Source organism: Platichthys flesus, chromosome 4, assembly GCF_949316205.1.
Source record: "Platichthys flesus chromosome 4, fPlaFle2.1, whole genome shotgun sequence".
NCBI lineage: Eukaryota > Metazoa > Chordata > Actinopteri > Pleuronectiformes > Pleuronectidae > Platichthys > Platichthys flesus.
This window is the reverse complement of record NC_084948.1, coordinates 19,426,400-19,557,670: the sequence shown is the minus strand read 5'-3', so window position 1 is coordinate 19,557,670 and position 131,271 is coordinate 19,426,400. Positions and strand designations below refer to the sequence as shown.

Sequence of the window (131,271 nt, the reverse complement as noted above, 5' to 3'; positions counted from 1 at the left end):
GGAACCATCGTGCCAGCTTGTCCGACCCGTTTACCCTGAGGAACAAATGTTTGATCTTAGATGACAAAACAAGCCCATTTTTAAAACTCATGCTGCAACAATAAAGCTTCAAAAACCAACTCAAGCTATGTGCACTTGACATAATGTATGTATTATGAGGCAAGTGGAGTCAAATAACAAGTGTTGGATGAGAGGAATGTGGACAGAGGGATGGAGGAAATTGGCGGGTGGAGGGATAATCTAATGAAGGTGGTTCTCCATCATCTGTTTCCCCGGCAGCTGAAAACAAGGATTGTGATACAGAGATGCTGGAAGTGCGGTAAAGAGTCGGGGCTAATGGCGCACATTAGCGTAAAGCTGTTTGTGTGCCAATACAGTGGTGCTAATGCTGGCTTAAAGACACTCAGTGGCCTGGTGAGACATACAGGATGCATATTACAATGCATTTGCTTCCAGCTGAGGCCCGCATCAGTTTACATTCCTCCAGAATCGCCGCAGAACGAAACCCAGATTTTAATCAATCATTTCCTGGACTGACTTCCACTTTGTTAACCAACATAAATGAGGTTCGAACCTGTGGAAGTGCTTCCTGGAAGGGAGCTTTCATTTCTGTAGTTGAGATTGTTTGATTGTTCAGTTGCTTTCGGGGAAATATCGTGTTCTTCGTGAAAGGCGACAAATGTGTAAACGATCGGCGTCATCAGAATGTGCATGTGCCTCACAGCGTTAACATTATCGTCCGTGAACCATAATCTGAATCGCTCTGAATGACTAAATCCTTAATGGGATAAAGCGCGGCGATGAAAGACGCCGCTGACAAATGGAAGGATGCGGTGAAAAAGAAAGGAGGGAAAACTGTCAAACTTTTCCCATTAGAGAGCAAGTCAGCGTAAAATTGCTGAACATTCAGAGTGGAAAGCAAGGTTGTGCGTTTTACGGGCAATTTGACAAGGAGAAAAAAGAATGCATGGCATTTGAGATAAAGCACAAAAAGAAAGGGATCCACTGGTGTGTAAACAAACAGGTCTGAACATGCTGAGGTGAGTGTTTGTCAAAAGTGTTGAAAGAAGTGAACATGAAGCGGGAGGAGGACAAAACAAAACTTGAGAGTAACTGTCTCACACACAGACTCAAACAAACACACACACACACATACACACACACATTTATCAGGAAATACAACAGTTTCAAAGATCTGACTCTCTAACGTATTACATTTTTACTTCAGCTTCTCAATCCATTCATTCATTTAGTTAACTGCGGTGGCCGTGAAGTGCAAAGTTCAACGGTAAATCACAGAATACAATATTGAATAAGAAAACAAAAAACAAATAAGAACACAACAGTAAACGAGAAAAGGCAACTGACAATCACACAACACAACAACAGATAATAAAACAGAACATTAAATAAGACAAGAAAGAAAATGGCAAATAGTGAAACACAACAGCAAATGAAAGCACACAATGACTAATATCTAAGCAAAATGACAAATAGGAAAACAAAACGTCAACAAGAAGCACAACAGCGAAAAAGAAAACACAACAGCTAAAAACAAAACAAAATGACAAATAGGAAAACAAAATGTTGACTTAAAAAACTCAACTGCTAAAAAGAAAATACTTATACTTGGTGCTGTGTTCTATAAATTTGCTGCTGTGATTTGCACTTCATGGCCACCATATATACACACACACACGCACACAAACACACACACACACCATGTCGCAGCGGCTGCACTCACACTATCTGAAGTTTTAATTAGTAATTGTAAGTGTCTTCCCGCTCACAGGGAGACACAAAGCACTTTCGTCAATTCAAACAAGTCCCTGAGAAATGAAAAGAAAACATTACGTGGGGGATCTCTCCTCGTCGGGGGGGCCGGTTATCAATATTCTGCACCACGACAGGGGAGGGAGCGAGATGGATGGGGGGGGGGAGGGGGGGGCAGGAGGGAGGGAGACTTAAAAAGGCACATTAATGGGCAGCACATAGTGAGAGGAGAGATGTGACGACGGGAAGCTCCAGTGACAGAGACAGGGACCAAAGGGTGAATGGATGAAAGAGAGAGGGAGGAGAGAGGAGGGAGGACGGAGTAGGGTGGAGGAGGAGGGAGGAGGAGGGAGGAGGAGGAGGGAGGAGGAGGGACTACAGAGAACTGAACAGAGGCAAAACTGACAGATATTATAAGGGAAAGGAGGCAACAGTGCATTTTACATCTGGGAAAGGAGGCAGCGCCAAGACAGAAACAATATGCCCTCTCTTGTTGTTGGAGGCAAAGAAAGGGACAGGAAGGCAGCAGTGCACCATGGGAGTTCTGAGGCTAATAACCAGGTTCAAATCAGAGGAACTTATTCAAAGTCCACGATGAACTTTCATCCATATCGGACTCTTTTGAGGAGTCACGTACAGCAGCAACTAAAAATCACTCAAATAAAAAACTTATTATATTTACATATATGTATAGAGAGAGAGGGAGGGAGGGAGAGATTGTTCATACAGATGGACGAGATGTCTCAACTTCCTCCAACTATCCACAAATGAAACCAATTGTCCTGGAGATGAAGGAGCGCCATCTTTCTCATTTAGAGCCGGAGTCTGTGCAGTAGCCACCTACTGCGGGTCTGTGTCTGTCGATCATGTTTCTCCCCATTTCTGGCATCAAACAATAACTTAACTTGAACTCAGATCGGTGTGATAAGAAAAGTTTTGCCCTGTTTTGTCGGCTCTCAGACACGCTGGCAACCTGTCCAGGGTGCAAGCCGCCTTTGGCACGGAGTCAGGTGGGATTGGCTCCAGTCCCCCGTGCCAACCACAAAGGATAAGCAGAATAGATAATGGGTACTGAATAACGCATAACGGATAATAGATAATGGATAATGGATAGACGTTAATGGATAATGGATGATAATGATAATATGGATAAGAAAAATAATAATAGATAACTTGTATCAAACTCCATCATCAAATCCAACCTTTAACCTAATTTGTCCCATATGTCTACGCAATGTGTTAATATAGTAAATATGATTATAATTAGTTGAAAGTACCACTGAGCTAAAGACGACCTTCCAGGACCTGTCAGTGCAGTGCTGCTCTTTAGTCTTGGTAAAGTCTGATATGATCCGCCAGTGTTTCACTGATGTTTATTGAAAATCATTTGCCACCGCTGCATTGACGTGAGAATGGCAGATGTGTTTTTTTGTTCCTTGATAAATCTAATGAAGCTACAGCAGCTATAGTGGAACAGCCAGCGTGGAGACCTGATTTGATCTGTGATTTTATAATCGAATCACATCGATCACCTGTCTCCTGTCTTCCTCACCTGTTCGCTGCCACTGCTGCTCGTCTATATCAAACTACTTCACTTCCTCCCTTCACTTTCAGGACATAGACTTCTTTCTTTCCTCCTCTTTCCCATATTCTCCAGTCATCACCTCCGTCAGACCCGTTTAACCAAAGATCAGATATGCCTCTTTTTTAACTTCACCTGCATGGTCTGGTAAGCACCACTTTTCCAGGCCTAATAAGGTGAGAGAGAGCGAGAGAGCGAGAGAGAGAGAGAGAGAGAGAGAGAGAGAGAGTTTGAAGCACAACCTCACACACGTTGCTTCCCCACTTTCATCCTCTGGCTTGTTATTATTGATTAATTACTATTCTGTATAGAATATTTAGAGATTAGTGTGAATGTGATGGATCTCTGGTGCTAGGTGTATCCAGCAGTGGCTTTGAATAAAAACAGAGTCTCCTGAGATGAAGTGTCTGTCTGAGTTCCCGGTGCCATCAACGATTCCTCACACGCGGGTTCATGAGAAACTGCTTGCCTCCGTTTTGGCTGCCTCCACGAACACGTTCAGGCAGAAGGTCACATTGAGGAGCGTGGCGAAGAAATTAGAGTTACTGTCTCGAGATGGAACGACAAGTCCCCGCTTCCCTTTACCTCTGTTTGACCCGCAGCCGCTTTTCAAACACATCTCGAGTAAATAATGATACAGCTTCAACCTGACAGAGCCTCGTTTTGAGCCAAAAATGGAGCTCTGTGTCATGTAAGGTCTGGGAAGGCAAAAAAGGCCAAAATAAAACAAAGGAGCCTGTGGCTGTAAAACATCCCCTGCACTGTGATTGCTATCTTCAGGATAAATACGAGAAACATTTCCTGCTTCCTGTTTGCCTCTCAGAGTTGGGTGAGATTACGTTTAAATGTTCTTAGTCAACGACCATTTGATACAAATCAAATGGTCGTTTTTAAAACAACCAGAAAAGTTAAACATTTTTTACTTTCACTTGGTGATAAATGTAAGGGCACAAAATATTCCTGTTGTGAACGCGTCAGATCAGAAAATCTACTTCAGGGTTCTTTACTGTTCACAGTAAACGTCTTTATATCATTTGTTTGCATTTGCATCATGTCATTTACTGCCCTCGTGTGTCTGCACAAAGGCTTTTGTCTCTGGAATCGACCATTGACTCTATTTCTGTAAATTCTGTGGATTTGTGTCCTATTGACAAAGGCTGGGACTTATTGTCTATTAGAAAATTAAAATATGCCCGTTAGTACAAAAGCCTGGGATCTTCGGATGGTGAGTAACTATAGCTACAGATAGGTGTGCTCGTCAATATTCTTCTAACCCAACTTCCACCATTCTCAGATCAGTTATGATCATTGACTGTAAACGGTCCTTCATGCATGTACCTGTGCATTAGAGAATCATTTCTTTTCTTTGTTTAGCGGTTACCAATAACCAAACTAATTACACTGTGATTCATGTTTCAGTGTAACTTGTTCAAATGTTTGCTCTGAAAATCTAATTTGCTATTTTGCAGGGAACATATTGAGTCAAGAATATGTCGTATATCCTCGATCAGGTGGTTTCTCTGTACGTGACTTTGCAAGTTGTCATTTGATTTATTTTAATGTGATCATCTGTTATTGAATTATGGATTTGATGCTGCGTTGCTGCAGCCAGATGCCACGGCAGGTTAGCGTAGCTCAAACAGCTATTATGTTCGTGAACTCCAGCGTCGGCCCTCGTCTCGTAGTTTTTTTCGAGGTTACGTCTTCTACCTGTATTAAACGTCTCTTACAGGTATGTGTATTATTTTTATTTCACTTGAGCTTCTGTTGCTTGTTAAAAAAACGTCTGCACTCCCACTCGCTCGCTTTGAATTGCCTGGACATTTTCCTTCTGTCTTCTCACATGGACATTTTACAAGGGGTCATCAGGAAAAAGTTCCGGGAGAATGTCAAGAGCAACTCGGACATTTGCATTCTCACATTCAGCCCGACTCTGGAAAATCTCAGCAGCCAAATTCTGAACTCACATTAGAGACAAGAAAGAGAGAGAGAGAGAGAGAGAGAGAGAGAGGGAACTCTTGAGGAAACACACATTTGCATATCATGCGAGCGGCATACTGATTCACACACAAAACTTCCAAATTGGGTGACGCCGGACTGGGAAGGGAGATCTCCACCTCTCCTCCCCTCGCCACCTTCTCCAGGCTGGAGGGGCCACACTGTGACGGAGTTGACTTGAACCCGTTTCGGCTCCTCACTCATGTGAATCCTCTTCCTCCGAGCTCTCCACAGAGTCCTGTCACAAAGATGCAGTGTAGCCCACACCACAGCTGTTGAAACACATTTTCTCTCTCTCTCTCTCTCTCTCTCTCTCTCTCTCTCTCTCTCTCTCTCTCTCTCTCTCTCTCTCTCTCTCTCTTTGTCTTTCTTCCTGTGGGCTCTTGCATCACAGTGGGATCATTTGGAGGCTTCGCAGGCTCTCGGTTTTCGCTCGAGTTCCCCCAACTGCTGTTTCATCCGTCCTCAAATAGCACCGCAGTCTCATGAAGGCAGACCGCCGCCTAATAAACTCACAGTAAGGGCTATCGTACAGTACGTTAGGCTCCAACCTTCCCTGACCTCGCGTCCCCCCCCCTTTACTCTCGCCTTTGTGTCCGCGACGTGTAACGCCAGGGGACATCCTGTCGACCGAGTGAATAGTGACTGTTCATCGCCGGGTACAGCTGTGCCCTCAGTGCCCTCTTTGTATGAGGCGTGCTCTGTACAGAAAAACGCCATCCCAGTTGTTCTCAACGACCCCCCCCCCCCCGACCTTCTTCTTCTTCTTCCACTATCCAAGAGCTCAGATATTCAGCAAAATGCAACAATTTCTGTCAGAGTCTGGTCGAGGCTCAAGGTCGAGGTGCGGAGTTGTGACTGCAGCTTGAAGGTTGGCGCTAAGGTATTTGCTGCATCATTAAATTCCCATTTAAACAGGAAAGACAAGTCCTTTTTATATGTCTTCAGTCTTAAAGACACAAGCACTTGCTGAGTCTATAGTGCTGGAATAAAGCTTATCCGTAATCATGATAAAAAACTTTCACAGACCAACTCAATCTGGGAATTATTTATTCGTAGCGATCCCCAACGGGACTTCAACAAACTGTTTCCTGCACGTTCACAACTTAGGCGGTGGACTAGTGGCAGAAACTTGGACTATGGGCAGAAAAGGTCTCTGGTTCGTCTCTGGTTCGACTCCACAGAGAAAAAACTAAAAGACGAACCTGGATTGATCTGTCCAAAAATCCAAGAGGAAACTCCCTACCCTGTCTAGTGCCCCTGAGCAAGGCACTTTATTCCCCCAACATCTGCTCCGTACATGGTCGCTCACTGTTCTGTGTGTCCTGCACCAGATGGGTTAAAAGCAGAGGTTAAATTTCATGAGTGTGCCTGTGTTTGGGATAAATAAATGTATCTTAATCTTACATGCTGGAGCGGTGGAGATTTTATCATTAAAAACAGACAATCAGGACAATTAAAAGTAGGAGGTAGAGAACAGCAGTAACTTCTCAACTAAAGATTTCTCTTACGATCAAACTAAAGACAGTAGGAGCACATTTTCAGTTCACGCTACCGCTCATCACCACACTCATACCATCTCCACGGTGAAGCGTGGCAGTGCCGGCATGACTTGCTATGGGGATGGTTTTCTGCCAAATACAGAGAGGACCTTGAATAACATGCAGGAGGGAGCACACAACCTTAGACTGGGGAGACGGGGACCCAAAGTGGTTTTAGAACAAGTCTCTCACTGTCTGTCCGTGGACAAACATAAACCCCCACAGAGCCGACCTTTCTCGTGCGAAGCTTGTCGAGACTAACCCGAGAAGACTGAATGGAAGATTTCAGTTTCTTTTGGTTTTTAATAATTTAACAACAACTGTAAAGACAAGGTTTCCCTCTATGAGTTCTGATAGAGGGATGTATGAACTTAAGTTCGCCAGTTTTTAGAGATAAACTCTGGAAAGTTGGATGAGGACATTTTCAGTTTGCCTTTGCAAGAGATTGTCCAAGTGTGCTGATTTCACAGCGATAGGAATATTAAATCACGTCTTTCTAACTCCTCGTCCCTGACACATTTGTTTTCTTAGAATTTCGAGAGTTCCTTAGAGTCTCAGTTCGTGTTATTTTCCTCGGGGGCTGGCAGGAAAGGTTACGTAAACTTCCGAGGCAGACTTGAGTCCTGAAAATGTCTGGAGTTCATTGCCGGTCTGAAAGCAGCTAAGGATTGTTATTTGACTTGCCTGCACCCTACTGTGAAAGTCCCACGCCCAAGAAAATGAATAGTGTTTTCAAGTTCATCTCTAGTTCCCCATGAGGATGTCACCTCCACACCAGAGTTAACCCAATTTTCTGTCTGTCTCAAACAGTAAGCATAGCTATAGGCCTGCTGATTTCAGCGCGGCAGACGGTTGGTGTTAGATTCCGAGATGAACCTCAACAGGTCGGATCGATGCCGCTCCTCTTAAAAGAGCAGATGTGATTAGTGCAACCTGCTGCAACTCTCCCACTCCCTTTTTCCATCGGCACAGGAAAGCACTCCCAGACACTTAATGTAAACAGATACACACACCAACACACTTACTGTCAAATACGTGCACACACAAACACACACACTCGCACTCCCAGAGAAAATTGGACGTTTGAGCCGCGCTCCAAGCGGCACTCAGTGAAAGTCAAGTGGTGACTCAGCAGACAGATAACAGAGAGAGGGAGACGCAGCAGATGGGGCTTTAGAGTCAAGGTGGAGAGCTCGGTGCATGGAGACAACGAAACGATTCTTTTAAAGTGAAAGTGTCAAAGAGAAAAAATGACGATGCTCCGAGCCGCCTGTCTTCCTGAACATCGTGCATCAACCCCCGGGAATTACCTGCCTGCCCCTTTTTGTTTGCAACGTTTTTCCCTCATCCGTCGTTTCTCTCTGACCTCAGAGCAAACGCATCACGGTTCTTTTCCTCTCAGTCCTCGGTGATCTAAAGACTCTCTTCTGCCACCGTCGCCTGCTCTCTCCTCCGTCTACATCTCAGCTTCCCCCGTGTGGTTGTCTCCTTTCTCTTCTCCCTCCCTCTGTTTCTCATTATTGCCTCCATAATGAGGTCAGAGCACAGGGTCAATAAAATAAAATAAAGCATTAAATTAAACAGCTTATCCGAGCCCTTAATTCAACACTGTTTGGTCTGTATCTGTAAGGCACAAATAAAATGCGTTTGAATTTGTATTGCATTTCCCCCCGTATTTTCCTCAGCTCCGAGCTAATTCATTAAACGACTGAAATTAATTGTGTGTTGATGGGCTCTTGCACCAGAGTGCTCAGTGCAACTCTGTCTTCTCCTCCTTGTTATTCCCTCGGTTTGAAGGATGCAATGTTTTTATACACACAACCCGACTGTCCACACGCATGCGGCCATTCCGTGTTGCTTTTACGGAGAGGCTAATTAAAAAAACTTGGGGGCAGCGGCGGTAAGTGAGATTCATGACACTTTGCCGACACGAGGTCGTACATCCTACTTTGTGGGGGGGGGGGGGGGGGTAGCGACAGAAGCTGCCATTATTGGATCAGCACTGCTTCATTAGGTCGCCACACGACACAGACGGCTACTAACGCTCGTGGATGGGAAGATGGAAAGGGGGGGGGGGGGACAAAACCTTGGTGGGAGAGAGACACAGAAGAAGAGGTGGAGGGAAAGGGATGGGGGAAGGAGGGGAGAGAACCAAAGTGGTTGTACAAGATCGGTAAGAGACTAGAAAATAAGAAACACTCTCAGCTATCTGGGAGTACAGGTTTGGGAATTAATTTTTTTCAGGCCGGTCATTTGAGGCGGGGAAACGATGAACTAGGGGAAATGGCCTGTGGCTTCCTGTTTGCGCTGCCCCGCTCCACATTTCCACAACAACACCGGCTGCAAAACAACATCCAAATATTCTGAGATTAAATTCCATGTTCTGGTCATCCAAACAACCTGTCCGTCTCATTTCCCCCAACAACCTGTCGCCATTATTCCATCGATTAGAGTGGAACGATCGGAAGAAAGCAAAAACACCAGGAGCCATCATCTCAGCCTATTCACAAAACTCTACTTACCTCCAACAACTAGACATCTGGACGCCTACCTACACAACCACCAGTGCACTGTAGTGAGCTGTGAGCCACTGGCAAGGGTGCTGGTGCTATCTGGTGGCAGCACTGTGCATCACATCCTTCATCAAGCAGCATGGTCTTCATTTACCTTCACTGACTGGACATCAAAGTGTAAAGTTGCACATAACGGTGTTTTCAACCATTTTGGCTAAACATGCAGGAAGCTGTGGACCTGCATCTCTCAGGCTCTCTCCCGGCACATTAACTGAAATCATCTGTAAACCATGTGGTGGGAAAGGACGTGAATGTGGGACAGTTCATTATTATTTATCAAGCTAGAAACACGGATAGGGCCCTTGTCTCCTTCACACTGTGCAAATATTAGGTGAGACAATCCCCTTCAACATTTTTTAAGCTTGTTTCCCAAAGAGCCGATGCACACACTTCTATCTCAATTAAAATCTCTGCTGCTAATTAGAAGCTTCAGTGAGGAGGACAAATTGACCCGTCATGCGTAGACATTTCTGAAATGCGGTTTTAATGAACACCAGGCTCGACGTGGAGTCACAGGGTGTACTGGAAACTCTAAAAATATATATCGGTGGCATCGTGGGCTAATGTCTCTCGAGCTTGTATCGCCCGCAGCTGATTGGCTGAGTCCGAGCTGCTGTGTTTGATTCCCACCGACACTTTTCCCATCACACACGGACGGCTAACGGACTGTGAGGAGATGTGCGCTGAATTTGAAATAAAGTGCATTAATTAGAGTGTTCCAGCTTTGACCTCTAATATAAATGAAATGTTTAATGTAGCTGCTAAATGACTTCAAAATGGTTTTCGTGAAAATGACTGTGATGTATTGAACTAATCATTTTCTGCGGTTTTCAGATTACGTTTTGGTTCAATTAGTTTTCAGGGCCTCGACTTCTCAATTCACAAAAAGAATGTAGTGGAAAATCAAAGCCATGTGCCAAAATATGAATTCATTTTGTAAATATCATTTTAACATACATTCATTGAATCATTTGCGGGGTGTAACTAATTCCATTTACTTTGTTACAGTCAAAAAAATGTTATGTAACTGCACTTTAATTGAGTAGATTTACTTGCAGGTACTTTTCACTTTTACTCCCCCCACAACATATTTCAGCAAATAGATGTACTTTCTACTCCACTACAACGCACAGCCTTACACGTTTTCATTATCTTTATATAATATTTTAAAGTAATCAAGAGGGGGACACACCACCAATGTATGATATATAAAGTGCAAGTACTTACTTCAAGTTATTTGTCTGTCTATTTATTTGATTAAAATATTAGAATACTTCCTCCACCGCATGCATTGAGTGTATGTCATAATAATAATGATAATAATAGCAAAGTCAAACTAAGCGTTACAAAAAAATGACATGCACTTTTTATCAATAACTTATTGCAACACCTAATAATATGTAATAACACAGAGTTACACCGAGCTTCTCATTTCACTACTAGTGAAACATTTAGTGTATTTGCCCAAAATGTCAAACTATTCCTTTAATTACACAAACTGACCTTTAGCTACAGATCATTTCAATAGATTAAATAACCAAACTTCATTTCAGTTAATTTGTAGTTTTTTATTTCATTTTTTTATTCATAACAGCAAGAATCAATATAGCAATACAGGCCTCGTGAAAACATGTGCCGGGAACCTTCTTCTTCTCTTATCTTATCAAAGTTGGCACACGGCAGGTTCTGATGCCTTCAGTTCTTAAACATAGTTGATAAAACCTCAGCAGGTGCCGCTCTCCACCTCTGTCAAACATCTGCTCTCCTCACACACGGTTCAGTCTGATGAGATTGTATTTTTATGGCTTTAGACTGTGACAATCAGTGGGTTTCTCTCTCTCTTTCTGCAGCGGGCGAGCGGCACCGCGGGCCCGACACATCCTTTCACGGGGCCTGGGACAGTAAAAACAAGCAGAAACAAACCGCGGCAGAGGACAGAATACACCATATCGGCACTACAAGCAGAGAAAACAAACAACAAACAGAGAAAAAAACTCAAAAAGGTTCAGTTTAACACTATATCGTAAACGTAAGCATGCGTGCTTGTAGAAGATGAGAGAGGACGAGAGATGATCAGGACAGCGTTTCTAACCGACGACTTTATGACCAAACCGCTACGGAGTATCTCCCGTCTGAAAATACGCTCTTTTATTAAATTCTGCCTGATGTTGAACCACGTTCCTGTTTGGTCAGTTTCATCTACCAGAAGCACAGCTCACATGAACAGAAAGAACATACTTAGAACCATGGTGTTTGTGTTGCATGTGTTTGAACTCTCCAAGTGGTGAAACTTGAGCGAGTATATTCTCAGGAATCTTTTTTTTTCTTCTTTTCTCTAAATAAACCACTATTCTATTTTTGTACTTTTTTTAATATATATTTTATTCCATTACATTGATAGAATATTGTATACTGTAAATACATCTTTCTTATTCAATATTACTGTGTCATGAGTTGTTGTTTTTTTTACTTCTAAAACGGTATATGTAGTTTTTCCTTGAACATGCATTCCTCTCTGAGTAAAGTAAAGAGACAGGACATGTTGTGATTGGTTGGGCCTGGGAGGGCGTGGCCATGACACACAGACCTGTCCACACAGGCAGGTTCGGGGACCAGACAAACCCAGTCAGGCCCTTGGCTGGAGGGCAGTGGACGCCTCCTCCGGAAGGTTACCTGGCAAACTACAAGCTGCTGACAAAAAAGAAGAGCAACACTTGGCCTTTTTTTTCTGAAACGGGTTTCGGAGCGTGAGAACTCGCTGCCCTTTTTGATGCAAGCAATTTTGTTCAGCCTTTCGTAAGATATATTTTTTTTGTCGTTATCCTAGCAAAATTCCTTGTCGTTATAGACGTCTTCTTTTTTTTTTATTCAAAATAAGATCTCAATATACATGATTCTCTCTTTTTTGACTATGTACAGAAGTGCAAAAAAGTCAACCTTTTGTTATCGCCTTTATCGCCTCGAGTTTCCCCCGACCCCGCCCTCGTTGTTTGCAGTTGGCTGAGGAGGAGACGAGCGCTCGTACTCGCTTCACCTGATCCCGCCGGCAACGACGCCCCTGAAAAAGTGATCAAATATGCAGCTTGTTTTCCAACATGGCCCAATTTCCAGGGAGAGTAAAAATATTCAAACAATAGTTTACTATTTGAAATGGATACAGTAGAAAATAACATCTTTACTCTAAACATCTAAGAACTAGATTTTTTATAATAGCCTTTTGTTTTTTTTATCTTATTATTTGACTACTTACAAACCTTACAATCATTAAAATATTACTCGGTTATCGGCGACGGTTGCCACAGTGACAACTCTGCCTCTCTGTTCTATTATTTCATCACCGTTAGATACTCATATAAAACATCTTTGTTCAAAGAGGACAAAAAAAAGACTAGAGAAATGAACAATGTGCATACAGTTCAACAATATGCATAACGTAGAAAATATTGAGTTTACAATCATAATCATACTCAAATTAACATTACATGGAATTTCAGGAAACTGTGCATGAGGGAACACACAAAAACACACTCTTTTTTGTTTTAAAACCTTATTTTCATTATAAGAAAGATAAATATTATAAGCCAAACTGAAAATTAAAACTGAAATCGACATGTCATCCCAAAACAAAATAAAATGAAACACTCCTCGTCTAAAGGAGAAAAACCTCCAGTAAGGTTAAGAAAACACTAACAAAAAAAAGTGACAATTACATAGTGCTCTGTGTGTGTGTGTGTGTTGGTATGGCGTGGATTAGGCAACTGGATGAGTCAAAATGGCATGTTGCATTGTGCTGACCCGATGGTACATTCTAAGGCTTTGGATGAGTAATACAATCGTTTATATTCTTGCCACTTTCCCTGTACTATCCACCGATTAAATATGCCTGAAGAACACCCAGAACACAACGACAACAGAAAGAAAACTCCTCTAGAGATCTACTCTAAACATCAGACCCTCCTGCGGACTTGCTTATCAGTCCCCTGTGTGTTTTTTTTTAAAAAGTCAGCCCCTCTAAACTCTACCCACAACATCTAACAACAGTGACACAAAAAACTTTGGCTGACTATCTGAAAACAGCTCTCAGGTAACAAATATTCATAAATATGTCAGACTATATACACACACGCTCGCACACACACACACACACACACACACACACACACACACACACACACACAGACACACAAACACACTCAATCACACCACACACTAACCTCTACCTTTACATCCTGCCTTTAAAATGCATGACCATACAAATGAACACAAATCCGGTCATGCAAATCCCAATTCCATCGCCAGTTGCACCGTAGATTAGAGTTGTGTATCTCTCACAGCAGTTTGGATACCGACTGATCGCCATGTTGTTTCAACGCTATTCGAGTCTTTGGTCTCCCTCAGGACGAGACCTCTCATACAACTCAATAGACTCAACGAACACAGCTGACCTAAACGGCGAAGAATTGAAAATCAAAAAAAAAAACTATTCAGTCCGTAGATTTGAGTAAAGCAGACAATCTGGGGGGATCTAATCAGAACTGGGTCTGTTTGGAATCCCAGGTACACACAGGTCACGGCGCCGGACGCTACATCTCGCCCCGTGAGAGAAAAGGATTTAAAGGGAATTGTTGAGTTTGATACATATGCAACACTGCCTGAATACCATTTAGCGTGTTTTAGGGGATGTGTGGCACTTCACAGCGTTTAAAGACATGTGCTTAAAAGACAGAAAGGTAGGCTACAAAGGTTTGAAGGACACCTCACACACATTCAGTTGCTATTTCGCCTCTGAGTGCACTCATGTAATTTCCCTTATCATTGGTTTTATAACGGAACAAAATCGTTAATGAAAAAATCAGCGTGCATGCATATGTGATTCAGTAACATCGTTAGTTTTCTTTGAACTGAAATACAAGGTGCACCTCTGTGTAAACAAATGAACACGTTTGAGTCGGAGACCAACAATCGATGAACTAAACAAACACCATAAGTCATGATTCTTGGTCAATGGACGTACCGATACAACAGTCGATTGTTTTTTTTCCTCTCGACTGCTCCGCGCGTTTACCTCATCTCCACATTCAAAGTGTGTCCGGTGAATAAAGGTAAGTGGCCTCGACAGAGCGAAAGGCAGTCTGTAATGCAAATTATGTTCTTTTCTGTTGTTGTCGTGTAATAGTGTGCCTGAAATACACAAGAAAAAACGATCCTGACAAAACTGTGCCTCCTATGTTAACATGCAGATTTATCCCAAACCAGTCCGGGGCTCTGGTTCCACTTCGCTTGATGTTGCAGGCATGAAGGGTGACTGCTCATCTCGGAATCCACGCCAGCACGCTCCCGTTCCATCTGGGGAGACGTTCGCAAGACGCAGGAATTACAAGTGAATCACAAGGACGGTGTGAAACAAAGAGTTTGTAATTGTCTTGAAATCTGACTGAAAGTTTCAACAAGAGGCAGACAAAAACATGAATCCTGGACAATCTGCAAAAAGCCCAAATTATGACGTATTTTTTGATCTGTACTGACAAAATACATTACTTGCTATGATATGATTAATGTTAGAAGAATGTCATGGTTTTGTCAAATTACCATGATGGGTGAGGCAAGTCAAACACATGTGGTTTGAACTCTGCTGCTGCAGTCACATCAATGACCACAATCTTTTCCTAACTGATGTGACTGCAGCTGCAGAGGTGAAACCAGAAGCACCACAGACATCTGCATCCCCCTCCAACGTGTGTGTGTGTGTGTGTGTTTTGTGTGTGTTTTCATTCAGTTATGAGCAGTGTGAGTGATTGGTGGTTGCACCGAGGCCACAAAAATCTTGTGTAGATTGAATTAAATCCAAAGCTCCCACTGTAGATTTGTAGAATACTGAGCTGAGTTGATGTTAATGTTTGATAATGACGTAACATTCAGTTTGTTTATCAATTCACATAATTTTCATATAAATCAATTGAATCTAATTTACTAACCTGAGCGTTTTTTAAACTTACTATTTATTTTTGCCATTTTTCAAACATGAACATGAAACTGAACCTCTTCTGGGTAAGGAAGCAGCGAGTTGTGCACACAACCACAAAACATCCAGAGTGGCCAAGAGACACTCAGCAAACAGGAAACAAATGAAACTTGCTCAAAGGAAATCGTTTTGCATTTTGAGAAATATGCACATTTGCTATTACTGATTTCTTGCAGTTGCTGTGAGGTTATGTCATACCACCTTTGCAGTGTATGTTGTGTTTTCATCTATACTTGATTGTTGTTAGTTAGTACAATTACGTTACAATGAGTCATGAAATTACTATTAAACTTTATGGGAGGATGCAGTATGAGTCATTACATTGTGGTGCGGATCCAGATCAGGGGACAAATCCTTATAACTTTGTTTATCACAATGTTAAAACATTGCCAGATAGCATTTTTCAACATTTTGCCAGAATAATTAAAGTATCTTGATGAGGAAAATGTCTATGAGTGTGTGAAACGAGGTGCAGATCCAAATTCACATCTGGATCTAGTAAATTTAATGTGGTCTCATCAGGGGACTGTTGGGCCTTGGCAGAGTTTTGCAGTCTCCGGTCCCAATCAAGTTGTTTTTATAGTCTTTTATGGATGAAACAGAAACATATAACATGACATTTAGCTTTTCTTTTAGATTGCTAACCAGCTATTTGCTGTAGCTTTTTTTTTAACCTACATAGAGAAACTCATATTTCCCAAACTGTCAAACTATTCCTTCAGTTTCTGCATCTCTTGAACAAGCAGGATAGCAGCGAGGATTTTACAAAAATTGCTACAATAAATGTTATTATGTTGCAACCCATTTACGTCACAGTTTCAAACTGTTTCGGGGGGAAAGTAACAGAATTCTTTGGTCCAGATGTGGTATGTGTGAGATGTGGCGAGTGATGTAATACATACTGTTCTGATTGAGTCTCCTACATCTGGGTCACATACTTGTGACTAGTCAGATGCTCGGCAGATATTATTGGAATCTGATTGAGAGGAAGGAAAAGAGGGGGAGAGAGGGAGAGAGGGAGAGAAGGAGAGAGGGAGGGAGACGGACAGATTAGTTGAAATGAGGACAAACACCACTTCAACCCAAATTGATGATAAAATAAGCATAGTAATTATCCAAATAAACGAATGCTCTGAATAGCCTCTAAAGATCAGTGATGGGACATGTGCATTCATGCATTTTTCATCAAGAGGCACTTTGAAATCATGTGAATATATAATAGTAAACAGACACTGGAAAGTCAGAAGTGAGAGAAGGCAGCGGCGGAGCGAACCTGATTGGCTGTTGCGGTCGCAAAGGGAACACTTGTGGCAGATGTGTTGGCTCCAGACACAGTGGCTTGAGTAGCACCGTGCATCATGGGTACTTGGAGGGAAAGATCACACGGGCAGTTGAACCAGAGGAGATTCAAATCTTTTTTAAACTTCCATTATTTTATATAAACACTGAATTTACAAGTCTGTCTATAGAATGCTAATAAACATGAGAAAACCTGCTCAACAAAAAAGTCAAAACCAAAGATTTGAGTTAAGAAAGATGCAGGTGGAGGAAGAAACTTCTGGGAAATATTTTATAGTAGAAGGTAACTGGAAAAATTGAAGCACCAAAATGCAAACAGTATTTTCGAACAATTCAATGCAAGTTAACTGGTTGTTTACCTCCCAAGAAACGAAATTAAAACAATGACTTCTACCTCCAGCAGTAATGATTCCTCATGTTTATATAGCACATATAACCAGACAGTGTGAGGAGGTGGTGTAGAAATAAAAGAGCTGGGGATGAAGCGGGGGTGTTTGGGGATTTTGAACTGCAACTAGTGTTTGGTGACAGACACACTGTGGCAGAGCAAAGACAAGTTCATTCCATATCCACAGAGATGAAACACGTTAACAACTCCAGAGTGAAATTACAGCTGTCTAAGTTTAAAATCTGACAAAATGGAGAATGTGCTCACATCGTGTGGTGAGTTGAATGACATGTGAGAGGACAAACTGGGCTCAAAGAATGATGGGTAAGGAAAGCTGGCACCTACCAATACTTGTTGCAGGTGTCATGCAAAATATCGAGCCTGCCCATCATCCATTGCAACAGGGAGTGGAGTGAAGGGGGGGGGTGAGAAATCAAGAAAAAACCATTACAAGTGTTATAGTCAAACAGTATTGGATTCACACTGTGCTCTGAATACGTTCACTGTTTTTACCCTGATACAACAGTTCAAAGTGATTATGTAACAATATTGATTACTGATAATTACACAGGACGCACGCACACACACACACACACACACACACACACGCACACACATTCTGCATGACAAAGGAAGAGTATGCATGAGAAGTCAGGAGAGTAATGGCCGTCTGCCTGTCCAACCCCAGTTCACTGTTTAACTGCTCCGTTAAAAGGGGGGGAAATAAAACACGATCCCATTTTGCCGTAAGCAGCACGGCAGCTGTTTGCGGGGGGGCTAGTTTTGAGTGACCTGCTTTCACAGTCCTCTGGAGTGTGTCGCACTGACCTGACGTGAGGATCTGAGAAACTGTATCGCTCACAGACGGGAATCGATGGCAGGCTATTCTTAGGCTGTCGGATGAGAATATGGGACGCAGTGTGAGACGACTATGCGGTGGCCAGAGGAGAGTGGTTCAATTGAGGCACGAGTAAATGTATATTTAGGACATGGTTTTCCACTGGGGATGAGGGGGGGCACGTTCCTTCAATTTTCAGAAACAGTTCAAGTTTGGTTCCCTCAACGAAATATATCTTTCTAAAACGTGTCGTCCGTCAAAATTAGGTCAAGAGAAAAGGGGTTAATTCAAATGTTGGCTGATTATTGCGTCCACCTTGTTATTCTGCCTTTAAATAATAAGCTGTAAAATGGTTTAATAATAATAACAACAATAATAATAATAGTTGATATATGATATATAGTTGTAGATATATACATTAATATAATTGTTTTTGTAAGAAGTCTGTTTCAAGGGGATTATGCAAAAACAAATCAACAAATTGCCACGGAACTTAGTGGACACAGGCAATTTATTGACATTTTCACCAATTTATGAAAGAATAATTCATGGGTTTTCACGAGAAAAAAAAAAATAGTGACGGATTCTAAATCTACACTGTATGAGTGTGTAATTTTGGGTTTGATTGAATTTAAGGAGGCTGTTTATTCTACTTAAAAATGTTAGATTTTGCCATTTACTTATACTGCTAGGTAATCCACTGTTAGTATTATGAAACAAAGTCCTACTAAAACCGATAAATGCAGAAAGTAGGAGTTACAGTATCCTAAAAAACAAAAAACCCACACACCCATGCAGAACACACATACAAAGTACAAAATGTAAATTTTTCCATTTTTCCACCAACAATGAAATCGAACAACCATTCAGTCATTCGCAATTGATGCCAAAACATAACGAGAAACTTCATGTGATTTGATTTGACAGTCGTGGTGAAATCACTGCAACGAACACAGGGTTATAGAGAAGAGTCTCACCTGATGGTATGAAGGCAGCCTGCTGCTGAAACTGCATGTTGGCCAGGGCCTGTTGGTACTGGAATACGCCAGCATTGAACATCGTGGTGGCACCGTTGGATTTTTCAAGTGCAGGTCTCTTTGGTAAAGGAGGCAAAACGGGAGGGAGCCCCTGATGAGGGGATAACACCAAAACAAAGGGATGGGAAAGTGACGGAAATCAAACAGATGGTAGCGGTGACATCCAGGACAGAGACAAGAAGAAGAAATTTCATTAGAAGATAAAGTTTCCAGACCGCGATCACACACACACCGGCAGGCAAGCAGTGGACTACACTACCTCTGTCAGAGCAACACACGGTGGTGCTAGCAGTGATCTTTCTAGTGACGACAACAAGGAAACAATCCTCATGTGATTTGATATATAGTACAGCACAAACTGTAATTACTTTGAACTTGATCTTCCTGTAAAGATAAAACAGCTATAATAAGAATGATTGTATTGATTGTTGGACCAACAACGGGAATGATGTAGTTAGAGGAAGCTGCACTGCCAACTCCATGAGAACTAACACTATAAGCCAAGTTAAGACTGTCGCGACACCTCCTACACAGTTGTACATGCAAATGAGAATTGACAACATCATGCAAACACTAAATCACCTTGTTAAAATATTACATTTCCATGCTACTAGAAATTGATTAGGAGATTCATCTAAAGGGTGATCAATTGACCATTGACTGTGGAATACAAAGTCTTGAAGTCATTTTAAATTTTTTCTAATAAAAATTGATCAATTTAGTTACTGCTACAACGTGCGATCAGTTCATCACCCCTGAATGTTTTTCTCAGTTCAGATCTTTAAATATCTAGTGTATTAAAAGTACTCAAGTCTATGTACTCAACCACAGCTACATGCCAAGCTAAAAGGTGAATAGTAATAGTCATAGTACCAGGTCAAAAGTTGCGTCGAGGGGTCGCTTCAGTGATTTGACAGCCGACTCATTCTTAATTAGCAGGCAGCGAGCACATGATGGCAATGGGGCCAATGGGGTTCAAGCGCAATAACATAAACCAGCAAGCGGAGGTGCATCATGGGGGCAGCAGTGCAGTGGGGGTCGGTGAAAAAAACAAACAAAAAAACAAACAAACAAATAAAAAAACAAATCATTGGAATGCAATATACAACAATAACAAGACTTAGGGCATGCACATTAATGGCTGTAGTGTTACTGAGAAGAATTGTGGCCCTTCACATCATTTACTGTCAGAGGTAAACTGTAACTTTGTGTACAGGAGTGTTTCTGTCCAGAAAGGAGGATTAACCTGATTTCTTGAATTATGAATGAAGTTAATTGACTATGAATAAAAAATATAAAAACCTGGTCCCTGCCTCGGATACTGGTTGTACTTAGTAGTACTTTCTTATATACTTACCACTGCCGACTATTATTAAGGAAAAGTTTGCCTCCGCACTGCTTTATGTCATCAATGTCATTGTATTGTATGGTATGGGTCAGAATGCAATCATTTTTCTCTATGTTCTAACATTGTTAGTAAGATTTTTTTTTGCATTAATAAACATTTTATATTATTATATTATTATTATATATATTATTAGTATTTGGTGCAGATCCAAACAAATGTGGTTTCATAAGGGGACTGAATGCAAGTAACTTTCTTGTTGTCTCCATTATCCAACTTTACTTTTTGCTGTAAATATGTTATATATATGTTATTATGTTTGCTATATTTATATTTATATTGTCTTTCACATCCGGTGTTTGTGCACTTGAACAGAATTATATGATAATACTCAGTGGTATAATTAGGGTTGAGGTTAAAAGAGGTAATTGGTGTGGTATGTAAGATCCTGTTAGCTTTGATTCGAATCAAATCTATTTAATATGTCCTTTTAAATACGCTGGGGGGAAAAAGTGTTCTATTATTTATTTATAGTGCTTTAAAACAGCTATTGAAGATATTTAGAATTTAATCCATATATTTCCACCACTAATTGTCATTCAAAATGCCATTCAAGTTAATTAAGTCTAAAAGGTTAGAGTATGAGTAATTTTACCTTCTGGAATAATTTAAGAGTAAAAGGTTAACTGAAATCAAGCACACCCTCTTTTTACCTGCTGCATAATATCCTCTACAGTGCAAAACCTTGTTGTGTCCTTTGATAGAACATATTCAGTGCATAGCAGAAACAAGATCAGAATGAATGGTAGTTAATAATTGAACACAGCTACTGGCTGTGAACTGACAGCGAAAATGTACAACTAACAAAGCAGCAAAACAAGGAGTAGCAGGAGGCGGCGAGCAGGAGGCTCAGTCACACACTGGCATGATCGCTCCAGCCTGCTGCTGATAAAGCACACATCCACTCTCAGTGCGTGTCGAGTCGGAGCTGCAGAGAGCAGAAACAGCGCAGACTGGAATGTGCGCTCGGAGCACATGGTAGAAGATGTTGACTGAAACTCTGCTTGATGTTTACACGTGCTCCAACTCAGAGAGGCAATACCCAGGCCATGTTTATCGAGCTGACATTAGAGGGGCTTTATGATTTATTTTAGGTCAGCACATAAAATCAACACTGGTTCTTCCTCTGACTTTTAGTTTTATTTGATTTGTATTGAGCAAACACTGCATATGAAGATGGACGACATGTCAAGAAGCCAAAGCGTCTCGGTCGCCCCCTGGTGGCTGACTGCAGTATAGGTCATAAGTCCTGTCTCTGTGTGCCACACAAAAAAGTCAAATTACATAAAGGCACTTCTTTTCACACTGATGTTCGTTCAGGTGCTCAAGTTTATGATGACTTTGGTTTAAATACAGTTTTTGATGCTATAAAAAGGAGGTGAAATGTCATGTTTGACGGCTGAGATTGATCAAGGGAGCGTATCGACAGGACCTTGCTATCCCGGTTGCCCCCCCCCCCCCCCCCCCCCGATCTCTACTACGCAGGCTCTAGCTCAAAATGCTCAAGATTGTAATATTCTCATCCAGGACATTTTGGCTTCGTTTCTGGATTGTGGAAGGAACTAGAGATGAGACGTCCATCTTTACATAGAATATATGGTTCTGAAATTAATTCCTGTAGCTGCACAGGGCTGAGGATGCAACGATGCTTCAGGTGTTCCTTTGTGTGAGTCCTGCCTAATTGTGTAGTCTGTGGACAGATACGTACCATGGCTGCAGCGGCCGCAGCCTGGTTGACTTGGTGCTGGGCGGCTTTAATCTTGGCCTGCAGGTGAGCTGGAGGGTGGAAGTACTTGCACTTCTCCCTCGTGCAGCGGCCCTTTATGTAGTCCATGCACACAGTGACTGTGTTGTCGTTGGTGTCGATCATAGTGCTGTCTGACGGGTGGGCGAAGCGGCAGTCGTTCTCCCCGCGTGTACAGTTCCCCCGCTGGTATTCCCGACACACCTGAAACACAATTCACACACAATTCACACACATTATTTTGTTCATCCATCCATTTGGATTTCTATCATCTGTACCATTGTCCTTTGAGTGTTGTGGGGAGCCTGGAGCCAACCCCAGCTGACTTTGGGCGAGAGGGTTCACCCTGGACAGGTTGCCAGCATATCACAGGGCTGACAGTAGACATACAGGCATTCACACGCTTGTTCACACCTACACAGACAAATTTGAGTCAATGTGCATGTCATCTATCTGTGGGAAATGCAGAAAAGTCACAGAGACACAGGGAGAATATGCAAACTCCACAGAAAGCAACTGGCTGAACCTGGTTTCGAGCCATTGTAATTTTTGCTGTGGGATGATACTGCACCATGCACTGTGCCGCCACTACTGTTTGCATGATATTGAGAATTTGACCATAAACACAAACACACACACACACACACTATCTAATGCACACATCAGAAGCGCACACACACATTGTGGAGTTACTGTTCACTTTACTGCACATTTGATGAAGTAATCAATCCGTCCAATTATTTCTTGACAATCGCTTTACCAGACAGAACTAACCAATCTTAATGACAGGTCTGGCCATTACTGTTGATTGATAAGCAGAACAGAATGTAACCAGCGTTCGCAGACACATCAATCACAGAAACTTTATCCATTATTCAAATGAGCTGTGTTGCCGTGTTCTTTTTCCGATAAAAGACAGAAGGGGGCAGCACTGGCATGAGCAGTTAGGAAAGTGATTGCCTCAGCCTGAATGTAGTGGCTCAATGAGGCTCATGGGAAATAAGAGGCTGGTTACCATCAAGGGAGGCTGCAGCTGACGTAATCACTAGCCCACTCTGAATTACTCTCTCTCTCTCTCACACACACACACACACACACACACACATACACACACACAAGGTGGGTGCACTTGTAAATTACAAGGCACAATTTTTTTCCCCCAGAATTACCTTTTTGTTGCTCTGAAGAGCTGCTCATAAGCTTGATATCTGTCCTGTCCTGCACCAAATGAAATGGAATTTCATGGCGCTCTGTATCGATCCATCAGTTATTGTGACGGAGCAAGCCATTTACCAAATGTCTGTTTACCAGTCTCGCTGTCTGCATGCATAAAGGATTTGATTTGTGTCGGACTGACCGCCAGACAAAAGGCCACCGGTGCAGTTATCTACAAACCACCCCTGCTCCGTCTCCTGTCATGACAGCTCATCATCCACAATCACTGGTCTGTGTGAGCGATGGGATGGTATTCTCTCTCTCTGTCTGTCATCTCTTCCCTCCTCGTACGTCACACAGACATTCACATACAAATATACACTTACACACACACATGCACACGTTATTCCCCACTACTGCTCCCATCACCACTGCTGCTCCTCGTCTTATTAAAAAACAAATCAGACTGCCTTGTTGTCAGGCAGAGGTTTGGAGAGGCAGGGGAGGGAGGGAGGAAACAAGGGAGAGAAGTAAAAAACGTAAGAGTGGTGGGTGAATAAAAACAGTGAGAGAGATGGCGAACAAATAAAGAGAAAACCAAATGGAGGCAATCTGATGTTCTGTGAACAAGGTGTGCTCTAGTGGCTAATCGTGCATTAGAGAGAGCTAACCCTCTGAAAGTGCTCAGTTGGACAAACAAATAAAGGGCCTGTTAATCATATTTCCGTCCCCATGGTTACTGTCTCTCGGGGCCATTTACATCGCCAATGTTGCAGGTAAGCGACATATGATTTCAAAAAAGCAAAAAAATGCTGCAGTGCCGTTCCGAGACGGGGAGACTGGAAAAATATTTCTCAGCAAAACAGTCTGGAGGATTCTCTTCTAAAATAGGAATTTCTCTCCGCCTCATTGAAACAGTGGGTCTGAAACACATCCACTGGCTGGTATGTGTGTCAGTCCACAGAATCTCAGCTATGTTTATTTTGAACTACACACGAGGCACTGAAATATGGCTGGCCCTTTTCTCCGGGATATTTTTAGCAGAACTAGTTCTTGACAAATTAGGCTAAAACTTAGTCTTCCAAAAGAAAGCCTCGCTAGAACACACAAGCTGGGCACAACAAGACAGAGTTGACCACTGGGTTGAAAAAAAGAGCAGATTTTGACTCAACTACCAATGATTTATTTTTGGTTACTAAATATTTCAAATCTGTTTTGTGTGTTTACAAGACTTTGATAACATTACATTACATTTTATTTAGCTGATGCTTTTATCCAAAGCAACTTACAATAAGTGCATTCAACCAGTGGGGGAAGGACCCAGAACAGCAAAAATCATGTCAGTACATTAGCTTCAAAAAAGCCAAACTTCGTGTGCGACATATAGCAGCATATAAGTGCTACTTGACTCAGACCATCTTCTTAGGTAGAGGTTACAGCTTTAGTCAGAATAGATGTGTTTTCATCCTGAGACGGGAGATGTGTCGACTTTCTGCTGTCCTACTGTCAATGCAGAGCTCGTTCCACCATTATGGAGCCAAGACAGCAAACAGTTGTGATTTTGTTGAGTGGCTAGTTGTCCCTCTCAGTGAGGTGGCAGCAAGACGATTGGCCAATGTAGAGCGGAGTGGACGGGCTGGGGTGTAAGGTTTAACCATGTTATGGATGTAGACTGGACCTGATCTGTTGGCAGCACGGTCCGCAAGTAACAGTGTCTTGAAGCGAATGGGGGCAGCCACTGGTAACCAGTGAAGGAAGCGGACGAGTGGTGTGTAGTGGGAGAGAACTTAGGTAGGTTGAAGAACCTTCAAGCTGCTGCATTCTGGATGAGCTGCAGTGGTCGGATAGCACTAGCAGGCTGACCAGCCAGGAGTACTTGCAGTAGTCTAGGCTTGAGATGACAAGAGCTGGGACCAGAACCTGCGCCAATTGGGTTGTTGGAGGAATGTTGGCGGTAATGGAGAGTTGGTCGTTGATTGTCATACCCAGGTTTCTTGCGGTCTGGGTGGGGGCTACCACAGAGTTGTCGATGGCGATACTAAGGTCAAGGGTGGAAGAGCCCTTCCCTGGAATGAAAAGTAGCTTGGTCTTGTAAAAGTTGATTTTAAGTGGTGTGCGGACATCCACATAGAGATGTCAGTCAGACAAGCAGCGATGCGTGCTGCTACCTGTGTTTCAGACTGGGCAAAAGAGAGAAATATAGTTATGTGTCATCTGCGTAGCTGTGGTAGGAAAAGCCATGAGAGTGAATAGCAGACCTGAGAGAGTAGGTTTAGGGAAAAAAGAGGGGACCCAGGACGGAAACTTGAGGGACCCCAGTAGTGAAAGGACATGGTTCTGACACAGATCCCGGTAGGTATGGTCAGGGTTGAGGAAGGATGTGAGCAGGGACAGTTCAGAGCCTGAGACACACTCAGATTCTGAAGGGATAAAATAAGGATCTAGTGGTTCATCGTTTCAAATGCAGCAGAAAGGTCCAGATGGATTAAGACCACAGAGGAGAGAGAGGCTCCTCTAGCAGTGTGAAGTTAGATACAGAATTCCATCAATTATTTGTGAGAAAATCCTCTCAGTCCTCAGTCTGCAACAAGACCTGCATGTTCTTTTTCTAGTAAATACACATTATGGAACAAAAATAAATAAAATGTCTAAAATGAGTACATCTCCGTTATATATTTTATTGACTTGTGTACTTACATTATCCTAAATGCCCAGAGAAATCCTCAATTTCATTCAAGGAAAAAGGATGTTTCATTTTGGCTGCTTTTGATTTCCCCGTCTCTCTTCTAACTTCTGAGGCAAACAAAGTATGATGGAGGAAAAACACACATCGAGCCAGAGAGCAGTTTTTTCATCAGACTGTTTGTATTACTCAGTCGTTATGGATCCAGATTATTCATTGCCAGTTACTGTGTAGCATGGACAAAACTTGTATATATTAAACCACCCTGGCCCAATCCGGTAGATTATCTTCGGCAGACAACAACTCCCAGGATCTCAAGCTGCTTCAGGACGTCATCAAACTAGGTATTTTGTTGTTGTTTGATTGAGGGACCCCTATTGGCTGAAGTTGTACATTCAACATCATCTTCTCCATTCCAAATTTCTACAACTTCTCACCAGTTAGGACTCATCTATCAAAGCCAGTCACCTCTTTGTTGTCTTTGTAGGTCGACCAATTGATTTCCTATCGCCTCCTCCATCTCTTTTTTTCCTGTCACCCATCCCCTCGCTCTGCATGTTGTCCAATCGTTAATCGAGCCAAGAGACTTCCTCTGCCTCACCTCCTTGCTTACCGACGCTACATCCTAAATGTAACCTCCTATTGTACCTGCACACCTCCTGCTGCCTCCAACGATTTCCCCATTACTCCGCTACGAGTGTTTCCTGGCCGGGGCTAAATCAGGGATGGGATTGACTTACGGTCCAATTAATGATTATCAGAACACAGCACAACACTTCGGTTCCATGACTGACTGGTTTTACAGAGGAATTAAAGATTTTTCTGAAAATGAAACACTGGTTCGGCATAAAATGAGCTTGTGCGAGACAATGTTTTTCTCCTGCATGTTGACGGGATGCAACATCGACACAGTTGTGTTTGAAGAGATACTCTCATTAATGCCTTTTTCTCTTTGCTCAAGTCTGGGTAATGACTGTATTATGGTAATGGATAATACCGTAGCTACTGTAACAGACTCTTTACCAGACACGTAATTAAAGTCTACAAACAGAAGCTGTTGAAGACTTTCCAACCCCTGCCTTAAATATTCAAATAGGCTCAGCCCACATCTCAGAGCCCAATCTGTTTGCATAGATGGGAAAACGATCCTCAGAGGGTGCAGTGTTTACTGGAGTTTTGTTAGTCCGTCTTTTATCTGTGAAAGATATGAAAGTGACGAAATAATTATGGAAATCCCCTCGTCCGTGTGATCAGTGGTGTGCGTGTGTGTGAATGTGGTCGTATTTTATCCCGCTTGAGACTGAGAGTGTAAAATGCTTGCGTCTCTCACCTCCAGTCTGTCTGTTCTCATGAGCTTCTGTGCGGCGGCGGCAGCAGCAACAGGGACGCTGTGGTTGCTGGTGACCAGTACGGGACCACTGGGCATGATGTCGGCGGGTATCAGGCCGGGCGACACAGGGCCCAGGTAGGGGTTAAACGCCGCATTGGCGTTGGTTGAAAGGCCGGGTGTGACTGAAAACATGGGCTGCAGGCAAATGGAAAATGAGAGAGTCAGTCAGAGCATAATTGAGCAAAATCATCCAACAAAGTCTATTTATAAAGAGGTGAATAGTTTACTACATATCCTAATAGGTAAAATGACATCCTTGGAAACCATGTGACGGTAGTAGTGAGACATGTATGCCATTATCAAAAGCAAAGGAAAGTATAGGATGTGTGAATGTGGACAGAAAGAATAAAGCCAAAGCAGTCAATTATTGAGGGTACATCTGAAGATTATCTTTCTCGTTTGATGGCTGCTTTTCTTTCATTTGCTCAAACTCAAAGAGTATAGGCCTCGGCTCTATGAATGTTGTTTCCTACTTCACACACTTCATACACCAGTGATCATTAAAGAGTAACAAGGAGGAGGGACCTCCCGCTGAGTGCGCAGGCTGTGCGGGAGGAGAGGTGCTGCACTGTACAGCAACGTATGTGTTGTGTGCTGCAGTTTGAAAGAGTAGAAGCCCTGCCGACAGCTTCCCCTGACAATCTCCCAGAGGAAAGACTGTGCTCGATGACGTAGCACCCTGTGAGTTTCCCCTGCACGTTCCTGAGCCTAGTCCCCGCCTGAGGATGTCTCTTGAGCCCCTGCCAACCCGACACGGTGAGTAACAGAACAACAGCAGCCGGAGCTGGACATCTGCATTCCGCCCAAAACCTCACCGCTGCTCCGGGATGAGTGAGGCAACCAAGAGTACTGTTGTGGACTTTCTAATTCTTCTGCCTTCTGTAATGTCTGAAGAATTACGTCCTCTCCGGTTCCTCTGTACATGTGGGTCGCTCAAGGCTCTCAGTTCTGGTGTGATGTCATTCAAAGTGCTCGCAGTCACGAGGGTTTTAACATTGCAGTGATCTCATCCTGCATAAAAAAGTTTGTGACCTTGCTGAAGAACCTTCCCTGTCTCATCACAACACTTTGAATCGTTTCCAATAATGATATCACAATGCAGATTCATCACGATCCCGACTGATTTAAAACAATTACGTCAAACCGAGCATATTTACACAGTAGGAAGAGGAAAACGTCTCGCCGCATGGCTCCTGTCAGCAATTTGTATCACAGCGGTGATATTATGTTTGTGAAAATCTTTCCCGACAGCCTCTTAGCAACAAAGATTTTTACTTTCTCTGAATCCATATTGGATATTCTATCAATCTGCACTGCCAATAGACCTCAATAAAAATCAACATTTTCAGAAAACAGATTAAAAGATAATGTTCCTTCTTCCAGTCACTGGCTTTGTAAGAAATAAATAGATCTAAAGCAAAATGGCACAAAGAAGAAACCTGAATCTCAGATTTGTTCCATGTTATTGGACTGAGACATCAACCATACTGAACACACTCTGGACTTTGTTTTTGTGATGCAACCACATTTCAACACTACAATTGTTCCCAGACGGTGTATAAAAACGAACGACATGACTGCTCCCCCAAAGGTGATGCCAAAACATCTTAAAGCACAAGTTAAATATACTTTGTCATCGAACGTTTCTGTCAATTTTAAGTATTTTGCACTTTGGTCATTATTAGTTATTTCATGATATAAAAATGGGCTGAGATGCCGTGTTTGACAGCTGAGACTGACTAACTGTGTACAGCCGAGACTGATAATTTGGCTCCACACCACTGTGGTTGTTGCGCAGGATGGCGTCACTAGAATGCAGCTGCAATTTTCTGTCTAACCCCAACCAGTCCGACCTGAACTCAACAGTCATTCTGTTTTCTGTGACCAAACCCGAGTCCAATGTTTTTTCCTGATTATAGGTGAGTGCAGCGTACAAAGTAGATAACCCAGGCAATGTGACCGAACCTGACCTGATCCTGAACATCCTCCCAGCCCATCGGGTACCAATGCGGGTCAGGTGTCAAAATATCTTGGCGAAACCTGTATTTTAGGATATTCTGGCATCATTTTTGTACCATGTTATGAAGTTGAGGCGGGTCAGCTAAAGTATGACGCTGCCAGAATGGACCTCCCTTGTGGCTTGGTTGGTTTGATTTGACTTAGTTCCCTGTTTAAGTGTGAGTGAGAGAGTGAGCGAGTGAGAGAGTGAGGACACAGCACTGTAGATAGATATAATTGTAATATGGGCTGTCCGCTGACGTTGACACTGTAATAAAAAGCATCATGAGAGCCATCACTCACAGCCAGCTGTAATAGATCCTAATTACTTCACCCTCTGCACGGTTCCAATGCATGAAATGAAAGCACTCTCCTACGCACTTGGAGGAAGGATGGGAAGCCAAAAAAAAAGAAAAGGTGTGAGAGCAGCAGATAAAAATGTGTTAAAGACGCTGAAGCTGAGGGCAGGGAACTAAGCTGCGGACACAGGGGGAGGATAAAGGAAGAAAGCCTGATTCCTGGGAAGCCTGGTCCCAGGTCTTACCCCTTTGTTCCCTCTGCACACAACATGGCCCGGCTTTTCTTGACTTTTCTTTGTAGTGCAGGTTTTCAGCCATCCCTCCTCACTGCTGTCGCGCTATCTTTTTCACTTTACCCACCTGTCTCTACTCTGTCCATTTATCTCTTCCTGTTTCACCCAGTCCTCCCTTTCCTCTTCTGCTTTGTCCTTCTCTGTCAGCCTGTCTTCCCTATATCCTCTTCTCCTTAGTTTCTCTCTTCCAACAACATAAACAGAAAGGGAGGGCTTGGCACTCCCAGCGAGATCTATTGCTTATTTAAACACTTTCTTGGTTTCCTCTGTTCCTCTCTATGGGCATCGCCACACAGCCCAACTCCCCAGATAAGTGCAGTAAGCCATCAGCTAACTTTGTACATACATGTATGTCAAAAAATCTTCTCTTTTGCTCTTTTGAATAGTCTGAGACACATGGTCCACTGCATAAAGAAGTCTGGGCCTTAGAGACAGGTCTCATAGAGCTGGATCTCCCCTTGAAGATCCTTGGAGAACACATCACAGCAGTTTCTGATGCAGCTCTCTATAATTTAGAACTGTGACGTCCACTTGTGCATTTCACCTCGTCCAGGTTGATGTGTGATTCTGTGAGAGGGAGGGATCACTCGGACTCAGTGTATCTTTTCTCAGTTTGGAGACCAGAGCTACTGGTGAAAGATCATGTATTATGTGAGGTAAAGCATCAGGGGCTGTTCACTCCTTGTTTGTAGTTGTAGTACAAACTCAATCCACTGACAGGAAAGGTTTTGTTGAAGAAACTACTGATTTCAGGTCAAGTATAAACATCCTGTTGATGCTCATCCATAAAACCGGTTCCTACAGACACAGGACGTCATCATCTTGGATAAATTTGACATGGAGAAAATAGTCAGTGAGTCATAACCATATGATATCACATATCCTGTGATTGGGTGAGTGCTGATTTGGATGACCGCTCTCATCATTAGGTGGTTTAACATGACATCACCAAGTAATCACTGATATCTGGGAATGCAAGTCCGGAAGGCAAGTGGTTGGACAATTATAACCATAATGAATAATAAACATTAGTATGCACTTAGGTTATAAAAGGAGGCATCCAGAGATGGATATGAACTCTGAGTCATCTTTAGAGAAGCACAAAATACATATCAAGCTACAAATGAGTCGTCCACATATGAAGAACAGGTCCTGTACATTTATAGAGTATGTATGTGTATACATTTTGGCATTTTGGAAAATAAGTGTTATATTTGTGTGTATACAGTGAGTATACAAAAGTACATGTGTAGTTGGTTTTTCATGAACTCCAGTTTGGTTTGTACGCATCTGTGTCCCCTCACCACTGGCTGTAGCTGTGTGCCGGGCATCATTGCGTTCGCGAGGTGCATCTGCTGGGCCAGCATCGCCATGTTCTTCTGCTGGATGAGGTTGTTCCTTCCATTGATCTCCAGCTGGGTCTTTAGGTGAGGAGGAGGATGGAGGTACTTGCAGTTCTCCCTGGAACAGCGGCCCTGTTGTAGTGACACAGCAGACAACAGAGAAAGGAGGAAGAATGAGAGGGAGAAAGAGATATGGACAGAAATTAGAATAGCGTTTAACTGTCGCCTAATGTAAAGAAGCAATGAGCCTTGACTCAAGTTGCTGCCCTCCCATTTCCCAGGCACTGACCTAACATCCCTGGCATCTGGACCTGCCACTGGGTTTGTCACAAAGAAGAACGATCGGTTCTACTTTCTTCTACCCCCTTCATGACCTGAGCTGCACGCTCGCTACCTTCCCTTTTTTTTCCCATTAAGAGGCAAATTAGTTTCAAGAGCAACAAGAATTATTTGGATATATATTTCTATCTGCCTCTGCTAACTGAGCAAGATAGAAAATGATGCACTGTCACCATGATGATATGTAGATTGCTTTATCCTTATACTTTTCAGTGCTCAATATGGCAGCAAATAAGGATTATTTTAAAGGAGACATATCTTGCTCATATTCAGGTTAATAATTTTGGTTGGGTTATAACTTGAAACAGTTTACATTCTCTCATGTTCAGAAAACAGATAACTTTCCTCACACTGTCCAATGCTGCAGATGCTGTTTTCATCCTCTGTCTGAAACACTTGGTTTTAGCTCCCGTCTCTTTAAATGACCCCCCCTTCAAATAAAGCCCAGTCTGCTCTGATTTGCCAGCCGGCCCACTTTGTTGTGATTGGTCAACCGTCTCCAGTGGCGGCAGAAAATGTCAAGCGCTGCTCTCGCTTTACCAGGCTTTGGTTGGACTCGCTGCTCGGTGTGTGTTGTGTTATACAAATATGGTGAATTGTATGCACACAAAAAAAACTGTTTAACACTCTCGATGAAAAGGAAAAACTGCAAAAGCAACGTACAGAATGTCTCCTTGTTTGACTAATTTTGGTCGTTCCCTCAGTTTAAAATCAAGCTAAAAAAAGGGATAATCTGTAATAAGATGATTCTTTAATATTCTTGATTAAAAAAATGATTACGATTATTCATATTTTATTCAAAGAAGTTCGTAGTTACTGTCAGTTGGATTCCTTAATTGTTTCACCGTATTGTTCCAACTCTGCAGTGACCTGGCGCTGTTATTACTTAAAAAAAAGGCCTTGCTTTGTTGGCACAAATTACACCATGAGTAAAAGAGGCTTGAGATCAGAGAGGTCAAGAACATTCCTCTTTGTATAACAATTGTTAAGTAAAAGTAAAGACGGGGAAATTAGAATTAAAGAGGAGGGTGAAAAAAGGCGAGAGATGAGAAACACTCCGCTTTTCATCTACTACCTCAACTGCTGCTGCTGCTGCACTCTCACTCAAAAGAGGAAAGGATTTCTGAAATTTCAGTTAACGAAGATCCTCCCTCACCTCCGTCCGTCCACCTCAAAAGCTGTCTCACTTGATGCCGGATGTTTAACAAGCCCCGGTGAATCGCTATTGATCGCCCTCAATTGAGACGAATTAGTAATTTGTCAATATGATACTGTACATCATTTCAGAGGAGAACCAGCTGGAGAACTGATGGGGGATCGATATTCGCGATTGGGGACCAGTGTGACAATAAACATAGACACCCGTCGCAGCGCTCTATCTAATATTGGGCTCGTGTCTATAGACAGTGAGCTGTGTGTCTGGCTGCTCGCCGCTGTGCTTGATTATATTCATCCGGCAGCCGGCAGCCCAAGGGGAGAAGGAGGGAATGTAATTTACACTCTCATAATGCCTGCTCCACTGAACACTCCCCCAGATAGGTGTAATATCTCAGATATCTCCTCCTCCAATTTCTTTTTCAGTCCCCCTTTCTCATTCCCTTCCTTTCACCTCAATCCCACATACATCCCGAGCCCCATGCTGATATTTGCTCCGCTTATCATGAATACAGAGCAGCGTGGATGGAGTGGTGCTGCTGTGGATCGGTGCATGTGAACGTGTTCATGTCAATGCCCAGGAAAACAGAAGAAATACTCTCTCGCTCCGCCTTTGTCTGTTTTGTTCTTTCCTCTCGTCTCGCCTCAATCCCCCCCCCCCCCATCAAATGCATCCCATTACTGCTTTGTACAAATCTACCTCCAGAGGGACAGGAAGGGCCAACACTGCGACATCTCCACAGTGCCACCTCCCATAGGGAATTAAAGGTTGGCTGTCATGCTACTGCTTATCTCAGTGAGACCTGCTGCCCTCTGCGGCCCACTATGACACATGCTTTCACAACCCCCTTTGTTCGTCCCACCTCTCCTCCCTCTCCTGCTGCCTTCCCCTAGTCTCGCTCCATCCTTCCATCCCTCCCTTTTATGTCCCAGTGCAGCCTGTTCTGCCTAGCGACAGCAGGAGAGCTTCTTTGCATTGGAGAGCAGCCGAATGTCAAGAGTTCCGCCAGCATTGTCATTGGCTGGGGGCCGACAGGAACGGTATTCCCAGTCTGCCGATTGGCCCAGAGGCAAACATTAACAATGCTGCAATGGTCCGGCTCATTCCTCTGTGGCTGTGACTATTGATCAGCTCTAATTGGTTAATGCCTTTTGATTTTCAGGGCACATTCCCTCCGGGTGAATAGACTTGGTCATGTCAACTCCAGCTGTGTGCGTTTGTATGTGTGTGTGTGTGTGTGTGTGTGTGTGTGTGTGTGTCTGTGTCTGTGTCTGTAAATGTGAATTGACAATGCATTTATAGTTAAGAAGTTAACTAAATGAACACTTTTCTACATGGATTTACAGTGGTCTTTGTTAAATAGATTTTAAACCCTTTTTCAATTATCTCAAGCTGTGGGCTAATAGTTATACAATTAATAATAATATCAACAATAATAATTTAAGTCTGAATATTAATATATTAAGATAATATATATATTTTTAACTGTTCTACAAACATTTTAATAAAGTTGAAAACACAAGACATAACTAATTTGTTATTTTATGACATTTTAAGAAACAAGATTTAGAAGTCAGTCACCTTCTTTCTATTAAATGTGGGATATAGATAAACGATGAAGGTCACAGAATGTTCTCAAGTATACATATGGATATGTTTAAAACTTTTCTTTTAAAACCAGGATGAGCATCGTAAAGTGTGTTTAATGTGCAGGAGCAAGCATAACCTCCACAGCTGAGTCAGCTGACAAATAACGTTCTCACTCCCAAGTCGACTTTCAACAAAGCTGGAGGGAAGTGAGAGAAGACTTGGATGAAAGTTAAGACAACATTATGATGGATTTGTCTGGTTGTGTTTTTCCTCAGAGAGTTTTGTTCCCCTTTAATCTCCTGAAGGGCAAGGTCACAGGCTTTAATGTGATTATCTGCTGCTCGATCACTTGTAGTTGTAGAATAACATAATATGAAGGGTTGCCGCAGGATCACGCATAAAGCATCGTAATCTGATCTGGATGAAGTCCATTATCCTTATTGTGTTTTTGCAAGAAGTATTTTATATTCTTCTTTAAAGACAATGCCGCCGTGAAAACAATATTATGGGTTACGCATCACAATTAAGATAAAGGTGAGATCATAATTACTATGCTTGTACGAATAACAATTTACGTGTTTGAATTTGATCAGCCGCAGACAGAGGTCAGCACCCCGACACGTACGCCCCTCTGTTCCCACTGATAGCCTCATTATCTGTTGCTGTGTTGTTGTCTGAACAATTCACTGCAGCGTGAGCCCGTCCCCGTCGATCATCGCCTGCCTGCGATGCTAATGTCCTGGCTTCTCTCCTGCCTCTTTTCACCGCTATTCCCCCACCGCTGTCTAAACAATGTCAGAACAGGTTAATGGCGAGCACGTCTGAGCCAGAGCAGCTCTCCCTCTGTCCAGAGTGTGTGACTACCAGACTCAAGTCGACTCTGTTCCGCCCTCACCTGTCTGCCTGTCCTCCGCTGAGATGCTGATGTGCTAACAGACTACTTGCATCTCAAGCATTTCTCGATTGCTCTATCTTCCTCCCGGTATGTACCCCCCCCCCCCCACCTGCCTCTCTGTCTGTGGTTGTCTGGACTCCTCTGTTGCACTAAGCCTTCGCACCAAACAAATTGTATTCCTTCTCCGCTCAAAGCTGCACCTCTCTTTACCATCTCATGGGGGGGGGGGGGAACGGACAAACCCGTCTCATAACCAAATATAGATTCTGAAACTTGAACCAATTTGCTTTTGCCAAGTTCTGGCTGAGCCAAAGCACAGTTTCACTTTCTTTTAATTGGCGAGGCATTAAAGGAAAGTGAAGCAGCTGTCACAGTCTCACTCTTAAGTGAATGTGAGTGCATGTACATGTAGGTGCAGGGGAGTGAAGCATTCTGCTCCTATAAATCACCTTGGCCTCATTACACCAGATATCTTCCAGCCATATTTCAGCTCTGGGATTCTCACATTCACATGCACATATGTATACAAAAGTATTCATGCGCACGCACGCTGACACACACACACACACACACACACACACACACACACACACACACACACACACACACACACACACACACACACACTCACAGTTGGGTCTCCATGACTGCATTGCACTGACACATTAATTTCCTGGAGATTGATGTCCACCATATATTACCAAACATGTGTTCACCCTGAAACGTGATGATTTACATTATTGGAACTTGCTTTTCGTCCCCGTAAGGAAGACGAGTCCCTATACTGTGACAGACGCAGGTCCCCACAGCAGGAGTGATACCTGAACAACACACACACCCACACACAGAGATTCACTGTTATCCCTTTTAGAATAATATAATGCACTACCTTACTGATGCTTGTTAATCAGCACAGTGTGAGGAACAGAACACATGTGTTTCCCCTGGCACCTACACATGCATGCATCAGCCCACGCTCACACACCATATAGGCAACATATGCCTGTTCTAACCTTGAGTTACTTCAATTACCACTGCGGCACTTTTACTGCAGTTTCAGGTATCACACGAGTGGCTGGTTCTGACCTCAGCAACAACATGGTTTTTTAATCAGCATCACATAATCCTCAGTGACAAGGTGACGTAAACGAGGCCATCCGCAAAAACAACAGTGGGTAAGGACAGCGGGCACCAGGGAGGTTTTTAACCCTTCGATCCAACACCTTCTGGATACAAGATATTTTTAAAGCTGTTATAATGAAAACGTCTTAAATATCATCAATGGCATAAGAAGTGAGTGCAATGTGTATGGGGGGGGGGTCACTTACACCCACATTTTTCCCTTCCACGTTTCACAGTCCCTGTTGTTCGCAGTTTGGTGCATTTCAGCATCGTTCAAGCTTGTAAAGCTCAAGCACACCTCCTGTTGCTGCTGCAATGAAGATTTGCAAAGTCCAAATCATTGAAAGTATGACATCCTAACGACCATGACCTCACTCACTACTTTGTGCGTGAGGGAATGGGTGCTTTGAGAAGATGCAATCCAAACCTCACACTTATGTGTAGCCTGTAGAACGGGTCTGTGGAAACCTGGACAATAAACGCAGTGGCAAAATTCCTCACACAGACTAGCAACAGATACAAAAAGAAGAGTGACAGTCAGAGAGAGAGAGAGAGAGAGAGAGAGAGAGAGAGAGAGAGAGAGAGAGAGAGACAGAGAGAGAGACAGATGTGGGGAGTACTTTTCCAGTTTATATTAATCAAAGCAGTCTGCAGCAGTGATTGCACCGGGGTCTTTTCTGACAGATATCATCCTCCGAAGGGTTTCACGGCGCGTTGCTTTTCACCAGACCCTTTTGCACGTTCACTCCTGTAATCACCTATCGATTCTAAATGATCTTTTAATCCACCCATCCAGAATGACTCATTCCAACTTAACCACACATAATCCAACACCCGCTGATCTCTGCCACGTTCTCTCTCTCTCTCTCTCTCTCTCTCTCTCTCTCTCTGTGCTCTCACTGTATTTGAGCTTCCCTCAGACCGTGGCTGCTGCTGCTGCTGCTGCTGCACAGTGAACACCGTGACCAGTGTGACAACTGTGGAGCTCAAAGTCTGGACAGCCACCGTCCTAAACCCCTGCGCATTATCAATTCTCTCCCAATGGCACCGCCTCTCCCTCCTGCTCCCAAAGACAACCATCAATCAAGACAGCGCCGTCTGGATGGGGGCCGTGATAAGAATACTGGCACAGACATAAACACACACAAACACACACACACACCAACACACACACACACACACACACACACACAAACACACACAAACACACACACACACAGGGTATGTTCTTTATTGGCCAAAGGATCCTGTTGGCAAGTATACAACAGAAAAATTATGACATCAGACACAGCACAAAGAACGGCCTGTCTGAGGTCTGTGAGTGCTGCCAGACTGGCCAATAATACAGATGCACACACACAGACACACACACACACACACACACACACACACACACACACACACACATACTTTCAGAATACATCACCAAGTGTGGACAGCTATTTTTTGTCATTTTGGAAAATAAATAAATAAATAATCAAAATGTTTAGTCTCACTTCATATTGTCTTCAAAAAGAAATGCCTCATTTACTTTCTGTTATGAAAACAGACTGAGGCAGAGCTTCATGCAGAGACAAGTTCACCAGGTAGACTTTAAACTTACATCTTACTTTGATTATTATTATGGAAATAATCCGAGTTGTCTTGCACTCTATCAGCACTATTGTGGCCAAGAGACAGACGAACTAGAAAAAAACATTCACGCATTTAACTGAAATTTATATACAGCAGTGGTGGGGAACCTTTTTGCTATCAAGGATGATTTCAATCTTTTTTCAAATCATTTTTATGCCTACATTAATTACTGACCACATTCAGTATATCACACTAACTTCTCTAATACTATGGCTGGAACTGCTTGTCTTAAGTCAGGTGTCTGATGTCAGATGGTATTGATGATGATCATAATGCAAGTACATACTGTTGTTATTTGACAAATTCAACCAGATTTTGCATCGCCACAGGCATGGTTTGCAGTGATCTCATGCACTTGATATTTAAAAGAGAAGCCAAATCAATATTCTGCTTTGCAACAGTGCTAGGAGACAGACTTACCATTTGGAACAATTTTTGACTTTGTCCTGATCTGAGTTGATTTTTTCCTGCAGGCTGAATGTGACCCAGAGGGCAGACATTCCCTATCCCCATACACAGTGTACGCAGTTTATATGCAGTATATATTGGTGGCTGTTGATGCAGTTGGCTAAAACAGTGTAGTAGTGGCTACTTTCATGGAAGTGTTTTATTGAAGTTTTAAAAAAACTTATCTCAAAGTGATTTTCATGCTTTATTGTGGGTGCAAGTCACTTAAACTCATAAGGATCAAAACCACACCCTCAGAAATATCAAGGGGTCTTCAAACGCTTTAGCTCCTTAATCCAGGTTTTGGACTTCAGATTCTTGATCTGAACTTCGTAAAGCATAGAGTCTTTTGGTGTTGAACTTCAGTGAGCAGAATAAGGACAGAACCGCCAAGCTTCCAAGCGCTCCTCTGACATACAGTCTTATTTGGGAAAAATACACTTTCCCATTGTTTGTTCGAGCCTTTAAGTGTTTACATCAGGAGTTGTACTTCAAGATTCAGGTCAGCACCTGAGCAGTGAACCCAAGACTTTAAAATGTGCTGATCCTTTAAAACCATGAGCTGGTTCACCAGACACACATGAGCTTAATTTCTTGGGAGCTTTACTCTTTTCTTTGGACATCACTCTTTAATTTAGTGAGCCTCACAATGCTCAAACGCTTCTTGATAGTTGCCATGAGCCATCTGGTCGGGGCCATTTGAGCAGTGTGTCTCGGACCATTTACTTCAGACAGTAAACATGAAATCAGTTGCCCTCACAGATTGACCCCCTCGAAAAACAACTCTAAACCAACATTCACTTACAAGCTTCTTCACTTTGACTGTTAGCCCTCACCAAGTTCACTGAGAAACATCAACCCTTAGAACTTCTAACCAGCCATGTAATATGCTGAGCTATGTAGTTCATGACAGCTTCAATCCCGAGCTTCTAAAGAGATAAACACAGGTCATTATACAGAGAAAAAACCCCGCCCGGCTAAATATCCGCTGCAACATCAAGAGGATGAGTTTTTTGCGTGATTATTATACGATCTTATGCATGCACACATCCAAATTAATGCAACAAATTTGTTAATGTGGCAAAAAACACTCCAGCTGCGTGCTGCATGGTAGGAACGAGACCTGATAACCTGCTAACAAATATCCTGTGTTCTTATCTTCCCTCGCTCTGTCCCACTGTGTTCCACTGCTAATAATAGATGTCTATTTAAATCTAATTATCTCTTCCCAATCATTTATCAAATCTGGAACCACCCTAGTGCATTAGTATAATAGCCTGGATCAGTTAATGACCTTAAAATCTCATTTAACTGGGCAGAGGGATAACTCTTTGAGACAATGACAAATTTAGATACGTGGACAGAAGAATCACAGAGAATGACAAGAGGGAGGTTACACAGCTCGGCTATGGTAGAATATTTAACTGCGATAAAAAAGTGAGAGAGTGTAAAACAGAGTGTACGGAACAACTCTCAACTGCTGCAAAAAGCAAAGCTCCTCGACGTCACAGATGATGCAGAAGCCCCAGAAAGCTTTTAGCCGTAGTGCTCAATTAGCCAAAACACCATTTACAGCCCCCAAAAGCACTACTTAGCCTGGCAGTGTGTTAGCATGCTTTGGATGGGTGCGAGTACCAAAATCGTTAGCGCAGGAAGCTAATGATGGGGCAAAATCATTAGGCCATCATGGGTAATGACAGCACTGTGCCAGTGTCTCGCTGTGCGGTTCCTTGTTTGTTATCCACTATTAGACTGAATGCGGCTGAAACGTCTGACTCAACTGGTCCATGTTGAACTGACATTTGATTCATGTTTACTCTCGACTGTCAATGTTTTTCATAATCAGCGATGTGAGGGGAAATAAAAGAGGTTGCTCATCTTGCAGCTGGTTATTGTCATTACATAGTGCAAACTGTTTTCTGCCTTTAATAAATGCAAAAATTAAAAAGAGTGCCTCCTTTGTAATTATATAAAAACAGCAGCCTCTCCGGCTACAACAAATTTTTCATTTTTGTTTAATCCATAACATTTTCCCTCACTTTCTCATTAATCGTTTAGTCTATTACATGTTCAAAAATAATGAAACATGGTGTGCAGCAGTTGAGTACTTAACAATGGCTGATATGCAAAGGCCAGGTTTCAGGATTGACATCTGAGAGGGCAAAATGGTATCAGAGGATTTTCTTAATCCCAGTCGAATCCTATCTGACGCCCCACTTCGGTTTAAAGTGGACATAAAGGAAACCAAAAACCAGTTGGAGAGCCCCGTGGCTGATTTCACAGTGGGACATCCCTGAGCCTTTGGCAGTACAACGGAGCCGCACAATGTGGGTCTGTGCGTCATGTGATGATCAGACCCTTGTTGTGTTGGACAAATTGTGATCAGTTGTTAGATGCTGCAGACTGCTTTGAGAATGGACACATTGCGAGTCTTATAACCGACAGTCCCCAGTCACATTTAGGAAATAAAACTGGCAGTGAAGGGAGTAGAGGGATTAAATGTAAAGTCAGCAGCAGAGCTTCCCTTTTAAACTTCGTTCGCTATGCTGCTCCCTCTGACCCCACAGCAGGGACCGGTTTATTGCGAGTAAAGTTAAAATGAAAAGTGTATAGTGTGCTTCCCTCTCTGGAGGGTGCAGTGTAGGTGGCAAGTGTTGTCCTGACTCCTGTGGGAGCTTCCTCGTAAAATCGTGCAAGGCAAAATCTCTAATTAGTTTTGTTCTCATTAGGTCTACAACACTATCTCCCCTCAGACACACAAACGCACACGCTCGCCAACACACGCACACGCATGCATAGTGATGGAGAGAGAAAGAGAGAGAGAAAGAGAGAGAACAGGGAGGCCCCTGAGATGTAGCCCTTCTTCTCTGCTTGTCTTTCAATTAACCCCCTTCATCCATCCTCTATCTGTTCATCTCGCTGCCTTCATCCCTCCAGTTACAAAAGTGCTCCCCGTTCAAAATCTCTAAAGTTTAGTGCTCTTCGGTGCCACCTCCTATTCACGGTCCCGAGGAGACAGGCGGGAAACAGGGCCATTAAAACAGCCTTAATAGAACCTGGTGAAGAGGATTCAACAGCTTTTTGGCCTTTTTCTCATTCTGCAGATATATGGTCAACATGGCTGCTGGAAATCCCCCCATCCCCCGACCTCACTTAAAACATGGGGGAAAAAAAAAGAAGGAAAAAGACAATATGTAAAAAAGACAAAAATGACCACTGACAAACTCTGGCAGCAGCCTTTGGTTTGTGCCGTGATCACTAGAAGCGAAAATAAAACGCTCCAAAGTGAAAACAACACCAACACAGTCGAACATTTGTCCAAAGGCTGCTGATATTTTCATTTTAGATCTGACTAGAGATTTGCTATCAAGTGAGAATATTTTTACATTTTTACTTGCACTGCTGATGAGGTGAATTGGGATCAGATGCAGTACAGTCAGAGGGCTGGAATGTTCTATTCTATTCTAACTCGGATGATAAGTCACGGGGGACGTGGCAGATAACCACCAGACCACGCCCTGAAGCTTCCAGCCAGCAAACAGAGAAAAACTGAGAGAACGTTGTCAGATGTGAGTAGAGACATCTCTGGTTTCAAGCACATCAGGTACACATCTTCGCTGACACACACACACACACACACACGAACACACATTATCCTCCAACAAAGGTTGTCACTGTACTGGCATCAGAAGCTTGTGTCATTGCCTCGAGGTTAAAGCAGATAAGAGAGGATTAGCATGCATTACTCTATAAAGTGATGATACCCACATCAAGCCGATCACACATACACAGGTTTGTGTAGCCATCCTTATAGGCACTTTACATTGACTTTCATTCATAACTGACAGCCAAACTAAAACTCTATGCCTCACTTTAACACAAGCACAATTCGCAACCTACCTCTAAACCTAACTAGGACCTCAGAGCCTCACTAAGACCTACTGGCTCTGAAAGGGTCTCTGTGTATGTGCAATGTGCTTAAGAGGTAGAAAACAAACACACCTGATGCACAGAAATACCAAAGGTTTGCTTCTGCACACACATGCCTTAACAATCAAAGGGAGTGGATGGTAATACAGAGCAATGGCATGTAATCCTTTGTATCACAAACAACTGCTGAGCTGAAAAAAAATCCTCCAACTGACTCACAACTCCTGAAAGTGACTGACAAGAAACAGATGAGGATTTCTTGCTGAAGTTACCCATTGTTTACGTAGCACAAAAGCAGTGTTTGTTACACATTTTCAAATAGCACAACTTTTTTCTTTGAGGGCTTTGGCTTCTCTACTGCCGAAGATCATTGCGCTTTGTTTCCATGAAGACACACAAGAGCAAATGTAGGAGGTACGGGGAGAAGAGAAACAGACTTAGACAAAGAGGAATTTGTAGGTTAAGGATATATTTTGTAAGTGCAATGCATCATCACATAGAAAAGCATGACTCAGTTTGTCTTAATTCTGTCCTACACACACACACGCACACACACACACACACACGTCATGTAGTTGCCTTTCCGCTGCACACTCATCCACATCGATCCACATTGATCAAAGTCAGCTCACACCATTTCTGCAAAGAGCAGGGGGACTAGCGGGCATCCCCTCCTGTAAGCCTCTCTCACAATGGTCTCTCCCAGAGATGCCATTGTCAGAGATGCCATTGAAGAGAACTGAGGCCAAAATCTCATTGAAAAGACAGAAGTCAGCGGGATGAGGCCTGAGACTGAATGGAAGCTACACGGCAGCTTGAATTACTTGCGTTGCCTGAACCCTGAGGCATTGAGGTTAACCCCCATGTCATGCCTATCACACATTTTCTTGATATGTGGTCCAAACCTGGACTTCAGATATCACCGGGGAGGCTGGGGCGAGAGACAGCGTGCTGTAGGCAGGCCCAACACAACACAGCTGCTCTATCTCTCTCTCTCTCTGATGACTGAGCCCGATACCGCTGTAATCCAGTTAAACCCTTTTGAAGAATCGCAATGTCCGACAGCCAGCCCTGCGACGTGCGCCCTAACAATACAGGGATATTACACACATTCTTCAATTGTGCGCGCAGCCAAACACGCGACTGACACGGCTCAGTTCAATCCCACGCTCTCCTCTCCTCTTGTTACTTTCCCCCCATCCGGGGCGCCATCTATCTGCTGTTCATTTTTCTCCATCTGTCCATCACTGTCCATGTAACACCATTTGATGTCTATGCACCCATCCATCACTCTTACACCCGGTTTCACTCTATTTCATTGCGGCGCAGCTGCCTCTTCTCTCCGGGTATAATCCGCCTGTTGACACCACCCTCCTGCCTGTCTGCCTGTCTGTCTCTCTGCAGGGAACCCAGTCTGTGCCTCATATTTAATGTCATGATGATGCAATTACACATGCAGGCCTTTCCGCAGCAGAATTGGCTTCTTGGGTCATTTCACCGCTGTTTTCCTGTTTGGTTGCATGCTTGCTTGGGCTCAGGGTGGGAAGGAAAAGACAAGTGGCATTAACAGGTTGCTGTAGGAGTCAGATTCAATGCTGATGTATTAACTTTTGTTGGAAAAAAGGGGGAAAGAGAAACCGCACACCGAAAGCAGCATAAAGCATCCGCTCCATAATGGTTATGAAGGATCAATACTCCTCGGAGACAAAGTGCTGCTAAACAGTGTGGTTTCTGTTAATTAGCACTGCTGTAATGATCTCTCTCTCTCTCCCTTCACCCCCCCGCCGTCGCTTTCTGCACTCCTCTCCCAGTCTCGCACTTTATTGCTCCCCTCCATTACAACCCTTCGTTCCATTGGCTTCATCCCTTGTTCATTCCTCTGTCTCGAGTCTGTTGATTCTGTCCTCCCAACCAATGTTCCCCTCAGCAGAGAAAACAAAGCGAGTTCTTTTCATAAGCGTGATAGATATCCCACTCCTGTGTTTGTGGCTGATAGCTCTCAAGGATGAGATTTAATGAACCTCTCATCCAACTCTGATTATTTTCTAATTAAAGGAGTGAGTGATGGGGGCAACGACTGAATTCATGAATGCATGTTTGTAACTGCGGGGGGGGGGGGGGGGGGAATAAAGCAACAAATGACGGAGGCAGAGACAGGGATCACATCATATCAAGCCTTGTTTACTGCTTTCCCTCGGGAATGGAGCCTGTCTGGCAGAAAGAGATGTTGGCAACACTGTGCTCCGCCATGACACGCACGTCGGAGGGTGGTAGTCAGGATGGTTGGGAAGAACACAGTGTGACAGAGTCTGACAAGTTTAAGATGGTTTAATATTGATCTGTTGTCATGAACCTAACCTACCCCGGAGGAGGTTAGCGATTCAGTATAAAGACCCTTTTCAAATGGTCCAAAAACCCATTAACTTCTGGCTTTCGTCTGAAATGGGAATGGGTACAACTGACATTCACTCGTGGGTTAAATAACGGCAGTGATAAAGACATGACACCCAGGTGAAGAGGTTAATTTCTTCTATATTTTGGCAGTCGAGATGCTGACACTGCTCCTTTTACCTACCTACCTGCTCCTAATACGGCTTTATCTCTCACAGTGAACCTCCAGCTTCAATGGAAAACCCTGCGTTAGACCCGAATGGTTGAATTTCAACCTCGATAACCAAAATTCCTGTTTCTTAGAATTCCACTGAGATGTTTGGTCACTGGATTCCAACCCTCCAAACATACTGACAACTGTATCACCATGCTAGCCCATACACTCTAATCCAAACACTCTTATCTTCCATTATGTCAAGATTTGAGAACCATCAGCATCTATCACAACTAACGGATTCATAATCAATTCCAAACGTCCAATAGCACAGACCTAAGAGACTTGATTAGCATCACACTTCCTGCCTGTTCCATCATTTACCAGACAGCAAAGCCCCTCTAGCGTGATTATCTGCCTGTGGTGAATGCTCATAATTTAAACTAATTCTTTGGGCTCTACTGAGCTGATATCAGCGTGTGTCACTGTTTTTTGTGTGTCTGTGGGGTGTGTGTGTGTGTGTGTGTGAGGGGGGATGACTCCTGTAGAGAGTAAGCTCTTGTGTGCTGTGTGTATTCGGGGTCGAAAGTGAAGTATTACGCTTCAGAAGTGCAACTACAGAGCACCCGGACTCCGGAGATCGGATGGTAGAGCAGAGGGTCAATGACGAGACAGGAAAATAGATGGACGGAAGGCGAGATGGGGATAAACATGCCGCTGCCAAACGACAAAAGTGAGAGAACAAGTTGGCAGACGAGTTGCTGTCCTGGAGTGAATTAATGCTCCGTTCCTCCCGCTCTCCATCTCCTTCCACCAGCGTGCACCTTACTTGTCCGCCGACTGATTTAAATGTTTGTTTTACTGCATCACTCCGAAAGAATAACAAACGATGTGCTTTAAAAGCAGTCGGAGGATGCTGAGGTAAAAGCAGTGATGGGGGGAGGAGGAGGAGGAGGAGGAGGAGGAGGAGGAGGAGGAGGAGGAGGAGGAGGCGGGTACTCGGTGTACTTGGAGAAAGACAGGGAGTTAGTTTATCGAGGTGGGGAAGGGGGCGAGACAGACTAACGGGAAAGGATCAGGCCATAACTGATTAGCTATTCTGTTCACAACAGCAGGAGCAATGGGACATCACGACTCAGCACAACCGAGACGCTGCTATTACTTTCATGCTGCCTAAACGACCAAATCGAAACAAAAACACACACGCTGAGGAACACGTACGAACGGCTAGAGCTGTCTTAATCACACGTAAAGAGAAAGTAAATGTAGTGTGAGGTAACATTAGGCCTAACGGTAAAAGAGTGAAGGACGCTAAAAGGTGAACGGGACCAATATGAGTGGTGGGAGGCTATTCTTGAATGCCCTTGTATGTATTTTGACTCTGATGTTGTTGTGTCATGTCTCCATGCTGATGCAGCGTTTTTAAAGATTGATGTGAGAGCATGTGTGTGTGTGTGTGGGTAAGTGTTTGTGTGTCCGTGCTGAGGCAGCGTATCCACAGATGGATGTAGAAATGGTGGCCTCTCTAAGGACAGAGAGACATTTAGAGGAGATGTTTCAGGGGAGGACTCGCTCATGAATAGAGTCAGACAAAGTTAATAGCTGTTGGCTGTGTGCTCACAGTTTACTTCATAGCAGCGTGCTAATAAAGGCCTTTTTCATAATGTCCTCTGTAGACTGAGCTGTGTGGGGAATCAGATATAGTAGACCGACCGTAATCTTTTTGGTTTGGCCCCAAAAATATATGCTCTATAAATGGATGCAGAAAGTGAAATAATAACAGATTGAAGGAGTACAACCATTTGGTAGCATTCATATGTTTGACCATGTCTTACAGCAATGAGGCCAAAAGAGCTCAGACGATACTACAGAAAATAAATCCACACACATGCACTCATTTATAGGCACGGTAATAAAGACTGTGTGAGCTAATTTGGAAAGAGCTTGAACTTATCATGACATTTGATTTATGCCCCACACTTGACACCTGTCTGGGTCTTTTGTCAACCTTAAGCCAGTGTTGTTCACACCCAAAATCCAAGCTTTCAGAAAGCCATCCCCAATGGTGATGAATTTAAAAAAGCTGGTTGAACAATAATATGTCGACGGGGCAACTGAGCTTTTGGAAAACATGAGGTTTACACTGATCAGACACAACAACCTAATCCTTAGGTTCAATTTGTTTGTCAGAATTTGTCCGGGCCACAGAGAACTAACTGACTTACAGTGGCCAGAGGCACATTATGTCTTCAGGTTGTCCGTTCATCAATTCAATGAAATATTTCAAGTAGGCCCAGGTGGAATTTCTTGATTTGGTACAAACATTCCATTTCAATCAAAGATGCACTGAACATTTTGTGCCCTTTTGAATGTGATATCAGTCATTTCATATTTGGCAAAAATAATCACTTGGGATTGGATTTGATAGCTATGGGTCAAAGGTTTATTTATGTTTTTCTTGAACTTTATATCTTAAGAATATATCTGAATCTGGAAAAAAACAAGTTGAGGTATGATGTGATTGATTGAGTCTGAAGTCAACCCAACCTGGATGTTTACCCCAAACAAGTAGATATTCTATCCAATGTGATCGACCCTGAATGTAGTTTCAAAACTTTTGTCCAAACTCGATCCATCGGGTCCCGATGGGTCCCGACAGCCTCAGATTGGATATCCTCACTCTACTGTGGATGCAATTGTTTTCCATGTGCATTCTCTGTTTCAACCAAAGTAATGACCCACAGTGAAGAAGTGAGAAGCATCCACCATGGAAGTATGATTCCTCTCTTCCTTATGGTTGGCCACAGTTAAAAAACCACAAGGCCTGAGAAAACGAAAAGTCCCCCCAAAATATGATGAAAAACAATAAAGAAAAGACTCAAATAAAGAAAAGATAAAAAACCCACAGTGTGTGAAATTGAAATGAAAGTGTCTGGGAATGACAGGGAAAAAAAAGAACATATAATCCAGGAGGAGGGGTGAGGATGTAGCATGGGTTGAGCAGAGGCAGACTAAAAGAGGTAATGAGAGAAGAGGATGAGAGCGGGGAGCATGACAGCAGAATACAGATACAGAGCAGATTAACACTGTTGGAGTACGTTTCCCTTTCAAAGAGTTCTTATCCAACACACAGCACCCCGATTTGCACACACACATGCACACACACACACACACACGGCTCATCCTGTGTTCTCTACTGGGCTCTCATCTCTACACATATATACCTTACCTGTTCTCCTGTTATGTGTTCTCTCTGCCTTCCTCTCTCAAACACAATCCTCTTACACTCGCTCCGTCACACTTTTCTTTGTCTTTCCAAGGACTCCGAAGTAAAAGCTGTAGCCTATATCTAGGTCATCCTACATTTCCAGTGTTGCTCGGCTCCTGTTTACGTGGCTGTGTGGACATGGTGAGGTTTGAGTCGTACTGTCTCAAATACAGGCTTTAATAAATGATCACTGAGACAGGAAGAGAGAGCCCCAGTTATAACTCACCTATAGTGACCAGTGGTAAACAAAAACATATATTACAAACATATTTTTAACAAAACTGATTCAAACACTGCAATGATTCAACACATGCTGTGTATTAAAGTTCATTAGCGCTGTTACTTGAGAGGGTTCGCTATTCACTACACAAAAGTTGTTGTTATTTCATGTTTTAATAATTCAAATCTTAGATTAATTATTCAGGCTCCCATAAAATATTAAGAAAGAAAAAGTACAAATGCTGTGTACTTCTCTAATGATGTTCAATCTGGTTATCGAGTCAAAGATTGTATTTTGTGTAAACACACTTCTGTATCCCCAAAATAGTGGTGCTGGCTCCAATTCATAAAAAGCATTGTACAGTGTTTTAAGGGATAATGAAGGACAAATACACAAGTTGCATTACCTTAATGACACTAAGCTAAGGCTACAATTGGAATTGCTATTGACAGTAAATGTAACGGTGTCTAAGCTTGACCTCTAGTTGAATTAAAACTTTCTAATTACTCCAATGGGCAGTTGAACAGTAAACAAAAACAGATATAAAACATGTACAATCATTTTTTTTTAAATAAAAATAAGGAAACATATACTAACAAACTGTTGAGTGCTGCCCTCCAATATTGTGACAGTTTTATAAATATTGATAAGCTGCCACTGTCTCCTACTTTAAAGCAAAGAGCAAAAGAAAAGGAGAAGATGAGTGTTAAATTAGAATGATAAAAACAGATCTTCCCAGCTTGTCATACTGACGCCACAGCTCTTATACATCTAACAAATCTACTTCAGAATCACTAAATACAAACTGTTTAACAATCAGTCACCTTTCATGATTACTGATGTAAAAGATGTTGTGGAGCAGTTACAGAGTCAAGAAGGTCAACTTTAATATCCTTGTAGTTAATTCAACAAAAATATCTAAGTTGGAGGAAACAAACATCTTCGCCTCATCAAGATGTTTTCATCTCATGTCATATTTTCCCATTATTATGAAAAGCGTTATAATAGGAAACATTTCTTGTAAACTAAAAATAAACTATATCTTGTAACAAGAACTGTTTCTGGAAATTAACAAGAAAAGACTAAGTACTAACATTATAATAACATAAATTGTATCCTGTTATTGGGGATATTGATTGTTTTATTGTAATTCTGCATGTGGGGCACAGAACATCTGTATATGAATGTGGTAACTGATTGTTGAGATAACTGACTCTGTCTGTGCCAGAACGTGTTCTAGACTTAAGTACGTGCAATTGAAAATTAGTAACTAATTAGTAATTAGTAACTAGCCTGAGCAGACAAACAGAATGTGAAGGTGGAAATCTATATATAGACTTTAATGTTAACCGTGTCACAGAGCACAAACATAAAGTCATCACTACTTCTTGGACACTACAAAATTGCTAAGTCCTCCGTTGGCTCTGCATGTTAACACCAACTATCAATCATATATATAATAAGCACAACAACGATTTCAACAACCATAACTTAAAACTTAAATTTCCTCCTATCTATTCCTGATATAATGTATTCACCATAGAATTATGTCGTGAATGAATGAGTAACAATCTTTAAACTTTGTACAAATATTGTAGCTTATGATTTTCACCAGCGAATACTGCACACCAAAAATCTTAAACATGCAGCCCCTGCAGGCTGGAAATATGGCTGTGAAAATAATATTCCTTTCATAGAAATCAGTGGCTTTGTTAATGTCAATGTAGGACAAAGTACCTGTGGCTTTTTGTCTCACTGTCACTTGTTTCCCATCGAGAACCAATGGTGAGTTTGTTGTATATAAATAATCTTCAAGATTTGTATCTCTCATTTGTCCCATCTTCTAACATAGAGGTAGATTTACTGCACACCAGCCACCAGGTAACGATTGAGACACTTGGGCTCCACTTATTGAATAGCTGTCATGTCATCAATCTTCATTTACAGTATAAAGTACGAGCTGATGCAACATTATTTGATTGTGGTGAACGACAAAAAGTTGCAGGTCAGAAGTCCAACTCATGCAAATAACATGAGGGGGAAATCTGCATTGAGTTTTGTGCAAACCTTATAGCATGTTTAAAAGAGAGAACACTGGTAGTTTTAAGCATTTTAAACAACCAACCTAATTTACCAGCCATTTGAATTCCATCAAAGTAAATCTTGCAATGAACGTAGTGAATGAGTAAATAGACAATTTGTCAAATATTTTGTTCTGTCTCTCTTTCCTGTGCTCTCACATCTTTGCAAAGGCTGCTCGTCCCTGTTGCTGTTGTGTTACCAGGCTGAGGGGGTCAATTCCTCTGTAATATCAGCCAATCCCGCAGGCTGCCTCTGACTCATTTCCTGTCTGCCTTTATCACTCCATCCTCTGACGCGCCACCCATCAAATGGAACTTTCCTCTACATTCAACCCTGACAAATACCCTTTGTTTTAGATAACACTGAATAACTGAGTGAAGTTCATGAGAGAGGGAGAAATAAAGACACACAGACTCCAACTTTTTAAGAATCTCAAGGCTGTGGTTTAAGGATAAAGAACAAAGTGCATTTATTAAATCTGAGAAATACTATTTGATTATAAAGGTAGAGCTACCAATATATGTCTTTCTATCCCTCCTGCCACGAGCCCTCCTTTTTCCTTTTCCAGTCTGCATTCAAAAGGGATGAAGGGTAGGAGGTATGACAAATTGTCCAGGAGTGTGAAGCCACGTGTACCAAAATTCATCCATTTGCTCCTTTTGTTTTTTCTCTCCACATCCTCCCGCCTGTCCTTCCCCATCCCCTTGCCCCTCTCTCCATGGCTGGCTGTGTGTTATGAATTCATCTGCAGATACAGCAGATCTATCATTCTGTCACGGAGGCAGGGAAGGGAGGTAGACTGTGGAATGCCCTGGCACTGGGAGCAGGGAAGGGCTCTAAGCAGACTGCTACGCTTCTTCGCACATTCCCTGCTGCGCCCTCTCCGGCTCAGTCTGCCTGTCTGTTCTCATGATCCACGAGATGCCCCAGCAGTCCCCCTTATCCATTCCTGCCTTACCTGTGCCAGCCAAACCCACCCCGGCCATCCGGACCGAGCAGCCCATAACAGTAATAACACAGTGCCCCGGCTTAACAAGAAATCCTCCCCCATATAAACCAAGGTGTGGCCTGGCCCTGGCTTGACTGACTTCCAGCTCTGGTCTCCAGTTACACTGGATAACACCCTACTTGCCAATCAGATATGAGACAAATTATAGGACGTGTGCACAGCACGGTGGACAGAGGTGTCAGATCCAGAACTACTGGGCCCACTTGAGCCAAAATACACAGATCGACATAACAGATATCACATTATCCGGTACATTCACAGCACGTGGAATATTAAGGCAGTATTCTTAAATATGGTGAGGTTTGTGCCACGTCTACATAAGTTATGCCTCTGACTTATATTCTGCATGTCACAGACTTGTCTTATACAAAGTACTATATTACAGAGGAACAGTGATTACGATCGGCTCTCAGCGATGACCTTTTGCACACTCTAACTGTGGCTGGTAAATAATTAAAAGTGGATACTTGTATTAATTGTGCTACTTGTCACATTTTATAATATTTTCTTTGCTGTCTCATCTCTTCCTGGCAGAGTTTAAGCTAAAGTCACTTTTTCTCCTAGACATTAACTCTTTCTATTTCTAGGGGACACAATTTGCAATAGAAATGTACTTCAAAGATTGTTGACTTGTTTTCACATGAAACATAGTATTGACATTGTATCTGCATAACATTCATGGCTTCATTTTAACCCATAATGTCCGGGCTAGAAGAAGGAGCTTTGGTTACCGTTTATATTGAAAAGAATGTTGACTGAAAGTTGGATATCGCATCTATTACAACATTTACAGGGACTCATCCCAAGGGGGACAAACCACAACGATTTTGGTTATCACCAGACTCCGCCCGGCGTCAACATGAGATTCATGTTTGTGGTTTTTAGATGTGATTCATGATCACTTTGCACTAAGGATCAGCATCAGTTGACAATTTGGATCTGTCACTTACTTTAAGATAAAATGCCTGCAAACTACAGACATTAAAATCAATCTCAGTTCTACTTTGTGTTAAATATGCACGCTAACACAGGTAAACATCTGACAAATCAACACAAGAAGACACGTGACGTAAGACGCACACACTGATCTCCAGTGTCAGACTCCTGTGCTCATCCAACACTGCACTTCCCATTGACTTCTTGGCTGTACACTGCTCTTCCTGGACTGGCAAAAACAAAGTGATTATGATCCAAGCAATCGGGTTCCATTTAAAAACTTAATGGCAAAGCATCAAAAACGAATTAATATGAGCAGAAAATTTGTGGAGAATACCGTTGATGCATATTTTGACAAAATGTATTCCTGAAATTTTGAATTACTGTTGTTTTGATCAAAACAAAAAATTGGCTCCACAGACTCTAAAATGTGCTTTTTAAGCATCAGTTAAACAGTTTTTGCCTCAATGAATATGCAGTGGTATTTAATGAATCCCTTAATACAATATGTTCATGCTCTCTCACAACTTCCTGGCAGAGTCCATTCTACTTTCCTCTCTTCTCTCCACCGTTTTCATTTTGTTCTCTCCACCCCTCGTCTCCGCGAGAGAGTGAGGAGCTGCGTAGTGGGAGTGTGTTGTCACAGTGCCAGGGCGAAAATAGACAGTAAATTACAGAGCCTTCTGAGAACCCCCCACTGTGCTGCACGACCTCGAAATAACACACAGACAAATCACTCGCAGACTCACATACAAACATGAAATGCACAGTGTGCTGTCCTTCTTCTATATTTCCCATTCAGCCTGTTGGAGGCAGTGGGCCATCAGACGGTCCCATGCTGAAGTTGTGCTCTAGTGGAGGAAACTCTGAGTCTGATTCCCAGATGTTAATGTGATTATGGCACGCGCACACACACAAACACACACACACACACACACACACACACACACACACACACACACTTGCACACACATTCACAGTCTAAAGTATTATTACAGATATGTTTTTATCCTCTTGCCGTGGCAAAGCTGTGTCACTCAGTAGTAAAATCCCTTTTTGCAACCATAAAGCACCTCTTGTCTGAAAAGTGTCCCTCGTTGTCTCATGTGTTGCAGGATTTTCCAAATATTTTCTGCATCAGTGCCTGAATCTAGCATCAACAATCCTGGAAGCTTGAAAAAAAAAAAAACCTAAACGAGAGGACAGGGCAGTGATGAATGATAATCACAGGTGTTTGTCACACTCACCTTGAGTGAGTCAAAACAGGCAATGACTCTGCCGTTTTCCACTTGACAGCTCTTGGCAGGGTGAGCGAACTTGCACTCGCTGTCTGGCCGCGAACACGTCCCTCTCTGAAATTCCCGACAGACCTCCAACGTCAGCCACTTCGTGTCTCGCATCGGCGCCATGTTCACCGCCATTTTGAACCGGGCCGAAGGGGTCGATAAAGGGGAACAGATATCCAGCGAGTGCAATTACAAGTCTGTGTGTTTCTACCGGGACAACAGAGACGTCTGAAGAAGTAAATGACATGGGGGGAATCCAGTTTTAAGAGGTTTTGTCTTGGCGGTCTGGTTCAAAGGTGAAGCCTGTGAGGCCTGAGACTCGCCTACTACCTGCAGCCGATCCCAAGAGTCTGTTTGCGGCTGTAAAAGGAATCCTTCACCGCCTGTCACCCGCGGCCCGGGCTGGTGACGGCCACAGACGTTCGCTTGGCAATCTGTCTCTCTCGTTCTCTCTCTCCCGCGCACACCAGTTCTCGCGCCTCGCTCCACGGCCGAGCTGTCAGATGAGATGAATGGCAAAACGCATTATCGATTGAGTTGGCCCATGATGAAAAGATGCAGGGCTGGAGGAAAGAGGGAAGGAGGACAGAGAGGAAACGAAAGGCAAGGACGAGGCGGAGTAGGCTGCAGTGGAGGGGACAGCGAAGGGGACAATCTCCTTCTCCTCACAGGAGCCGATAAAAGCTGTCTTCACTATCAGAGTCTGTCTGCGGCGGTGGGAGTGGTTGACTTCCTCAGAAGCAGGCTGACTGACATGGATGGAGAAAAGGCGGAGGTCCGGCGGGCAGCAGGGGATGGAGGGAAGGAGGGAGGTGTGGAGGCTCAGTGGAAGGGCTCGGCAGTCCTGGGGCTCCTGGTGTGGCCGGAAACTCCGGCAGACATGGCCAGGCACAGAGGTGGCTTCAGCGGAGCCAAACAGCCCCAGGGGTCAGCAAAAGAAGGCACTTCTCTCTGCGGAGGAGGAGGAAATGGTGTGAGTGGAGGGTTTAACACGTGCACATAAACTCACACGACTAGGGCACACACACACACACACACACAGCTCCATTCACACACGTTTCCCCATTCATTCCTTCACTCACTCACACTAGCACTCACGGAGGCTGCCAGGCTCTCAGCTGGAAAATCAAATCAACCACCATATCGCTAACAGTAAAGCTCACGCATTGAAGCGCAGACCATTTATTTCACAGGAAGACAGTAAAGAAAAGAGGGAGACAGAGAGATCAAGAGACGGATGAAAAGAACAAGTTAATGGAAAGAACTGAATGTTCATGTGTTTCCAAAATAAATGACCCAGAGGTGATGGTGATACTGGAACTTTTACAACTCATACAAAAGTAGTTTTTATGCAAAAATATGAATGTAGCAATTCATTGAAATAATTTCCCCAAGATAAGCGTTTAATAGTTTGAACATGAAATACATTTAAGAGAAATTAAGCACAGTGGGATCATGGGAGTTTAGCACTATTGCTACCTGACATGACTCAGGCGCATCTCATGCTCATGGATTACATAATGTATTAAAGTTTTATGAGTTTATAAAAAGACTGGAAGGGAATAACTGATGGGCTCACTTACTGGCAGTGGGATTTTCCTAACGTATAAAATACTTTATTTTCCTCTAAGGTTAAAGCAGAGACAGGCAGAGCCACCTAAAGCAGATATGACACAATTAGAAGGCAACTTAAATGTAAGGTCAGTGTTACATTGAATAAAAATGGATTTCCCTGGATTTTAACCATATTTGGAAACATTTTAAACAAGTCAACTAAATGTTGTTTTGAGATATTTTACAGAGAAATTGCTTCTTATTATATCCAAGGAAACGTCAGGGCCTGTTGGGAAAGAGAGCATCGTATAAATGCAATAACTAATGAGCGAATGTGTATTTAAGTAGTAATTAGTGAGTCATCAATTTGCCAATCCCTGGTGAGATCCAAGTCACAATAAATGCAAAACAAAGAAAGAATGTGACCAATCTTCTCGCTGGTTTTGTTCCTGCATGCTCCTTAGGTCCAGTCGTCCACACACTCTCTGACCTCTCTGCTAACATCCTCTGAGGTGGTGGACTAGTGGCAGAAAGTTGGACTATGGGCAGAGAATCCAACGGTGGTCTCTGGTTTGACTCCACGGAGCGACAACACAAAAACATACCTGGACGGACAACACCTGGATCTGTTCCCCACTGTCTAAGTGCCTACCCCACCCCACTGTCTAAGCGCTCCTGAGCAAGGCACCTTACTCCCCCGACACCTGCTTCCCGGGCGCTGTGCATGGCCCACTGCTCTGTGTGTCCTCCTGTGTTCACCAGATGGGACAAAAGCAGAGAACAAATTTTCCCCCATTTGCATGTCGTGTGTGTGTGCATGTGTGTGGGACCAATAAATGTATCTTATCTTATCTTATGTTAAAAATAACAAACCGGCTTTCCACAGAACTCCTCCAGCTGCTGTGCTTACAGTACGTGCCCTCGAAAGCTGCATCCCCCATGTGGTTACATCACTTCCAGGTCCCCCACACTCTGACTGAAGTGATGTTTCTGTGAGCTGTTACACGTCATTGATATGATATGATAACCCCTCTTTGGATTTTACTGCCTCATATTATTTTGACATGAATATTGTTAATTTTAGACTGTTTCGTACTATTGTGTAAAAGCAGTTTCTTGAAAAATGGATCAATGGACCTCAAGTATTCACTTATTGACTGTATGCAAAGAGGAACGACTTAGTAGACGGGACATGGACAAGAACCAAGAAGTCAAAGGTTACTACCATATAATTAAATTCATTTTAAGTAGTTCTTATCATGCTGGTCAACTGGTCTTTTTTTAATGATAAGTGTATTTTTAGTGTGTTATTATAATATATATTTAATATTATAAAAACAGACTGAGAAGTCACGATTGACCACTGAGAGTGACTAACGATCTGTCGAGCCCATATTTGTATCAGCGGGACTTTGATACTGCAGGTTCAAACCACAATGACCACTTGGAATCAAAGGGTGACCAAACCGCAAGATGGTGGAACGAGTATCAGGGATATGTTGGCTTCATTTCACGGGAAGGAGTGGAGACGTGTCATCCATCTTTATATACCCTCTATGCTCTCACCCTACTATTATTTGCCTATAGCTAAGTTAAGCTAAGTAACTACATGGAGCCACTAATTCAGGCCTTTTCTCTTGAGACCCTCACAGCCCATTCTGGGATTTGAAGGTAATGGTGAAGTGAAACTAAAGCTGAACAGTGAACACCACAGATATTTGTATATGCGTCAGGGAACTCCTTTTTCATGATGTGAATTTACTAATAGCCTCCTGCAAGAAAACTGGTGGCTCAACCGAGTTTAAAAAAGGAAACAAGTGAAGAAGGGAAGAATTAAAAATACTCCCTTGGTCAAACATTCATTGCTTATGTGTCATGCCCTGGTCTCCAATTTGGGGCAGTCACTGGTTCCAACTAGTTTTCAGCCTTCGAATGGTGTGTGTGTGTATGTGTGTGTGTGTGTGTGTGTGTGTGTGTGTGTGCTTACAAGAGCAAGGAACCAGGGCAGCCCACTTTACTGGCAAGGAGACTGTGGTGAGGGAGAGAGCACAGCCAGGTTTACAATTACCAGTGTATTAAATATGGACGGCAGAAGACATTGCTTATTCTTGCCCACTCTCTGAACTCTCTTATAACTATACGAGTATAGTATATAGACGCATACAATATAATTCTGATTATTTATGAGTTTCTGTTTTTTTAAAGCACTTTGTTACTTGTATTGAAAAGTGCTATACAATTACAGTTTTTATAATTATTATCATCGAAGAAAGCTAAATTTATTTAATTTATACAAAAGGTATAGTATAAAAGGTTATTATAGTGGTTCTGGACTTGGGTATTTTTGGTTACAATGTTTAGCCCTTCTGTTACGGGTCATGCTAAAGGACCAGGTATGCTTAAGCTTTGTTTTGTTATCTGTCTTGTGAGTTTGACACAGAACAAATTGTTTCTGTTTCAATTAGGGACACACCAATCCAATCCACTTGATCAGTATCAGGGCCAACACTGATGTTCACTGATCCCCTGATTAAGTGGATTGGGTATTGGCCCGACGTGATCTGCAAATAAACAGGGTTTCTTTGTCATTGTCATTATAAAAGTCAGTGTCTCCACTATCGGTTCCAATCATTAATTCACAGCAGACTGTGGAGACTTCGTAGTGCCATAGTAGTCGGTAGTCTTGTTTTGCCTTCCATTAAAAAAAAATCTTAACGTCTTCAACATGGTGTGTTACACAGATTTTAGAGCTCTCACAGTAGAATCCAGGAGCACTGAACTGTGGCATGTTTCTGTTACAGGGTTTTCTGCATGTTTTTAATAATTATTAAATCAAATCAAACAGTTGCTTGACTTAACATAAGCATTTTAGAGTGTATAATGCATCAAACATGTTTCTGTGCCTTCTGTTGCTATTAAGCGACCAAACAGTTGCTTTTCCTATTAAGATGATATTGTTGTGATTTTACACACAACAATTGGAGGAGGTGTGCACATATGGAGCCCTCTTCTGTGGGAGTCAAGCACCTATGGAGGCACAGCTCTAAGCTAAGAACTAAGAACATGTGATTGTTGATTGATAGGTCATGCCAGGACATGCCTTAATCCTGGCATGGTACTACAGGCATTTTGCCCCTGAATTTGCTCCAGCAACAAACCTTTCTGTTAACTAATAACAAGTGATACGGGGTTGGGTTGCTCTCAGTCAACAGGGGCCCAATCAGTCTTTGACATCTCAAACAGTGCCCCAACAGAGGCCCTAATCCTTGCTTACCCTGTATTTGTAAGTATTTTGTTCTTTATATAGATGCTTACCACCAACGTTTGGTATATGTAATGTAACCAGGTCCAGGAAGGTAAAGAGTTGTGCTGGTTAGAGCTTAAATCTTAAAGAATACAACAATGCAAACTACATTCATTTCATATTGGAACCACTAGCACTAAAATTGGCAATTACGAAGAATTTTGGAGACTATTTGGAGTCGGGCATCCTTGGATGACAGAGAGAACCATGCCTCTCCAGAACAGAGTTAAGACTATGTTGATGAACAACATGCCCAACTACAATCAAACAGAATTATTAGAAAAAGATTGGCTGCCCTGCTCATTTCAAATTAGATCAGGGCCTAAATCTTTAATATAACCTAATACAACAGTTCTGTAGTCTTTCTAGGATGGCTCAAGGTAGGAGTACCCCATCTCGCCTTTTAAGAAATGGGCGAGTTGAAAGGATGAACCAGATCCAGTTGAATATACTCCATGCCCTTAAGGACAAGAAATTTAATAGGTGGCCTGAGCCACCTGGTCTGTTCCTTCATAGCCCATGTATGGATAAAACCCTACACTCCCAGTGGATGTTGCATTAGGGTTTGTGCAGAAAAAGCCAAATTGTGATTTGGTAAGCTGGGTCAATGATCATTATAAAGAATTGTCCAATGCTTATGATTTTCTTAACCACTTTGCCCAGATAAGAGATCTGGGCAAAGTGGTTGAGAAGTCGGCCCACTGGAAAGTGAACATACACATATAGAAATGACTGCGCTGCACTATGCTCCTCAACTGGTCCTCCTAATAAGAGGATGCAATCTGGAAGTACTATCAGTACACCATAGAAAGTAATTGTGTATTCAGATCAAACCCCAGTGAATTTTCAAAGAAAGTAAAAGTCTGTAAATAGCTGTAATTTTTGTCTGGATTTTCGTATGGAATTTGAATGAGTGGGAAATGTTTACCAGTTGCATGACGTGTCACAAAAGCCTAACAGCTTTATGATTCTCCTGATGTCTCAGAAAATTATAAAATCAGGACAAACTTAGAGTCCGACAATATAGCTTTTTGCACTTTAAAGATACAGAGCAAACAAAAGGAGAGGGCTCAGAAAAAAGTCATGAAACCACTAGGACTATCTGTAAGCCTTAAAAACGTCAACATTAGCTGCCTTACCAATGCAATTAGTCAGTTCCCAAGTTACTTCGACAGTCCAGCCAATACTTTTGCAAGTGTTTGTGTTAATTGCACACAGTTGGGCCCCAAAGGACATGGACCCTGAAAACTCCAGGCTGTAATCACTAAAAAGGCAACAGGTATGTGGTGCAACTGTCCTGACGAAAAGAGAGGGGGATATTACAGAAAGGGTTAAGTGTGTAGTGGTGAAGAACCATCCAGAAATTTTAGGCGACCCCCACTAAACCCGCAGACCAGACGAATCAGCCACCACAGAAACCTGAACAGCAGCGGCCTGGTTGGCGTGAATACTTGTCATTACCATCCAGAAACAAATGGCTGTTGTTGCCTTTTCTCCAGCAGAGGTGGAGCATTGCAGAGAAAGGGCTGTGGCAACCGCAAGGCGAGAGGAGCTAGAAGCTATTGGCCTGACAATGGAGGCCACAGAGGACAATAGATGCGCCGGTGGTTTAACTCACTGAATTACAGTATCTTGTTTTAGCTTGGTAGACTATTAGATATTGCAGTTGTTTGTTACTGCTTGGGATTGTCTGATAATAACCTTTTAAATCATACGTGTAGTCTTGGTTTTAACTCTACTTTGCTCAACCCTGATTTTAATAACTTGTTTTTTCCCTACACCGTGCGGGTGTTGACAGCCTCTCAAGTTATGCTCTATATGTTCTTATTCAACATATAAATTCTGGTAATTTAAGAGGAAAATACTATTCAAAAATGATCGCCTGCTCAGAACATAAATATAAAAAGGATTTAAGGCAACGTTGTGCTAGTTTTCTCAAAGGATTTATGATATTTGTGGAATTTCAAATAGCACTTGTGTAAGAACCCTGTGGAAACAGCAAATTCAGAAGGAGCAGCCATGAGCTTCAGTAACAAATTAAATAGATTTAGTGCCCCTACATGTGTTATTAGCCCCAGTTCACCACCAATTTGTTTAACTCATGCCAAAATTAATATCAAAGAAGTACAACACATTTGAAAACTGAGAGTGAGTGAGGCTCATTAGAACGTGCTTGCGTCAAAACAGGATTAAAACTAAGGGGCAGAAAAAGTGAGAAATGACTCTGGCATTGAGGTAATTTATAAATAAAGGAGTCATCAATAAGTATCTTAGCATATGTGAATAATGCATGTGGCCATTTCCCGTAGCCAGAGGCAGGAGGTATTATTACACCATCAGATCAGCCAAGGTAATAAATTGGAGTGGAGAGGGGGTGTAGGTAAGGCTGGGAGATTATGCACCCTCAATCCTATCATGCCTCAATTCCCACAACACACAAATACAGTATACACATACACTAACAGACATGTAGACTTGAATATATGCAGAGAGAGTAACCTTTTGGTTAGACATTCTGCCTCATCCATGACCAGCTTCAGCTGATATAGGGCCTGAACAGAGTACAGTGTAATGCCAAGTCACACTGGGTTCATGTATATCCTTGTATAAAGAATCGGCTAATCTGGTGCTAGTGTGTCATATAAAATGTCTCTTGTTTAGAAGAACTCTGCATTATTGCGTGACATGACACTATCCAGGAAAACAGCTTTTGATTTACTTACTTTTCAGAATAAAACACAACCTTAATTTTCACATCTATACTTATATCCTTTATAGGGTTGTGGAGTAGGTTGAAGCTAATCCCAGCTGACCTTGGGTGAGATGGGGGGGGGGGTTGTACACCCTGGACAGGTAGCCAGGGAATAACAAGGCCAGCACACAGAAACAACCTTTCAGGCTCTCAATCAGAACGACATACAATTTAGACTCCAATTATCCATTCCCCAATCTGGTGTTTTCGGACTGTGAAAGCCCACAAAAAAAAACCACACAACACGTTCACTCCACATATTTAGCAGCGTTACACTGTGCAGGCCCTAATTTATGATATGGCAGCGGTTTTGGGAGACTGTACTTGGGCATGTTGGTGTGTTTAGCTAATTGCTAACGTCAACGTGTTAACTTGCTGACGTGCTCGGGTACAATTTTCACCATGTTGGTTGAGGTTGACGGTCATTCGTTTTGCACCTTTTCATTCATAGAATCTGGCAAAATTGAATTCACCGTGGGCATGACATGAATGTCTGAACCAAGTTTCATTGGAATCCACCAAATATGCTATATGTAAAGTCAGGTGATCAGCAAAGTCAACAGCTTCCCAGCTCTGTCTATATAGCGATATGAATGTATGTATGAATATCATAGGAATCCATTAAATGATTGTTTGGATAGTCCAGAACAAAGTGGAGGCTGACAAATAGACCAACATTGGCCATCTGTAGAATGGATAAATGAATCTGTTAGCAAAACCAAGTCAGCATAAGGCTGTGCATCTTGATATATTAACGTACAGTGTTCAGAGGAAGCCACGTAGAGTGGTACGAGTTAACACAAGCCACATTCATCCCTGCATCTGAGAGCAATGCGCAGGGAGGAATAGAAAGAATGAGTAGGGGCCAGAGATATGAAACATTCATTCACCTTGAATGACTTCCAGAGAGGGGAAAAATGAGGGAAGGTGGAGAGGAGAAAGCAATAAAACAGGCTCCTGAATGTTTGATTTCCTGTGGCTGACCTTTGAAACACAATAGACAAGAGAAGCAAAAAGCAATGGTCATAACCTTCAGTAAAGTAAGAGGAAACAATTTGCTTCAGCACAAAATTCCCCAGGAGAGTCACAGTGTAAAACTCTGAACAGTTAAAGTACCACCTGAGTTGCTGTCAAGCACTCTAAAGGTCTTGTTTGTTCAGGTCAGCAACATGACGAATCAGGCATTGCTTAAATGATACAAATTCTGTCTGGAACTCTGAATCAGGTTTTCACACATTCAACCTGGAACCTACATTTAATTAGTGACACAGACGTTGTTATAGTTCACTTAAAATCCAATTATGCACCAGGTTTGCACAGCTGATGAGAAGTCAGTGGTGGAGAGGCACAGATAAAGGGAGGGGAAATTCAGTAATGCGAAAGGTTAAAGGTCACAGACTGCAGCAAGAAGCAGATGCTGCAAGCTTCATATTACACCGCATCGCCGGCTGACCGGGATATCATCCATATACGACCTGTGCTGCCCTTTCTACTGACGGGCGCAGCGGGGAGGAGGGGGTGGTCGTGCAAGGCCGAGGCCGACGGGTGGGGTGATAGACAAATAGAGTGAAGGAGATCAGAGGTGGTGACAGGGGGAAGGACGGACGCTGGAGGAGGAGTGATAGAAGGCAAACAGGAGCCATTAGTACCAAGTTGGTTAGAGACAGGGGTTGGCGTCTGCTAGTGAAAGTGGGAAACAAGGTGATTACTCAGAGGTATAAAAGAGAGCGGATCAGAGGGAGAAGCAGAGTTTTGTTCCATTTCAAAGCACCGCTGGCGCTCCACTGCGATACCATCTTGACATTTCTCATCCCTCTTCATTTATCTTTCTCTGATCCCCACCTGTTCTCCTGCTCTGGTTCTGTTCTGCGTATGCTTCGGTGTTTTCCACTTATTCTCTCCCCAAATCCTTCTTTCTTCTAAGAAACCTGGTCGCCTTCTGCTAGGTTGCTCTCCGAGTATCATGTGACATAAACATCTCTGTGAACGTGGCTCATCTTTTAATAGTAGCTGTCCTCGTTTTTCTTTTTTTCCGCCCACTGACTCAGCCCCCTCTATCGCTCCTTCTCGCCGTCTCCCCTCTTGTTCCTTGTCCGCACTACACCTTATGCTGCAGTAGCACAGTAACGTGCTGCAAGGTCATCCTCGCCACAGCTATGACAGAAACCATGTTTAAAGCAGGGGTGAAGTAAATGATAGTGTCAGGTGGAGACAGAATGGTTAAAATCGTACATAAGGTTTCAGATGCCAGATTTAAATTCTGAACAGTATCACCCTTTCAGCAAAGTTATGAACATTGATGTAGGTGCAGTGCCATCTTTCATGTTCATACTGTTAGTGCTAATGACTATGGGATTAATGTAGATATGATCTAAAATGAAGGGGAAATACCTGAATCTAACAGAAACTGTCTGGCACCAGTCTGGTCCTCATTTGACCAGTAGTGCTCTGACCCAGAAGCCTCCCTGCATATAAATATCTTACATTATCAAAAAGGTTTTTACCTTATTTGATATAATGACAAATTTCCAATGTAATGCTATCAGGTACAGCAGTATATTCTCATTTGCTGTCGTTTAGAGCGGGGACAGACGATGGGATACAGATACCAAGGGAATGACGGCTGATTAACTTAGGAAGCAAGACTTCCATTGACAATAAATGCAACAACAAAACAAAATGTCTGCTGCTGATTTTCAAACATAAAGATATAAAACTTAGCTCTGTTGGTGTATTTTGCTCTTTCAGCAGACAACAGGGATAAAATACAGCTCACTATTGAATGCTTTATTATACATAACACAATATTCTATTTTCTGACTATTTATGCTGCTGCGGTATTGATGTATATCAAGTTACTGTGAAGCTAACATAAGCTTTTTCTCTGCTGCAATGTACATTTTACATAGAGATGGGTGAAACGTCTTCACTTCCTCCCACTATCCAGAACTGAAGCCAAAATGTCCCGGATACAAACGCGGCCATCTTGCACATTTGGAGCCAGGGTCTACGCAGCAGCGATTGAGGGATTTTAGTTTAGTATCAAAAAACTACTGTAACAAAACTTAATCTCAAAGAGTTCCTAAAGAGACAGAAACCATCATTGAGAAAGATGTATTTGACATGCACTTTGAGTAGTTTGGTCCATGTCCCATCTACTAACCTGGAGGAGTTGGTTTTGTGACATATGCTGCAGACAGCTATTTGACTCAATTCTGAGGAGCCATTTATATATATATAAATACTATATAGTGTATGACTGCCATGGGGATATTTATTATTGCGTGCCATTAAGGTCGAACTCCAACTCCGGCATAAATGTTGAACAAACATGCAAAATGATTTGAGACGTAGAAGTATGATTCTTGTGCTACCTTGGGGCATGTGGCTTGCTGACATAATTAATACTATAACAATAAGGCCATATTCAAGCTTTACATAGTACCCTCATTAATGACGGAGACATGGCTCATTAAGTCACATGACGGTGAATAATGGATGGTGCTGTAGTGAAATATAATGCGTTTTAGTCGCCATAAATCTATGTATAACTGTGTAACAATAAAAACTTTCACTTTTTCTCTGCCAGCTTAAACTGCCTGGGAATCACTGACTGAAGGACACCTCCATGGCATTAATGAGCTCATATACCTTGCCGAGGGGACATCAGCATTAATAAGGCTCATGCATGAAGCCCGCTGAAGAAATGCTTGGTCCCTGCCCATGCAGGCTTGAGATTTGATCCGACGGTCTTCGGCTGACTGCCGGTCATTCTGAAATGATACTCCTTTGAGATGCAGTTTCAACGGATTGTACCATCAGGGTAATATTAGACTTCATTCCATTCCCCAGCTTGTGACACACACACACACACACACACACACACACACACACACACACACACACCTAAGCATTGACCACAAACCATGAGACAACAGAACTGCATCATCTACAGAGGATACTAAGCTACAGAGATATGAATGGAAGGTCAGCCGGTGCATTGATATTCAGGACACAGGCACATGAGTAATATGTACGCATATGCACAACATCAACTATCTCCCTCGTGTGCTCGCAGGAGCACACATTAACACACACTATCCACGACTCCCTATTTCGGCTGTAAGACAAACAGAGGGGAGGGGAGACGGCGAGGGCAGTCAAGTGGCACGTGTGCAAGCTGTCGTCTGCACAGTGATATCAGTGTAAGTGTTTAAACAGCCTGACTTGCATAGAGATAGGGGGGGTGGCAGTTATAGCACACACTTACGTGAATAGGGGTGTGAGATAATACATGTTTAACAACATGGTTACCCGTGCTGTGCACATGCGCCAACATTTTGTTCGTCTCCACAGCTACTTTTATGTTCACTGCAGCATGGCTGGCTGTGGTGGTGCCGGTGTGGTGTAATGCAGTGGCGGAGACGGGGGTGTCATTGAGTTCATGGACATAAACCAACCCACTGCCAGACCAGTCTGCTCCTCTCAGGAATAGCAATGGAGGTGGTGCGTGTATGAGAATGTGTGTGGTGTGGGTGTGTATGAGAATGTGTGTGGTGTGTTTGTGTGTGGATGGGACGGAAGATCGAAAAAAAAAGGCTGGAAAATAGCAAAGATGAGAGGGAGAGTGAGTGGCACAGACAGACAGGGTAAGCCATAAACAGTGAGTAATAGAAAGGAGAGGTCCGAGGGATGTAGATGTATGGAATGGGTTGAACGGAGGCAAGTGGAAAAAATAGTCTGTGTAAATTGACCACCTCTGCATGTGGCATTTCGAGCAGAGGGAACCTTATCAGTCATAACAATTACCAAACACACACCCACACACATATACACAGTGTGCACAGTCGTTCTACTTTTGTGTCTCTTGCTCTCACACACAGACAGTGGTGCAGACAATCTTAAAAAAACAAGAGCGGGGAAATGCAGACTTACAGACAGGTAGGCAGAGAAGAGGAACAGGTGTCATGGCCTCAGATAGACAGACGGGAGATATTCAGCGTATAATGAGGTGGGAGCAGAGTGGGAGAGGGAGAGGTTTCACAGATACCATAACTACAGGGAAGATAAGAATAATTTATGGGAAACTTTGGCAGTGGAAAATCCTCATCAGGAGAAAAAGCGCGACCCTCGCTGAATTGAAGCTGAAAAGCTCAATAGCCAAATGAATGAATAGATAAAGATGAAGCAGTCTTTTGTGGATTTTTTGTAACATCTGCAGTCTGGTATTTTTGATCAAATCAGGAATGGATGCTCCCTCTGAGAGGAAAGACACTTACTCTTATTGATATGCAGGATCCCCGAGTTGACGTCAGAGCAGCGTTTGCGCAAACAAGGGATAATCTCTACTCTTTAGATGTCTATGACTCGTGATTCAGTTTGACACCTTAATCTGCGGAAAACACAGAGGGCGCCTCCGTGAAGCCAACTGTATTTACTATAGATTACCACTTCCCCTAGTGTCCATTATACAAGTGACAGCTTTGCACACTGCAGGAAAAAACAGCAATCATACACCAGTGACTGACTCACTGTGAGTTTGCCACTCGCCAAATGGCCTCGTAGGACCACCCCCCCCCCCCCCAACCATTTATCGGAGAGACCATCTATCTGCAAGTTCTATGAGCTGCGGTGAGTTTCTGAAGGCTTGGGACTCGAAAGTGGTTTCCACTCACATTCTGCCGCCGCAACCTTGATCATAGCTCATCCGATTTTTTTGTTTATCTTGATAATTGAATCATGTAAATCCGGGTAAGGGTGCGCTCTTGTCATCAGGCACACACACACAAATTGTCTCACACCAACCCTGTCGCTCATCTGTATTCGAAACGATGCCCTATGCCTGCTGAGGACGGCAGGGAGATGACATCACTTCTAAAGGACAGATTAGTTGAGGGATGAAACGGGAAGGTGGGGGAGGAACCGAAAAAAGAGCCCAAATTCAGAAAAAACAATTAAATTCCTATTTTTTTTTTGCTCCTCATAAATTTAGCAGTCGTTTGCAGGTAACCGAGTATTCCCTCCCACCCACTCCGTTACATCTTTTGCTTCTCTCAAATAGCCCGAGTTGTGTGTGCTGAGAAATTAAGTATGTATCTGAGTGCGTCTGTGCTCTCGCTGTTCTATACTCTAATGACCTTGTAGATCTGCCTGCACTGATCTGCAGAGAAGGTTTTTTTTTTTATTTTTTTTTGCATCAACCCACTGAGAGTCAGACAGCGAAGGAGAAACACGGAGTGAGCCATAAAGAGGCAGAGAGCTGCAGGGAGGGAGAGACAAAGACAGAGAGGGGTGAGGAAGTAAAACAGAGAAGAAGAGAGGCAGACGTGGTTGAGATCGGTGGGTGAGAGGAGGGCGTGAACCCAAAATAACAGAATATAGAGATAGCTGCATTGTTACAGCATCTGTTCAGAGTTTGGTAAATAATAAAAATCACGTGAGAGTTCGAACATGATCATCAACATTGTTCAAAATAAACAGGCAAATACAATTCAGTGTTTCCTCAGTGATACGTATGATAGTAGGTGGGGCCCTATCAGTATTCAGGCAACATGGCGTCCTCCATTCAAAATTACTTTTCTTTCAGTTTTCTGTCTCACTCCGTGTTACAATTTCGATCAGTTTTTTTTTACCCTGCTTAGGAACCAACATAAGGTTGTCTTTGTCTCCTCTTTAATGACACACACACGTTTCAGCTTACAGCCCTTTACAAATCCATCATGTACAGCTGTTGTTCAGAGCCAATCACCAGCCAACATCACTCACATCCAGCATATAACAGACATATAACAGCATCTTTTTACTATATAATATAAAGCAACTTTATCCAAATTATTTTAATTTCGTATGTTTTCTTTACAAATGTCATATTTCGTGTTGGGTTGTCTGTGTTGGTGGCGCAGACAGCTTAAATGAAGTGGGAGTTCAATTTTGTCCTGAGGGGGACAGAAGTGTAAACACCAGTGGTTGAGTTATTATACAGGGGGAGTGTGCGGCTGTTCATGTGTGTGAGTAGGTGTGTGTGTGTGTGTGTGTGTGTGTGTGTGTGTGTGTGTGTGTGTGTGTGTGTGTGTGTGTAGGTGTGTGTGTGTGTGTGTGTTTTCATTCATTCATCCATAGACATAACTGCATATTTAGCTTTAGTTTTAACATGAGGAGCCACACAACAGGGATTTCACTGAAGTCAAAGAGAGAGACAGAGTGTACTCTGCCAGAGGAGTGAATGTGTGTCAGTGTGTGTGGGTCTGTGTGCACGAGTGTGTGTGCGGGTGCGTGTGCGTGTGTGAACTAAGGGAATGGGAACACTAGTGTTCCCATTCTTAGGTCTGTACAGCTCTTTTCCACATTAAAACTGTCCTGCCTCAAACCACCACACATTAACAATCAAGCACGTTGACCCTCTGCATATGTACACACACTCATACACAAGCACACACACACACACACACACACTTTAATTACAAACAGACAGTAACGCCAACATGCATCCTCACAATATCCCGATGGTGAATAGAAAATTCCAAATGCGAGGACAAAACAACAACAAAAAAATAAGCAGTGAAAACTCAGTCTTGAGTCCAAATACACACACACACACACACACATACACACACACACACACACACAACCACAGATACACACACACACACACAGTAAAAAGACTTACTGTATCTCTGCGAGGACTCATCTGACTGCTGCTGAGGGGAGAAAGGAAAGTGAAAACCTCATGCTTGCTTCACGGCACTCCTCTCTTTCGCTCCCTTCATCACTGCCCCCTCCTCCCTCCTTTTTTCCTTTGCTTTCTCCCTCCCCTGCCTTGTTTCCTTCCTCCTCCTTCTCCTCCTCTTCCTCTTCCTCCTCCCTCTCTTCCTCCTTCCCTCCCCAGCGTCTCGCTCCTTCTCTCTTTCTCTCCCTCCTTCCCACTTGGCGGAGCCCTTACTGTATTCAGATACACCAGCCTCCATATAAGGCAGCACAGCTAAACATGTCACACATAATTTATCCACAGCAGGCTGCGAGTTCACCTTTCACAGCTCACGCTTGGATCGTATGAAAAAGAGGGTGGAGAGGGCAGCGCCGGGGAACTAAACTCAGACAAACTTCTACTGTCAACAGCCACGTTCCCACAATTTCACACTTGGCGAGTGTCTGTGCGCACCTGCGTGCATGTGTGTATGTTAACAAATGCCGACAATCAGACTGTGAAAAATGCTCCTGGAGACAAAAAAATGCAATTCACCTGCACGGTTCCAACAGCAGCCTCTCCCTCCTTTCCTCCTCCAAGTCCCTCCACCATCTGTATCTGCAGGCAGTAAATCTCATACAGATGCTGTTAACGGGACCTGTCCACCTGCGCCGCCCCCCTGTTCTCTTTACCTCTTTTCTGCTCACTTTATACACGCTGCTTCCTCTACAGAGCAGGACTGACAAGAGCGGACAGAATTATAAGGCAAGGGAAATTTAAAGAAGGGTAAAACAGAAACACAGATCCAAAGAAAGGGAGGTAAACCATTTGGTTTGGGATTGAAGCAGGGAAGAGCAGCGAGCTGGAGTGCAAGAAGGGAAAGATACAAATAATAGGTCGTCTAATAAGACGCCATCCAGAGAGGTGTTTGGTTGCAGCAGTAAGAATCTGCACAATTCCCTATCATCATGTGAGAGGTTCTGTATAATCAAAGACACGCCCGCTGACCTCTCTGCTGCCTCTTCTGTTTCCCTTGCTGGAGTTGCTTCTTTTTTTTTTTCAATTTCCAACTTTTATCTTGCACTTGAAATTATAAAAATCACAGTAACGCAGCATGCAGATAGCAGCGGTGGTGGTGAAACTAAAGCAAAAGGAATCATCAGAGAGTAGCAGTGCTAGCCGATAGTTTCCTCCTCCCTCCTCCACAGCTTCAGTCCACTCACAGGACAGCAAGAGTCACAGCTCTGTTGCCATGGAGTCTAACTCCATCAAACACTACGTCAGGTGCATGTGTGTCTATTGGAGCATGTGTGAGTGCATGGTGGGGGCGTTGTGAGTTTGTGGAGGTGTGTGTGTGTCGGGTGGGTGTTACCAAGTGACTCAGAGCCACATCACCGACATGGCCGCAATATATCAGGGTGTTTTATCGCCGCGTGTGTGTGTGTGTGTGCGAGTGTGTGTGTGAGTGTGTGTGTGTGTGTGTGTGTGTGAGGGGAACAAGTTGATTGAGCTGCAGCCTGCTCTCAAAAGCACCTATGATGGATCTCTGTGCTAATGTTAAGCTCCAGCTTCTATAAATATTTATCACTTCATTCATAGAGGCAAAGCAACACACTACCAGTAATATGGACTTTCGATTTTTCGCAGGTCACTGATCTGTGCCCAAAAAAGGTCCTGCAGCCGTCTTCCTGAGTTACACTGAGGTGGGAAAAGGATGCGGTGACTCCGGGTGTGCAGACCTTGTATTGTTATTGTATAGAGCACATTTGGAGTCTGGAAAAACAAAAGCCTGCACAGTGTGCCAGAGTTACCGACTGGAAATATGTTTCATTTGCTGCATTTAGAGCAAAGATGTCAGATCCAGATTTAGTATGTTCCTCATGGACACTTGAGTAAGTCCAACATTTGCCAAAATAGTGAAACCACATGGTAATAATACTGACTTTCAAAATTGTATAGTGGCCACTTGGGGGCAGAGGGAACATGCTGAAGCAACATTGAAGTTGTATCACCTTCTAAAGTTGTTATTAGTCAACTTGTTTGCAAACATCCCAGTTGCTAATGTGCACTTTGAACAGGTAACGACCGACATTATCATTCATTTTGAGCCATGCCTCTGCTGACTCGGCAAAAAGAAGTTCATTACACCCCTGCATTTTACCTCTTGTTTGGTATCCACCAACCCCAGGATAGAACTTCTGGTTCTTGAGCTGCTAAATCCTCCACAATGCTCACCAGCTCATCAACTGATGTGTTTGTCCGCACTTTGTTGAAGGATGGGAAGGGCGCAGTTTGGTTTTCATGATTTTTCACATATAAACTGTGAAGGTGGGAGTCAACAGGTAAGACGGCAAGTTTTGACAACTTTTAAATGAACATTAAGTTTTGAATAGCAATCTGATGTGAAGTCTGTGCCAACCAGGCCGGTGTGGGTCACACATCTCTTGGTTCAGCATGGCTCCAGGACCAAGTCAAGAAATACATGAGTTTGGTTTGAGTGGGGTATTTCTCTGTCTGTCGCCTGTCTTTGCATTAAACTGAATAATGTTGCAGTATTTCAGCTGTCAAATCCTACGTCACGGCCAGTAACAAAAATGCAATACAAAATACCTCATCTAAATGCAGTTATTACTTGAGTCTTAATCCAAGTCATCAGTGCTCAAGTCCAAGAAGTACTGAAAATCAGGACACGAGTCCGGCAGTCGGACTTGACTCTCACAACCTATGGAATTTAAGTGCTCCAATTAATATAATCTGAATCTGCAAATTACTTATTTTTAACTTATAAAAGTAAAGAACAAGTTAAATAACATAATCAATACTTAAGTACTGCAGAATTTCACTGAAGAACTGTACTGCAATTTCAGATAATTTAATGCCAGCTAAGGTTCGTGTTCACTGCTCTGCTGATGTCAGTGAAAGCAGAAAGGAAGGAAAAGGACTTTTCAGGCACGGATTCCCAACACACCCATCATCGCTCTCATTCTGATGGAACAACCCAAGGTCACAGATCCAGGAACATTTGTCCCTTGTGCCCCAGATCATTAAAGACGGGAATTGCGAAAGAAATTAGAAGAAAAGAAAAAGACTCAGGAGGAGATGGACATGCAGATCTGGATCCATAAATCATCTCTGATCCTAGCTGTTAAGCAAAACCAACGCTGGACAGAGAGCTGAGGAATATATTGGAAAACGTCTAGGATCTAACCCAATTGAAAATCCTGCAGGGTGACCCCGGCGTACGTCTGAGAGGATTTCAACACTTCATCACAGACCTCTGCTCTATTGTTGAGTATCTCAGGTCAAATCATTAAACCAATCATCTTCAAAGAACATCGTTTTTTTAGGTCTGTTCAATCTGTACGACCTTGCAGAGCCTCTTCGCCTTTCTCTTCAGTCTGAACACTTCTCTGTTCAGGCACCGACATATTCAGGGGCCCCCGGGATGTGACCTCATTGGAAAATATCTGAATCTGTCAATTCAGGCCTCTATAACAGACTAGTGGCGGTATAAATGAATAACCATTTTTTGAAAAAACCTTCCCTATTGAAACACTTCTGTTCTACAGAGCCCTGCTGGATCTAATCTTGCGATCTCTTTGTGCCAACATTAAAAACCATCCACTTACAGTATCGCGCTGCTTCATCTCGAGCTCACTGAAACACACACACACACACTCTCGAGAACACAGTATGTACTCAGAAGACCACAGTATATCCAGTGAACACAGTATTATCAGGCAGCTTTGAGTCTCCTGCACACCGGCACAGGGTTATTACAGAGAGGAGGATATAGATGCTGCTGTCACATCGGCGTCTGACGGATCAGGTGACAATACACATAGCGGCTAATGGTTAGTTAATCAAAGCAGCCATAATGAAAAAAGAGGAGACTCTCCATTCAAAATGTTGACAGGTGGAATTCTGAAGGGAGAGAAACAGATGTCTGCTAAAAGGAGACAAACTGAATATTCAAAGGAGTTTGGTTTTTTCTCCGTCTGATCTGCATTATGGCTTTCTTTTGCATTTTCATTTCCCCACGCCATGAAAGCTCTTTCTATCCCCTGTTACAGCATATACAACTATCCAAGTCTACATTATACACACTGTCAAGAGATGGAAGGCTGCAAGAACAACAGGCTGACAGCTGTTTAGAGACGTGTGCGTGTGATGAGGGCTGATGTGAATAGAGTTACCTTGAGCTGTGTTTCATTTAAAAGGATTTTTAGATAATACAACTTATGTTTTCCTGTCTTCTTCAGAAATCAGCTTGTACATCTGACATTCATATTACGTCTTTTAGGAATTAGGAGCTAGTTTAGAAATCACAAGCTCAATTTCCCAACCTGTTTCTCACCCTGAGCCTTAATGTTGACCTCCTGCTTTATTTCCACATGACAAAGTGTTGAAACATGTTTTCAGGACACGGGACTAGAAATTTCTCAAATGAGTCCTGAGGAAATAAAGAGTGTCTTCCCTATAAGTCAACCACAGTTGTGTGTCTGGGTTTTCTGGCGCAACGGATATGATCACAAGCCTCACTGACCGTTAAACCACAAAATGACAGATAATAGTGGAGCTGTGCTTTTACCCTTCTATCAACTTGAACTACTGTCATGTCACATAAAAATAGAAACCTCAAAAACAGCCTTTGTTTTCCACACAATTGTTGTGTTATGGAGCCAGTTACTGAATATTTAACTTCCATTAAAAAAAAACAATCATTGTTTGCACTTATAAAGGTCTAACTTAAAATGATCTGATTGGTTTAATTGGTTTTTCATTGGGCTAACGTTTGAATTGCCATAATTGGTTTGCCTTTGTGTTACATGTCACTTACAATTCACTGGATTTGACGTAAGTAAATATTAAATAAATATTCCACATATTACTGTGTAATTCTTGACTTTTGAGGATTTTTTTAACTATTCAAAACAATCTTACTGTAAACATGCTGGACTGTAGCCACTGCACATGACACGGTCTAAACAGAATGACAGAGTGAACTGGAGAAGTTATCCCTTCAAATGGAAAAAAAGCAGAAGGAGTAAAATAACAAGCTACACAGATATTCCACAGATTCATATGAGCTATTTCAAATCTCCTCTCTAAGATATATCCTCAATTTGGAAAAAACCTTAAACAATATTTCCTAGAAAGAAAAAACAACAAGACATCATCGTTCACTATAGCAACAGGCAGGGAAGTTGTCGGAATCACAACATGTCAAATATTAATGACACCCTGTCGTTTGTACAGAGCAGAACTCCCCCCGCTCCTCTCAAGAGGCAGAAAGACAGAAAGACAGATCGTCTCGTAAAGCCAGGAGCCGTCCACTTGGTCAGAGAAACGCCGTCTTACCTGCCTGGTTGTCTGTGTGTGTCTCTGTGTGTGTGTGTGTGTGTGCTCACACACAGTCCCCACGAGCAGGAACTGATGAATCTACACGACTTCAGCCCTGCAGCGTGCAGTGCATTATGGGGTTTCGGTCTCTCTCTCGTCCTCTCTCCCTCATTCCCTCCCCTCTCTTTCTCTCTACTATGTCTCTCTTCCCTCTCTCTCTCTCTCTCTCTTCCTCCTTCTGTTGGCACAGTGTTGGAGGGGGATGTCCTCACGCCCTGTCTGGAGAGAGGAGGGTGATCTCGCGCACGCTGTGTCCACACACACATACACACACACACACACACACACACACACACACACACACACACACACACACACACACTCACTCACTCACTGCAGAAGTGAGCCTCATGATGACGACTGCCGCCACTCTGGTTGCCCCTAGCAACAGCCTCTCTCTCTCTCTCTCTCTCTCTCTCTCTCTCTCTCTCTCTCTCTCTCTCTCTCTCCAGGCTCCCCCCTCAGTGTGATCTATTTAAATAGTGAAATGAGTGGTACAAAACAAAATGTTTCACAAACAAATGTGCTCATATTTCTTCTATTTGATCTTTACATTGAGCCCGAGCTAAAAGACTAACACTGAGATACACTGAGGGGAGATTCTTGTGATCACGTGATTGATAACTGTTGCCTCTGCCTTCTGAGATAAAGGAGGCGGGGGGTGTCATTAACAGGAATAGAGACGGACACAGACATTGAGTGTGTATACACAGCTATGTGCCTGTGTGTGTGTGTGTGTGTGTGTGTGGATTTGGAGGTTCCTGGAAACAGGCTGTAGTTCCTGTTTGTGGTTTCTTTCCTTTCCTCCCGTGCTGTTGCCAGTGCACGGAGGTCTGCAGCCGCTTGATAACACACATTCCAGTCACAATACCAACAAGTGGAAGTACAGCTGGACTGACCGATCAATTGAGTCTCGTGAGAGTTTGCATGGAAGGCATGCTCGGAAAGACTGACCAGGGCACTCGGCGGGCTAATTATTCTAATATGCACGACTATTCACCTTCCTGGGGGTCAAATGATATTCTGAACGATAATTGGAGCTCAATGGGTTGTCAAGACAGGGAGGGTGAAGAAGAGAGAGAAAGAGAGGGATGAGCACTGTTGTGAAGGAGGGAGACGGAGGGGGAGGCCGCAAAGGATACGAGCCCTCCTCTCCACCGTCTCCCATGGTGACAGAGTGGGTGGATGGCTGTGGCCGTCCTTCAGGCCCAGTAAATCAGCAGCTCACAGCTGAGTCCTGCAGCGCACACCCTGCACAGGCCACCCCTGACACTCCAAAACATGTCCGTGTTCAGTCATCATGATCGAGGCAAGTGAGCATGAAGTGAGCATGAACTAACCTGGGTAGACCAGTCAGACCAGTTAAGAAGAGAAAAAATAAGTCCAGCTCCCGCAGATTGTTCTCAGTCTACCAGTAGCCATGGGAACAAGTAAGAACCAGGATTCACTGAGCATTGATTGTTGAAATTCTTACTACGATGATTTAATCAGCTCGGCTTGAGGAGAGAAAGGTATAGACATAGTGGGAGGCAACAGGTGGTAGTGAGTGCGAATGTACCATGATACGTGCGCTTGTTTGTCTATATGCAGGCCAACAATTCATGCAAGATCTAAAAAAAGTGGCTTTTCCAAACCATATTTTGAAAGAAACATATATCTGAATGAGACGGCAAAATCACAGAACACTCATGAGGCCAGACTAATGAAGGGTCCTCGAGTGTGAGGGACACTGAATAACCTGCTCTGATTTTAAAGCCAAAGCGATTTGTCTGCTCTTGGGACTAATGACACCAGCAGGTGTCTACAGGCTCCCTGTGCCACATCTATTCATTAAAGATATTAACACTAACCACTTGTGCGTGCGTGCACACACACAAACACAGAGACACACACACACACACACACACACACACACACACACACACACACACACACACACATAGCTCACTGGTCATTGGAACTATTCATTAACAATGTCGCAGCTCCCCTTAAGCGTGATGGCGATTGATTAGGCTCATGCATAATGATGGTGCTGGTACTGCTGGTGTAATTATTATACCCTCAGACTCTTAATTTTTTTTTTTTTACAGCAAGCCTGAGCTGTAAGCATTGTGCCTCTTTCTGGTTCTGCATATTGATAGTGATCCTATGCATTATTTGTGAGTGGATGCTGCATAACCAGTGAGAAACTCTTGAATCATACTGGCATCATAGCAGGAAAAACAAAGCTCCGGGGCTGAACACGCAGGTTGACTCAGGGCAGGGGAGCAGAGAGTTTACAGGACCTTAAATAACGATAAATATCGATTCAATGTAATAAAACAAATGGTACGGTTTTCTGTTTTTCTAAAATGTTAATTATAAGATCACAATTTATTGTTGATTTACTGGGTGTTGTTTTCAAAGACACACAAGCTACAACATAATTTATATCACTATACAGACCTTGAGGTTGTTATTGCACCTGGGAAATAACAACCTGTGTGGTCTCTATGATGATGATGAGGATGGATATGTTCAAGACAATTTCTTCTTCCTACATATCCTGGATCTGAAGTCTCAGTACAACACAACCAGTAGCCTTCGGCACAACAGGCTGAGCTTGCGAAGGTCAGCACATCGCCAGGGTCAAAGTTCAAATTTGAGCCATGGGCTCAGTAACTGAATAAAGCAGCACATCACTGTGCCTGGAAAGAAAAGAAAAGAGAAGTGAAACGCACCACATCCACAGTAATGAAGGGAGCCCACACAAAGTCAGCTTTAGGATGTTTTTTGCAATATTTTTTTGTTGTGATCTTCTCTCAGATATGGGAATGTAGCTGTAGCTGAGCTGTGACTCGTAGTATCAGAGATGATTTTATCTGGGAGAGATAACCGGTCAGTGCCACTGGTGCACCTCCTCATACTGTATTTAACATAGCGAGGAAGATATTTGGTTGCAGCAATTTATCTTTATTTGCTTTAGTAGAGAAATTGTTAGCTTCAACAGTAGGTGTCACAAATAAAATAGGCTTCAGTGTGATATTGCATGAAAATGAAAGCAATATAAAAACAGGGGGAATAGTCTGTGCAGGGGAAGTCATTAGAGTCCTGTTCATGATCACATCACATATGCAGATGGACATCCTGAAAAGTCTAAAAGGTCCAATTGAACTATTTCCAATTATGTCCATTCGCTGGATGCAGAAATATTTCTAAGGGCTCAGTTTGTTGAGGCCAGCGCCGTAGACCACAGAGCACGGAAACAGCGCTGCATTTCAAAATGCAATTTGAAGCTATGCTTCCTGGGTGTAGTCTGAACTGCCGTATTAGAAGCTTGAGTTCCACTTTCTGGTGGCAGGTCGAACGGGCTTTTCAAATGGTGCGTCTGACACCAAAATAATATTTACCCATTCTCATCACATCTCCTCACGTCTGTCTGAGGGACAGACTGGGGACTGAGGGCTTCGTTGTCCCTTTTATGATCAGACCGTCCCCAAAGAGAGACACTCACACCAAACAGAATGGTCAAGCTTCACAGTTTTGAATAGTTTCTAATATTTCTTCACAACCAACCTATCAACAGGCCCCTCGGTATCAACAATAAAGGCCTCTTTTTTATTTCTTGGGAATATTGGCCTGCTATGTGTGCAATGCTGTTGAGATGCTTTTTCATTATTTGTTAATAACTCTGTATATGCGTTACCTGGCTCAGGAGCCTTAATAACCCTACATTTTCTGTATGAAATTGTCTTTTTATGACTGTAGCATTGGTGACGTGCTCTATCTATGCCCTAGCAGCTGACAGTAACATTAGTCACGGTTAAATGAAATAAAGCATCATATAGTACGTTACCTCTACACTTCAAAAGTTAACAAAAGCAATGGTTTTGCTTAATCTATGCAACTAACAAAAATGTGATTACATTTCAAGGAGATCCCTGATGAATAGTGTCCGCTAGCTTCCTGCTAAAGCTGGAGACTAAAAGAGAATGTGAAAATGTCAAGTATAGCTTGTATTGATCAGGGAAGTTATGGCAACTCTCAAGAGTTTGGTCAGATCATAATATACTGATCAACAAACAGCAAGCCAGCGAACCGGCTCAGATAAACAACACATGAGAGAACGTGTTCCTTCACAATCCTTTGATGTAGAAAATGGGTTAAAAAAAATTTTAATCACTAAAACCCTTTTGATTTTGGGCTAAATCGAAAGATATTTGAGTGGGGTGAATATATAAAAGCCTCTGTGCATGCAACAAATGTGCATACAGAGGAATTCACAATGTGATGGTTTGATACCTTCTATAATAAATCACAAAACAACATATTTCTGCATAAAAGACATTCAGACATGCCAGCTTATGACGTGTGACTTTAAGGCCAATAGGCCAACAGACAAGTCGCATTGGAATTCTTAGTACTGAAAATGATTTCATAATTTGACTTTAGAGTATGAATTAAAACTTTATTTCCACAACTAACGTGTTATTAAAAACAAATAACCTCCTTCAACATTTGGGAGCAGAGCTGGTTCTTTAGTAGATGACAGATGTTCACGAGGCAGGAGCAGGGTCATATGGTTTAGCAAGGTTAGCCTGCACTGACTAAATGTGGGTTCAGATAGGAGGAAGAGGGTATAAATCACACCTCCTCCATGTTAGCAGATGGGACATGGGACAAACAAAAGAGTCACAGTACACAAGTTTTTTTAATTTTTTTATCAAAGTTGGTTTCTACTTGACATTAGTTTGTATCACACTGATGTTTGTCCAAGGGTTAATTTTTCCATTAAGTTTGGTTTGACTTGGTTAATGGAGCACTTGTTTCACTGGGACCTCTGGACCAAGTCAACAACTTTACAAGATGGCAGCGTTTACATCCAGGGTATTTGGCTGCATGTCTGGAGAGGAAGGAAGTGGCGACGCGTCTCCCATCTTTAAACACATTCTACAACAGAGGCACTCAGAATATTTACTTTTTGACAAAAGCCAGGTGAAAAATAGTTGTAAATGAAACAAATAATATTCATGATTTAATTTATTATTAAAATGCTATCCAATATTTTTCTCTGTCAGTCACTGGCTCCTACAATAATCCTCACCATATCGCCCCCTCCCAAACCCGTGAGTGCATTCTAAATGCGTTGTCACTTTTAACCTTGAGAGGCCATTGCTGGGAAATTATGCTGCGTTATTTGGCTACAGCTTTTGTCTAAAGTGAATTACAATAAGTGCATTAAAATTCCTCAGGAACGGGAGCTGGATATCATCAACATTAGGAACGGCGTTTCTCTTCATCTTGAAGTGTTCAGCGCTGCATCACTAACGATTGGATGCTTTTATTTATTTGTTTTGTGTCGAAGGAATGAGACGTAAGTAAGCCCCAGCATGGCATGTCAAGATGTTGGCTGCATGTAAACAGTTTATAAATTATGCAGCCCAAAAAGTTTCAGCAGTCAGGACCTACGTTGTACAATTTAACCCTCATTTGTTCCATTTAAAAGCTGTTCAATCAAATCTTTTTCTGCTCTGTTTAATCGTCCTCTGACTTTCAGCTTGACAGCCAGTTTCCACAGATGGATGTCACTCCATTGTTAGGACAGGGATGTGATTGATTGAAGTGTTGAACAGAAGAAAATTCCTTGTTATTTGCACCACTCAGAGAGAATGGTGCAATATTGCTGCAACCTTTTCTGTATGTGTCATGCCGGGGGAACGGAACATATACAGATAACGTGGCAGCTAAACCAGAGCAACGTATTGACAAGTTCTGAAGCTACACAGTGGATTAGCCAACAATGCTGAGAAAAGAGACCGGTCATCAAACGTGAATGTGAGGAATACTGGGGGAAATTATTGCAGAGGTCAGACTCTCAGAATTCCATGATGAAATACGTTGCTGTGGGGTTCGGTCCAAATATCTGACCCTCCCTGGGGAAGAATCACTGTACTGAAAGATAAAGCACACACAGACAGACACACACACACACACACACACACACACATGCAGTTTGAAGCCAACAGATATTCATATGCATGCACATGAAACATGGCTGGAGTGTCTCAAATCTCTGCACATTGCCCTGAGTTAGGTAGTGCCTGTAAATATTCATAAGGCCCGTCTATAAACTCATTGCAACTATTGCACAGAGAGGTGTCAATGTGTGATGGAGGGGAAAAGATATGAGGAGATAATGAACATTAGACCGTGTTAGAGAGATCCAGAGCAGAGGCTGAAATGGAGAAACAGAAGGTCAGACTATAAAAGAGGAAAGACAAACATTGATGAAGGTTCTCCGGGCGTCTCCAGGAGTTGTGCACATAGGCAACAGGACTTGCATGACGTTCCTTGCTTTTGCTGTGACTACTGACCCCTCTTCCACAAGCCTCAGGATCTCAATGGGAGGATGTGATCAAGGTTCTTCACGTGTCTGGTCAGCCTTTGTTTTGAGAAATGTGCCTAATTTTCTGGTTGACTTGTTTCTAAGCCATATTTCATGATCACATCACATATGCAGATGGACATCCTGAAAAGTCTAAAAGGTCCAATTGAACTATTTCCAATTATGTCCATTCGCTGGATGCAGAAATATTTCTAAGGGCTCAGTTTGTTGAGGCCAGCGCCGTAGAAACAGAAGGTCAGACTATAAAAGAGGAAAGACAAACATTGATGAAGGTTCTCCGGGCGTCTCAAGGAGTTGTGCACATAGGCAACAGGACTTGCATGACGTTCCTTGCTTTTGCTGTGACTACTGACCCCTCTTCCACAAGCCTCAGGATCTCAAATGTGCCTAATTTTCTGGTTGACTTGTTTCTAAGCCATATTTCATGATCACATCACATATGCAGATGGACATCCTGAAAAGTCTAAAAGGTCCAATTGAACTATTTCCAATTATGTCCATTCGCTGGATGCAGAAATATTTCTAAGGGCTCAGTTTGTTGAGGCCAGCGCCGAGAAACAGAAGGTCAGACTATAAAAGAGGAAAGACAAACATTGATGAAGGTTCTCCGGGCGTCTCCAGGAGTTGTGCACATAGGCAACAGGACTTGATGTGATCAAGGTTCTTCACGTGTCTGGTCAGCCTTTGTTTTGAGAAATGTGCCTAATTTTCTGGTTGACTTGTTTCTAAGCCATATTCCAACCAAGATTCATGTAATTGCAATGTAAAGACCGGAATGAACACTTTTGTATGACATACCACCGTCCAGTAATCCTCACCCTTATGGGCTTCGTCTACCTATGAATGACATTGATTGGTTTGTAGACAGGCGTGTGTCTGAAGTGCGTTTTCAATTATTGTCTTATTATTGTAATCTCTAACTTTCTGATTGAAGTGCACGGGAAAAAAGTCAGCTTGCCATATGAATGGAGCAAGTGATTGAACCAGTTCACTCTGCCGATTCCGTTGCCACCACGATATCATTATGGAATCAGTCCCAGCACGATGAATGTCCTCATCATTGAGCAACAACCCTGTGAGCCAATTTTGATTGATCAGGAAGCCAGAAATATATCCCAAATAGTTTAAAACCAAAGCTAAAAGAGTGATGCATGGTTCGTTTGATCTGGACTGAGACCACTTCTCTTGGTTGGGCTATTTTGTGACTGTTGGTCTGGACTGTGATTGGAGGCATCTTTCAAATCTGTTATTTTGCGTCCAAAGTTATTTGACAAATATCTCACAAAGATCCCCATCTGTTATTGGTAATTGCACAACTTTCAACTGCATATATAAACACAACTCAGCTCTGGAGATTGACAGTTGATCATAAACTGAATTAGTAAAGCTAATCCTCATGCTGGTGCTAAAGGGGATCTTTGTAAAGAAAGAAAGAGAAAGAAGAAGATGCATGAAAACTGTCGAGGGGAGATGACGCAACATTTACCGGGATCCCTGACTTTCTGTGCCAACAGGTTTGAATTTAAAGTCCATGTTGTGATAATATGTTGAAAGAGACTCCGAGTATCCGTGACCCGTGTTCACACTTTTCACTGCCTCAGAAACTTGGCCGGGAATATCAAACTGTCGAGTGTCTGTTTGAAACCCTCAGAAAAAATCACCTGCAGCAGCCCTCAGGCAATATGAAACTGAAATTTTCTGTTTGATTAGAGGAACAAATGCCTCATGAAATGATATTGCCATTGGTGAGTGTGAGTCCTCAACGCACACTTACATATTCATAAGGCGATGCTATTCATCAAATGAGGTGCTTGGTATTTAATGATTTAGTACACGTCTTCATTTATTATTTCACAGTTCAAAGTCAGAATCTCTTTCCCTGGAGGCACACACTCCTCCTCAGCTTAAAGAAGCGGAGTTCGGAGAGCCGATCCACCCAGAGGGCACACTGCAGGGAGATCCTGGTGGACAGAGCAGATGATGTCCACTCTGTGCACCATACACACCGTCATCCTCTGCTTGTCCTCCGTGTGTGTTCTTGTCCAGTGGTAATAAACTTATACCTTCAGCTCAGCCTTCGGAAAGAAAGATTTCGTTCCTGTAAGAAAACAAGATGCTGACGCTCGTAGAAACCGTCCTGCTGACAGTGTGGTGCAGCTTGTTTCAGGCAAGGATGATTCTCATTTTCCGTCTGTATTGATCCGAAGCAATGTACATGCAGTACACTGTGGCCGCTACTCAATACACAGATCTCCTCTCAGCTCGAGGGGTATCCCTTACATTGACCGGAGCAAGTGTAAAAGATGGAGCGTGAAGCACGTCTCCCCAGAAAACAATGTCCTCAGCAGTCTTTGCTGATTTCAATCTAAATCTTTGTACTGAGATTTTGTTAAATTGTCATACAATGGAATGTTCCTACCCAAGCTAGTTCCAAAGGATCAACCCCTCTGCTTCTGTATCAGTTTAAACTTTGTCCCTCTTAAAAGAATAATAATGGTGACATCCTTCTCTCCTTTAGCTAAAAATATGTCTGTCTCTGGGAGGCGCTGACCAGCTTAATGGACTAATTATCTCAAATCCCAGGAGCTCTGTAACAGCCGAGTGATATAAAAAAAGCCCCTCGCACGACACTTTGCATTAGAGCCGATGACTTAGTGTTTTTGTTGGTGGACAGTATAGTTTTCATGAGCATCCCTTTACGATACACGGACGCCGTGCAAATCTCTGTCACACACGTGCCCCCCCGACGCAAAGATTTCTTCATATTTCACGCCCTTTTCCCCTTCTTTCCTTTTGAGACAGTAATCCCCAGCTGCAGCACTAATAGCATTAGCGGAGCATATCCAATCCCCTTAGTCCCCCCCGATAGGGAGCCAGTGAGCTCAGACCTACGCTGAGACAGAGACACTCTGGTTGGGGGGGGGGACTACGCTGCCTCAGGAAATCCAAGGCACATTTCTCAGCTCGTTACTGATTCACCGAAACTGAAACAAAGAATAAATAGACTAATAGATTGTCAATATTATCACAGATACACTGAGAGTCTTAATTCTGGTTTCTGGAAGGCAACAAAAGACAGGATGGATTTGAATATTTGAACGGAGCAGCTCTAAACCTCTCTAAAGTTTTGGATGAGTAAAGCCCATGAAACAATTTTACAGCTTCTCTAAATTTCTCAGGCAAACATATGCAGAACAACTGCAGCTCTTGCTTGCAGCAAGAGCAGCAAGAGCTGCAATTTTTAAGAACTAGCCAATGTTTTAGCATCTCTTCGCAAATGAGTGCTTACAATTTAGCGCAAACTGCACAGTTTAACATTGTCCTTCATAATGAAACGGATATAGCTTCTCAGCTGAAGAGTCTCTCCAGCACGTGTATGAATTCACAAGCTTTATTTTAATGACACATTCATAGAGCTTGACCACAACAGAAAATGAAGGAACTTGGCCAAGTTAATAAGGATGAAAGACATAGAGCTGTCTCTCATCTGGAGAGATGGGCCAAAGTTGTCGACTCGGAAATGAAACAGGTACGTCAATACTGGAATTAATCACATTACAGTATTAATGCATCAGAAATGATGTAGTCATTATAAGGCAAAATCAAATTCAATACATATTTTAAAATGATTTCATAAGAAATACACAAGGCACAAAATACAACACATAAAAACAATCAGTCTGTGGATCTCTACGTGTCGGACTAGACCATCAGAAGAGGAGCAGTTTTTACATCTGAACAAGAGCAAGAGCATCTGCTAACCATGGTGTCAGCAAATAATGGAATGACACTGAGGGAGATCCAGACTGCAACCTCAGAGGACGGTGCCCACTTTCATCATATTAACTCTGCAGGCATCACTTTTACTGAAAAGTGTTGAATCAGATGACCTTGATACAAATCTAAAAGGGGCCATTTGAAAGAAAGAACAGAACATTTCCACTTTGCTGTAGCTGATGACATACACATCGGCTGTATAATCAGATGGAAGGCAAGTCTCCATTTTCTCCCCTGACCCCAAAATAAAGCTAAAATATCCCAGATACAAAAAAACATAGTTTAGTGCATTTGGAAACAATGTCTTTGGAGTACAGACTTTAGAGATGTCCCTCTGATACAGGCACCCTATGAAAACCTGAGTCAGTCTTAGCTGTCAATCATGAAATTTACCCCCCTACATTTTAGGAGCAAACAACCAATCAAAAGCAAAGGCATCATACAAATGAACATACATTGAACACGCATCAGTCTTTGAGAAAAATGTATTTAACATTACCTTGTAGTTTGAACCATGTCCCATCCACTAACATGGGGGAGGATTCATAACAAGATGCTTGGGCTTTACTTTTGGAGATTCATGTCGTCCATCCAGATGTACAGTCCAGAGCGGTCAGTTTAATATGTGGCAAGAATAAGTAAGCTGAAGTGAAATCCTTGACACCCTTGTGTTTGTGGATGAGGCTGGTTTCCGTCCGGCCAAATGCAGGAGACGAGGCCAACACTTCATGCTCCACTGAGCCATGCAGGAATTTGCAAGGGGAAAATTGCAGGGGCCATATCTGTGCTGCAGTATCTGAGGATGGTGTGAGTATACACAGATTCCAGCATTGGCCCCCACATCATCCAGAGACTCCTGACGTTCCTGGAACGCTCTGCAGAGATCCTATTCCTGAGAATGAGAGAGGCTCAGCGGGGCGTGACGTGCCAAATTCTGTAATTGTCTGGGATAATGTGAGCTTCCACCAAGCAAATGTCATCAAGGAATGGGTTGCTGTCAGCAGAGGGATGCTGACGAGGTTCCTTCCACCATGTGCTCCGCTCCTGAAGCCAAATCAGGACTTATTTTTCCATACGGAGAAGGAAGGTGAACTATCGGCCGGTTGAATCTGTCTGCTCTCTGCGATTGATGCTGCTTGTGATGACATGACAGCAGATCATTGCAGTGGATGCTGCATGCAAGAAGAGGTTCCCCCTGTTGCTTTGAAAAAAGGTAAACATCAGAAGTGATGTTGATGGAAATCTGAGGACGGACCGACCAGCAGGAGCTTTCACTGAGCTACTGTCCTAAGAGTTTGAGTGTGAAACAGGGAGTGAAGGCGGGGGGGGGGGGGGGGGGGGGGCATGCAGCAAGTGAGGGCAGGTTCGAACCAGCTCGTGCTGCAGGAGGAAGACTCAAGCCTCTGCACAGACAACAGCATATTATTTAACATGTTTGTATGGATTGTATTTTTGTATTCATTTTTTGTGTTCACTGGGGTGTGAAACAGTTTCTCTACATAAATAGCGTAAAAACAAAATGAAAATGCTCATAGACATGTGAGCACAATGAGGATTGTGAGAAATCCTGCTCTGCTGAAATCTGCATCTTAGTATTCAGCTGGATACACAAACATAATATTCTGGTACCATATCGGCATGAATGACAATTTAGAATAAGCCTATAAATGTGGATATAAGGAACAATTCCAGGGTCCAGTGGCATCGTGAATAACATCTAAATGTTTGATCCCCATTGGTTACGCAATATATGCCGAAATATATTTCATTTTGAAAGCGTTGGCTTTGATGACCTAGCTTTTATATAACTTCATTTTGAGCATGTATTGGATGTGTGAGTTAGGACCTTCTGCAGGTGAGCTATGGAGCTACGGTGAGTTATGTGCTATGGGCTGTACCATAGAACCTGTTATGATGAATTCACCTGAGGATTTTGAGAATGTTTCTAGAAACCGTGACGTGATGTTTCAGACTGGAATACAACAGGATTCTGGTGTGTTCAGATCTTGGCTGCATGGCCCCTGAATTATTCATTTACACTCAGATCGGACTGGCATTTGTTGTTTGTTCTTGCAAAAGCAATTTATGTACATGTAAATTGGTATGTACGTGTATGTATGAACTGTATGTTTTTATGCATGTACTGCATGTGTCTCTACTTAAGTGTGGCTATGCACATTTTTCATGTCTTCTTGATTCTTGTTGTTCTTTCTTGATTATTTATGTTCTGGGTTTGTACCCTCAGGGTTGAATGCACTTATTGTAAGTTGCTTTGGATAAAAGCATCATGTAAATAAAAAAATGTAAATTTAAATGCACGAGAGAGAAAAACTATAGATAGATAGATAGATAGATAGATAGATAGATAGATAGATAGATAGATAGATAGATAGATAGATAGATAGATAGATAGATAGATAGATAGATGGATTATAAGGAGTTTAAGGGTATGTTGCAGTTGGTCCATTATCGGCACACTGCAAAAAACCTTGTTTCCGAACACAGCCTTGTAAGGCAGAACAACACTGAGCCAACCAGAAAAGGACTTGTCTCCCTCCCTCCCAGCCGCCGTTCACCAGCCCGCCCAACCACTCGTCTCCCTGACTCGGCCTCCCTCCTTCAACCACGACCCATTGCTCACAGTGAGTCACTGACTTGAAAACAGGCTGCCGTCTGCCACAGCATCAGCTTATAAGTAATCACTCCACTATGCATAGTCAATATGGAGTTTTTTTCTCCATCTATTTCTTTTTCTGAGAGAGACACAGACAATGATGTCGACATTATGGAAAGGGAGAGAGCTACAAAGGAATGAAAGGGAAAAGAGAAAAGCCGGCAGTTGTGTGTCAGGCCTCCGAATGAGCTGTAACCTAATGAGTGTAGATGAAAGCTGACTGTCTGAGCTAACTCAATTCTTTGCTCTGCTAGTCACAGTTCTTAGCTTAATGATGTTTGCTCCAGACGGCCGATGCCACAGCGCTGGATTGCCTCTTTGTGGTCATGTGCTTTCCTATGTAGAAAGTTGAACTCGGCTCAGGCCGCACACACACAGCATTTTGTCAGCCGCCCTGTAGCAGCCGACATCCGTTCCAGACGTGTTTACAGTGTGTAAACCATCGGCATGCCTCTCGACCCCTGCTCGTATAAACACAGAAGGTGGCTGACCATGTGCGCACTTGTGTGTTTACATGGAACAGATAAAGAAAGATGGCCAAAGCAGGAGGTGGTTAAAGACAGCACAGGAATAAGAATTGCACCAGAGCGAGGATGTTCAGGGAGGTCTCGGAGTCTGAGATTTCGAGGGCCAAGGTGAGGACTCTCGCTCAGAACTGTGTTAAGCTGTTTGAGGAATCGAGCGGGTGAATGAGAACGCTTAAGAGCTGGAGCTCTGCCAAAGAAGTGCGGAGAAACATGGAGGAAAGAGAGAAAACGGGGGCATTAGAAAGAAAGTAAAGAATGGAATCCATAAAGAGAAACCCAGAGAGGAGAGTTTTAAATTCGCAGAAAGTTCAAACCTCTAGCTTCATGAAATCTAAGAAACTGGATGGAAAATCCTTCTCGCTCTACTGCACCATTAGAACCAATCCTCATCCTCACTGCACAGCATTCATCCTCCTTGTCAGATGCTACCCATCACCATCCCATCTGTGTCACACGTCCCTGTCCTTCACTGGGGTTCTCTGAACCATTTCGAACATGACGATCCAAAAATAATAATTTTGCATTTACTCAAACATTTAGTTTCTCTCAAAAAAAGATCAATTCATAGCAACTGAGGTAAGATTTTTTTAAATGCTGGAGGAAATGTGACCCTTGTATATGTATATATATATATATATATATATATATATATATATAAAGATATATATATATATATTTATAGAGAAAGAGAGAGAAGTTAATGCAGGAGACAGAAAAGGAGATGTAGAATAATCACTGTGCTGGATTCCAGGTGTTGATGGACAACAGCTAATTTGACGTCAAAGACAGAGTTTTTTTTTTTTGTTTCAATATGTTTATTAGGTTTTTTTCCAGGTAGTTAAGTACAAACAGACGAATACTAGGAGTAAGTAAAAAATTATGCCAAAATGAAAGGAACAGAGAAAGAAAGAAACAAGAGTCAATTGAAATAAAATAAAACAAAGGAAGACGGAGGTTTGAAGTAACAACACAGACAACCAGCACCTGCTTGAGATCGTTCTTGTTCAGGCTAATGTTGCGCGCTAACAAGCTCATAGTGAGATCTGAACTGAGGCGGATAGGAATGTCTTTAGTTTTGCAACAAATTCTTATTTTTCATTGAAGAGGGAGCTAAAACAGAAAGTCGAAGAATAAGTTGTTATAACTGATCCTGAGAGAGACTTTACAACAGTGGACTGTGGACTGTAAATAAAGATGGACGTTGCTGTTTCCATTTCCTCCCACTGTCAAGAAATTTAGCAAACAACACCATCTTGCACATCGCAAGCCAGAGTCCTGCTTCACTTGTCAGTCATGATGTTTAACCTCATTTTTATATAATCAAATAAATTATTAACGTAGACAACACACAGAATCATGAGAACTTTTTTCCTTTTGTCCCTGTCTCATCCATTAACATGGAGGTGGAATTTTGACCTGCATTGCAGCCAGCCAGCGTGGGATGATCCAAACTCTTTGGCTTCTCTTTCGGGGAGCTGTAATGAAGTCCTCTTAAAAACAGTCTGTGGTCTGTGGGCCGTCATCGGAGTGGCTTACAGCTATATCCCCAAATGTAGCTAAAAAAATGAAAATATGATCTTTTAAAGTCGAGGTATTAAGTCAGGGAGATTTTTATGACAAGAAGGCGGCACTTTGAATCACAAAGGAAACGAGAAAGTGCTACACGAGTAGATAGTTGTGACTCTATGAGGCTTCATTTTAGATTTATCTCCATCTGAGCAAAAATCCAATTTAGATACACCCTCCCCCCCCCGACTGCATCCCCATGCCGGCTCCCACAGCTCAACGTAACTCAAGGACAGTGAGTCAGCCAGGCAATATGAGCCTAATCTAATCCACGGTGTTGAAATCTGAGCCGCCACGACAAAAGCAAAGAGCCGTGATGTCACAGGGCGAGACCTCCCCCCCGTCTACCTGCTGAGAGGCGATGAGAGAGGCAGCAGGAGTGGAAACAGAAGATATGGAGACACTCGTTCTGACAGTTTTTTTTTTTCCTTGTCTGCTGCTGTGTGCAGCCCAGCACGAAGTGGAGACATGAGTATCGTGCCACTCTTATTGGCCACAGGGCGAAAAAGTGAGGGGAGCGCGACTAACTGCTGAGGGAACACAGAGACCGTAAAGATGCAGGGATCAGAATCCTCATGAGGGTGTGAATCGTGGATCGGGGCAGAGATTGGTGATAGTGCCAATAATATAAAGTTATAAATTATGTGCGGGGGGGGAGGGGGGGCAGCAGAGTCAGTGAGCCCCACTGCCATAGGGAAAAAAACTGTTCAGGTGGCGCGAGGTTTTAGTCCTGATAGCCCGGAACCCTTTTCCGGATGGTAGTCTCTGGAATAGGTGGTGACCGGGATGGGAAGGATCAGCAATGATCTTGCCTGCTCTCTTACTGGTCCTGGAGTGGAACAGGTCTAGGAGAGCCGGCAGGTCGCAGCCGATGACCTTCTCAGCTGACCGGATGATCCGCTGCAGTCTGCCCTTGTCCTTGGCAGTGGAGGCAGCTCTATGTGCTGATAACAAAAATACGTGATCTCTATGTCTCCCTTCGGATGTATCTGTATATTTCCATAAGAGGGAATGAACAAGGATGAGGTGCAAACATTTCAGATCTAAGTGTTGCAGCGACTCCCGTCTTGTGAGCACCTCCAAACATGGTTTCTCTCTATTTCCTCTCTTTATTTTCTTAAACCCAAACTGAGACTCAGACAAATTCCTGCGGGTCTGTTATTTAGGAGAACTGTTTGACCGCTTCGACAATGGCTGGCAGAGCGAGTCCCGCCGTCCGGTGCCAACACATACAAGCCAGGAAGTCAAAAGACCCCACAGGGAATATATTCACCACCACTTCTCCCACCGCCGGGACCTCATATAGAGAGGGGACCTGCATTTAGAGTCCGAGCAGTCAGTGGCTGGTTTTAGTTTATAATCGTACTATTCATCTGGCAAAATTCACAGTGAAATAACTCCAGATTATGTCACCGCTCAGTGGGTCGTTTTCCTCCAAGCGTCCATCACAAGCTCTCCGCTCTCGAGCGTGGAGACAGATTTCAGAGACGTCCTTCCTCGCCGCTACGAGATTCCCCCGACACCGCGTGACACCAATTAGCAGGCTGTGGTTATGACAAGCCATCGGTCCAGACACTGGAACTGACTGAATAAAACCCTCTCGAGGTGTTTCTTTGTGTATGATAACGTGAAGCGGGGGAACAAAACCGAAAGGACGGCGTGGGAGATGGGGGGAAGATTCCCCTGACATGAAGGGAAATGAGTTGAAGCTGAACTGGAGTGAGGAAAGGCTGATGTCAGTGGTGCAAAGGGAAGTTCTCTGTCGTCAGCCCACGCTCGGCTGTCGGCTGACAAAGCTGCCAACTCAGATCTCAGAGAAAAGGAGCGACAAGCGCACAGGTATCTGAGACATGTAGGGTCTCCTCTCCCTCGCTCGCTGATCAGAGAGTCTCCAGCATCCTGAGATCCACACAGAGGCTTAACAGACGCCAACTGTCTCTACTTACGATGTCAAACCATTACAACATGTTTTACATAATATAACACGTACGACTCCCAGGTTCCCCCCTGAAGCAGCAGCAGCAGCAGCATGATGTCATCGAGTCGAGACACAGAACAGGAGGGTCATTATTTTCTGTGCGGTGCCGTAATGTTCACATCTGTAAAACCTGGTGATGCCAGAAGTTAAACAAGAGAAGTCTTTGAATAGCCCCTGGGTGTTTGTGTGTCTGTTTGTGTGTGTGCGTGTGTGTGTGTGTGTTGAGCGCGTGTTCATAGCAAAACAATTTCTCTGCAGAAAACCTACAAGTGCCACCTGCCGACATGAATGATTGCGATTCCCGTGAACTCAGCCCGACGAGGTACGCGACAGGCAAATCACACACAGATGCTGCTGTTCGGAGTGCCCCCCCCCCCCCCCCCGCCCCCGTGCCACAGCAGCTGCCAGTTTAATGCGGGAAACAAGTTTCATCGCTTTTGAGGCAAATATCTACAAAGGCTCACTCAACTACCGTTTAGGAGAAGTAAAAGCAAACAGCTGCTTATTGCGACGCCGACAGTTTTGCGATATTAAACTGGACGCATACACGAGCACCATGTTAAGATCTGCTGTTGGCAAAAAACCCAGCATTTGTTTTGTTGGAGCTTCGTGATGGAAACTATATGTGGATACAGCCACAGTTTGACATTAGCTCTGCTTGACTGACTCTGAGAGAGCTGAAGACTGAAGTGAAACGATGGCCAGGTGAGATATCAGCCCCGGCAGAGGCCGCAGGAAGCCCGAGCTCGGCAACCTGTCCGGTGACTAGAGAAGCGATCAGCTGACGGTTAGCTGACCTGACGTTGTTTTTGAATTTATACGTCCCAGAAGACAGAGGAGGCAACCAGATCAGTAACGCTGAGAAAGCCTGACGCGGCATACACCACCCGAATGTGTAAAACAAGCCTCCGGAGCTGCCGCGTCTAAAAATGACGCGGCAGCTCCGCGCAGGGGAACAGAATACGACAGACACAAATCAGAAAGAAACTTGTTTAATCGGGGGGGGGGGGGGGTGCGGGGTCCCAGACCTTCTACAAGAGGTCACATCGTAGAACATGGTGCTCCTGATATTCCATCCAAACTACCCCTGACAGGACTCAGAGTCAACACCTTATCAGTTTTCAGATTTTAACATTTTAAAAGCTGCAATAGAAATAATCTGTCACTGCCTATGTGCTGGTATTTCAGTTCAGTGTGATCAAACGCTTCAAATAAAGGTATATGTCAGCCAATACACCATAATAAATTATAAATTAATCAATTGTACTCTTACTAAATGGAAATACATTTTAGCTACATAAACATATTGATGCTAAAAATATTGATGCCAAATCAGCAGAACGGTAAATTGTACAACAAACAAAAACAACACAACAAAAAAAGTACACAAGGACATACAATGTTAGACCCAGGATAATAATGCAGAATAAAAGGCAGTTGAATATTGCCCTTAAAATTATAAAACACTAAAAAGGATATAACTCATATATATAGAAAATATTTGCTGGGGCTTAATGATATCACCAAAAATCACAAAAATATGGAAACTTGTTTCTGTGACGACCCGTTTGCACTGAACTCTCGTTTTTCACTCACTGTCATTGTTCATGTTCATTGTTCAAGGACTCCACCTTCACTTCCTCCCACAGTTCAGTCACCTGCAGCTCGTCACCATCACTCACTCAGTCCACATAGACCTGCTCACACACACTTCCTGTCACATGGGCTGTGTGCTCCATGTAGATCTGTGTTGAATTGTGTTGCTGCCTTTTTCTGCTCTTTGCTTGTTTTGTGATTTTCTTGTGTGTAACCTTTGCTTCTCTGCCTGCATTAAAACTCACACTGTTGATTTAAATGAATAAGTGACGGTTGAGGTTTTCAAAATCAGAATGAGAATCAGAATTAGAATGTATTTATTGCCAAGTAGGTTTACACCTACAAGGAATTTACTTTGGTTATTGGTGCATACAATGAACATAGAAACATGAAAACATAAAAACACAATAAATACAACACACAAAAGAAAAGCAATAAAAAGAAACAATATATATTTACTCACTATTTACTTGCTTATTTACTCCCTTTTTCTAATATTTATACAAAGTAACATTTATTTAGACATAAACATATCTAAATAAAAATATATTATAGATAAAAGATATAAAAAGTGAAGTAAAAAGTGAAATGCAAGATGCAAAACAGTGTGAAGTATAGGTTTAAACTCTTCTTTAGGAGCAGAGACTGACATCTGATGGTTATGTGTCAAACCTCCTCACTACAATGCAAAAGCAAAAAGAGTGAATGCTCTATTGTGTTTTTTATATTTTATATAAATGTAATGAGGATCACGCAAAAAAGAATCTACGTTATCAGAGTTTGTTTATTTTCTCCTACACGTGGCAAACTAAACAGAGCTCTATTTTTCACATGCGACGCGATAGGAAGGCAGGAGGGAAAACAGAATGAAGTGATTAATGTAGAAGATTTCAGAATTCTTCATTCACTTTCATAATGACGTGACTTACAAATAATCGGAGCCGCTGTAACTTACATTACATCTGATTCAGGGTTTGAGGGGAAAAAGAGAAATATCCTAAAAGTGTCACTTTAGCCGTGGAATTACTTCCTTCATAACGGTTGAGTTTTATTTCCTCTCAGCTTCAGTCGCTGGGGAATCGGAAGGGAGATTTAATTTGACAGAATCCCTGACACAGATAAAACAGCATGAGCCTAACTGCTTCTTCTCTCACTGAAGTAAAACTGTAAATTGGCCGCCCAAAGAAAGGCTTTAGCTTTATATTTTCACAGTTAATGATCATGGTTCACAGAGAAGGACTCTACACAAGAAATGAGAAAACGAGGACTCTTAAGGACATTTTTTTTTTTTTTTATGTTGGCATAACCACAGCCCGGCGTTTGAGCTGAAGAAAGAAAGTGGCTGAAAGGAGGTACAACTCTCGACCCCGCCCTCGTCTGATCGTGCAGTATCATGCAAACACGGATCACTTATTAAAGCCTCCATATGAGACGATGCTGGGATTTGATGATCGGAGGGAAAATAAGGGAGACAAGGGATGAAAAAATAAATTGTAGAGATGGTTGAAATGAGGATGATGATGATGATGATGAAGGAAGGCCCCCGGGGGAGACTCTGAGGGCAGAGGTCATGTAGAGAGCATTAGAGAAAGCAGAGGCCAGACAACTCAATGGTGCACTTATTCCACTCTTAGATAGAAACTCACACACGTCGAGATGCTGCGTCTCCCTCAAAGGTCTGAATATCACTGCCTCTTTCTCTTATGATAGAAACTGAGAAGCCCAAAAGTCCCTGTGCTACATCAGGTCCAATTAGGAGACTGTCAGATGTGAATCATGTTGATAACTCGCACAGAGCTGTAGTGATGAAGCCTTAAGTGTGTCACCTTGCCGAAGTGGGACAGTGTGAGCTACAGGGGCTGATGGGAAAATTAACTTGGGCCCTAATGAAACACACACTCCCTCGCGCATGTTAACAGAGAAAACAATCTGATTTTATATGCACAATGGATGTGACACTGTTTCATTTTGATCAGTCGTGTGTTTGTCTTAGTTTTTGTGTCGACACAGTGGGAACATTTCTACATAGTGAGGACATTTGTTTCTGGTCCCTGTGACATTCAAAGGCCGTTTAAGGGTCCAGACTTAATGTTAAAGATAAATGTCGAGGTCATACATTTAGCTGTGATCTTCATGCTGAGGTTGAGAGGATCGTTCTGTTGTTAGATGGTCGACTGGGAGGAATGAGCATGAGTCCAACTGGGAGATTCATTGGCTCAGGAGCTGCATGTATGTCACAGTGCCTTCATTAGGTCGGAGGTTCGATACCTGGCCTTTGTGTGTCTGCCACCAAAACCCAAACAGACTCAGAAGGGCTCTGTATGACCTGCAGTGTTAAATGTGGTTGGTGAGACTAGAAAATATATATGTAGATGCATTCCATTTACTTCTTCACGCAGATATGGCAGCATGTGCACACGCCATCATCAAGTTATGAATGCAGAGGGACGTTTGCACAGATCCACCCTCATCAGTCCATCACATGCTTTATCGTCCACATCCTGTCCCCAGTCCATTTTTATCTCCTTTTTAATTGTTTTCTACTTTGTCGCTGTTTAATTCTAACAATGGAACTTCCCAACATCTTAATGGACTTAGACATAATGGTCTTAGACATCTATAGGTGCATTAGGCCAATGACGCCCTCTACTGGGTTAACCCTGTACCACATTATGTCTGCTATATGGCCTGACCTAATGTTACACTGGCTTAAGTAAATATGTTACTGATTTATATAATTTATACAACTTGTACTTTTACACAATTTGCTTTAGCTTGAAAACAAGTTTTTATTTTCAAATGGGTTCAGCTCATTTCATAGTTTATGGTCAACAATTGAAATGCTTCCATTAAAACGCCACACACAAACACACACACACACACACACACACACACACACACACACACACACACACACACACACACACACACACACACACACACACACACTGCTGTGTTCTAACCCACAGTTTGGGTTCGACCCCACATACTTATGTACACAAATGAATCCACCTAATGAAATGACTTGTCTGAAACAGAGATGTGAAGAACCAGGCTGTGTTAGATGGGTCCTCACACATATTGTTTCACGTGATCATCAATACATTCTTGGAAGCTTTAAGGCGTATGAGGAGAAAAAGAACATATTTGAAGACTCGGAATATGAAAGACCTGAACCTTGAGTGTTTTTGCATCTTCAACCACAATGATTATTAAACACTCATCACTGAAAGTGTCTCTTGATCATTTTCAATAGTAAAAATATGACGATGAAACGATACTCTGCTTGCTGGAGTCTGCCACTAGAGGGCACTCTCACTGTATATAATGTCAACATCATAGTATTATGTTAAAAGTTATAAAGAGCTCATCAGATATAGAATTACATCATTTGTTCTGATCATCTCAGTCATCGCCCTCTCTTCCTGTCTGGAGGAGCAATGACATTTAAAGGTAAAGTACATAGAGAGTCATGAGCATCAGATATATCAGCCATGAACGTAAATATTAAAGAGGAAATCAACATTTTTGCTTTAATGATTTAAGTTATAAGACACACTCTTATGTTATACAATTGTGTCCACAAGATGCATTTTTCCAGCACCTCTCAGAAGTGTTATCCTGCCTGTCCTAACACCAGGAACCCTGCTGCACGACTCCATCGAGGACGCAGCCAAGAGCGCACTGCCTGACGCTCTGAGAATGTCCTCTTGTTGACATTGGACGGACATTTGTTTTGTGTAACCTGTAGCAAGGCCATTTAAAGTTAATTTAGAGATGATCACACATCCTTTATAAGTTAAACAAACAGCGGAAACTATAACGTAAGTCAACCCGAGGTCGTTATTTAAATAAATAAAAGTCATTGCCCCCCCCCCCCCCCCCCCCCCCACACACACACACACACTCTAAAACAAAGTCCAACACTACTAAAGTGCAGGAATGCTGAAAGATTACTCTTGATCCAGCAGTAATGTAAACAAACAAACCCCTGTCAGTCCAGGCCGGGTTTCTTCAGGACATACCCAGTCTACCTAGTCTCTCTGCAGGGCGAGGTAAAGAAGAAGAAGAAGAAAAAGAAGAAGAAGAAGAAGAATAAACACAGACTCTGTCTCACATGTCTCTCAGCAGCAGGTCATGTGCTTTCTAAGGGTTGGCCAACGTTGTAAGCTTTGTTGCCAAAATATACTGTAGGCGCCCTGATAGAATCAACAACATCCCGATCAGAGTGTGTTGTGCCACCGCAGGACGGGCGTCGCACACAACGGACTGATCTGGTGTTGTCCAGTTATCTGCTTATTTTCCAAAGCAAAAAGGGATTACAGTCGTATTGACATTACTTTCACGTGGATAAAGTTGATCAAATTACAAACAGGAACACCTAAATGCTGAGAGAGTTGAACTCAATGTTAAACTCAGAAGGGTTCCAATGGTTTATAGGTAATCATTTTCATTGGATATATTCTGACTGTATGTATTATTTCTTTTCTATTTGTATTTTGCATGTTTACCTGTTCATGACTTTTTCCGATGTCTATAATCAATCTCTCCCGTAGAGGAACTAGTTAAGGATTATCTTAACTTATCTTAAATTAAAGAGGCCTATTAGCCTTATGCCCCGACCGGGCCAATCAGATTGTCAGGGCGGGCTTTATACGATGATTGACAGATGATCAACGGTAACGTAATCAACCACGTCATCAAAGTGCCCTTGGGTTGAATTCGTTTTCAACAAACATGCCTGCCGCTGGCGAGCTGAGATGTGTAGATGCTGCCATTGAGTCTGTTTTAGAAGACATCGACAGCGCATTCATTTTGAAAGAGGAACAGAGAACGTGGAGGCGACGCCAAAGCAACACACTAATCCCTATCGCCCCGGCGCTTGGCTGTTCACAACGCCGGGCAGCGCTAATAATATCACCCGTTGATCCAGTAGATCGCTGCACGGCTTTGTGCCGGTCACACCGGAGGCTGAAGCACCGCGCTGCGCCAAGGCTGCCTCGCGGTGCTTCAGCCTCCGGTGTGACCGGCACAAAGTTTTAACATGGGAGTGGACGGGAGCCAGCTGTTATTTAAGACTTGGCGCTGCGCTGAAGCGTCCGGTGTGAACCCGGGTTAGTAAATAACTCACAATGCGTTGCTTAGCATACGTCACATACTACGTTGCTCTGATTGGTTGTAGGTCTATCCAATTGAGCGAAGAGGAATTTTACTTTCTGGTCAGTTGAAACACGCCCCATAATGAGAGCCCAATGGAGCGGTCTCAGACTCACATTCTGACTAGAATTGTGAGTCTGACAACGTCAGGCTAGAGGCCTATTACTTGTCGACACATTTCCAGGTAAATCTGATATATTAGGTTTATAAGCCAGTTTAGATCTGTAACTGGTGCATTAACTCATGAAGCAAAAGTTGTGCTTGTCCCGACTCGCCACTTCATGTTTCTATCCTCTCAATACTCCAATGACTAATTTCCATTTATTCTCTTCACAGGTAAATTATTTATTATCACTTTAATTTGCATATCAACAAACGTAAGCCCTAGTGTTTCTCTGTGGAGATACACATTGTAATATATTGTTTCAGTAATTTTATATGCCACATCCAAACCTTCCTGGAAATAAGCCGACTCACTACAGTTGAATGATATCACGGAACCTTTGAACTCTTATATATACAAATCAAGCTTGTTGTTTTAAGCAAAGCAGCTATAGTCGATCACCTCATACTTCATATGTCACACTGCAGCGAAGAACCTGTTTTGGATCCTTTCTTAGAGATTTTAGGAGGAGTTTGTCGACAGTAACAATGTAATTCCCCAATGACTGTACATCTAGAGTCTTAATTAACATTTAATAGTAAAACACAGTAAGGTTCTGTTAAATCAGATATATTCTTTTTATACAGAAAAATCTCCCAAAACCTTTAAGTCTCTCAAAATATCCAGAATTTCTTTTTCACAACCAAAGTAGCTTTTAATTGGCCAAACAGATCTTTAATAACTGATTGGTACTCTATACTTAAGATGGTTTTACTCTATACTTTATATATGTGTCCATTTGACATGAATGACGGGTCAACTTTTCAAAGTGCATTCCTTTTTTATTTAGATTGTGAAAAAATCAGTAGTACAGGGTTCGATGGTCTCGACTAAGCTTCGGCTAAATCCCATTGAGCTTTTGCTTTGAGAGATTCACAACACTACTAAGTAATGAATTACAATTCCTGCTTTGAAAATGTTAGTTGGATAAACTATGAAAAATTTACAAACAGTAGTGAAAGTACTATTATAATTAGTATGTCAATATGGTATTTGGTTGACATTTGTTCACTTAAGACCAATTGGTATTTAATGTACTAGTTAAATACTAGTTCAATTTATTATCTCATCACAAGTGATTAGGGTCTAAGTGCCTCAGAAGTTTTTGTACTTTTTCTGTCATTTGTACTAAGTAAAATAGGATTTTCCAGAAAATGTCTTAAAAACTACATGTAAGAAACGGAACCTGTAATATAAAACAATGATGTGTATACTCTGTGTACGTTTTACATGTAAATCTCGGCCAAAACTAACAAATAAAACATGTAACAACAATGTTTTATGTAATGGGGTAAAGAGTCAAATGTTACAGACCTGACGAACACAGAGTGATTACAGTGACTTCTTACTCAACATGTGAATACAAAGAAACAAATAGAAGAGGAAATGTAAGTTGCAGATAAGATCTTAAATAAACAAGTCAATGACATGAATGAAGATAATTTAACCATAAAGCCATTTGAGATATTGAATGTGAAACCAACACAGGATGTGTTGACCAAAATAAACAAAAGGGAAGTTTCAAAAAGGTGCGGAAATTACCTCAGAAAGATTTTTCTTAATAAACCCTTGAATTCAGAGAAGTAGTCAGTCTTAAAGTAATTGGGGACTGCGTTGGTCTCAGGACGGAGAAAAGATATCGAATGGAAAAATTCAACTTCTTTGGGGGTTTATTTTTTTTAAATTTTGTTTGTTTTTGCCTTGGGTTAACAATTTTTTCATCGGCTCAGCTTCTTGGAGATTGTAAGTACAACTACAGAATAAAGTTGGAAAAAGGGAATTAAAATGTTCTGAATAATCACAAATCTGACATTTGAAACACTGTTATAGTTGAACATAAAGCAAACATAGTGTGAACTGTAGTTAGTGAAGCCTGAGCCTGTAGCTGTTCTGTTTAGTAACTGAAGGTAATGTTCTTAAGAAGATTAAGGTGACTTTTCCAGTCTGAAAAAAAGGCAACATTTCCCTCATGGTAACATAAGACTCAACAGAAACCTTTATTTAACCAGCAACAGTACTGAAGAGGTTGTTGAAAGGCCAGTGCAGGTATATGTTGTAAATGTACTGTAAATGCAAATGACAGACATAATGCATGACTGCGTCAACCATAAGTTACTGCCGCTGACTCTTCCAGTGTCGTGCTGTGTGGAGGTACCATCAGCATTCACTGTTTACTGTTTCCACTGACAGATAGTGGCTGCACCTGCTCGTGGTCTCACTCTCCATTCACACCATCTGCAACAACAACAACCACACCATGGTAAGTCTCATTCTAAAACATCCAATACAAATGTTCACTGTTGCTAACTGAACCTCAAGCTATTTTCTGCCAAATCTCTTTTTTTTTTAAAATCAATCCTTAACGTCTTTATTTTCCCACTTTCGCCTTCTTCTATTGCCTCCTTTGGGCCCTTTTCTCCAGGTGCTGAATTGCAGCCTGATAGTTGACGTGCTGGAGAAGTATTATTTGTCCCCTTTCTATGCCATTGAGTTCTGCATCGGTTTTCCCGGCAACCTCTTGGTCGTGCTCGGCTATTTGTTCTGCCTGCCCGTCTGGCAGAGCTTCAACATCTACCTCTTCAACCTGGCGGTGTCCGACCTCCTCTTCCTCTGCACGCTGCCACGCCTCTCCTACCTCTATGCAAACGACCAAGCGACAACCAGTCCGGTCGCCTGCGTCATCAACCGCTACGTCCTGCACGTCAACCTCTACTCCTCCATCCTCTTCATGGTCTGGCTCAGCATGGACCGCTTCCTGCTCATCAAGCATCCGACGCGGGACCACTACCTGCTGAGGCCCCGGACGGCCCTGCTGGTGACGGGGCTGAGCTGGCTGGCCGTCAATGTGCAGGTGGCTCCGATGATAGCGCTGATGGTTCAGGACCTGCGGAGTAAAAACTTGAGTCACTGCAATGATTTTGCCAGCCTGAAAGGAGACGTTGACCCATTTGGATACAGCCTGGGGCTCACCGTGACCGGTTACATCCTTCCCCTGCTGGCACTGTGCGGTTTCTCCTACCAAATCGCACGTCTGCTCCATGCCCAAGAAAGGGCTCTGGAGCACAGGGCCACATCGTACAAGCGGGCTCTCAGGGTCGTTGCCTCGGCGGCGGCCATGTTTCTGGTTCTCTACACTCCGTACCACGTGCTGAGAAACATTACGATAGCATCGCGGAAGCCCTGGGCCGGGGGGGAGCTCTGCACGTGGATGTACGTGCAAGGCCTGTACATCTTGACCCGACCGCTGGCCTTCATGCACAGCGTCATCAACCCCGTCTTCTACTTCCTCATGGGTGACAAGTTCAGGCAGCTTCTGTTTGCTAAGCTCAGGAAGCTGCTCATAAAGACAGCAGGGCAAACACCACCAGCCTGACAAGGTCCCTGCGTGAACAGGTATCGCACGTCCACACATGTGAAACAGCTCCGTCTTTACATTTCATGTTTTATAAAAATGTCGCTTATATGCTTTCCTTTGTTTCATTTTGTACAATGTTTTCATAGATATAGACAAATCTATCAAAAATATTGTCAAACTGTGTGTTATTATTGATATTGAGAGATGTTTTTAGTGACTATTATTTATAATGTTGTATTGTATTGACCTCACTTTATTCTTTGTAACTTGATTTAAAAAAATTCATTCATTTCTTTCAATGTTTTTTTAACGTCATGCATTGAAAGGTCAGTCCCTGTTACTGTTTTAATATTAAAGCTCAGTTTATATCTGTTTCTGTACTTATATTAGTTCTGAATGGAATAAAATATACCTTTACTTATAACTGGCTCTTTCTCATTTTACTAACGATGACAAATATCAACTGTAATTTTCTGTAATTTTTTTTAAAACACATTTTATGTTTCAACGTTGGCTAAAGCAGTAGCTTCCTCTCAAGAAAGTATTTGTGCAACTGGTGTAAGTTCTGTATACATTTATTATACTTCTTTTTTTGTATTTATAATATTCTTTAAACGCTGCTTTTATTCGTTTTCATGTTATATTTGGCATGTTTTTACTTTTTTTTGTGTAAAACATATTGCAACCTATTATTGGGGGTTCTGTATGAATAAAGACATTATTGTTTTTATAAAAAAGTTTATATATTTTTTATTATTCTGTCGTATCATCTGTTTAAACCTAGTGATATTTTCTAACAGTTCTAATATATATATATATGTCCAAAGGTGGAATGATCTGAAGGTTTTATAACTTTTCATACTTGACTTTCATTGACCTCTGATTGTTAAACTAAAACCCTGAATCCTCATTAAATGCATTTAACTTCACACGATTGGCCAGGATCAGCCGCCTCAGTCTTAACCACGATCACACGAAGCCTGAGCCGTCATCTCATTTACACTGGCGTCTCTCCGGGATGAACAAAGGGTGAAGAAAGAATGAAATATTAGCTGTGCAGGTTTCGTGTTTCGTAAAGAAAGCCAGAGGAGCGGCCCCGAGAGGGAGCCGTGAGAGATAGCAGCAGGAAAGTAAACGAGAATACAAACCTGAAGCACTGTATTAAATAAAATGTGATAGCCTGATGTAATAACCCTTTTGAAAGATTATCCAGTGTAGGAGTTCACACAACTGAGGCTGGGGGAAATTGCATCTCAGGATACATGCTATTTGTACAGCTTTTCTTTGTGAGGTTACTGTTTGTTAAATGTGTGGTTTCTTGAAGTGGTTTCCTCAAGAGATTAAAATGACTTAACGCAATAAAAACAATGCCCTGATGAGCCAATTAGCTTCAGATTCATTTAGAGAACTTGATCTTTGAAAATCCTATTTATTTAATCCTATGTATCGTCCTATCTGTGTGTATGTGTGTTTGTGTTGGTGTGTGTGTATTTGTGTGTGTGTGTGCCTATTCACATCCTTGTTTTTGAACACAGCAACCACTTGTCGACATTCTACACTTTACTTATGTAATCTGTACATAACAGCTAGACATTATTCACGGTTTAAATCATCTGCCGTAATCCTTTTCACGTTACTGTTGTTAGCCGCCTGCCTGTCTGCACACTGGGCCAGTGTACAGCAGGACCACACGAGTGTTCCACTCCACACCCGGGAGCTGTGGCTTGTTTTGTTTTATGCCTCTTGACGAACGAGGTTGACCTTTTCTGAATCATGCTCTCGTGCAAATGGATTGTTCACACTCGTGCGTCAGCCTCTCTGCCTCTCCGACCTCTTGGGTACAATCTGTGTGTGGGTGGTGGATTGGTGGACATATTCGCAGTTTGGTTGCGGATCATCTGTTCTCTCTGCAAAATGAAACCCTCACATATCACCGTGTAGCGCCGAGGGGATTTGTTTTTTGTCGGGAGTTAGAATATCCTCCTGTTCTCTTTCGCTGTGTAAACTCAGGTATATGATCGCAGTCACCAGCTCGTCCCGCCCTGTTTGCTGTCCTCTAGAAACAGAGCTGCAGTTGGACAACAAGAGAAAGTTTTAACACCCCTCGGCTTTTTCAACATGTGCACCATTCCCTGTTAGGTTGAGTAGAAGTGTGTGTATCCTCATTTGCCAGTTCAAATAGCTCTTTGAAAAAACTCTTTGTCACTGAAGCGCAATGAATCCTGGGATAGGTTCGGATGCCTGCCCTGAGTCGAGACAGTTACTGTTGATCACATCACTTCTTCTTCTGCTTCCAGCCCTTATGATTGTCTGCACCTGTCCGAACGTGTTTCCTGCCTCCCTTGTGTACTTAGTCTTTGTGTTTCCATTTGTCTTCATCTGTGTTTTCTTGCCTTATGTTTGTAAGCCAGTAAATTGTATTTGATTAAATAAGTTGTCCTTGTTTTCTGTGTATGTCTGCATGTGGATAGAGTTTTAAAACAAAGGTTACTTGAACTTTCAAACCGGTGGGAAAAAAACGAAGGATAAATGAAATAAATGCTCTTGATTACATTTTTGGCTTGTCTTTCTCTTCCTTACGCGGGACGTGATCGCACACAAAACACAACTCATTGGTGGTAAAAGGTCAAGTCAATTTATTGTCAGATGACATCAAAGTGAAAATGCAAATCAAACTCTCTACGAGAAGGAATCCAACACACACATAGCAAGAGCAATATTTACAACTGAAAACGAAGCAGTGCTTAATGAGAAGAGCCACGTTTCTCAGCAGTGCTTTGACTTGTTTGAAAAGTTACATACTTTAAGAGGTTGTTTTAATGTATTTTTTCTAAACGAGTCACTGGAAAGAAAATGACAGAGGGAAAACATCGAAACAAAGACGAGCCTAAAAGCTGAGTCAAGAAAATCCTTTCTGTTCCATATCAACTGCAACTAAGCTCAGTTGAACCTTTACCTCCCTGTTATCTTTCTGATAGCCAGAAGACACAAGGTGAGTTCTCCCACTGACATAAAGATAAACAGGGGGAGACAAGTTTATGGTTTCAAGTCATGACTTTTGGACTTTAAGGGCTAAAGGTTGAATGACAAACTGCAGTGAGATCAGTGTTACGCATGTAGTAAATGTGCTAGGCATTTACTTAATCTTCTTTCTACACACAGTTTCATGTCATAATTTCCTCATGAAGCCAGGACATGGTCTTACAGGTGAAATTCTAGCTTATTTATTACTCAACCAATTCCCGTGAAATTTTGATTAGGTGAGGCACGACCATGAGCCGAGGAAACACCCCACCAATCTTGGTGTGGATCTGGAAGAGGGGGCAGATCCAGGCATGGTTCAAATTCATTTTCGTTAATTTTTCTCACAATGATTCATGGATCTTGACGGCCTTGAGGCAGGAGTTCTATTCTAGTTTGTCTGTTTGTTTGCATGTTAGTTAGAAGCACAACACACAAAAATACCAGTGATGAGCATGAAACGTGTTGGAAGGATGCTCTTTCTCTTTAACAGAGTGCAACACCGTCTCTTTTCCATTCATCACATGTGTATGCACGGTGTGAGGACTGCTGAGAGGGCGCTATAGCATCGGCTCTACTTGTATCTAACTCAAATAAACAGCAGTACTCTGTGCGGAATGTGGCTTATCATATTTATTTGGGTGTAGCCCTCATGCTACAATGCAAACAGGCAGAATCATGTATTTATTTTGTTACTTCTGCATGTGGGTGTAAATGACACTAGATGCAGTTATACCATTGAATTGCACCATAGTTACTAATCCAGCATAAGTGAGCTGTTATTTGTTTGGTTGCTCAAACTACTCAGGTTTAATTCTGTCCTTGTTTTTGCTCTTTTTACAGAAAACAGCACTCGCTAAATTTTTTAAATCAACGTCAGTGACCTTCAAAGGAGAGACGTGATTTTGCAATAACATCCACACGTTCTCAGGTTTCAGTGTCAGCTTGCGCTCAGTGATGAATGTGAACTATGGCCGAGGCGACTGTATTTTTTTGCTGATTGTAACAATCCTCTACTGCTTTGCCAAGATTTGTCCTGGATTCTGCAAACCTCTAATGGGAAAGCAATTTGTGTAATGAGTGGTATGCATGACTAATATGATCTTGAGGCAGTCGACAGGTAGCAGGTCCTGTAGGGGGAGGGAATAATGAGCAAGGGCCAGTTAGTCAGCTAAAAATAGATTAATGACCATACCAATAACAACTTTAGCGATGTTGTGGGGTTTGACTTCTCATTCCCCTCAGATTTCTCTGGGTAATTTGATGGTTGTTGTGCACGTTTGTGTACAAGTGATGATTACCTCCGCCTAAGAGAAGGAATCTGTTTGTTTTTGAGGATTACACCAAAGCAACAAGGCTGATTAGCATGAAACTCAGTGGAAAGATGCAGTTGGTCAGAAATGAACCCAATAAGGTTTCATGTGGATTCTCTGCAGATGAGGTTGAGGTGTTCCCTCTATAGTGCCATTCTATTTTCATATGAATTGTTATTTACTCAATCTAGTATACGTGAAATACTTTTAAATATTATTTCAAATTCTCATTTCCTGACCTGCTATTTTATGAATTAATGGGCCAATAAATGAGGTTAACATATTTCTAAATATATTTACAGAATTATAGCCTGACCAACAAACAAGAATTAAACAATAAAAAGTTAAACACCAGAAGGAGAACAAATTGCACCTTAACAAACATTGGCGCGTTGTGGCGACAAGTCAGGAGTTTTTACAAGTTCTCCTTGAGCCACTTGATATAGTTGTCTGTCATGCGGCGTCCAATCAGGAAGTCGGTCGGCCACACGGTGAACATCAGCGCTCCGTGAAATCCCGTGTCATAGTGTTCATGTGACACCTCGACACCAGCAGCCCGGAGCCGCGTGGCATACATGATGCCGTCATCTCGGAGCACGTCATACTCACAGGTCATGATGAGGGCCTTGGGCAGGGAGCGTAGGGCCGTGTCTGGAACCAGCAGCGGCGACGCCCTCGGGTCGGCCAATGATCGCGACGGTCCGTCCATCCCCACTGCCTCCCCTTCGACTCCCTGCACCACAGCGGGCGCACTGTAGTTGTATTCTCTGTGGTACGTTTCAGGAAGGAAGGCGCTCCAGTCGACAAACTTCAGCAGGCTGGAGGACTCAGGGTTGTTGTGGGTGTTCGCCATCATGGCTCTGAAAAGAGCCTTGTCGCTGGTGAAGTACTCGCTCCAGAACCGCACCATGAGGGTCCGGGGTAGAATGGGCATGTCCTGGTTCTGCTGATATGAAGGAGTGTTGAGGTCCAGCGCCTGCAGCACTGGATAGATGAGCGCCTGGGCCTTCAGCTGGATCTGCTGTCCAGGCTCTTTCAGTAACTGTGGAGTGAGATGGAGAGAATAAAATCAAATAAAATCCTAAAGGAAAACAGTCTATTTCTCCATCAGATGAAATATGAGCTGATGGTTTTTCTAAGTCAACAGCAAGTGATCAAATGTACCAGTCATGGTTGTCAACTTCGAGCCTTCTCAATTTGTCTTTGTCTCCATAGAGCTGCCAAGAATTACAATGATGTACGGTAACTGTCTGCGTGAGGACAAACGGGCTAGAACGCGCTTTGCTCATTGATGCAGGGAGATAAGAGGACTGGCTCAGTACTGACGTGGTCCAGCAACAGTTGAATCAAAAAAGTTTCCTCAAATTCTTTAACATTGTGAGGGAAGGCATTTTTCTAATTGTTTCGGATTTCTCAGAAAATAATTCAAGAATCTTAAAAAAAATCTAGCATTTTCAGGGGACTGATATTTATGAATTTGATGCTCCTCAGTATATAAATCCGGATCTAGGGAATTTAAATGTAAATAAGATGACTATTGAACCTTAGTGGTATTATATATATATATATATATATATATATATATATACTTCCTATACCTGGGAACATGAAACAAGAACGTTTCTGGGAAACCCTAGTTTTACAGTTTTCCCATGATTATTCTTCATATTTGCTGTGGTGCAGTAAAAAGAGGACTTCATCCTCGCCATGACTTGGCCAGCATTGGCCCCTGGTGCCGGGCCAACATCATGATCACACATGGGCATGAGGAGAAAAGTCGTGGGGAGTCCTGTAAAGCCGTTCTTGGCTCTATAGGCCGACATCACAGTTGATGTGAGGAAGAATTGGAAATGGCGTGAGATTGCTGCCTGTGTAGTCCCGGTTCTCGTAGCAACCAATCCGCCCATGCTGCATGGCTCAGTGTTTACATACAGATGAAAAATCATTTTGATGAGTTTTCAACTCATCCTTTATGGCCTTTAATCGTGCATACAACAAAACATAGTCTTATCTGTTCGTAAGACTTTGTGAAGCTGTGCTAAAGCTCGCAGGTAGCATCAGAAAATTCACCCACAACCTAAACTTAGGTCACTATTAGAAAATGAAATTCCAAAGAGATTATCTTGGGAGAGTTGCACTTCCTGCTATGCTGCGGCTCACTGTCTCCAGCCTCACGTTATGTCCTCAGCTACCTGTTGCCGTTGGCACTGTGGAAAATGTGGTTGTTCTTTCTCTTCTGACCTAAATCCTTGTGAGTGCTTGTTTACTGTGGATTTGACACCTGTTACTGCTGCTCAGCTGCAATGAGTTCTCTCTCCTTGTTAACATGGATTTGTGAGAAATTTGCTCTAATTGAACACCGCTACATAGCTGAGATCCATCGCACAGCTATACATGTCAGAGTACATCAATGTTGGCCATCTCCGGCGCTAAACAGGCGTTCTTGTGGTTCAGTAATATTTTCCATAAACCGGGTTATTCATCTTGTCTCATGTCATCTCGTCACATAGGATTTTTATTTCCATGCTGACAAAAAAAAAGCTTCAGAACCTGTTGAGAGACGGCAGCGGCCAGGTTCCCTCCAGCGCTATCCCCAGACACAGCCGTGCGTCCTGGGTCCACAGAGTACTGGGCCAGCACCCCCTTCTGGAGGAAGTGTTTGACCACACGGTACACATCCTCATACGGGACGGGGAAGTGGTGAGCAGGGGCAAGGCGGTACCTTTAAAAATAGAAAAGGTACAGGATTAAAGCTGGAACATAAATAAATGAGAGGACAGGACAAGACAGAAAACTGTTTGAGCTTGGGAAAAAGTAAACATGTTGATAATGTCAAGAGATGACATAGCAGGATGGAAATAAGGACAAACCCTCGGAGGTTTTTTTCTTATTAGCTTAAGACTGAAATTGGTTTCAAACAGAAGTACAAACAGTACTCAGATGTCTTGTTTAATCTGATCATGTTTGGGAGAAGGAGAATGAAGTATGTGAAAAAAGAAAAGCTGCTGCTGCTGAAGCAAACCAGGCAGGAAAATGTAAAATCACACTGTTTTAGGAAAAGCTGAGACTGAGGAAATTGCAATAAATTGACAACTAATACACATGAACAAAATAATGGTCTTTCAGTTTGTGTTTGTTTTAATTTTCAATGATTCCTCCAGGGAATACATAATGGATCATAATGAAAAGGCACATATACTTGAGGACATACAAGTATTTGCAATTTCGGTGCACTACCATTGTGGTTCATTTTTAAATGTATCTGAAGTTTTACTATTAACAAGAAAAGTCCAAAAGTGTGAGACCATCTTGGGAAACTGGTAAAAGGTTTCAGTTGCATGACCGCAGTGTTTTGTAATATCCTAGGAACCCAACAACAGACAAGTATAAACACCCAAGTCATTTCAAATAAATTCCTATGAACTTGCTCACTTCAAATGTGTTGCAACAGCTTGAGGGCAAAATAAGGTCCATTACATTCATTCACTTAAAGAGTTTTCTCTTTTTGCACTGACCCGTGCCCTGCTGGTGTCATCTATATAGATGGTTCAGTCTATGAGCTAAAATGTTACACATGGCTGACCCTGAGACCGTGAAGTGCTGGAATTACCCACTGAACCTCTAACAAATTGCACACAGGAATTTGGATGGAGGCAGATAAGGAAGTGTGCTCCCACAGCCCGTACACACACCGATCCAGTCCGACTGGCACTGTCAAATACGGTGCATCAACAAACACAATTCGCACACATAAGAAAAAGAACATGTGACTTAGTGACTGAGTCACCTAACTTGTTGACTGCTAAAACCTTGAGGGTGAATGAGGGGATAGAGAGAGTATCGGCAGGACAAAGTTACAGTGCAGAGGACTTAGATGAGGACTTAGAAGCGGATGTGCCAAAGACCTACTGTGAGTTCAGCAATGAAAACCTGTTTCTACTGCATCCTCACTTCCATCTGTTCTGTGGCTAAAAAAGGACAGGCTCATGAAAAACAGAAAATATGTGCGCGGAAAAGTGCTAAGGAAAAATGGCTTTTTTATTCATCAGTTACACATCAGTTAGTAAAGTTAATGTTTGTAATTTGACATGGTGAGATGGGGCAGCACCCTGCAAGTTTGATTCTTAGTTTGCGGTTAGTGGAGGAAGCATACAGAGTCAGAGAAGTCATTAAGGATAAGATCCATCACTTTCTTAACATAGAGATAGAATGTTCTTTTAACATTTCTGTTGATTTCTCTGAGAACAATTTGTGGCTTTTAATGGGAACACACTATTAAGGAGACTGGCATTTATGAGTGTGAGCAATTTGATGCAAATCCAAATATAAATCCAGATCAAGTGAATTTGCATTGGACTGTTGGGCCTTGTCAGAGGTCTGTGCTCTCTGAGTGTCATTATAATTGGAGATTGATGCAGGGGGAAATTGTTGCTGTGTTAATGACTCAGCAGTATTTGCGCCGTATCATCTGCATAAAGCTGACTATAGAATAATACTTACTCCACAGAAAGAACAACTGCATCGAGCTCAGTGACTAATTTTCTGGCCAGGAGATCGTATGGACTCATTCCTGCAAGGAGAGAGAAGACAGACAGGTCAGAACGGAGATTCCAAAGCACCTCAGACATCCACAGAGACTGACTTCCATCACCTTACATGAGAATAACGCTGCAGATTAACATGTCTAGCAGCCTGTCTTGGCAAGAGCCACGTTACTGTAATAGCTGCAGCCAGTCAACAGATTGCACGAGCAGCATGCCATGTGTCAAACTGCATGCCATGTCTTTAGGTTTTGGACTGGCAGGGGTAAACACCCTCTGAGGTCGCCCACCGCTCCGGCAGCCGGCACATTATTTCCTCCAGGAGAACCCGAGAAAGCTTTTTTGCATTTGACAGTTTGTTCATTATTAATGTAGCTGTCACCACAGCTGTCGTCGGGCGCCTGTAAAGTCATTTATAACATCAATCAAACGGTGAACGCCGACTCTGAGTAATGGTGTTATTACCGCGCGATGAAGACATCACAAGAACATGGGTACTGCCCACTCATCCATCTCTGACGCAGACTTTAGTCAGAGAGTCGTAATTATACGAACCAGACAACAGGCCGAACCGATCAACTTACGGGAGCTGCCGAGACACCATCCTCCCCCGTGCAGGTATATGATGGCTCTCCGGAGTTCTTCGCCATCGCCATGTTGCTTCGGCTGGTAGAGCACCACCTCCACTCCGTCAAAGTTTTCCTCCGTCACCTTGACGTGCTCGTCGGACTCGGGCACCACCCTTTCGGCCAGAGTAATGATGTACATTACCCCCATGTAGTCCTTCAGCCCCAGTAGTTCACTGAGGTCCGCCTGGAGAGAGAAGCATATTACATCATTTACCCTGTATAGCAAAGTTACTGTAAATCAGTTAATTCTACGAAAGCGACCACCCTGACCAAAGCTCATAATATCCTAAACAGAAAGCCCTAAGATGCTGAACTATGTGACCACGTCACAGCGCGAGCGAGGGAGAGGCTACAGTCATGTGAATGTTGTCTGGTAACACGTCAGAAGCCCCCTGGAGTTATTCATCTTTAGACGTCTTTGATGAGTTAAAAAAGAAATGAGGCTATAAAAGCTTCACCCCTGGTGGATCTTGTCAGATGTGGCAAGCAGTCTGTGGCTGGCATGAGGGGAATCAGCTGATGCACTTCTGCTGTGGCCACATTTCAGAGAGTCATCCACTCCAAAGTATCAGGCTTTCATATCATGAAAGGAGAAAAGAAAACTACTGAAGCATTCTTCTACTTTCTGCCTAAAATAATTAAAATGATCATTTACTGAAGTAATAATAGAAGGAGCCGCACGGAACAGATTAAAACTTATTGTAAAAGTACTGGAACATACGTCGATTCGGCCACAGCACTACAACCATCTGCCTAACATTGCGTAAGAGTCCATGGTGCTGCCAAAACAGCTCTGAACCGTTGAGGTATGGACTCCACAAGACCTCTGAAGGTGCCCTGTGGTATCAGGCACCGGGTCTCTCGCATCAGATCCTTTAAGTCCTGTAAATTGCAGGTGGGACCTCAGTGGATCAGACTTGTTTTTTTTCCAGCACATGCAAGCACGCAAGGTTTTCCCAGAAGCAGAGCATCACGCTGCCCCCGCACTCTGCATGTGCTCTCCCTGTAGTGCGACCTGCTGCTGCAGCCTCTCGCCCCACTCATTCACATGATGTAAAAGAAAATTTGATTATTTTCACCAGGCCATCTTCTCTGATTGCTGTGTGGCTCAGTTCCTGAGACTCATGCATGCTGGAGGTGCGTTCTGCTGTGGACGGGGGTCAACAAAGGGCACGCTGACTCGCTTTGTGGCCATGCAGCCCCTTATGCACTAGGACGTGTGTTTCTATTATAGCCAGGATTAAGGTTTTCAGCCATTTGTGCTTTTTGGGATGGGACCACACCGGCCAGGCTTCGCCGTATGCACCCATGACCTTTTTCCCACTTCTCCTTCTCTAAACCACTGCATACTGGGAACAAGGCACGACACCTGCAGCTCTTGGAGATGATATGTTTAGCTCTTGTCAAACTTGCTCTAATCTCATGCAAACCCCTTTTTTCATGTTGCAAAATTAAATCAACCTCAAGAAGTGACATTGCGTCTAATCAGTGTAACTGTCACTTGCGATTAGTGTCTACATTCTCCCAGTCTAAAATTGAATTAAAGCCCCCTGACCACGAGAGGATGCCTGCATGCCTAAGCCGACATCTGGTTACGGCTAAAGTAAAAGGTTTGATTCAGTTAGACGTAAAAAAACAAAAAAATACATAATAAAGATAATCTGAATATTTTAAGAATAAAAATGTTCATGCTAAAAGTCTTTCAAACTTAACCCACTCTCCCTGCAGCAAGAAATAGCTTTCATTCATTTCATTTTCAATTCATTCATAACTGTGATCTAATAACTCAAATTATGTGACCTTCCCAGTCATTGAATTGATTAAATATTACCTTTTAACAGTGACGAAGACGTATGAGAATAAACCCACTGTTTATTTTGCTCTGAGGTTACAACAACCATGTAAGCACTTAAAGCAAACACATCACAATAAGCTCTGTGCACCGCAGGCGTCTAACACTCATCAACAGTTTCCTTAATAGGGTCTATTATTAGAACAGGTGAGCAGGACTATATAACACATGGATTAGCATCTGATATAATCTGGGGTAACAAGTGTGTACAGTATATCTACATCAGCAAAACACAGTAAATATTTAACGAGGCGCCTTATACTCACTCTGAGAACAGACAACAGCAACAAACTTCAGTATTACTGTATTAAATAGAAGTTTAAATTATCCAAATTTGTATTAAAGTGAATAAATAAATACAGCCAGGGTAGACAGGTAGATTAAAGACTATTTGATCCTGTAGGGATCCATTCTAAAGTGGCTGTCAGAGCCATGCAGACCTAATGTCCAGCCAAGAGGTGCCAGAATCCATCTGTATGCATCATTCTTACCATGTGGCTGAGACTTCTGAAGAAGCAGTTGGTCAGCATGAGTTTCCATTTCTCCTCTATCTCCTCGGGAATGGGCTCATAAATATAATAAGCTGTGAGCGAGCAGAGGGCGACGAATAGAATTATGCTTCCCAACCTCATTTTACAACGTGCGTCCCCGGCAACTGTCTGACTGCAGGCTGCGAAACACCAACGGGCTGTGAGCTGCAGCCTGTTCTCAAGTCGCTCCGGCGCGCGACGGAAAGCTTTTTACGCACGGAATTCAATTTTGACTCCGCACCAGCTAAATGTGACAGCACGTGCCCGGTTGTCATTTGATGGTTATGTCGGCGTGCATGTTCCTGGCTTTCCTTTGCTGCTCGTGCGCGTGCCGCGATGCGTGTCCGCGTCTCGTGCAGCCGTGGAAGTCATTGCCAGTGTCGTTGATATGGAGGCTGGAGAGCGCGCGCACGCCCCGCTGCGCTCACGAGGCAGAACCGTCCCACCTTGGCCCGCGCCGCAAATTCCTCAGGTGCTTCTGAAACGTCTGCAGCTTGAACAGGATGCGTGTGGGAACTCTGTGCCGAGATGAAGCCGGTGCACTAATGTTAACTTTGCACACGGTAAGAATCACATGAGAAATATTATACCACTGGGGAATTCTTCGAGTACTCCAGATTATTTCAGTTTGTGCGCAATAATGTCAGCTGTGTGTAAAGGATCATTGTCCAGTGTTTTCTGCTCTAGGAACCTCCTCAACGCAGCAAAACAAAGTGTCTGTAGTGCAAGTTAACCGCAGTTGTCAGGCAGCCAGAGCTAATAATATTATTGGGTACCAGAGCCAGATGAGTGTCGTTTCTTGGCAGCCCCGACTGTCGACGCAATATGACTCTCTCAGGCACTCAGGCTTTGAAAGGGTCCTGCACAGAGGGATTGATTTAGCTCTGCAGGAGTTGCGTTGTGGTGGGAAGCAGTCAGGCAGGTCCACACAGGCGTGAGAATCTCATTATGTCGAGCATTAATAGCCTCAAAGTCTCCCAGGGGAAATGTAAAACCCGCAATTACTGAAGCATCACATATGAAGGTAATTAAACCAATGTTATAACAAAGTCAAAACTCGAGCTGTATTTTCATCTGGCAGGTTGATGGTGGTATCAGTGCATTCACATGGTTTTTCTGTGGTACCGTTTCACATAGAGCAAAACAAGAAGAAAGGAATAAGAAATATAAAGTTGCACTTAAGTAAAACAGCTTAAGACAGGTTGAAATCTCAAATCCATCTTCAGGCTTTTAGTCAGAAAAGAAAGTAAGGCAGAGATTTAAACTTAAAGCTTTGGTCAAGGTTCGGGCTCTCACTCTATCTGCTTTGAAAGCAAGTAGTGGAACATCATGGGTTTTCACACGGCTATAGCTCTCTGCTGCCGTCATCCAGAAAGAAAGAAAAACCACATGCCCTCCATGTGACTTTCTGTGAACCTCTGTGCTTCAAACGTTCTTCTCGGTCAGGTTGGAACTGGAATTGGCTGGTGTCTCCCTCCACCAGGCATCCCACTCCATGCAGGGAGATGCCATCCGCAGGATCCGGCGTATGTCGGAGGCTCGGTGAAAGCCTCTGTGAGTCTGATCACTGCTGAGCAGTAGAATACTTAATCTCTTTTCTGAATACAGAATCACACTTCAGACGCTCTGGGATCCTCTCTGGAATTCCCCTCCCTCCTGTTTTTCGCCTCCAACCACCGGCCTCCACTCCGCTTCTGAGGGAGACCACCTCAGTCGGTTAGTGAATCTTTCATGGAGCTCCCCTTCACTCGCAGCATCTCCGAAGTGGGGACGATGGGTGTCGGAGGGTGCGTGGGTGGGGGATGTTATCTTCATCTACGTAAGAACCATGCTGTGCAGCACCGTGCCTCATGGCTGCCCAGCACCCTGCTGTGTGTGGGGGTAGCTCAAGCACATGTGAAAAATGTCTCCAAAGACTCCAGCGAGGAGTTTTAGTACCCAAGTGTGAACGTGTGAATGTGTTTCGTGCAATGTGCCGGTATGTGCATGTGTGTGTTTGCCTAAGTGAGCCCACAAACTTGCATGCAAATGTGAGATTGTGCAGCCAGGCCACGTTTCTTTCAGTGGTGCGTGCACATTCTTGGGATTAATACATCAGCACAGGCATATCAGATTGGTATCATCAGGGACAGTCCAGCCCTTCACTGTCAATGCTGTGTTGGGAGATGGAACTTTATGATGCTGAGTGGTTCACGCTGAGGCAAAGTGGATGGGCTGCATGACAAGAGGCCTGAGTTCAAGCTGAGATGAGAGAAGGATATTTTTATGATTAAATAATCAAGGAGCAGGTTTTGGCGTATTGCAAACTTCAGCCTAATAATGTTAGACATGAGTTTAACATAAATAGTTTATCAATAAATTATGAATGCATGTGCGAACTGCTGATGAACTTGACAGTTGCCAGAATATAGGAACATATGGCTCCCTATGCATGCATAAGTCTTTCTATCTTTCTCCTATGTTATTGAATTCAAGCTGTGAACACACTTCATCCCTGACTTGAGTGAACAGAGGAAAACACACGTGGATTCATGTGCATTTTGTGTGCAGCTTTCCATATGTCATATTTTAACCTTCTGAGTTAATCCCGAAAGATTCGATCCACACATGGAAATATACAGACACATTAACAAGAAGCCTTCAGTTCCCCTGATCCTCACGAGTCGCTTCAAAAGAACATGTCTTTCCTTCACGGTCTCCCTGAGGAGATTTCAAACGTCATGTCCACTCTCCTGAAAGAAAACAGGCACGACCCAGGAATATGTATGACTTCCTTCAGTTTACTGGTTCGGAATCATCTCATGCATTTAGTCCGAGTCTATCAGGGTTTAGAATCCTTTATTTCAATATATGTAATATGTACAGCAAAGATAAACAATAAAAAAATAGTTTACACAAACCTCATTGAACAGCTCATTGTCCATTAACCATCAAATTACCAATTAATTGAATGAAAACTATGTAGTGAGTGGATAATTGACATGTAGGCGTTGACCTTGACAAAATATAAACACACAGGAAAGATCAGAGCAGGACAGATCATTTTCTTTGAGCTCCAGAGGATTTCAAACACGACACTATAACAAAAAGGAAGCGTTGGATATGTGATATCTAATATTTTTGAGGACACAGTCAGACCCAGGATATACCAGAGCCATTCATTTATTAACGTTGTTGAATTTTTGTTTTAAAGCAAACACTGAAATGCTCCGTGTTTGCCTCTCTGTAATATCCCCATAGAGAAGTAACTGTTCAGCTTCATGAAATGAATGTAGTTTCCTGTAAAAACTCTTCATCCTTCTATGAAACCCAGGAGATTTAAGCTGACATTTCAGAGGAGAAAACAGAAAATCCTGCTAAAATTCAGTTTACAATTCGGTACAGAATTGATGCCCTTGTACTGGAAACCAGTAAAAATTTATTTTTTAAACAGATGTCATATACATTTTTTATTTATTTAGCAATATTTTTGCTTGGAAATACATTAAAATAATTTTACCAAACTCACCCAAATACTGAAGTGTGAGTATCACACTCTATCACATATTCTATCACTTTCTGTTCGGGTGGATCCACCAAGAGATTATAAAAGCAGAACAAGAAAGCACTGGAGTCAGATACATCACGTTTTGGAAACTTTCCTGAATATCTGTTACAGTATCCTTGCAAGGTACAATGGAAAATTGTTACTTTCCCATGTCGTCTCTTCGGCTAAAAAACATAACAACATATCTATCTACTTGCCGAGCAATGTATTTGTTTGAGATAATCCTCCGTGGTTGAACAGGGTGAACCGACTGGTTCTGGTTTCAAGCTGTGGGCCAGAAACCGAGCAACATCCTGCCCATGAGTAATTTTGAGCTTGGCCAGATGCCCGGCGTCACTGGACCAACCTCCTTCTCACGCCTGTGCTTGTTTTTTTACTATTTAGTTCTTTTGATCTGCACCGATTGTTGGAATAACTCCACAAATTACTTAAATTGGTATCACAAAAATGTATTAAGTCTGTTCAAGTTAACAAGTTATTTTACCACAAGTAATTCCCTTTAATTTGAAAAACCTCAATTCATTTTATTTTTCAAATTGTTTAAGTTGCTACAACAATTTTCTTCTTTGATTCATAAATATATAACATATTAATAATTTATTAAATGTCAAATCGATTTGCCAATTAATTTACATTAGATGTTTTATAAATAAAACTAAAGTTTGAGTTTGAACAACACTGTGTACCATTTCTATTGTGTTTTTAACCACATTCCCACACAAAACCATTACACACCAACACAACCTTCATCAGTAAATTTGACCAGTGAGGTTGTATTTTGCTGTATTGTGTTATAATGTATTACGGGTGTTTTTAAAGCACTGGTTCCCCAAACTGGTTGATTGGATTGGATTTGTGAACAAGTATGACAGAAACCTGTTCATCCCTGTGAAATCATTTCGGACCATCCTCACACTTTACAGCTGTCTGGCACCATTAGCAGAATAGAACAGTCTGATTCCACACGTTCTCCGTTCTTCTCTTCCCAGTGCCCAAGGTCAGGTTGTAGATAACAGGCCGACCAGCAGTACATTGTAATGTCTACGCTGAGGGACTTTCTAATTCAAATGCCCCAGAGAGAGAGGCACAGACTCCAACTCTATTCTGCATTACATTAGTAGCAAGACGTAAGGACACAACGTTAGTTAGGTATGCATGCTTAAGACTTAACCGTCCAATGGGAAGCGAGCACAGAGTGTGCTGTTGGAATGGGTGATGCAAGTTGACGGAGATGAATTTGGATGCTGAGGAAGAAATCATCAGATTGCTCGTGTTACTCTAACATTGCTATTGTTTCATCCCGGGTCTACATCAAGCTTTCAATGAACCCTTCTTCTGCCTGAGTTCTCCCTTCACCTACTTCCAGAAAACTTCCATCGTAATCCCTGAAGCTCCCTGTTTCACCTTTAGGGCCAATAATTTTCATTCTGCACCCTACACACCTGGAAGACAAGCAATTTATCCTTAGAGATTGTATTCCAATAGAAATTAACCTGCCGGCATGTTTGTTTAATTTACTTGACAGTGTTTGGCAAATGAGTGGAACGAGATATTTAATCAGCGATTGACCTTTTAAGTTAATGCGGCGATGTTATTTACATGGACAGCCAATCTATCGAGGTAATGAGCTGCCAGGCTGATGCTGCTATTTCAGATAAGAGACAGAAAAATGTTGTGGCTTCAAACCCAAACTAAACACTTTTTTATTCCAAAACAAAGTTAAAGAAGCCTTAGAAGATAATGAGGTTGAAATCATTGTGTTATAGAAATCTCATGACAACAGCGCTTGACGATAGGGACAAAAATGACATCAAGATAAACATTTTCTTATAGTAGTCGATATTGATAATAATCGTAAGACTTGTTTTTGCTCTTGAGTGAAGGTTGTGGTTTCACACAGTATAATTTACAAAGCTGCAGTGGGAAGCATCTTCCTTCATTACAATTAAACATGGGAACTGTATTACAAACCGTCCTAGGTCTAAACATCCAATGGGTATTAATCCATGGCTGAAAACATTCCTCAACACATGCACTACTTGTTTGAGTTATGCCACTTTCAAAAAAACAGAAACTAGCAATTTTTGTAAAATGAAAACCCTCTAAGTAAAAACGAATTCATGAACGTGACCCATACTTTGAAAAAGATTTGGGGCTTCAGGAGAAAGAAATGTATTTGGCCAACGCTGGAGAATCTCAAGTGCTGGGGGACAAACCTCTTGGTTTTGGTCTGGCCAAGGGATTTTCCAACATTAAGAAAAGTATATGATAATTTGGGCATCATAAAAACAGACGACCACTTTGAAAGGACTTTCACAAGAGATTTAAATAGATTACCAATACATTGCAAAATATCAAAAACAATGTGTAAGCAACCATTGGGTGAAAGGAGAAACTATTCTCCGACACTCAGTTACATAACTGAGTGGAAAGCTTTATAGGAAATGGCCCAAAAGGCTTAAATAATGAATTTGCATGCACGCTTGAACAGGTTAGATCATGTCAAATAATGAAGATTAATGTTCTAGGGTATTTATGCTTTGGACTCGAAAATACTTGGCAGAGTTGTTTGCCATTTTCATTTCTCTTTATTTGACCTGCAGCTTTCTCACCTGCTGAGTCATGAATACAAACGTGAAGTCTGGAAGATTACAGAGCTGCACTTTTACTTCCATGCAGTTTGGACTTTTAACTGTCAACGTACTTTTTCATCCCTACTGTAAACTCTCGACCTTGAATCCGATCCCCCTCCTCCACTACATCTTCCCTACGTGACCGGTAACCGAAGCAGGATCTGGGGGTTTATTATTTCCACACTGTGCCTCATGATCATGGGACTGGGTGTAGGAAACTGCAGTGGATAAGCTCTTTATCAGTAGTCACCTATGTAACACTTCTGTCATAAGGAATGTTGGCCTCTCACCTGATTCCATGCTACATTATCACCAGACACAAGGATACTAGCGGGTATCTGTGTCTGCGGTTACACATTGACAATTCAATCTTGGTAAATCATGATTGAAAACGAACAAAACCCTAAAACCTTCAGTTACAATGAATTTATGAGGCCGTTTTTGTGTTTGACTCGTGCTTCAACTTTCACCAACGTAAGAAGGTTTGGTGATGTTTGGACCACTGTACTTACAGTAAGTACAAGCAGCGGTTTCAGCTAAACGTTAAAGTAAGCAGGTTAATATCATCACAATGAACTATGTTAGTTTATCTGCACCGGATTGCGTGACATAATTACACAAAAGCTGCAGAGACGGGTCAGTCCAGACCACAAAACCTCATGGTGGAGCTATAGAGGGAAATACTGCAGCTCAACAAATGGAGGGGGCTGAATTCGGTCTGGGAGGCAGGATGGCCGGCGCTGTCATCCGTACAGATACATCGCTAACGTGGCTAAAACACAACAAACATTTAAATCTATTAAAGCTTCATCTGACAGGATTACACAAAAACTACAAAAGCAGTTTTCTTGAAACCCATCAACTTTTACTTGAGAATTGATGAGGATCAGGTAATGAATAAAGATTGATTTTGGGGAGATGATCTTTATTCTGTTACTTATAGAGTTTATAAGAACCTTTGAAATATTTGCACCATAACATTGTAATCTACATCAGAGAATGATGATTTGTCTGTGTCTAATGTTAGCTGTAAGATGTCTGAGTGCATGCTATTTAAGTTTCTGATTTAAATACATTCTTATGCAACATGGTGATATAATCCGCTTCAGCGGAAGAATGCACTGTTCTAGCTCCTTTAATGATTTAAAACAAACTTATGTCATTTATCAACATTCTCAAGAGAACAAGTTGAGCTCTGTGCTTAAAATGTGTCATAACCAAGGAGGATCAACTCATTACTGCAGAAATATACAGTATAGTTAATATATTAAATTGGATCTGTCAAACTGCAGTTATTGAACTCCACTCTCCAGCAGATGGTGCTATAACCTAGATACTGGAAATCTTTATTACGTTTCAATTCATAACCATTGTGGTTGTCAGGTCAAAAGCCTGCAGTTGTTCAAGGTTTGCTCCTATTTAAGAGCTCCGAGAATTAATCATCAAATAAACAAAGAGGTTTCAGAGGGGGAATTATAAGCGTGTAAAATGACTTAAAAAAATGCCCTGAGCATTAAAACCGCAGACCTTCATAAACAGCAGCAGTAAACAGCATGTGGACTGATTTTCTATGGTTTCAACTGTAGCTTTATCTGATTCTGAAAATAAGTAGTTGGCGTCGTCTGTATTTGTCATGTCCACTTTTGTCAAATTGACTTATTATTATTATTTAATGATTTAACTTGTCATGTTTGAATGGAATATGCCAGAAACTATGTACACAACCTCCAGGCTTCACACTGGTTGATATAATCAAACACACATACCCCTTTGTCCTCGCTCGGTCATACAGATGCATGCTGGGCAGACAAAGCCCCCCCAGTGGCTGAACAAGTAATACGATGACATCACTTTATACCAGCTTACTTTTAGAACAATTGACAGTCACAACTTAATAAAATATAAAAAATGTCATATACCCGGACTCATTCAGACTTCCTGGTCTGCAGCCTCTCTGTGACCTCTGAAGGTCACACAGGTTACAGCATGTGTTGCTTTGCTGACCCCTGGAGGTAAAAGGTCAAAAACGGTTCAACCTGCCCCACACACTGTGGCTTGTTACTGGATCACAGTCATTGTGATACCAACATGTTTAAAACATCACACAGACACAGACACACACACACACACACACACACACACATGTAAAGAGTGTCAAAGATGTCGTTTCAACGGTAACAATGTATGGCTCATGTGCTCAGCTTTACTGATGCATTGAAACAACTGTAGATTGTTCAAATTAGGAAATTACAAACTGAAATTATTGAATAAATATAATTGAATTAACAAGTTTCTACAAAGTGAACTGAATTGTTTTTCCAGAAATTGCAATCAGAAGATATATTTAAAAAAGAAAACAGTAGCTGTATTCAGTGATATTTGATTGATTTTGTGTTTAAGTTAAATTAATGCAACATAAATAAACATAGCCGAAGTGAAAGAGGCAATGGTTCCAAATAACTCATAACAACATAGACTTACTGTGTTTAATGGAGGAAACATGCTGACAAACAGGCAGGTCACCATTAATGACTATACCACACAATGTAATATATAGTTTCCCCCCTGCGTGACTTCTGAGTCACTTTTAACTTTTCAGTTTAAATGTTGCTTCATGTCCAGTAGCTGAACTCTCACAGTCTGGTTCTGTCTGAGAGAAACAGATGGAAAAAACAGAGTCAGGTCGTGGAGACTTAATCAGATCAGACAACATGACTTTAGGTAACATCTCTTTAGCTGCTCAATGCTCCTGCTGTAATAAAGTTATTTAAATACATTTTATAGATTTGTGAAAGCACAGTGCTGTTTATTCCAACTCAATTTTTTTCCTTCAGTATTTCCTGCCTGAAAAATGTACCACAGCAAAACCTCAGGTTCAATAGGGGCTTGTTTAAACATGAACTGAGGAGATGAAGATAATTAAAAAAGTCTTGTTAAAAGTCAAGATCCTCAATATTTCAAAATAAAACCTGATGCAACTTACATGCAGATTTGGCAGAGACCACTGAGAACTGTGATGTGATCACAGGATGATGTGTTCAAACTTCTACAACTTGTCTGTCTTTCTTTAAATGCATCCATTAAACAAGGTTATATATTATTATCAGCAGTTAGAGCCACGATTGGTTAACAACATGATTTCCTCCTAGTCATATGTGGGAAAATGGAAGTTTGCCTTTCCTGATTGTTATGTCAACCCAACGGACCGATATTGTTTTAATGTTCAGTATGACATAAGGTCACAGAGGAATACAGGCTGACTGACCTCTTCCCACTCCAGAGTTTCTGGATGGGTGATAGTAAGACTTGTAAAGTCCTCACAGTGACAGACAACTTGGCGCGGCGCTGAGAACACAGGGAAACTAAAGCTCCCTCTGGGTCTGAATGAGATCACTGAGCAATATGTTTGATTTCGAAAGTCTTTTTGGCAACATCCAAGTAGTTGTGACATTAAATGAACTGCAGAAAGTTGATTTAAAGGTTCAGGGTGTAGGAATCAGTGACATCTAGTGGTGAGGTTGCATGTTGCAGATGAAGGTGTTTAGTTTGTCCAGTTTGGGCTACTGTAAAAAAAAGCAGCCTCCGTAGAGAGGTCCCACTCCTGATGTAAATAAAAGTGTTTAAATATATAAAGGCCCATTCTATGATAAAGAAAAAACTTATCTGAAACACACTAGTGAAAACATCACTAGAATCCTTTAATATAAAAAGTCTGCCAATAGATCCCGTTCACCTAAATCTTACACACTGGTCCTTTAAGTTACACGTCCCTCACAAAGCAATTTTTGTAGTGTACTTCTTGAATTTTAGATCAATCATTATTGACCTATATATATTTTGTCAGGTGAATTAATCACGATACTGTGGGACTGCGAAAGATTTTAATTATTTAATCTATATTTTTTTTATAGAAAGAACTGGCAGAAACATTTCTGGGAACGATGGGAGATCTATCTAGGTCATTCAAAACATTAATCACAAATCACCTGAATGAAAACAAACCCACAATATTATATTTGCTCGATAAACATGAGTCATTTCGCCCGAGCCGTGGAGGGGAGGAGTGGATGTGTACACTAATGTGCACGCACCACGCCCACAGAGGCAGCCTATTATTCTGGCCAACTCTAAATCATCCTGCTCAGTGGTGTGGGGAACTGCAGTAAGTAACCTGTGTATTCTTTGCTCTGTTCATTTAATACTATCACTGATTTATGGAAGGTTAATGCAATAAAAGTGCGTCACTCGTCTTTACATTTGAATCTTTTCTGCATCTATTGTTTTGTTACTTCTATTGTATTGTTGACAATTGCTCATGTATTTTACATTTTATTTCATCATCTATTCCTGTTTCATCTGGTTGTTTGCAAGCAGGGACTCAGGGACAGAGCAGGATGGCTGCATTACTCTTGTAAACGTGTGCAGATCCACACTAGTAACCAGTGGAAGCAGAGGGAATCAGAGCACCGGTAACAGATGGACAAAAAAAAAATACTGGTGATTACAAAATTGCTAAAGTTACTCATAGGACTTGAGTATTTAGACCACCATAGGACAAAAATACCACCTGAATACAAGGATGCAAAACAAACAACTTAAACAGGAGATTCTGACTGTCTTCAAACAATTGCTGACATACAGTGAAATCAATTTATTTTAGTATATTGTATAGAGAGAGGAAAGAGAGAGGAATATTTAGATCAAATTGATGCAAAGTAAAGAGAAGAACACATCTCCAAACTGGATAAGCATTGGGTGCTGGACAGAAGAGTTGATAGCCACACGACGAGAAATGTCTGCCTGAGTCTCCTACAAATTTGTATTACCTTCCCGTTAATGTTTCAGGCACAGGTCCATTCAGAGACTGCAGACATTTACTATCTTAAGGCAAATGAATTTAAAAGCATATAATAATAAAACAAATCCTACTATACATAAAAAAGACCACCACCAAATTCTAATCATTCAACACATCCTCATGATAAGTGTGCATGTGTTTTTTTGTTTAGTTATATGTTTATTGTTGTTATTTATATAAAACAATGTACATTTTGGACGCAAAACAAATTGTCGAAGAGCATTCTGATGATAAAGTGTAATTTTTTATCGTGACATAACGTATCATAAACAAAAGTATCGTGTCATAACATATGGTTGCATAATGCATCATATCATCTTGTACCTTAACATACAGTATCACAGTCTCATATCACATTGCATCGTACATATCCTATCGTGATGTGTAGTCTAATCATATCTCATGATACCACTCTTCAAAACACAATTCTCTCTTCCTTTGAAGAAGTGCAGTTGATTTGACTCGATGCATCACTTCACAAACATCATGTTTGCATGTGCTCTTCAAAATGGACTGGATTTCTTTCCTGGAATCTGTCCTATGTTTAGTGAGGTGAGTCAAGCTGCAGTCATCAGTTACATAACTAAGTGTCAATAAAGCCCAGAATTTATGCTGCTCTCAGGAAGTGCACATCTTACTTTACATTCTAATTGCAATAAAACAATCACAGCGATAGAAGTGTTACCAAACATGTTGAACTTAATATGAGCCCCAACACACTCTATTAGTTATTTGCTTTTAATTTCAGAGCTATTTCCTTAGATCCTTATAAGTTGTTTTAAAATTCTTACACACATCAGTCATGGACTCAATTGTATAAGTGAGAAAATGCTCTCACTCTCTGGTCTTCATTAATGACATTCGGCTCCAGTGAATGAACTCACATGTGTGTTCAGTTTCTTTTTATGTGTGTGCAGATGACAGAATGATAATAAACACAGAGCAGTACATACAGAACTACCAGCAGGACCTTTGTATCCTCTAACAGCTCCAGTCCACTGCATTGTTTTTATTAGAGCCGTTGGGGCCTGAAGGACCATTAGATAAATAAAGTGGGTCAAAGAAAAGTAGCAGGGGACGTTTGGGTTTTCACCGGCCTGAGACACTCGGCCTGTGTTCTGATTTATGAATGTTATCTTGATGATTTCTCAATGTTCAATCACTGTGGCGCATGGCTTTCGCCTCTGGGAGATACAGCAGCTGAAAACCTCAGCGGTTGGTCTGGTGCTTCTGTACGTCAGAATCACTCCGGCCTGACAAGTTAGTAAGTGACATACACGTACACCAGACAATTATATCATTCAGTCCGGCAAGGGATACAGACACCGGCTCTTTTTGGCAATTTTATTTAATGATTACTAGTGGGACATGAAGAGGATTTCAACAAGTAAGTTAAAGTGTTTCCAATAACAAATCACCGATACCTTTGCGGTAATATAATTCCAGATTATACTATTGGTAGACATTGTTATACCAGTGTTATGACAGTGTAATAATAAAGCCAAACGGACATGTCTAAAATGCTGTTTTAGATTTGCAACCTTTTTATATTACTTATGATTATACTGGCACACAACACTAACACGTCCAGCTTCCCCCTGCTTGGTCAAGAATTAGATGATCTGGAATGCAACACTGCGTTAGAGTGTTCGATCTGCTGTTTGGGGGGGCTGCAAAGGGTGGGACTCCAAACATTTTTTTGCAGACCCTCTTGAAAAGTTTAGGGGTGGAAACTTGATCTCTGCAATCAGAGGGATGAACACAGCAGTAAACACATGAGTTTACAAGAATCTCAAGTGACACTCCTGGCATGTTTATTCAGGATGAGGTCACACACGTTCACATGCACTAACATGCCTGTGCACAAACCAAACCAGCCTTGTTTATCAACAACAACATTAAAACTCAGCCGGTTCAGGCGGCAGATATTAAGGAGGGATGCCTGAAAAAAGACAGGGTGAAAAAAGGGATGTAAATATATTACCACATGAGCAGCTCCTGAAGGTTGATCATTGCGCTCCCCAGTTAGGTTCCAGTATGTTTTGCTCAGCATGGCCCATAAAGAACAGAGGTATGCACAGAGCAGGGGGTGTATTGCTCCAAAAAACTAAAGTGTCCACATGTTTTTCACATCTGTTATAAAGTGCTGCATGTTTGTCCAGAACTCACATACATGATACATCAGATTTATATGATGTGATTGCGTTTCCACGACAAATAAATCACTCAAAATATGCAGTTTATATTATATAGAATAATGACTTGACAAACCCTAAACACTGTATGATGATACTATGAGAACTTACCATGACATCTATAACATTACACATCTAACATTTAGAAGCAGGCTTTAAGTACCAAGCACATAGATAGTTAAGCACCACATACCAGACAAACTGGGTTGTTTGTCATTGCAAGTGCCATTTAAAGCAAATACATGCAAAACTACACAACAGCCTTCTCTGTTCATGAACACCAGCTTTACTTCCTCCCATTGTTCAGTTTCAAACCACTTCTAGCACCACATCTGCACCACATACTAGTCACCAAGTATATAAATGTGTGTATATATATATATATATATATATATGCACCTGCTCACACACAAACATCCTAACACTCTGTACTTCATGTCTAGCTGTACAGCATTCATTCCTCGTGTAGCCCTGTGTATGACCACAACCCGTTTGTCTTTTGAAAACAGCCTATGTTCTGTACATTTTATACCTTTTCCTGCTTTTGACTTTTTGCCTGTGGATTCTCTGAAACTTTTGATTCCCCAACTGCTTCCCGTATGACCTCTGCCTGCATTGAAATTGACACGGTTCATTTTAACTTTTGCCTGATTATTACGCGAATAAAGACTTGGTTCAGTCATTACAAAATGTTTATTACAAATTCTGAACATATTTGATAGTGACAATAAAAAAACGATCTCTTAACACTGTGTATTTCTCCTTCATTTATTCCACATTTTCCAGTGAGAGGTTATTTTTTCAGAGGTCTGCTCAGTGTAGCTTCAACGTTAAATTGCTCATTTCAATCAATGTAGAAAAACAGATGCAACAAATATGAATGATAAATACACATATGAACACAGGGGCAGATGGTCGTCTCCAGACTCAGAGTTATGAGGGTCAGAAGATATTAAAATCATGGCAAAGTTCGGACAAGGAGTCTCCTCAGAGAGAAACTACCTTCACCCACACACACACACAAACAAACACACACACAAACACACACACACACACACACACACTCACACTTTTTAACAGGGTCTGAGGTCTGACGAACAAATGACATCAACAACTGAAGCCAGCGACTGATTCAAATTGAGTCACACAGAGTTTTGCCAAATCTCTATAAAACATGACGATAGGAAACTGAGAGGAAATAAATTACTTTTATTCTTCTCGCTCCAGTTTTTTCTAACCTCTCTTCTTGTGTATATTCACGAGGCCAAAATCCAACCATCTGGTTTAACTTTTTGTTTTGTTTTGGTCTTGAAGAATAAAAATGATCACTGGGCCTAAACCACTCCGCTCACAGTCATTATCAGAGCATGCTGATCTCAGAGATGTTAAATACAAAGATCAATCATGAAGTCATCATCAGGCCGCACGTTAAAGATCTGTAACATTAGCTCGCTTTAATGAGCCTCCTCTTAAACTATCTTCACTATCACCACATGTTCACTGACATGGACGACAATGACTCAGCTGTACATGATGAATTCAATCCAAGCAGCCAACTGCCTATCGAGGTCCAAAAAACCTTTCTGGGTGAAATTATCACTAAATTCCAAAATGTAACTCAGAGCAGACACCAATTAGCTGGACATAAACCAAAGTGTACTCAAACACTGCTGAGCCGTGGCCACAGATCCATGATTTGTGAGTCCATGGTGACAAAATAAGACAATAAATCAACAAAAAAACATTAAATGTAGGAGAGACCATCAGCAATCATGCAGTGATGTGTTTATTAAATATATATATACTACACACATGACGGTTCTTTCCAATAAATGCTGGTTTTCATATCACATTTATGACCAGTTTAATAAAAAAATCAACATCTAAGGGCTCATAACGCCACCCAGTTGTCTTGAACCGTGCATGGCCAATAATTTGATATCTTACATTTATATAAAGTTGTAAAAGTTAACACCCTCTAAGAACTCCTACGTGGGGGCAGCTCCCCCACCACCCATAACCACTTGTGAATGAGGACACTGAAACTAAGTCCATCAACCACCACGTCATCTTCAGCGGTTCAGACGTCTTCGGACAATCACTCCCCACAGACACGGGGTCTTTAGCCCCGGCTGTCTGAGACCAGCCGAACGTTCCAATGACTCTCGGGGCGACCGTGGTTTGGAAAATCCGGAGCAGAGAAGCTTCTCTTTCTTACCACATTTCTGTCACAAGTGTGTGTGCTGCTACTCGAGTCTATTGCTCATATATAGACAACCTAGATAAGTCATTGGAATGTTGTGTGTGTGTGTGTGTGTGTGTCTGTGTGTGTCTGTTTGTGTCTGTGTGTGTGTGTCTGTGTGTGTCTGTATAGGAATAGGAATCTGTTAGCTGTGACAGACTGTGAATGTCAGCGGAGGCCATGTTTCTCACAGCTCGGTCTGGGAGGTATAACAGCACGTTCATGCCCAAACACCACTGATACCAGTGTTAGTATTCAGTGAGGCGAGAAGTCGATAAATGTCTCGTGAAATTGTAATGTATAACCTTTGATTCAAATATAAGCAATTCTGTGGCGCCGCCATTTAAATTCAAAACACAGAACTGGAACATTGCGTCAACTCCCAGATCGACTGACACAGATTTTGACAAACATAAAAGGACAGTGGGCTCCTATAAATCTATATTATTACTGCAACATAATATATATATATATATATAAACAGGAGGATACATATGTATACACAGGAGCTGTACTTATAACTTAAGTATTACTGTTACGGGCATGAGGTGTCTTTCCACATTTGTTATAGTAGTGACACCCTGGCAGAAAAAACAAGTGAGGGTTTAAATAGACTCACTCACACTCTAACATAATACCTCGTCTACAAAAACCATCGCACATGGTTCTGGTCATGGCATCTGAAGCTGACAGAGAGCAGGAGCCTCAGCTCTCTGACAGGAATGCAGTGTTGCACACACAGAGGTATGGGTGGCACACCCCCCGAGAGGCAGAGACACTCACAAATAACCACCAGTCACATTCAGTGTTGCAGTTTAGTTGCAACTGGGAAACACAGATAAATCATGTTGTTCATATATTGAAGCATTTGACTAAAACTGAATGCAATTATAAATCATTTAACTTTGCACAATGCTGCGTCAATCGCTGTAAAATCAGTTCTTATTTGTAATTTGATCTATGAATGGAATGACAAATGAAAAATCGCAATAGTAATAGTAGTAGGTAAAACAATGAACTTTGTTTGTCAAGAAGTTATTTGTCACGTATGTTTTTCAAATTGTTCCTCATTAAAGAATGACTCCTTATTTGTTTTCTTTGCTTTAAACTGCTGTTGAGAAAGTGCTCATCATGCCTGGTATATCAGCAAAAAGTGTATTAACAATGTTGTGTGAGTTGTTTCACAAAACCTTGCAAATAATGCAAAATGAAATAAAAAAACACCCACTGTGTCTTTGACTGAGCCATCCTGACCCTTAAGGGTCAAAGGTCATCAGGCTCTTGACAGACAGCTGTTGACATGTGTGTCTGACGTCAAATGGTTCAGACGTGTTGAGAGACCTGGGCTCCTTCTCATCAGCATTGTAGAGAGTCAATGAAACCTGAGTCAGGAGTGAAGTCACAGCAGTGAATTCTAGGAATAAGAAATAGTCTAAAACGCACCACATGTAAACTCAGGCACACAACTACTACAACTACACCACACATCTATTTACTTACCAACACAAACACTTGCAGTAGGGTCCTGTAAATGAATCAAGAGGCATTACCTCACATGAGCATCTGCATCTACATGACTGATTCATGACACACACTACAACCATGAAACTGTTCCATAAAGCTCAGGTTACCTTGAGCAGTTTGTGAGGAGAGTTGGAAAGACAATAAAAAATAAGTTAAAACTGAAAACAGATAAGTGAAAAAAAACAACACATGCGGATAACGTACTCAGATTTCTCTCTAGTCTTAGTGAGAGTGGAGCGTATAATGAACAATTCAGTGAATAAAGAAGACAACACATCAACTGAGTCACTATGCTGTAAAACTCTTGAATAATTCAAACCGAAATTTACTCATAGGACTCAAAACTGTTCTTCTCGTAAACTGCAATGCAAGTTTGGACAGAAAAATGCAAATAAACCTTGTTTTAAAAAATCTAAATTTGGACAATGTATTGGATGAATAGCTCCCGAGCCGATGCACGTCTGGAATGGATGTCTGACCAGTTGCATCGACCTTCAAAGTAAAGAAAAAAATATGTCTTGGCTTTCTCACACCAACCAAATGTTGGCCTACACAACAATAACTCCTCTCCGTCTCCCTTCATGGGCTGTTTATCTGCGTAAAAATAAGTCACTTTCATGCTTATTCTCCTCCGTCCAAACTGTTAGAGATACCGTCTGTGTGTTTACCGCTCTGCACGGCTGGAGTCAC

General features: G+C 42.3%; 3 protein-coding genes across 6 annotated transcripts; 1 reads left to right on the top strand and 2 right to left on the bottom strand.

Moving 5' to 3' along the window:
* Positions 1-11,014: 11,014 nt before the first annotated feature.
* LOC133951886 (muscleblind-like protein 1) lies at positions 11,015-74,592 on the bottom strand. Of its 4 annotated transcripts, none has more exons than XM_062386126.1 (10): positions 74,477-74,592; positions 53,783-54,772; positions 31,323-31,493; positions 27,369-27,563; positions 22,165-22,404; positions 19,925-19,978; positions 18,992-19,142; positions 16,763-16,854; positions 16,392-16,465; positions 11,015-14,813 (listed from the first exon to the last, which is right to left on the bottom strand). In XM_062386126.1, exons 2-9 carry the CDS (start codon positions 53,954-53,956, stop codon positions 16,409-16,411), a joined length of 1,134 nt encoding a protein of 377 aa, XP_062242110.1. In that variant the 5' UTR covers positions 53,957-54,772; positions 74,477-74,592; the 3' UTR covers positions 11,015-14,813; positions 16,392-16,408. The 4 variants fall into 4 exon arrangements, with proteins under 4 accessions (XP_062242110.1, XP_062242107.1, XP_062242109.1 ...); XM_062386123.1 differs by lacking the exon at positions 19,925-19,978 and adding an exon at positions 17,522-17,557 and having other exon boundaries at positions 74,477-74,587; XM_062386125.1 differs by lacking the exon at positions 19,925-19,978 and adding an exon at positions 17,522-17,557 and having other exon boundaries at positions 18,992-19,109; positions 74,477-74,587.
* Positions 74,593-100,733: 26,141 nt separating this feature from the next.
* Positions 100,734-102,232, top strand: LOC133952183 (succinate receptor 1-like; the record flags this gene model as incomplete). The annotated part of the gene is made up of 1 exon (XM_062386520.1): positions 100,734-102,232. A coding segment is annotated over one exon (981 nt), but the record flags the coding sequence as incomplete, so codon positions are not given.
* Positions 102,233-104,312: 2,080 nt separating this feature from the next.
* aadac (arylacetamide deacetylase) lies at positions 104,313-114,039 on the bottom strand. Its single transcript, XM_062386842.1, has 5 exons — positions 113,544-114,039; positions 111,156-111,384; positions 110,531-110,600; positions 108,581-108,752; positions 104,313-107,072 (listed from the first exon to the last, which is right to left on the bottom strand). The coding sequence occupies exons 1-5, from the start codon at positions 113,682-113,684 to the stop codon at positions 106,446-106,448; spliced, it is 1,239 nt and encodes a 412-aa protein (XP_062242826.1). The 5' UTR covers positions 113,685-114,039; the 3' UTR covers positions 104,313-106,445.
* Between the last annotated feature and the right edge of the window lie 17,232 nt (positions 114,040-131,271).

Bases quoted from the DNA above. Each gene is read 5' to 3' on its own strand.
- LOC133951886 (XM_062386126.1), bottom strand. From the start codon at position 53,956: ATGGCGGTGAACATGGCGCCGATGCGAGACACGAAGTGGCTGACGTTG. The intron at 31,494-53,782 runs GTGAGTGTGACA...TCACTACAACAG, and splicing joins CCTGTTTTGACTCACTCAAG to GGCCGCTGTTCCAGGGAGAA. The intron at 27,564-31,322 runs GTGAGGGGACAC...ATTTGCCTGCAG, and splicing joins GCACACAGCTACAGCCAGTG to CCCATGTTTTCAGTCACACC.
- aadac (XM_062386842.1), bottom strand. From the start codon at position 113,684: ATGAGGTTGGGAAGCATAATTCTATTCGTCGCCCTCTGCTCGCTCACA. The intron at 108,753-110,530 runs GTAAGTATTATT...CTATTTTTAAAG, and splicing joins GCAGTTGTTCTTTCTGTGGA to GTACCGCCTTGCCCCTGCTC. The intron at 107,073-108,580 runs GTTCTGAAGCTT...CTCACTCCACAG, and splicing joins CCGCTGCCGTCTCTCAACAG to TTACTGAAAGAGCCTGGACA.